General features: G+C 42.6%; 1 protein-coding gene, 1 long non-coding RNA gene and 1 pseudogene across 2 annotated transcripts; 2 read left to right on the top strand and 1 right to left on the bottom strand.

The window, feature by feature from the left end:
• Positions 1-39,059: 39,059 nt before the first annotated feature.
• Positions 39,060-42,774, top strand: LOC109250274 (uncharacterized). Its single transcript, XR_008419885.1, has 3 exons — positions 39,060-39,559; positions 40,575-40,676; positions 42,403-42,774. It is a non-coding gene; the product is annotated as an uncharacterized LOC109250274 (long non-coding RNA).
• Positions 42,775-45,298: 2,524 nt separating this feature from the next.
• Positions 45,299-134,623, top strand: CA8 (carbonic anhydrase 8). The gene is made up of 9 exons (XM_019421272.2): positions 45,299-45,651; positions 46,732-46,923; positions 58,255-58,379; positions 90,076-90,171; positions 96,056-96,118; positions 99,216-99,264; positions 100,631-100,743; positions 113,290-113,459; positions 133,460-134,623. Exons 1-8 carry the CDS (start codon positions 45,552-45,554, stop codon positions 113,422-113,424), a joined length of 873 nt encoding a protein of 290 aa, XP_019276817.1. The 5' UTR covers positions 45,299-45,551; the 3' UTR covers positions 113,425-113,459; positions 133,460-134,623.
• Positions 62,189-75,731, bottom strand: LOC128775347 (ubiquitin-conjugating enzyme E2 variant 2-like; annotated as a pseudogene).
• Positions 134,624-144,179: the final 9,556 nt, after the last annotated feature.

Here is a 144,179-nt window from a genome sequence, read left to right as displayed (position 1 = left end):
CTTTTTCATGTAATGTTATACTACAAATATTTTCCCATCCAGTCAGATAGACTTTATACTAGTAAATGATAGCAAAAATAGTCCAGTATATGGGTTCACCACAAATTAAAGACTTCACATAGCTGTCTATTCAGGATTTTTACTTATTTTTATATTATAAAACAACTCTACAATAAGAATCCTTGTAGCTAAATCCTTGCGCAAACCTCTAGTTATTTTCTTTGGAAAAATTATTAGAAATGAAATTGGTAGATCAACAATATGCACATTTTTGAGGCCTTTGAAAGGCTCACACTCAGCTGCAGTGTAAACATTGGTTAGATTCAAACATCTTCTACTCTTTAACTGAATTTCCTGCATGCCAGCAAATATGTTAGTGGTATGGTGGACAGGCAGGGTAAGGCTTAGAGAAATATACTTCAAGGACAGTGTTTTACAAGAAAAGTCGCTACCCGTTACATCTTCCAAGTATTGATGGCAGAAAGGTAAGGGCAGGCTAGAACCAGATTAAATGTGTGTATGTGGGAGCTCTGTTTGTTTGGCAGCTGCCATATTTCCCCCCAGCAAGTTCCAGACCGTTCTGGCTTCGGATGTATATTTGAACTTGCCGGAAACAGCTGCCGAAATGGGGTACTGACTTTTGAACACTTGATGCTGATTTTCTACTCAGAAGCTGCCTCTTGACTTTAAGTGGTAAAATTCCCCCAAAATACTCATCTAGAGCTTGGAAGACATTTTTTGCAAAGTAACTTTCGCAGGTGTAGTCGCTGTAGGGTGGAACTCTGTTGGAGAAGTTCTCCTCAGTGATGAGATAAAATCATTTAGCACGGGAAGACCGTATCTGCAGCTGCCCGTATCTATTTCCATCCCTTGGAAAGAGAACTATTGTGTCGTCAGGGTGAAAGAGCTTTGGCTAACTCGTGACCATTGTCCCTCGAGAAAACCACCACCACCACATCAATCTTTCTGCTCGGAGACTGACTAATGATTGATTCTTGGGACAGGATCTGTGTCCTTTACATCCAACAATAGAGAGAGAGTTGGGCCCGCACAAATCTCTTCGTAAGTGAATCAAATGCAACCAAGCCGTGCACGTTGTCTACATGTCAGACCACAATTTCCTTTTGGGATTTGAACAAATCAGATGGCAGAGAGCAAGGGCATCCTTCCTTTCCACCGAGAGAGTGTTTATCAGGCACAGGATTAGTTTATGCATGCCTGAAGACAAGAATGTGGTCAGTAGCTAACGGTGGCGATGAATGGTGTTTACTCTGGAACAGCGCTTGCCACGAAAACTCTCTTACGCATTGGCAAGCGCCCCAAATGCTGGCCGTGGGGCTGGCAACAGCATGTGGTAGGGCAGTTTGTCTTTGAGGCCACTACTTCCCCTTTTTGTCCACGTACTTCATCTATCTCCTCCCCACTTCCTCTCTTGCAACCTGGGTCACAGAGAAGAAGGATGCGATAAACAACTTCCAGTAAGATAATAATTACGTGTGTTACTCCTCCCTAGGAATATTTTAATTTCCAAGTAGATCCATGAGGAGGATGCCCTTACCAGAAAAGCAATTTCCAACGTGTGCTTCGCTGCCACTGGCGTGTATATGTATATGTTTATAGACAGGGATGCTTCCTTTGGGGGTAAGAGGGTGAAAAATGTCAGAATCGTGGGTAGAGGAATATATTTCCATAATGGAGCTATTTTTATTTGGCCCAAGGGGTCGTTGATCCATCTCACAAACTGTCAGTGTAAATAGCCATGTGGTTAGTGGAAGATTCACTCTTTTAAAACTGATAGTTCTCTTACATGCCATCCATTCTCCTACGATTACAGTGAAGATTTGACAAGTATTAAAATCACTGACTATTTTCCTGCATTGTTAAAAAAAATTATTCGTGGTTCCTTTCAGCAAATTTCTGCTCGATTATCCTGGAAATGTTTCCGTAGCTCATTGTTTTCTTTCTGAACTAGGAAAAAGTTTGCTACAGTTCCTAGGCGCTAGGGGAACACCGAGTAGGTGAGCAGTGATAAGATAAATTGATCTGGTCCTCTGTTTACACTACAACAACTTCCTGTTCTTTTAAAATTCAAATTTCTTTTTTGACAAGTATCTACTCATAAAAAGCAAGGAAAGATTGAAGGGACTGTTCAAATAAAGAGGAGATTTTCTAGTGTGATTTTGCATTAGGTGACTTTTAAATTACTTTCTGCTTTTATTAAGAAGAAAATTTTATTTTATCCTGTTGGTAACAGGCAGTATACGTTCAGGTGTACAGGAAACGGTTCATGTGTTTTTGTCTTTAATTTTGTGTAGAGGAGTAAATTCTCAAAAAGTAATTAAAAATAATTTCTTCATTCTTTTAGGGCAGTTGTTAGTGTCTATTGTACCGAAAAAGCTCGATACATGTTTTGATGTTATTTGTTACCTAATTTCTAATGACTTTATTTCAATGTACTAGAAGCTTCTCACAGGGTGGATTAAGCTACCAGGGTTCGTCTTCAGTATGAGAAAATAGTTTAGTGACATAAAAGAGAATGTGCCTTAACACATTCTTAAACTCATTCTTAACAAGCTTAAACTCAACAGCTTTTGTTGAGTTTACCTAGCACAGTTCAGTAGTTAAGATCCAGGTAAGGTAGCAAATATCACACAGGACCAAGGCTCTGCTCAGAGGTTCTTCGTTTCCTAGGCTGTTCCCGAGGAATTCATTTAATTTCTCAAGTTGCATCAAATGTGGCTCTGATGTTTTAGTTGATTCACTCCTTCCAGATACCAATAGCATTCACAAGTATGGAGTCCATTAACATGTCAGCATTGGGCCGTTTTCTAAAACGGATCAGAGCATTTAGAAAGGGGATTAACACCACCACTGTCAACAACTTGATCTGGCTTGGGTTGAAGGAAATTCATCTTTGTGGGATTTCACAGGGCAAAGGTGGAGTAGAGATGTATCTACCAGTCATGCTGTGGTTTATTAAAAACATGGGATCCACAGAGGACTGAACTCGCAGCACTTCAAAAATGGGTCAGGTCAAGCAAATTAATAATTAATTAGCAAAAGAATCAACCATGAAATGGATGGGAAACTCATAGGAAACTTTTCCTGGAACTCTTCCGGAAAAAGCTATGCTCCGTTTAGAGCTGTTCAAGGGCTCATCAAATGTAGGTCCTTAAGGGATTAGGACCTTGTCTTACAGCTCCATAAAGAGATTAAGGAAAGGATAGGATGAGACTTCGGGAGAAAGCATATATTAGTCATTTAGTGAGAAAATTAAAGGAATGAATGTTGATATGCAAACTTTTTACATTGTGGAAATGAACCAATTCACAGTTACGATTTTCATGTTTATATCTCCCAGGATTCATGCACTCATCAATCCAAGAAATACACAGTGAGTGCCTCCCACGTACGTGCCTGGCATTGGGATAACTGTAGGGCATAAAAAGTGCATGAAAATCTCTGTGCTGAAGAAGTTCTCAGGCTTGTGGGAACACAAGACTTCACATAAACAACTATGGGAATTAAAAAGAGGCATGAAAATTGCTCTGGTACCTTGATGGACTAACTCCAACCTGGGGAGAGTTAGGAAAAGCTTCCCAAAAGAGGTGACATTTGTTTGAGCTGAGTCCTGAAGAATGAGTGGGAGTTGGCCAGGTGAAGACAGGAAAGCATCACAGGCAAAGTGAACAACATGTTCAAAGGCATAAAGCAGAGCTTCCTAAAGCCCATCAGAGGCACCAGGCGGTGGGGGTGGGTGCTTTTGCAAAATGCAGATTCCTGGGCTCATGCAGATGTATTTGGAATCAGCATTTCATGGGCAGAGCTTGAGAACTTTGGCAAGCATTCACATGTATTCTTATGCACTCTATAGTTGAAAACCATTGGCATGGAGGAAAGATAAGAGTTTCTGGATGCGCCCTGAGAAAAGCCAGTCCTACAATGGAGTGTGGAGGTTTTGTAGGTACTTCCAAGAATACAGTAGACCGAGTGGTTGCCCTATTTATAAAATTTTCAGGGATCTGGTGGTTAGGGATGTGCCAGGACATCTCCAAAGTACTACACCTTGCCCTTTTCTACCACAAAGAAGGCATCACAATACCTACTGGGCCTCTCTGGGTTCCAGAAGCAGCATATGCCACAGCTGGGAATATCGCTCCGGCTCTAATACTGAGTGGAGCCAAAGGCGACCTACCAGCTGTGAATGTGGCCAGGGCAGGAAAGGCCTCTGCAGCAGGTGTTGGGGGTGGGGGTGGGGGGCCGGTATCAGCGGTGGGAAAAGACGTGGAACCTGTGGCAATTCCTAGTGGGAGAATAAAAAAGTAGGCCCCCAGTGTTCTGGCGGGATGCCACTTCACCAGCAGCGTAGAATTATATGCTCTTTGAAAAACATTTCCTGACCTGCTACTGGGCTCTGGTAGAGACAGAATGACCGACCAAGGAACACCAAGTGACCATTCAGCTGGATCTGCCCATCGCGAGCTGGGCAGACTTCGCCCCTCATAAGGTCGGGCTGGCTGAGCCACAATCCACCGTATCGGATGGTGAGGAGGGTGCATCCAGGATTAAGCGTGAACAGCACCAGTGGACACGAGCACGCAGCGTGAGCAATGCAGCCACGACTGTGGTACCGTGCCCCTGTACTTATGGCTGTGTGGGGGATCCTACAGATGGAAGAAAAGGCCCAAGCTGGCTCTGTAGAGGGTGAGTTCGTTATACGGAAGCAAACCACAAATGGATGACAGCCATGCCACAGGCTCCCTCAGAGGTGGCCTTGATAGAATGTGGCGAGAGAAAAGCCTCCCCGCGGGCAGTGTACTTGGTCACCTGCTTTATAACGAAAGAGAAGTGGCCCATGGCTAGGAAATCATGAGACTCATGGGACATCCTGAATGGCTTGGCTGGCGGGGCAGGACTGAGGGAGGAAAAAGGCTGGAAGATCACAGATGCATGTGATGGACGTAAGGAGTGGGCCTGCATGTGAAGACCTTTGTGTCACGTGTTAAAACCCGTGCGAGCGTACCCTTAGAAAAAGCACGAGACAAGGGAACAGACAGAATGATCTGGTAGGTTTATATCAGCCAGTCTCTATTGTTAATCACCCTGGTGCTGACATGGTGAACCCATGAATGCAGTCACCGTGGTGACTACGCATGGGCCAGAGAGCACAGACTCCCATTTACCAAGACCCATGTAACCACGGACCCCATAGAATGTCTAAACTTTCAGCTTCGGTGAAGAATACGATGAGCTTCTATCTTCTCTGGAGCCCTGCCCTGGTGCATTTCTAGTTGCTGGCTTCATTCTAGATCAGCGGGGCCTCACATTCATTCTCAGGATAGCCTCTTGAGAAATCTGAGAGATGGTTCACTTTGGAAAGATTACCATAATACTTGGAATTCTTAAAACTTTCTACTCGGCGAGCTACTACACTGGACAAATCCAGTTTTAGCCCTAGTAGAAGGAGAGTTTGACTTAACATTTTTTTTGGTTGTCTTTAGACAGTTAATAAGTTGACTGAAGTTAATAAGTTTAGGGAAGAGGTCAGTTTTAATAACACTAAAACAGCATCACAGAGATTAGAGAAGGTACAGGGCTCATGCAAAGTGCTATGGGGAAAAAGGTGATTCTCTTTAAAACTCCACTTCCCCCACATTTTAAATCACATATTTTAAATTACCTCAGTTATTGTAGGAAAACTCAAAAGCATCAATATTGCCTTTTATCAAGTCACAGTATCTCATAATAATGGGTTAAAATCTTATAGGATGTGCTTTAAAAGACCAATGTGTTTGAGAGAAGAAAACCAAAGTGATCCTTCACAGAAGCCATTGGTCATACATAAGACCAATTCCCTGGCTGGGAAAACGTAAGAACATATATTTGTAACATCCGTAATCTGTCAAGATGGTGAGTATATAAAAGTCTAGCTTTTGAGAAATCTATTCTTGGAGGCAGAGTAATTTCAACGGAGAAAAGTAATCCTTGAACCAGTGAAGGAATTATCTAGAGTTTCAGCATCCAGATAAAGCCTGCTCATTTGGGAGAAACCTGCTATGGGGCTTCCTGATTTGTAAAACTTTGCCCTGCCTTGCATTTTGAACTTATTAAAATGACCCACAGACAAAGAAGTCTCTATATGACTGCCATCGAGAGACAGCACCTTACATTGATCTCTTGGGGGGTAAGGGGTAGCAACGATGCATGACAAAGGCTTCTCCTGTTTTCTATGCTAGAAAACGATCGTCTTGTAATATGGTAAGCTAATGGCAGACAAGGTGCCTACATTCCTTTACCTCAGGGAGCTGAAGTCTCCGAACACCTAATAAATAATCCAACGGCAGAAAGAACATTAAAGAGATTGGGAATTCCTTCGGGCATTTTCCAAATACTAATAGTGCCTTTGGGAGACCTCTGATTTTAGAGATTTCAGGAGCAGAGTGATCAATTTTTCTCCTATTGAATTAATGGTATAAAAATGAGCTAAGTCATATTTGGGACTTAATCTTTGCTTAAGGGAAAACTTAGCTTTGCATTTCTTCGGGTTCCGATACCCATCTGAAATCTGGTACACCTGCCTTCCCGGTTTGCTGCTCCGCACGCCCTCTGCTCTCTATCTGTGCTACCTGCTGTGCCCTAAATTCTCTCTGTGTCTTAATGCTTCCAAGTCCTTGCTCTGTCGGAAATCCTTCCCTGTCATCTCTGATGCAAATATCAGTTCTTTGAAGAAAGCTTCTCTGATCTTTACAACTGCGGTCAGTCTCCTTGCTAAGATCACTCGCACACACAAAACCTACTTAGTGCATGTACTAAACCTACTTAGTACATCACAAGCCGAGGCGGGGATTGTCTCCCCCTCCTCCTCTCTCTCCTCCCCTTCTCTGCTATGCACTTGCTCTGTTAAGCAAGACAACACTTAACACAGATCCCTACCACTGAGGGCTTCGTTGTCTGCCTCCCCCCACCTCCCCCACCCTCACCCCCCCCCCCAATATCCTTCAGCTATACTCTAAACTCCAGGAGGGGTGGTCCTTCCAGAAGCATCTTGAAAGCCAGTGTATCCAGCGTCCAAATCATTTGAAGAGCTCCCGACCCACAGAAGGCACTGAACACACATTCCTTGTCGCTTCATCCTCTGCGATTTCTTGCACCGTGGATTTAAATTGATATGATCCTTTTCATTTGGGTCAGACTCTTAATAAACCTCTCCCGTCGGTCCCGTGCTTTTGGAAATAAAACAATACTACTGTTGTCTAAGCCCAGCTCAGTTCCTCTAAAGCATAGTCAGGCGACTGTTATTCATGACTTAAACGCTTTGGAAGATTACCAGACTGTTTATAGAGTCGAGACTGAACTTTGTAGGCCCCTGGCCTCTCTTAAGTCAGCCGAAGCCACAACGTACGAATAAAAAGAAGGTACACAATGAACAGAAGGTACATTTCCAATGTTGCGGCTTTTCTCTTAACAAAGGGATCATTGGAAAGCAATTCGTAATCCAACGTATATTCCTGTAACTTCTCAACATGTAAACATAAGAAGTTGTGGCGAATGCAAAACTAGCACTTGTTACACTAAATAAATTAGAAATGTGCAACATTTATACCTGTGGTTTTCCGATTTTGTAATTTGTACTAAAACTGCCAGTATCTGGTACAAGAGTTGGCAACACGCTTTAGTCCAAACACTGCTGCATAAACCAAATGGCTGTTCTGTAGAGGAAAATGGAACTTGGGAATACTTCAACTGAAGGCTGGAGTGTGGGAATTTCCATCCTCTCGGCCAGAGTGAAACCCTATTTTCGTCAAGTTTAGAAACTATTTATGTAAAATAACACGAAATCTTAGGCCTCCTCAGATGCACAAAACCAAGATTAAACAACACGAGTGACACAATCTGGAGAAAGGGCTGTTACTCCTCTTTAAAGCAGGCCTTTTCATGCAAATAAAATAGGTGATTTTTTCCCCCTAAGTTAAAATTGGGTTCATTTCAATTTAAGGTTGCTATTTGTTCCCAACATTTGTTCACTATTCTCCCAGCTGCATAATATCTTTGGACCATTCTCCCAAACCAAAGACCCAGACTTCTTCACTCCCGTGAAAGGACACAAATCCAGAGTGGAGATTTTTCATGCCCAAGCACATATTTTTGAACTCTGGAGGGGGAGGCCCACGGACTTCCCCTTTCCAATTCTTTCTTAATCATTTCTTACATTTTCAGGGACAAGAATAATGGGGTTGAAATGCAATGAGAGCTGCTTGTGTGAATTTATTTTGTTTTACTTATTTGGAATTGGGGTCATTGGCGGAGGCGGGGGAGGCGGGGGGGGGGCGGGGAGGAAAATTTTGCTCTATGCTATCCCTGAGAACGACAAAACATAGTGTCGACTTGCTTCCTTCTCTCCTAAATGACCTTCCAGCATCATCCTCTCTGGCCCTGCACAGGCTTTTCTACCTCTCCTGTCTCTGAATTGGCCATTTTGTGCAAACCTCCTTTTCAACTCTGGAAACCTTTGTTTTTTTGTGGTTTTTTTTTTTTTTTTTTTTTTGAGCAGGTTCAATGTTCTTTAATGAACTTCTGGGTTCTGACTCGTGACCTGAGTGCTGGGAAGGGGAGGTGGAACAGACAAACTGGGGCAGAGCACCCACGGAGGAGGGGCGAGCACAGAAGACAGACTCCTGTCCCCTCTAGTCCTGTGGGTTAGTAGTTCTTGTACCCCTTCCCCTCAGGAAAGGGGGCTCTGCCTGCCTGCCTGCCTGCCTTCACCTTGAGAGTCTGTCTTAGTAGGTAGCTACTCAAGAGCCTGGCCACATCTTCACCCCTGGACCCAGGGAGAGTTCTCAGGTGGAAAACCTGTAGGAAATCCCACCCTGCCGGTCTTTGAGTAAGTTGACTCTGGTCTTTAAATAATTTTGTGCATATTAAAAGTGCTTGAATGTATCACAACTTGAGAAATGTCTTCCTTATCAGTTACAGAACGGCATTAAAAGTGTGGGCTCAGGAGTCAGGCGACGTAGATTCAAAGCCTGATTCCATTCTTTCGAGGCTGTGAGACCTGCGTCAAGTTACTTAACCATCCTAAGCTTCCATTCCATCATCTATAAAACGGCGATCATAATCAAACCCTCTCTTTGGGTTGTAGTGAGGATCAAGGGGATGATGTTTGTAAAGAGCTTGGCGGATTGCCTACCAGACATTCAGTGCTCCGTAAATGTTAGCTATTGTCTATATATGGGTTAACATTACTGCAGAATCTCGAAAGTTTCAGAATTCTGTCGGGAATATCACCCTGTTCAGCTCTTCATTATAATCATAACTGGGTCATCCTAAGTTATCTCTGCCAGAGGGGTGCTTCGGGCCTCACCTTACAAAGCACTGATATTAATTCATTTCTTTTTAATTTATCAAGGGACTTCCACTAGCTACTAATTTAGCAGAGCCCACAGTCTCCCTGTATGTCCTTGAGCTGAGATGCAGGAGACCAAGTATGTAAGAAAAAAAAAAAAAAACAACTGATTGCTTAGCCTTCCAGCTGTTCATTTGCTTGTTTTTCAAAATGGCTCTGAGCAGCAAGCAAGAGACAGGAAAAAAGTTGTTCGAAAGTGGAACTTGATTTAATGTATTCTGGACACAAAACTTTCACGTTCAGCCCCCTTCAGGCCTGAAATACATGAACTACAGCCTGTAATGTATTCAGTAAACGGCAAGTAGCCTAGAGGTCAAAGGCAATCTGGTACTATGGGTATTTGATCTTGTTCAAAAGGTGCTTTTGCAGGCTGGCTTTAGACTGTGCTTGACTGTCACCTTGGTTCTGGGAAGGCAAGAACGAGGGTGTTGTTCATATTGGTTCCTTTGGAGCCTGGAGAGCAAAGCCTCTCCTGACTCCTTTCTCTGACCCTTAAGGTCTGACTTCAGGGAGACCCAAGTGGCTGAAGTCAAGGCCATAGTTGTGCTGGGTCCTTGCAGAAGGGACAATTGTGGTATCGCCCGTGAGGTGGGGGGAGCACACTCTGTCACTGCAGGGGCCAAGTCCTATTGGCCGAGATGGGGAGAAGCAGCGGCTTCCATTTTATTTACAGGAAAAGTGGTTTCTCTGTTTTTCTCCGTTTCAACTTTTATTCTAGTTTAAGGATCATCAGTGGTAAAATCTTTAGAATCTTAAAGGAGTTTTACTACACTGGATAACCTAAGGATAAATTTTCTTTTTCTCCACTCTATCTTCATTCAGAAAAAAATTGTAGACAATGCATTTAGGATGAAACAGGAATTTTTTCCGTTGGAATTATAATTCTAATACTAAGTAGTTGTTTTACTTTGGTTCCTTAATATTTCTGGATGTCATATTCCTCAGATAGAAAATGAGGGGCTTGGAATGGATGAGCTGTAAAGCCCCTGTCAGATTTAAAAACTTTATGGTTCTGCTGGAGGCTCAATTTATAAAGAAATATATTGTCCCCCTACCCCTACCAGTCAGTTCCAGATAATGTGCTATTTTTCACAAACGTTGCTGATATAGCGTCTATTTTCAGTTTCCAATGCAATGGAGAACAATGTGACCCATTTAAAAGCTAGCTTATGAGAGACTATTATCCACCAGTTATCAATCCTTCTATTTAGTTTTCTTGATAAGGACCATATGATGGAAACATTTCCTTGCTACAAAACTAACAGCGGTCTAGACTATAGTTGATAATACTGTACATGCTCTCCGTAATAGCTCTGAAAAATGATTTCATATTTGTTGCCAATTCAATTTGGATGAGTTGAGAAAAAGGAAAAAATTCACTCTTGTGCTCATTTGTCTTGAACAACGGAACAGTTAAAAAGACATATGGCTTCTCCAGATCATTAGAAACTGTAATTGTTAATTTCAATTTGGACTGCTCTTGAGTTTATGATACAGAAATGATTGCTGTTAAGATCATAAGAGATTTCGTTTTTTTTTTTTTGTTTTAAGAAAATATTCTTCTGTTCATATACATGCTTTCTTAGAATGAGTTAAAGGATGTTTACTAAGAAAGATGGGAGAGTAACTGAATAAATGGGAAGCAGTATTATTTCAATGAGCAAGTCAGTTCACGGATGTGGTTTCCTTAATTTTATTTATATAACAACAATCTGGCTAATGTCTATCCACTAGTGATAGTGAATAGAGTTTAAAAAAAATGGTTTCCTGGGGCGCCTGGGTGGCTCAGTCAGTTTTGCGTCCAACTTTTGATTTCATCTCAGGGTTGTGAGATTGAGCCCCATGTCGGGCTCCACACTGAGTGTGGCGCCTGCTTAAGAATCTCTCTCTCCCTCTACCACTCATGCTCTCTTGCTCTCTCTAAATATATATATAAATAAAAATAAAATATAAAACATAAATTAAAAAATTGTTTCCTTAAAGAGGGACAAGACCGGGACATATTAGGTAAGTGATCTCAATGGTTCCTCGTTTTTATATTCAATTTTAGTAACAAAGTTCGTATCCCAAGTTAGGGGCAAACACCAGAGTACATATTTTTAATGATATGTTAACTTCTAAATGCAGAATTTAAAAAAATACCATAAAATGATGGTACAGTAGCTAACAGATATTCTGTACAAGGAGATGCCGAAGAAAAGCTTTATAAAAACAAAAAGCAACCCAAAAACCCTGACAGTATTACTCTTAATCCTTTCCAATTTCTGATGCCCTGACCAGGAACACCCCATACAAACACACACACACGCACACACACACACACACACACACTCCCTGAGTGGCTGACGGTGGGAAGGAGGACACGCCCCACAGTGGCCCCAGCGTCAGGTAAACGCAACAGTGAAAGAACCGAGCGGTGCTTGGAACCCAAGTCCCGGCAGGGAGCACCGTGCGGGCGGATCTCTCATCTTCAAAGGCAGCTGGAAAAGAAGATCCAGGAGAGCGGAGGGCAACGCGGGAGCACGTAGCAGTGGAGCATGGCCGGCAGTGCTGCTGATGAACGATGCTTCTATCTCGGCTCACTTTTAAAATCGGAGGCACGGGGGCGCCTGGGTGGCTGTCTGTTGGGCGTCCGACTTGGGCTCAGGTCGTGATCTCCCGTTTCATGGGTTTGAGCCCCGCATCAGGCTCTGTGCTGACAGATCAGAGCCTGGAGCCTGCTTCATATTCTCCCCCTCTCTCTCTCTCTCTCTCTGCCCCTCCCCTACTCGTTCTCTCTCTCTCTGTCAAAAAGAAATAAACATTAAAAAAAATAAAACCAGTGGTATAGAGAGACGCGGTGAAGAGTGAATGAAAGAAGAGAAGGACGGAGAGAGGGAGGTACCCCCTACAACGGTAACTTGGCCTACGAGGAGGTGACTCTGCATCCTGGTTTGCCTGTTGTTCCCATATAATTAGCAACAGTAGCCTTTCCTCTCAGAGCGTCCCGCTGTGGATGATAAATTGCCACCCTAGATACGTGCCCCAAATACTGGCAGCACAACTAGTGACACGTCACCAGTCCTGGGACTCTGAAGGGTCAAGCAAGTGGTGCAGCCAGGGAAGGAGAACTGCCAACGGTCTGCAGGCAACTCAGACAGAAACCAAGAAAAGGCCACCGCATTTTCCTTAGGTATCTGAATATAATTTGATAGGCTTCTTGCAGCTAGATATGCAGAGGAGAGTGTTTGTATGAAAGATCATAAGCTGAGAGAAGGCTTTTCCCTCATCGAATCTCTCACGGTCTCTGTCTTCCTTTGGCCTCTACGGCAGCCCCCCTGGTACTCCTGGCCTCATGTCAGCCCCTCCCCGAGGGTAGCCTGGATCTTTTGGCTCCTTTCTGGCAAACAGGATGGGGCAGGGGTGATGAGATGCCTCTGCCAAGACTGAGTTATAAGAAGGTTCCGGCTGCATCCTGGCGCTCTCTCTCTCTCTCTCTCTCTCTCTCTCTCCCTCCCCCCTCAGGGAGACTGGCAGCCACATTGTGAGCTACCCTGTGGCGAGGTCCGTGTGGACAAGGAACTCACGTCTCCAGCCGACAGTGACCAAGGACTGAGGTTGCCAACCGCCACGTGAGGGAGGCTGGAAGCGGGTCCTGCCCCAGCGGAACCCTGAGGTGACAGCAGCCCCCGGGCCACACCCTGACGACAGCCTTGCGAGCACCGGAGGTGGCATCCAGGCTGCGCCCAGATCCCCAGCCCATAGAAGCTGCGAGATGATAAATGTTTTCTAAAGCCCCTAAGTTTTAGAGAAATCTCTGAAGTGGCAACAGTTACGTAAGACAAGCACCACCTTTGTCCCCCTGCGGGGTTCACGGACGGGCTTCCCTGCCTCCCACTGACCGGACCCGACCGAGGCAAGAGCCCCACAATTGGCTGTCGTTGAACAACATTATTCAAATGCCTACTGTTGAGTCGGAGGGCAGGAATCTAAACAGGTTTTCGAGGGAAATGGCCAACTGAGAGGATTTATATGCAGGGGAGGCTTCAGGCTGGTGAACTTCCCCAGGGCAGACCTTGCCTGACTCACTGGCTAAGCTCTCCAACTCCTACGGCTGGACGGTCTGTGTGAAGGCTGCAGCTACAGGCCTCAGGGCACACACTTCCATTCCTTAGGGAGCTGCTTTTCCCGCAATGGGACACCTCATCCGCGTTTTCCACGGGAGGCCCTACACCTTCCAGTTCCCTTCATTTGGGGCGGAGGCCAAGGCCAGGCCTGTGGTGTCCTTGCTCTTGCTGCATTTGAAAGCAAGGATTCCATTTCCTGCAGCTTTGCAGTGAAACTTCCGGCTGACTTGTTACACATTTTACTTTGTTGGCTTTAAAGCATCGTTTACTTATACGTGAGGCCACTATTTCTTTTTTTTAAAGTTTATTGATTTATTTTGAGAGAGAGACAGAGTGAGCAAGCATGAGTAGGGGAGGAGTGGGGGGGGGGGGGAGAGAGACAGAGAGACAGAGAGACAGAGAGAGAGAATCCCAAGCAGGCTCTGCACAGTCAGCATGGAGCCTGACACAGGGCTTGAACTCACAAACGGTGAGATGGTGACCTGAGACAGAATCAAGAGTTGGACACTTAACAGGCTGAGTCACCCAGGTGCTCCTTTCTGTCTTTTTTAAAAAAAGTTTTTATTTATTTGAGAGCGAGAACGAGGGAGGGGCAGAGAGAGACAGGAAGAGAGAGAATCCCAAGCAGGGGTCGTCGGTGCAGAGCCCAATGAGGGGCTCGAATCACCGACTGAGCGATCATGACCTGAGCTGAAATCAAGAGTCAGACACTTAGCCGATTGAGCCACCCGGGCGCCCCATATTTCTCTTTTTGATAAGGACTCTTTTTTGGTTTGGTTCACTCTTGACGGGTCAACAAAACCTGGCGGTTCAGAGCTTGGCTCTGGATCTCCACTTGCTGGCCTTAGGTTCTGGGTCTCACATTTCCCAGCTGTGCAACCTTGGGCAATCTGCTTCACCTCTCTGTGCATCCGCTCACTCAAACAAATATTGGACGGCAATAACTGTTACTGTGCACCAGTGAACACGTGTCCCTTACTTATAAGGGCTAGAATAGGTTAGCTGTTTCAGGATGCCAACAATCAGGAAATACATGGAGGACAGTCCCACGAGGTGCTGGGGCATGAGGAAATTAACATTGTGCAAAAGAGCACCGGGCTGTGAGTGGACATTCTGTCCACCTCACCTACAACATCACAGCATCACGTGGCACAAACATAAAGCAGTCATTTTTAAAAATCAAAACCATGTCTTGAGCTGGGACTGTTTTCTCTCATTTAAAGTTTTGGGAATTTGCCATGAGGTGCGAAATAACCCACTGGTACACACTGGATTCTTAGAGAGTGGTCCATGACTCAGGCTCCTCAAAGGAAGTAAGACTGCTCCACGCAAAGCCTTTAGAAGTCATTTGTAGTCAGAGAATGGGGATAAATTTGAATCGCTCCGTGGAAAGAGAAATTGCCTATTTAAGAGGTGAGTTCAGGGCACTGTGGAATCATTTATGGAATTTTGGAAGAAGCGCCGTTGCAAAACAAATGAGGTATCGTGGACAAGTCAGTTTTGTTAGTCAATGGAAACCGTGATCTAAATTTCAGCAACCCATATAGAGGAGACGGATATGGATGTGGCGGGGATGCACAGATATTCACAATGATCTCATCTCGTAGACGTTATCAGGAGCAAATACTTTCTAGTAGGCTATGGAACATGTATGTGTGGCATGTTTGGATTATACGGCTTCTGTGCTTTGGAATTAAAACCCAGAAGGGGATGTATACCCATGGACAGAAACCCACATACAAGAAAACTTTCATGAGAGGCTTGGCTATATCTGCTCCCCGACTTCTTTCCTTCTTCCTGCTTCCTCAAGTCTATCCCCGCTTCCTTGACCTCCTGCCTGCTGCTTTACCCGACTGACCAATCCTTCTCTCGGCTGACAGGCTTGCTCCATCCACATGCTTAAACACAGGACGTGCAGGTGCTACAGGCTATTGGTTGGAGCCACAAGTACTCACACTGGTGATGAGAACGTGAAGTCCACATAATTTTCCCACAAGCGCAGGAGTGGACATGGAGGAAAAAAAATCTAAGAATGAGTGTATTATATTGGAAAAAAAAAACACACAGAAGATCCTGTCTCTTGGACCACCGGCATTGGCACCATCCAGGAGTGTGTTAGAAATGCAGGGTATAAAAAAAAAAAAAAGAAATGCTGAATATCAGACCCCAAACTGGACCTACTAAATCTGAATGCTTTGTTTTGCTTTTTTTTTTTTTTTAATATTTTTATTTTTTTAGAGAGGGAGAGCTAGCAGGGGACGGGCAGAGAGAGAGGGAGACACAGAATCCAATGCAGGCTCCAGGCTCCGAGCTGTCAGCACAGAGCCTGACGCGGGGCCTGAACCCACGGACCGTGAGATCATGACCCGAGCTGAAGTCGGGCGCTTAACGGACTGAGCCACCAGGGCTCCTCATGAATGTGCTTTTTTAGTAAGATTGGTAGGGGGCTGTATGCACATTAAAAGTTTCCGAAGCACTTCCCGGGAAACAGATTAGATTAAAACTCAAGTTCTTATAGCAGCACAGCACAGCGTAGCAGTAAAAGCATGGAACCTGATGCTAGAATGCCTACGTTCACCACCTACAATACGAATCGCACAACTTTCTTCACCTCTCAGAGACTCACTTTTCTCATCTATAAAATCAGAATGATAATAGTACTACCTCATTGGGTTGTAATTGAATTAATAATTGCAGAATGCTTAGAACAGTGACTGGTACTTGGCAATGAAGTGCCACGTAAGCACTGGATAAGTAACCCGTTTCTGAAGCTCAGTGTAACATAGGCAAAACGTTCTAGAACTTCTTTATAAACTTTATGGAGTGATAATCAAGGCCTACTGGACCCATTTCTCCACATTCTCACCCACTGCTTCCTTACTTCCTCTTTCGGGCTGCCTCTGAGCTGGGCATATATATCAACTCTGTGCTTATTACTCTGTAATGTAATAATTTATCACTCTGCCTTCCACACCATACTACGAGCCCTTGGGAACAAGGACTGTATCCTAGTCTTTTTGGTATTGCTTCAGAGTCTGGCATCTGATAGTAGGCACTTGATAAATGCTTTTATTTTTCATTTTTATTTTTTTATATTAAATACAATGTATTGTCAAATTAGTTTCCATACAACACCCGGTGCTCATCCCAACAGGTGCCCTCCTCCATACCCATCACCCATCTTTCCCTTCTCTCGATAAATGCTTTTGAAATGAATGAACAGATGTTTGATTCATCATCAGTTCTTAATTTTTCTCAAGGCTTAGACATTTCTTTGTTTTTCTCATGCATTTTTCTCTCAATATTATTTAACACCATCAATTTATATCCATGGGGAACCTACTGTATATAGCTGTACGTATGTTTTCATTCACTAAGTACATTTCACATTATTCATATTAGGTTTGAAAGTGGTGCCTGATAGTCCTGATAATGCAAAGCCAAGCAGATTTCTCTAACATAATTATTCCAGGGAGAGTTTCTGCTCTAAGTGAGTCTGGCCTTGTATCCTTCACTAACAGCAGGATGTGACTTCTTCCAGTTTTAGCTCCCTTGCACACACATTACGACGTGTGTTATGCCCTGGCCATTCGGACCTGATTAAGGCATACGTTCCTGTCTTTAAAGACTCAGCAAAAAGCTAGCAAACCAAATCCAGCAGCAACACACAAAAAGGATTATATACCATGAGACAGCAGGATTTATTGCAGGAGCGCAAGGTTGGTTTAACGTCAGAAAATCAATTAAATTAGTAATATGTTATATTGAGAGAATAAAAAACAGAAAGTACACAATCATCTGAATAGACCCAGAAAGACAATTGACAAAATCTACCACCTTTTCGTGACAGACACTCAGCAAGCTAGGAATGGAAGGGAATTTCCATTGATACAGAAAATCTGTGAAAAACTGTCAACAAGGTGACTGAATGGTCAAAGACTGAATGCTTTCCCCTTAAGGCTGGGGACAAGAGAAGGATGTCGCTCTCACCACTTGTATTCAACATTCTGCTGGAGGTTCTTCAGGCAAAGGCAGTGGGAATGACTGCTAATAGAGTTCTTTTTGAGACGATAGAAATGTTCTCCACTTAGATAATGGTGATGCTGCACAACTCTGTAAGTATACTAAAAACCACTGAACGGTACAGTTTAAACAAGTATGTTTTTATGTTATATAAATTCTATTTCAATGTAGCTGTTAAAAAGCCATTATAACACAGGGATGCCTGGTTGGCTCAGTCAGTAGAGCGTGTGACTCTCATTCTTGGGGTTGTGAGTTCGAGCCCTACGTTGGGTGTAGAGATTACTTAAAAATAAAATCTTAGAGGCGCCTAGGTGGCTCAGTTGGGTGAGCGTCAGACTCTTGATTTCAGTTCAGGTCATGATCTCATGGTTTGTGGTCTCTGAGCGGATGGTATGGAGCCTGCTTAGGATTCTCTCTCTCTCTTCTCTCTCTGCCCCACTCCTGCATGCACATTTATTCTCTCTCTCTCTCTCTTTCAAAATAAGTAAATAAAAAACTTTAAAAACATCTCAAGAAAAAGTCATTATAGTACAAAATGACAAGTGACAAATGTAATAACCCCTAGCCTTTTCCTAAGCACTGAGGGCATACCAGGCAGCATACTAAAGTCTTTAAATATATTATGTCTGTAATCACATATAAGGTAAATGTTGCTATTATCTTGATTTCACGGCTTTTGGCAGATGGGGAAACTGAGGCTTAGAAAGCTTCAGTAATCTCTCAAGGTTACACAACTAACAAGGGGTGAAGCTCGAATTCAGTCTTAAATACTACGAGGCTACAATGTATATACAGCACGAGCAAAGGGGAAGGATCTTCCAAATTCTGTTACTGAACACACGCTTTGAATATTAAATATTTATGCCATTATAATTCTGTGGACTTACACAGGCCACTTCCTTTGGTATGAGGTTAGGGACTGGACGTGGACCAGGGCGCTCATCTGAGGCATAAAACGTTGACGGGGGCTGAGCTGAAAGGCAGATTCCGGCACGGTAAGACCACACAACGTTTCGTTCAGCCTACAGCAATGATAGCGTCCTATCCAAAAACTCTTCAGCACACACATGCCTAACGGTAAGACCATTCTCTTCCTTCAACTCCTGGGAAAACAACAGGAAACCGCAGACTTGCAGCATCCCACTGTGGCTCCTAGGACACAACCCAGCTCATGGAAAGTGAACATTCAAGAAGAAGGGGCGGGACAACAGCAGGTGAAAAGGGGCAGTGGCAGATTTTCCCTCCTGCTGCTAAAACAATGGGCAGACTCAGTGAGCTCTGAAGCACGGGCACCTTCTCTTCTGTGGAGGTAAAAAGAAAGCTTTACCTCCCTCCTTCTCTCTGGCCTCCCTTTTGCGACCTGTCTTTACTTTCAGGGTGTTTGGATGTTTCTTTTGATGCGTTTAGAAGTACTGAATCAGAAGGTGAAAATAGGGCAGGGAGAGAAATGTGAGTTTGCTGGGCTCATCACCACTGTCACGTGTTGCCTGGGAAGTGACCTGCAAGGGAAGTAGGGACCTGCCACTGGTCTCCCTCCTGGGCCCTGAATCCGTTTTTCTTTTTTTTTTTTTTAATTACAAAAGTAAGACATCTTGTTTTTATACATTTCACCTCAATTTCACCTCCCTGTCAATTTCAGAGCAATTGCCCTATAGTTTTACTCTGGGAAAAAGCCCAAGTAAACTTCAGGCACTAGAAAATAGCTAGCAGGAGACCTTTAGAAGAGAAAACAAAATAACTCAGAATACTTTAAAAAAAGCACGTGCATGGAGCCTTACACAAATCTTCCGAAACAGGTAGGGAGCCACAGAAATGAATGACATAAATGTTGTGATGTCCAGGTACTGAGGACCTTCTCTGTGCCAGCAAGTTGGTTGACCTCCAGAGCAGAAGCTTGGGCTCAGGGTCCCTCGCTTTCATGGAATCCCTTGCAAGGCCCTTGTGTGGTAGGATCCTCTCCCTAAGGAAAGAAAAAAACCCAAAACCCTCAAGGTAACCCGGCTATGCGCGCAGGCGACAACATCGCTCGTGACCTTTAACGGAGGACACTTAATCAGACTGCATGTTTGTGTGTGTTACCATACACGGGAAACAGAGAAGTAAAAAATATATAAAAAAATACACCGTGTGGCGTTTGGGCACACACCCATCTGAGCGGTGCTGGCACGAATAAAGCTGCTTCCTGGAGAGAAAAGCCTGGGTGTCATGGCTTTCTGTGCATTTCCACCTCCTTTGCCACCGAGGATGTGAATCTCGGGGCGCCAGGAGAGGCAGCTCACCTGGCACCAGAGGACCCACTTGATCCGCAGGAGACTAGCCCTCCCAGCGCAGCGGGGGTGGGGACCTGGGTGCGCAATGGAACCCGTGAGGCCCAGGAGCCTGCTCAGGGAGCGCCCGTCAGACTGGTGAGAGCCCGGGTTCATTTTGGCAGACCTGCTCCTAAGAGGCAGAAGGGGAGGGCGCCTGGGTGGCGCAGTCGGTTAAGCGTCCGACTTCAGCCAGGTCACGATCTCGCAGTCCGTGAGTTCGAGGCCCGCTTCAGGCTCTGGGCTGATGGCTCAGAGCCTGGAGCCTGTTTCCAATTCTGTGTCTCCCTCTCTCTCCGCCCCTCCCCTGTTCATGCTCTGTCTCTCTCTGTCCCAAAAATAAATAAAAAACATTGAAAAAAAAAAATTAAAAAAAAAAAAAAAAAAGAAGGGGAGCCTGATGCCCTCCCAGCGTTGCCCTAGTAGGTCCAAGAGGGACAAGGAACGAAGCCGCAACTCTGAGGCACTGGGTGCTGGCTGGTGGGTTGGAGTGGCCATGTGACTATGCATGGGGATTTGTCTCTCCTTCATTTCCTGCATCAGTGACTATGATAATTAGAGACAACTGTCTCTGGTCGATTTACCTCAGAACGGGGACTTTAAGGAATATTCCCAAGCAGCTGCCGAAACTCCTTTTGTTTTGGGGAAACTCCCTGTCTTCTCCAGACTGACACGAACGGGGGGCGGTGGGCGGGGGGGACAAAACAAAACAAAACAGAACTAAAGAAACCTGGAGTCTGCTCCTCTGTCTGACCTGGTAAGATTTAAACCAAGGAATTCTCTTTCTCTGCCTTCTGCTGGCACCTCCCCTCTTCTGCCTGCCCTTCCCCCCCTCCTGTTTCTGCCCCACCTGGGGGGGTGGCCTGCACAACTGGCTCCCCAATGCCTCAGGCACCATCAACTCCTCCTCCCACCCTAGATGTTGAGGACCGAAGACCCCGGATGTCAGATTTTCCCACCAACGTTCCAGGTAAAAATTAACCACGGGGAACAAAGTGTCTTTTGTGGACCCAAGTAAAACATATGCAGTGTTTAAGCTAATTTAAGTTTTTGGTTTGAGATAGACAATGTTTGTCAACAACAACAACCAAACCCTTTTATTCTACCTAGATTTGCTGGAGGTCAAATGAGCTCATGTTATCTCTGGTCTAATTTGTTAGCAAAAGGATGACTTAAAGTAATGGTTAACTTTGGGGCGCCTGGGTGGCTCAGTTGGTTAATTGATTTGTAAGTTTGCCATCTGAGAAATTCTGATGTAACAGTTCACAGTTGGTTACTACTTAGTTTTCACTGGACACTAAAGTTTCTAAGAGTTAAAATTCCTGCTCAATGTCATTAAGACTAATGAGAATAAGGAAAGCAACTCTGCATGTAAAAAAGTAGATATATTAAAAAAAAATATATATATATATATAAATACATTTTTTGTTAAAGGTAAAAAAAAAAAGAAAAATACTTTTGTCCTAAATGAGACTGGTTGTTTAGACACACACACACACACACACACACACACACACACACACACACACACACAGAAAAAAGGCTTAGGTCAAAATCTAAAAGCAAAGAAAAAATTGTAAAAGGTTTATAAAGAAAAATCTTAAAAAAATTTTTTTATATCTGGTCAGGAGGTCTAAAGTTAAACCATTAACTTATGCTAAATTATCCACTATCTTACAGACACAAAATAAAAGCCCGGTGGTCTTCCTGGAAAGGTTAAGGGAGGCTCTCATTCAATATATGGCTTTTCCCCTAACACTCCTGAGGCTGAGATGATTCTAAAAGACAAATTTGTCACTCAATCGGCCCCAGGCAGTAGGAGAAAACTGCAAAAACTGACTGTTGGTCCAGAAGGGACCCTGGAGGAGCTCTTATGAGCTGCCAACTGGGTATATTGCAACCAAGATCAAGAGGAGAATAAAAAAAAAGAAAAGAAAAAAGAAGAGAAAAGAAAAGGAGGCTTAAAAACAAAAGAAAACAATCTGAGGCCTTAGTTGTGGCCTTATGTACTATGTCAGACCGGACTTCCCGAGGTCCTGGCACCAAGTGCCATTTATATGGCCGTTCAGAGCACTAAAATGAGAACGTCCTCAGAGGGGACAACAGAAATGAAAACCCCATAAGCCAGGCCCCTTGCGTGGAGACAACCACCGGAGATCTGAATCCCCTCGGGGACCTGTATCTGTGAAGCTCAGATAACCATGTCCCTGCAAGGGACTGACGGGGCCTGGGGCTCTTCACCGAGGCTCCCCTGAACCAACTGTCTATCAGAAACCCAGAGCCTCGGGTAACTCCAAATATAGAACGAAAACTGGTTGATTTCCTTCTTGACACCTGAGCTACCTTTTCTGTCCTCCTTTCCACTCCAGGCCAACTATCCAAACACAGTACGACGATTAGAGGCATCTCCAGAAAACTTCTTAACTAAATTTTTCTCTCAGCCCCTGGGATGCATGTGGGAAAAAACTAATTTTTTTCTCATTCTTTCTGGATAATACCGGAGAGCCTTACTCCCTTGTAGGAAGGGACATTATAACTAAATTAGAGACTATAATTCGAGTAACTCCAGAACAAATAAACAATTGTATGGATTTTGGGAAATTATAGGATATTGTAGGCTGTAGATACCAGGGTTCAAGAAAATGGTTTGCCTGCTATTATCAATTATTAAAGGAGACTCAATCCCACCTACTCTCCAAAAAACAAACAAACAAACCAGGGCTGACTCCTAGGCACTGTCTCCAGCCCTTGGAATGGTTATAAACAGAGCAGGGCAATTACTATTACCAAGCTCACAGGGCTAAAAGATCATTAAAACACAGCATCAGGCCTTTCATTCAGGGAAGGACAAGATTTATCGAGTGGCCCAAAGGATGTTCACTGGAAAAAATTTGTCAAGGACAGTTCTGCAAGTAGTGTCAGCCTGTGAAGTATGTCTTGGAAACAGTCCTCTCAACAAACTCTCTCTCCCAGGCAGTCAAAGAACTGGAGGCTAATCCCCGGAAGACTGACAATTAGGTTTCACTCATATGCCAAGGTCGAAGGAATGCCAACATCTGTTGGTACGGATTGATACTTTCACTAAGTGAGTAAAGGCCTTCTTCTACAAGACAGAAAAGGCACAAGAAGTAATAAAAGTTCTGCTTTATAAAATGATACCCAGGTTTGGCTCACCTAAAAATTTGCAAATTAATGATGGTAAATGGCTGCTTTGACTCTTCCTCTAGTAGGACTCCTGGCTCTTAGAAGAGTTTTACACCTCAAAATAAAGCAAACCGTCTGCTGATGCTCAGCAAAACTCTAAATCACACCTCACAAGCATTAGATGTTTTAAAAACATGTTTTTTAAATTAATCTAGGGCCGAACTCTTGGAAATAGAGCCACCATTGGTTACGCACTGCTCCTGTTCCTCCATCACCTGAATGATGAGAGATCCCCTGACAAAGTCAGGGTCTCTCCTGGGTTGTTTGACGGGTTTGGGAACTAAGGACATTATCTTAAGACGCCATCTTGTTGGTCATATAATCGTTACTTTGCGTTTTTCTCTGTGTGTCTGCTGATGTTTATACCACCTCCTGCCTGCCAGCCTTCCTGTAGAAACATGCCGTGGGCCACTCGACCGACCCGTGGGTGGACTCTAACTGCTGTACCCCTCCCTACATCGCCCCCTGTCAGCTTGAAGAAGCCCCAACAGTCATCGTCTCTGTTCCCTGACAGCAGTTATAGGCCCTGTTCCAGGGGTGGAATTGAAAGGGCGGGCCTACGGCGGCCGACTCCATCTTGTTCTGTGTTCTCCACCTTGAGTGACTATGTCCCCGACATGACCCCTTTTCCGGGAAAATCACAGAAACCTCAGACCTCGCCTCTTCCCCTTGAGTAACCTCCCGCTCACCCGTTCAAACTTCCTGATCAAAACTCGCCCAGCGACCTGCGTAACAGGACTCCGACCCTTCCCCAGCCAATCGGCCGAGGCCACGACCCTTCCCCAGCCAATCGGCTGAGGCCACAGCCATTACCTCACCAACTGCCCCTAGACCCCTGTAAAACCTTTGTGCTTTTGAAACTCTCGCTCTCTCTCCCTGGTATCTCACCGCTGCGTCGGTGCAGGTAGGGGATTGAGCTCGAGCTAGCTCGAATAAAGGTTCTTTTGCTTTTGCATCGGACTCGGCTCCCTGGTGGTCTTTGGGGATCACGAATTCTGGGCATAACAGAATAAACAGGGAAAGGGTTAACATGAGGCAGGGAGAGATAAGGGACCGCAGCTGCAGGTGGGGGGCTGAAGAAGCAGACGGGCTTCTCCCCGTATAGGATCTTTGACGGGCACCCTCCCCCCCATTGTCAAGGGCATAAGGGGGAGGATCTAAATGCGATGGACAACCTAACCCTAAGACAACAGATGCGGGCCCTGGGCTCTGCCCTAACCACCTTACACCCCTGGGTCAGGGAGCGATTGCCTGTGAGTCTGACCACAGACGCTCACCCCTTTAAACCAGGAGATGCAATATGGATAAAGGAGTGAAATGTCCAACCCCTAAAACCCCTCTGGAGGGGCCCGTTCACTATCACTCTGTCCACCCCTCTTGCAGTAAAGGTGCCCAGAGTGTGTCCCTGGATTCACCACAGCAGAGTGAAGCCGGCATCTCGAAACTGGGCATGCATTCCTGACCCATCAATGCTGTGCAAGCTGACCATACGGAAGATTCTGCAACTCCAGAGGCTCCGGGAGACTGCAGCCCTGCTTTAGTCACTCCGGAAGCTGCCTGATCTATGCACAGCAGAAGGCTGAGGGACTGACAGTCTGGTGAGACAGATGACCGTCTTATTTTCTATATGTTTCCTTACTTGCGATGCACTGTCACCCTTGTTTCTCACTATTACTGTGATGTTTGCTCTACTCTTTGTCACAGGATTGGCCTAGGCCGCCCCGGTTGGCTGCAAATGTGGGGAGAGGTTTTTGTGAACACTCCCCTTCCTCTTGTGGGTAGGATACTTCGCTGCTACCAACGTGGGAAAACAATGGCCATAAGAGACTAGAAAATTAGATCCCCACAAACTTCAGAGTAAAACAAAATACCCCAGTCCTACTACCGGGGTTTGGCTTCTCAAAAGCTCAAATAATTGGGAAGAACTTTCTTACCTAGTGGGGGAAAAGTTCATCGTCGTCTCTGTTAAAAAACTTAACATTCCTAGGCCAACTGAACTGCCAGGAAAACCCAATGGTGGGGGACCCTAGATCACCTTGAGCCAGATCCCCATCCATTTTCTAACTTTTCTCATCTCTGAGAGGCCTGGGACAGTGTCAACACAGCCATCAAATGGCGGGTCCCAGATGGACTGTACTAGATATGTGGAAGGACAGCTCTACAGTACTTCCCTTGGTCTGGTCACGGTCACATGTGCTGGGAACTCTGCGTCCATCTTTCTTCCTGCTCCCACTTGCCAGAGGGAAACATTCGGGAGTCCAAGTGTATGGGGAGAGGGAGACGCAAAGAAAGCAGCATGCCTTACAAATTGGCAATTAAAAAGGCGATAAAGGGCCTCCCGAGCATATAATCCAATATTATGGCCCTGCTGCCTGGACAGAGGACGGGTCCTCAGGCTACTGCACTCCGATTTACATGCTAAGCCGCACAATCAGACTATAGGCAATTATAAAAATTACAACCAACAAAACTGCCAGAGTGCTTGACTTACTAGCCAAGCAGCAAACCAAAATACACAATGCTACCTATCAAAATTGCTTGGACTTAGATTACCTGCTTGCTTCCCAAAAAAAAAAAAAAAAAGTTTGTAAAAAGTTTAACATAAGCAACTGCTGCCTACAGATAGATAATGAGAAAAAAGACATAGAGGAGATCACAAATCAAATGAAAAGGATTTCTCATGTCCCCGTCCAGACCTGGAACAGTTAAAACCCCAAGGAGTTATCTAGAGGATGTTTTTCAACTTTCGGAGGATTCAAAACTCTCATAAAAATTATCCTCCTAATTCTGGGAGGTTGCTTAATCATACCTTGCTTAGCTCCCTTGGTTGCATGGTCTGTCTCCAGTCTCATTGAGACCATAATTAAAAAAAAAAAGGATGGTCACTCATGTAATGATGTTACAGAAATACAAACGTCTAAACCAAGATGATGCTGTTTGACCCAAAATAGAGGGTGTGAGTATCAAAGGGGGGGAATGTGGTAGGGTTCCCTGCCTAAGGAAAGGAAAAAAAACCAACAAAACCTCAAGGTAATCTGGCTATGCGCGTCCACGATAACATCCCTCATGATCTTGTAACATGAGACCACTTAATCAGACTGCATGTTTGTGTGTGTTACCATATATGGGAGACAAAGATGTAAAAAATATACAAAAAACTACGCCACTGGCACAAAAAGAGACACTCAGATCAATGGAACAGAATACAGAAGCCAGAAATGGACCCACAAATGTATGGCCAACTAATCTTTGACAAAACAGGAAAGAATATCCAATGGAATAAAGACAGTCTCTTCAGCAAATGGTGCTGGGAAAACTGGACAGAGACATGCAGAAGAATGAACCTGGACCACTTTCTTACACCATACACAAAAATAAACTCAAAATGGATGAAAGACCTAAATGTAAGGCAGGAAAAAATCCTCGAGGAGAAAGCAGGCAAAACCTACTTACTCATCATGTAGCAACTTCTTACTCAACATGTCTCCAGAGGCAAGGGAAACAAAAGAAAAAACGAACTATTGGGACCTCATCAAAATAAAAAGCTTCTGCACAGCGAAAGAAACAATCAGCAAAACTAAAAGGCAACCGACGAATGGGAGAAGATATCTGCAAATGACATATCAGATAAAAAGTTAGTGTCCAAAATCTATAAAGAACTTATCAAAATCAGCACCCAAAAAACAAATAATCCAGTGAAGAAATGGGCAAAAGACATGAATAGATGTTTCTCCAAAGAAGACATCCAGATGGCCAACTGACGTGAAAAAATGCTCAACATCACTCATCATCAGGGAAATACAAACCAAAACCACAATGAGATATCACCTTACACTTGTCAGAATGGCTAACATTAACAACACTGGCAACAACAGATGTTGGCGAGGATGTGGAGAAAGAGGATGTTCTTTTACACTGTTGGTGGGAATGCAAACTGGTGTAGCCACTCTGGAAAACAGTATGGAGGTTCCTCAAAAAGTTAAAAATAGAACTACCCTATGACCCAGCAATTACACTACTAGGTATTTATCCAAGGGATACAGGTGTGCTGTTTTGAAGGGGCACATGCACCCCAATGTTCATAGCAGCACTATAAATACCCAAGTATGGCCAAATAGCCAAGACAATAGCCAAAGTATGGAAAGAGCCCAAATGTCCATCAATGGATACATATATATGTATATGTGTATATATATATAAACATATACACGTATATATATATGTGTGTGTATATATATACACACACATATATATATACGTGTATATGTATATATATATATCATGGAGTATTACTCGGCAATCAAAAAGAATGAAATCTTGCCATTTGCAACTACCTGGATGGAACTAGAGGTATTATGTTAAGCGAAATTAGTCAGAGAAAGACAAATACCATAAGGCTTCACTCATATGAGTGAACATAAGCAAAACAGATGAACATAAGGGAAGGGAAGCAAAAATAATATAAAAACAGGGAGGGGGACAAAACATAAGAGACTCTTAAATATGGAGAACAAACAGAGGGTTGCTGGAGGGGTTGTGGGGGGGGATGGGCTAAATGGGTAAGGGCATTAAGGAATCTACTCCTGAAATCATTGTTCCATTGTATGCTAACCTGGGTGTAAATAAATGAGTAAGTAAATAAATAAATATCAGCACAAAACAAAACTACGCCACGTGGCGTTCGGGGCTCAGTTCTTCGGGTGCGAACCCAACTGAGCGGCACTGGCAGGAATAAAGTTGCTTCCTGAAAGAAAAGGCTTGGTGTCACAACTCTGTGCCCGAATCCTGCTACACTTGGAGAGGCTCTAGCAGTTTTATATTCTTAATTTTCTACGTTTTTGAAGACAGTAATGTTATTGAAGTCTGACATCACATAAAGAAGACAATTTTGCATTATTTCTCCTGAGGAGGATCCCCTACTCCCAAACTGTGTACGTCTCAGGCCCCACAAAACCTGCCTCAGCCTGCGCTTGAACTTGCTTCTGGAGAGAAGTCCTTTCCCTCCTCCTCTGCCATCCTAACTGCGGAATTCAAGCTTGCTTACCAAAAGCCTCCCTGAGTTCGGAGTGCTTCTGGCCCGTTTTGCACTTCCATAAAGAGATCCATGAAATGACAGTGGTATCGGCAGGCTGGAATAATGTGCTCAAATCCTGAACGTTAAATTTAAAAGACGTAAGTGTAAAAAAAAAATCTAGCATTTGAGTTATAAAAGAAAAGGTACAGGACTGAGGAAACGGCTGGACTGTCATCCGTGAAGAAGGAGCTAAGTGTTTTGTTTCACCACGAACTCAGTGTGTCAGTAGGTGCTAATGAGGTTATTAGAAATATCTAGAGTTATGGGATGTATGGTAACCGGGCAAGCATAGAGGAGTCCACGGTGTGCAGAGCACATCTAATTTATCCTTCCGTGTTCTGGGAAGCCTGTCTCAGAAGTGGTAAAGCATACTTTTCTAGAAGGTAAAGTCACAGAAATAAAATGAACAGGTGTCAAGTTATTTTATTTAAGTCGCTAATTAAAATCTACTTAGATGGTATTTTGACTTACAGAGATTTATGTTCTCCGCCAGACAAAATCCATTTACGCTGCCATGAACACGAATCGTCTGCATTACCGTGGGCACGCACTTGCCTCTGTTACCCATTTTCTATAACTTCAAGTCTATTCCTACGGACTTGTAAAATAGCCAAGCCAATTAAAGGCAATCAGAAGTGGACACCCTCTAGAATTAGATAACCCTCGAGGGTGTGCTAACAATGCTCTGAGCTCCACTGAAAGGGCACTAGAAATCAGTTTGGCCATTTCCAAAGATTTGGACCATTTCTCCTACATGAGGGATATTACCAAAGAGGAGGATGTTTCACGTAGAATAACCGTGAAAGCAGAAATCATGCATTATGTGGACAAATGATGGGGGGGGGGGGCTGTGTGGGATATTTTCAGCCCAGGAAAGGCAAGGTATATTGTACTGGGGGCATTTTCTGCCTGGCAAAGAAAAGATATAAGTTACCCAGTATCAAAGAATTGTCATGAGGCAAAGGGTTATCCTTATTCTCTGGTTTAAAGGTCAGAATCAAGATAAAGAGAAAACAAACAACCCCAGGATGTTAAAGCACAGCAGATCTTAATTCAATATATGAAAGTCCTGTTCGGAAATGAAAGTGGTCATTTGCAGGTTCCTTGTCATTGAAAGTATTGAGGCAGAGGTTATTTAATTTTCCATATGAGTTTTGTGAGGTCAGTTGTTACATTTTTAAGAAATTGGTCTAGAGCAGTGCTGCCTCTTAGAGATATAATGCAACTTGTGTAATTTTAAATGTTCTTCTAGCCAGATGAAAAAAACTGATTAAATTGATTTTAATAATAGACTCTGTTTAACCTGATCTATCCAAATCATTACTATTTAAATATATAATCGATACAGAAAGCATGAATTATATCTTTCATTTTTTTTTACTGTTTCTGACATTCAGCTTGTGTTTTTCGTGTGGCAGCACGTCTCAGTTGGGATGAGCCGTATTTCAAATGTCCAATAGCAACATGGAGCTTGTATTTATCTTATTGGCCAGCACAGGTCTGGACCACTGGTTCCCAAACTCTAGCCTGGAAGACTTGTTAAAATATTATTGCTGGGCTCCACCCCATTTCCCAGGTCTGGAAGGGAGCCCACTAACTTGCATGTCTAACAATTTCATGTCTAACAATTTCTCAGGGGAAGCGGATTCTGCTGTTCTGGGACCATGCTTTGTGTTTCTGGGACCACCTTTGTTCCAGACAAACCTAAGATCTTTACACATGAGGTGAGAAATGGTTCTCTTTTAGAAAATCTTTTTTTTTTCTTTTAATGTTTATTTGTTTTTGAGGGAAAGAGAGAAAAAGTGCAGGGGAGGGGCAGAGAGAGAGAGAGACAGACAGACAGACAGATGATCCCAAGCGGGTTCTGCACAGACAGCACAAAGCCGGATGCGGGGCTGGAACTCATGAACCATGAGGTGGTGACCTGAGCCGAAGTTGGACGCCTAACTGACTGAGCCACTCAGGCATCCCGAGAAATGCTTCTCTTGAAAATGGGTATACGTTTTGGACATCTGTTGCTTATTTTTGTTAAATGATGGTCTTTGTGTAATAAAATTGAGATTTTTCTGGGTTGACTCCAAAATGATTCTGACTTTTTCAGTCTTCATTGAAAGTTTCCTCTTATACCATCCTCTCATTCTAGAGCTCCTCATGTTTCACTCATGTTTGTTTTTGAACAGAGGTACTTTTACAAATTTCACTGAGGCTGTATACACATTTACATAAAAGTCAAAAAGGGGAGTTTAAGGTGTTTGTATTCTTATAAAGGACATTCAGCAGTGGGGCATGATTTCTCGATGCATTAGACCCCAGAGACATAAGTCTCTGTTTTTCTTTTGTACCATATCTATAGGCTACTGAATTTATCTAAATATTTCTTGAAACTATAAATTTATTAAACTACATCATAATTTTATATCATACTTTTGAAGCTTATTAAATATATAAAGTAGACCTTTGAAAAGACTTTTCCTAAAATTATGCCTTTTAATTTCCAAGAGGAGCTTTGTTAATTTGATTATCCCAGAATTTGACAAACACCTCCATATCTAATTTACTGATCCCCCATTATTTCCCTGCTGGCACATGTCTAGATATCTCCTTGGAAACTTTAGTTAGGGTCTTACTCAATGATGCTTATCCATTAGCTATATCCACCTATATCCACAAGAAATTCCATTTTTAACTTCTGCTATTGAAAGCCACACTTCTTGCATAGGTTTTTTGGTTTGGCCTTTAAAACAACCAGTTAGCACCAAAGCAGTTATGAAAAGAAAGAAAAAGGTGGTGGGGGGAGAGGGAATTGCATTTCAATGTTTTGGGAAAGGAGACGGGCCTGGATGTTCTTGGTAGCCAAGAAGACAAATGTTTCTTCTCAGCAGATACAAGAAACACAGACTTTTATTTTTTTCATGTAACCAAGAAACAAGAGTTTCTTCTCCTTCTTAGGAAGTTTGGGAATACACCAAGGGCCATTTGCTCACGGTCTTCACAAAGGTACAAGGCTTCCATCAGATCCAAATACAGATGGGCTTGGATATGCATGCTGGTCAGGAACACCAGCTTCCCGGTCAGGTTGTTGTTAGAGAGGGGGTTTATTCAAGCTGGGGAGATGACCAGCGGGGACAAAAATCAATGGTTTAAAAGTACAAAATATAGACACGTTCAAAACATAAATTAAAAATTGATGAAGCTTTGCATGAAACAGAATCCATTTAGGTGTATTGTGGCTGAGAAATGCCACGTGAAAATAGGACTTTGACCTTCAGAGTGTCTATCATATTAACCAATAAGTTTGTTAGTTTTGCTTAGAAGTGTTTAAATTATTCCCAGTAGACCCAGAACTCTCCTTTTAAACTATTGGGCTTCCAAAACATGTGATAGGTTATTAAAAAAAAAAAAGACTAAAATCTTATCATGTGAATTAGCCAACGAGTATTTATTTTGAGCACCTACTCTAAGCCTGAGGCTTACTAGGTGTTGGAGATTCAAAGATGAATAAAATGTTACTACTGACTTTTTGAGAGCTTATACTCAAGTGCTAAAGAAAAGCAGGTAAGCGATAATTATAGAGCAAATGCTTTGGGAATAGCCCGTTTTTGCAAAATGTGGGAGTTGGGAAAGGCTTCAAGTGGAAAAAAATTAGTTTTGCCAGCAGCGAGGGGGTAAGGAGGGCTGGGGGAGGGTGGGGAACGGAAGAAGGAGCAAGAGGTGTCCTCCCTTTGGGTAGAGGGAGCCCCATATGCAGTACACATAATAGGAGGTCTAATTTAGCATTATGATACGCAACTGTGTCTATCAGTAAATATCTAATACATTTTGAATGTCGAATGCATTTTTGAAAACCAGATTTTAGCTCGTCATCAGTCAGCAGCCATTTATTAATGATCCTCATATTTCTGGAGCTTTAACGTTCTATTACCGGAGTAATGAAAGCCACACCATCTTTGAAGCTAGTAGATTGTGTGTGTGTATTCTAATCTCACTGCCTATTGAGGCTGTCATGTTGGGTAAGTTACATTAACTCTCTGGGCCCCAGCTTCCTCATCTGTATAACAGAGATAATAATACTTTACAGAGTTGTCATGAGGATTAAATGAACAAGTAAGTCTAATAGTATTTGATTCACCCTTGGTGGTCAGAATGTGCTCATTGCTGCTCTTGCCCTAAGTCCTTCCTCTACTGTGGGGTGAAATGTGGTTTTCTTATGTCTGTTCAGAAGCTTAACACTTAATTTATTTAAACCACTTGTAGGGGCTCCTGGGTGGCTCAGTCGGTTGAGCACCTGACTTTGGCTCGGGTCATGATTTTGCGGTTCCTGAGTCTGAGCCCCACATCGGGCTTGCTGTTGTCAGCACAGAGCCCGCTTTGGATCCTCTGTCCCCTTTCTCTGTCCCTCCCCTGATGTGCTCTCTCAAATATAAATATTTTTAAAAAATTTAAAAAAAACTTTCAGAATTTTGTAGCATCTCTGGAGAAACTGGAGACACTTGTGGGATGGTTTAGTTCAGGTTTGCTCTAGCCTAGTGATTTTTAGCCCTGCTGTATATTAATATTAATTTGTGGAGCTTTTAAAAATTATGATTCTTGGCTCTTCTCCTCTCCCATAGTTTCGAACCCCTGCTGTTCATTTAAAAGAATTCTTCTGAAGATCCAACTGAGTGGGGGCCATTATTTTAGTTTTTCATGCAGACTATAGTCACTGCTTTGGGTATTTTGAATGAGGTTCAAAAGGATGTTCTTTCATAATGCATATTCAATCTGCGGAATCATGTCAATAATTTAGAATAGCATTTAAGTAGGCATATGGCTGTTCCCCAGTACCTTTTTCTAAAGTTCATTTTATCATGAGAGATTCTTTTTAGGGGTCACAAAATGAGCTAGGATTTTTTTTTTCCCCTGGAAGAAATAACATACTAAGATTATTTAATTTTGTTCACTTGGGATGACTTTAAGAAGTACTCTAGGTTAGAAGACTCTTCTTTATAGTAGGACAAGACTCAGCTCTGTAGATGTTAGTAACACATGAGTATATTCAAAAAATCAATGTTGAAGCTACTAGAGCCATTTGGATTTTTCATTGTGTTGTGAGTATCTGGGGTAACTCTACCAATTACGAGGGAACTCTTACAGAGCCCCTGTGAAGAAATTCCAAGACGGTTGTTGGAGGAACTTGGAAACCCAGAGAGCACCAGTTGGAAGAAAGAAGAGAAGCTGGCTAGAGTTCTAGGCTGGGAATTTCTTGCAGCAGAGAAATGGTGAAACACTTTACTACAGACAGTGGAAAGAATGTCAGGCACTAAAAAAGAGACCTGAAGTGTCCACTAAAGGGATAGACTTGGGGGGAATCACATGACCTTTCTGAACTCTGCCTTTTTTATTTTTTTGTATGAGAGAGAGAGAGAGAGAGAGAGAGAGTGAGTAGGGGAGAGGAACAGAGGGGGACAGAGAGAGAATCTTAAGCAGGCTCCATGCTTAGCATAGATCTTGATGCAGGGCTCGATCCCACGACCCTGGGATTATGATCTGAGCCAAAATCAAGCTGGATGCTCAACTGACTGAGTCACCCAGGTGCCCAGGGATCTGCAAGGGCTCTTCTGTCAGCAAAAGTTGTGACAGACGTTTGAAATGGGCAAAAGAGATTCCTGGATGTCCTTGTAGTGGAAATCTGGGTATTGTGGGAGGGGCCTTCCCAGGAGAGTCCCATTCTCTGGGGCCGTAAGTCTATGTCTCTGCTCTATTTTGTAACTCCGTAGCAATAGAAACGGTGCCTTAAAGTCATTAGTTTATAAATGTATTGAGCTGCTGGGAAACTACTAGATTCTAGCAAGGCAAATAGAGAAAAATGAGATAGATTTCTAGTCAGTTCCTAGCCTAGAAAACGAGTCACATCACACACCCACTGATACGAAGTCATCCTTTACCTGTGCCCCTACCAACGTCCCCATCCTCAAATCCACCCAGGAATGGGGACTAGGTCAAAGAAGAAACGTTATGCAGAACAGTATGGTGGGCACGAAAATAATTGTGAATATTTTATAATGATAAGTTTTGTGTGGTCAGAGTTTTGGATTAATTACCGAGTGAATTTAATGAAGCTAGATGGTAAGATTTGGCCAGCTTTTTAAGGGTCTTGTGTTCCACACTAAAGGACGTGGATCTTAAATACCGTATGCGGCAGGGAGCCAGTAGGGATTTCTAAGCAGGGAAGAGACAGGATGTTACCTTCACCATTGATACGGAAGATGAGCACATGAGGAGAGAGTGAGGGCAGGACCACCCAGGTGAAAGCTGACAGTTTTGGACCATGACAGTAGCTGGGGGAACAAAAAGGAAGACAGGGGTTGAGAGTCATGCTTTGAAATGGAATTAACAGGATTATTAGAGAAAACACTGCATTGGTGAGAAGGAAGGTAGTGCAGGTTGATCATGAACTTTCTACATTGCGCCAATGGTAGCTTCCATATTGGCAGCAAACAACGTTAGAAAAGTGAGGTTGCTGGGGCGCCTGGGTGGCTCAGTCGGTTGAGCGTCCGACTTTGGCTCCGGTCATGATCTCACGGTTCATGGGTTTGAGCCCCACATCTGGTTCTGTGCTGACAGCTCGGAGCCCGGAACCTGTTTCAGATTCTGTGTCTCCCTCTCTCTCTGCCTCTCCCCTGCTTGCACTCTGTCTCTCTCTCTCTCTCTCTCTCTCTCAAAAGTAAATAAACATTAAAAAAAAAGTGAGGTTGCTAAACTAGGTGGGGTGAGTTGGGGAATGCGTTTAGCTGCAGACATGATAGGAGAAGCAACTTAATAATTACGAAACTAGGGGCGCCTGGGTGGCTCAGTCGGTTAAGCGGCCGACTTCCGCTCGGGTCACGATCTCACGGTCCGTGGGTTCGAGCCCCGCGTCGGGCTCTGTGCTGACAGCTCAGAGCCTGGAGCCTGGTTCAAATTCTGTGTCTCCCTCTCTCTCTGCCCCTCCCCTGTTCATGCTCTGTCTCTCTCTGTCTCAAAAATAAATAAACGTTAAAAAAAATTAAAAAAAAAATAATTACGAAACTAATTTATATTTGTATAATCATTGATAATTTTTAATAATTTTCATATGTATTTCTTAAGAATTGTGAGTTGATATTTTTACAGTATCATATTTTCATCTTTCATAGAGGGGCGTGCCACTCTTACTGAACATCACGAATGTATGAATGTGGATTAAACAATGTGTGTGTGCGCGCAGTTCTTTGCACAGTGAAGGCACACATAGTCGTTCTTTGGTTTGCAGTTGGAGCTTCTGCAAACTGGGCTTTCCCTGTTGATGGCTCTGTGGAAAACCTAACAGCTCCTCACCTCTGGGATCTTTCCCAATGGTCACACCACCATTTGTAAGGCCTGTTTCTCAAGGTCATTGCTTGAGGCATTCTGAGTGTGGGTACGCATTTCATCACGGTATCCCAAGCCTTGAGACAGGATCTACCACAGAGGACTTAATCGATAAGTGCTGCCTGAATGAAAGGATGGATGAATGAAAGGGCACGTTCAAGCCGTCAAAGCTTAGGCAGAGCAGTACAGTTGCAGTACTGATGGACTGCCTGGAAGTTAGGACTCGTCGTGTCCTTGAGCGTTGTTCACGCGTGACTTGGGCTTTTGAAAGTGCGTAAGAAGTAGGACAGAAAATGTGCAAAAATTCACATCTCAAACGATCTTCTTGTCTTCTTCCCACGACTTCAGCCCCTTGGTAGACTTACTGATAATTTCTCTCATATCTGAAATGTAAATATCCCTCCTTTCCCCATCTATGTGATCATTGGTTAAAGAGGCTTAAGGAAAACTAATCTAGAATAAGTTGTCTAAAACCAAACTATCCTGAAGGCAAATACCTAGAATTATCTACTGATTACCAGCAGGTTGTATTTTCTTTCTTTCTTTCTTTCTTTTAGAAAAAAATTTTTTTAATGTGTACTCATTTTTGAGAGAGAGAGAGAGAGACAGAACACAAGCAGGGGAGGGGCAGAGAGAGAGGGAGACACAGAATCCGAAGCAGGCTCCAGGCTCTGAGCTATCAGCACAGAGCCCAACACGGGGCTCAAACCCAGGAACCGTGAGATCATGACCTGAGCTGAAGTCGGATGCTTAACTGACTGAGCCATCCAGGCGCCCCAAATTTTTTTAATGTTTTATTTGTTTTTGAGAGAGAGAGAGACAGAGTGTGAGTGGGGGAGGGCCAGAGAGAGAGGGAGACACAGAATCCGAAGCAAGGCTCCAGGCTCTGAGCTGTCAGCACAGGGCCCGACGCAGGGCTCAAACTCACGTACTGTGTGATCATGACCTGAGCTGAAGTCGGATGCTCAACAAACTGAGCCACCCAGGCGCCCCCAGCAGGTTGTATTTTCATCTGTGGTCTCAAAGGGATATGGTCAACTTCCTAAGGTTTCCAATACATTTGAAGTCCTGAAGTGATGCGCTATTCTTGTATTGTTTTACACACTTTGGGCAATCTCACAAATGTACAAAAACATAAAGACCACTTCTATGAATATAATAATAATAATAATAATAATAATCAAACTAATAATGGTAATAATCAAATTAACCCAAACATAAAATGACCTAAGAAAATATCCAGGTCAAACACACTAAATGTCAGTTTCTTATCATTACAACCATAATAATTACATTATTTGAGTGTTTAGTACATGCAAGGTAGAGTCAGTTTTGCTCCAATGTGACACGCGTGCTCTTAAAACCCAATGTGCTAGGGCACCTGGGTGGCTCAGTCAGCTAAGCGTCCGCCTCTTAATTTCAGCTCACGTCTGGTCCCAGGGTGTGGGATTGAGCCCCTCATCCAGCTCCATGCTGTGCGTGAGCCTGCCTAAGATTCTCTTTCTCTCTTTCTCTGCCCTCTTCCCTGCTCGCACTCTCTTTCTCTTGGAAAAAAAAAAAAAAGAATAATAGTTTTTTACACATTTCAAAGATTAAGAAATGCATAAATTCTAGGGGTGCCTGAGTGGCTCAGTCGGTTGAGTGTCTGACTTTGGCTCAGGTCACGATCCCAGGATCGTGGGATTGAGCCCTGCTTTGGGCTCTGCACGGAGTGTGGAGCCTGCTTAGGATTCTCTTTTTCTCTGAACCCACCCCACCCCCCTGCTTGCATGCTCTCTCTCTCAAAAATAAATTTTGGGGTGCCTGGGTGGCTTAGTCCGTTAAGCATCTGACTTTTGCTCAGGTCATGATCTCGCAATTTGTGAGTTCGAGCCCCGCGTCGGGCTCCGTGCGGATAGCTCAGAGCCTGGAGCCTGCTTCAGATTCTGTGTCTCCCTCTCTTTCTCTGCCCCTCCCCTGCTCACATTCTATCTCTGTCTCTCTCTCTCTCTCAACAATGAATAAACATTAAAAAAATTAAAAAACTCCATAAATTAAAAAAAAATGCATAAATGCTAAAATAAGTGTGGCATTTTAACTTGGAAAAGACTGATATTTGCTTGTGGAAGCAGGTATTAGAAAGGCTGCAGCTTGGGAGTTACTGTGAAGGGGTGGAAGATAGGTTCCTTGGAATCTGATGGACAGTCGTCACATCAGATGAGGATTGTCTGGCCGCGAACACACCGTAAACTGAGGTAGCTGTAGGTGTCTGAGGTGTGCGCCTGTGTGCACTTAGTGTAGTCCCTGCACCACTCAGTCCAATCGGGTGCAGTTTTCTGTGTTAGTCTGGTGTTTCTCACAGACAAAAGTGGCGTAAGCAGCAGGGAAGTCTTGCTGTGCTCCAATTGTTCCTTACATACCAACTGCATGAGAGCAAATTTGCATTTTCAAAACAAGCATTCTCGTAGAAGTGACCGTTCTAGTTGAAGCGCATTATCTGTATGAACTTATGTAATCATCCCATCACCCTTTTGGCTTGGTACTATTATTGTTCCCATTTTATTGATGAGGAAACTGAGGCAAAGAGAGGTTAGATAATTTGATCACGATCAAACTTACTAAGCGACAAAGCCATTATACTATACTATACTATACTGTCTCTCAACATTAAATAATAATGCATTTAATGAGAGAAGTGTTTCCATCAGACTGTTGGAGAGGACCACTTTAAATAATTCTGACTATCTGGTAATCACTGTTGTCTCACCTAAATCTCTCATGTTGTAATTTTAGTCTATTTTTCTGTTATCTCCTTTGTCAAGGTGGAGACTGTCAAGTTAGAATGTTGTATGTTACTGCCCCTTAGGTAATTAATGCCCAGTTAAAAGCACAGTCAATCTTGTTTAGTGCTTAGCATGTACTCAGCACCAAGCTACATTTTCTCTTCCATCACTGGTAATTCTGCTAAAAGTAATAGTCAGTGAAGGCTAATCGATGGGGTTCCAATTATAATGTAAACATGCTGTGCTCCATTAGCATTAGAAATGTTTATTGTTTTGTGTATTTCATCAGTGTCCCTGGTTCCTCCTCATTACACAAACTCTTTATGAAATAGAAATATTTAATATAGAACATCTTGAATGCCTTCTGTTTTCGAAGAGTAGTATTTTAGGTTGCTAAGTAGGCACTTAATTCATATCCCATCGGGAGCTGGTTGTAAACACGAAAGGGTGAATGACTAATGACACTCTGAATGGGCTTTTTGCTACAATAGTGGCTAAAACTTGTCTGAGTGAGAGGTGGGAGAGGGTTACGGTATAAGCTTGGGCTGTAGAGCTGGTTGGACTTGATTCAGATTTTAATTCTTCCATTTGTTAGCTGTGTGATCATGGATAAAGCACTTAAATTCTGAGTTTCTGTTTCTTCATCTATAAAAAAACACCTTTTGTCATATTATGAATTAATGAGCTAAAGCACATGACACACTTAATACGTAATAGATGATTAGTAAATCGCCAGCTAAGTAGAGAGGACTCTGCCATCCACCAAGAGACATCAATCCTGGGGCTGTGAGTCTGAGTTTGCTCAGAGGCAGGATGCAATAGGGCTGGAGTGTGCATCTCAGTTGGTGTTTGATTCTTTCCTTTTTCCTTTCTTTTTTTTTTAGAGAGCAGGGGGAGAGGGAGAGGGAGAAAGAGAATCCCGAGCAGGCTCCACCCTGGCACGGAGCCCAACGCGGATCGATCTCACAACTGTGAGGTCGTGACCTGAGCCGAAATCAAGAGTTGGACCCTTAACGCACTGAGCCACCCAGGTGCCTTGGTGTCTGATTCCTAACTGTTCCTACAGCCCACATTCTCCTGGTGGTGGTGATGGAGCACATTAGCCGACTTCACCAACTCTAAAGGCAGTAAATTTGGCAGCTCAGAGCACGGGTTCGAGAGACAGACCTCAGGTCACCCACCACCTCTGTCTGTGGCCGTAGACAAGTCTGAGCCTTTGGTTTTCTCACCTGCAAATGAAGCGATATTATTGGAGCTCGTCCGAGAATGAAAGGAAACACTGGGAAATGCTTTGCATAGTATCTGTTACATAGGTAAGTGCTTGCTTCAGTTCTCCGTGCTGCTTACTAAACCACTCCAGAGCTTAGTGGCTTGAAACAGTGATTATGATTTCTCAGAGTTCTGTGGGCCAGGAATTCAGGCAGGGTTTTTCTGTCACACATGCTGCCAGCTGGGGTCACTACCAGCTTTCAGGTGGTAGCTAGGCTGGGCTGGAAGGTCCCCGAGGGCTTTAGGCGTGCACCTGTGCCTCTGAGCCCCTCCTCCACCTGTCATCGCCTACCTAGCTTGCTCTTCCTCACAGCATGGCGGGCTCAGGGTGGGAGGGTTTCTTCCATGATGACTGGTTTCTGAGAGCAAAAGAATTGGTCAGCCCGCTTTAAGGCTAAGCCCACAACTGTACGGGGTCACTCTCTCACCGTCTGTTGTACAAAGCAGGTCACAGAGCCAGCTCCGATTTAAGGGGACGGCAAGAACTGTGGCAGCCATCTTTGGAGACAACCACAGTGCTCAAATGATTACTTTCCTGTGAATTGGTTTGTCATCTTGTGTAACAGGCATCCCTTTAGGTCCCAGAGCTTCATGGCCTGTTACAAGGCAGAGTGAGGCGTCAGAGCTGCTGTGGGAACTAAAGTAGGGATGTGGCCACGGGGCTGTTCGAACATCTGACGGATGCTGTTGTGTCTCCACGTGTTTTCAACGCTGTTGTTCTGTCAATACCACGTCATACTCATTCAAGCATGTCATCTACTGGGTATTTTATTTCATGTCGCGAGGTTATTTTGAGACTTTTAGAAAAGGAAATTTAGAGCAAACATAAAGATACCTTATCTGAACATGTCATTTTTGCTTTTTTATTAGCACCGCAGAAAACCTTCTATTAACACCATAGAGAAAGAAAACAAACTTGACCAAAAAGTCCAAGCTGCGCTGGCTTCTGTATTTGAAGTTTTGTTCTTTATTTTTCCACTTGACCGGCATGTCTATTTTGCCTCCCTTCCTTTTCCCTACTGCAGGCAAAAGAACACTTATTTATCTTTCCATTTAGAGGGCATTTCCTTTATGAAGCCCCTATTGACACACCTGCCACCAAGTAAACTTGATCACTCCCTGTTTTTGTGGCCCCGCTGCTCCCTGAAAGCTTCTACCACGGTAATCACAATTTTTATTGCACTAATATATTTATAAAGGCTGATCGGGTCACCATATGGCTGCTGGCACAAGGAAACTAATTCCTAAGTGCCTACCATGTGCTACGTGGGGGATACAAAGAGGAACTCAGATGGACTCTTTGCTCGTGAGGGCTCATTGTCCATTGGAGGAGATGGCTATAAGATACATACTTCCAACTTAGTCTTAATTTCAGGGCTCGAGATCTGTACACGGTATATGGAAGCGCTCAACCACTTGAGTGGGAGTTTCATTTGGCAGAATACTTGGAAGGTTCCCTAGAGAAGGTTTTGCTTCCTAATAAAGGTAGATTTGAGAAGCATCAATATAATGATCACACGGCCCAACGGCAGCCATTTTGGTTCTAGGTGGAGGGGCCCATGAGTAACTGCTGTGATCTCAGACGAGGGAAGAGGGTTCTACCCATGTTTACTCAGAGAGGAGGCACATTTCTCATGGAAACGGGCTTGCGCACCGTGTGGTAAGATTGTGAGGATCCTAGATAGGGCCGGGGCTCCTACGAACTTTGCGAGGTGGGATACGGGCCCTGCTTTGCAGTGTTTAGTTTCCTTGCAGGCCAGAGAGGTTCTTCCACGCTAAAGAAAAAGATGACAGAAAGCATTTCAGGAGATGAAACTTGCCCTTGAACTCACCGTTACCTGATGGGCTGCTGTAGCAGCTAGGTTATGCTAGGCTGCTGTAAAAGATTATCCTCAAATTTTAGTGGCTTATGAAACAAACGTTTACTTCTCACTGACATTACATGTCGACTTCTGGTTGGCTGTGGCTCTGATCTATGAGTCTTTTTTGTGCCAGGATCCAGAGTGACTGAAGAAGTAGTGGCTTTCTTAGACTGGGTACTTTTGGGACAAAGGGACAGACAGGATGGTAGAACCACATGACAACTCCTAAGGCTTCTATTAGAAGTGGCATGTGCACATTTACGCGTATTTAATTGGTCAAAGCAGGTCCTATGGTCAGTGAAGTGCCATCTCACAGAGAGGGGCAGAGAATGAAAGGAACCATAATAAAACCTACCATGGCTACCCAGAACCTGAACACTGAAAGCTGATGGTTCTGAAGACAAAAGATCAAGGAGAGATCAAACAAAGGTAGGGTGATTAACACAACTTTAAGTAGGCAAAATATGCGATTAATCTGGTAAGGTAAAAAATGTGAACGAATCAGAACTTCTCGCCTCAAAGCAAAACTTGAAAGTTTCAGACATCAAAATACGTAATGAGGAAAATTTTGATGTTGTGAAAATTAATCCAGGGAAAATTCACTAAAATGGAGTTGGGAAGCCAGGGGGGAGCACAGCGGGGGGAGACATCACTCAAATGTCTATCATAGGAAGAATTGTCAATTACAGACTCGAACGGAAGAACTGTTCACAGGAAAGAATCATAAATTATGGGCCCCGATAGGGACTGATGGTTCGTTGTATCTCCTACAAGAAATGAACCACCTTGCAACTCAGCCAATGAGAAACCATTATCATCTTGAACTTTCGCTTTTCTCCAATGGACTTTCATTCAAAACAACCCCTTCCCACCTCCTCTTTCTCCATAAAGTAGTGTTCCTCTCCTTTGTTTGTTGGACTTGTGTGTGGTTTTGCCACAGCTTACCTTTTCTGAATCGCAATTCTCTGATATTCCTGAATAAATCTATTTTTGCTGGTAAAATGGCTGGCTGTTTTGTTTTTCAGGTTAACAATGTCTTCACTGACAAAACGAAAATCAGACAAACTAAACCCAAGAAGGGACTTACTCCAGTCACAATCCCACTGAAGCATGCTTTTTCTGAGTAATCTAGATTGGTCTTGGCAGGTCACGGAAGACACTTAATGGAAAAGTGGGTCCACAAAGAGCACTTCGTGATTTGGTATCATTACTTGTGCTTAAAATGCTGTTGGCTCACTCACTGCCTTCTACATCCTACTCAGCCTTTTTCATTTGCCTTAAAAGCCATCTTTTCCAAGAAACTCTCCTTGATCATTCCCATCTGTATGAATTGCATCTTCCTTGCATGTAATGGTGTTTGCATTTCTATTAAATATATCGCCTTTATTATAGTTAATTATTGACTGATCCCCCGCCCCCCCATCCCAAGATTTCTTGGGACCGATTGTGAATTTCTGTGGGCAGAAAGAGTGCTATTCATTTTGGGGTCTCCCACAGTGCACAATGCAGAGCGGTACACAGGAAGGAACAAAAGTCATGGTTGCTGAAGTTTAGAAATTTACAATCTGGTTAGAAGCCATTTGATATCCATAGGTTAGCGCTGTCCTTGAGGTGCTCCCAGAGCATAAGAGGTACCCAAGAAGAATGTAATAATTGTTCATGACTCGTCTAGAGCCCAAACTCAACAACACAAGGAGGAAGTCTGGGTAAGGTAGGCAAAGGATGGGGGGAGATTGGGAGGAGAGGGGTGTGTAAGTCAGGGATGCCGTGAAGCCATCTTAGTGCGTCTTTGTTCCTGTGACATCTAGATCAGTTTGTCCCTTTTAGTTATTTCTATTTCTGTTTTCTTAGTATCAAATAGTAATAGTTATACAGGTCTTAGTTTTAATAAATTGTTCTACTGATGTGGTTTGACCTCAGTTATGCAAACACTATAGAGCAAGCCATAGAAAGTTCATTTAAGGAATCAAATATGCTATTAGGTTGAAATATTTTAAAATTACATGCAGGGGTATGTGGAGTACTTATGTTCATAATATAGAGCAGGGATATTTTTAGATTCTCTGATATTAGATTTAGGTGTGCTTGCTCTAGTTTATAAATCAAAGAATTGGCCTATATCTTCGGTCTGTGTGTTTAGGTTTTATGGTGACAAATACCTTATAATAGCTAGAAATAGAAATTCCATCTTTAGTGATAATATAGTACAGGGACCTGAGAAGAGGTCTTAAGGTGCTGTTAATTAGCAGAAATCTGAAGCACACAGTCTCAAAGCAATTAAGGCTGTTAATTGAATATTTGGATGCACAGTGTAATGGCTCGTATGTCGCTGGGTAGGGTATTCTAGGCTTGCGGTGAGGAGCTGCGTTATACACATGATGCTGAATAATTCAGAAAGAATAAATATGGGTAAATGTATGTTTGTCTAGTAGTTAACTGCATTTATAAATAGTGATATATTGTTGGCTATATACAAAATGGTCTATTAGCTGCAAAATTCAATATTGGTAATCCAATCTTTCAGCCTATCTGCTGTAAACATGGCACACCGTTTGCTCATGGAACCCTGACCTTTTTGCCATGGTGATTTGCTGTTCTCTGGTTTGGTAAACATCTCCATAATTCATGTGATGCTTTAAATGAAATTGGTGGTCACACAGGGCTACAGTTTGGCATCTGTGCATGTGTGGGGTGCAGGGGAATGCACATTGCTCATGAGCTCAGGGTGGCAAAATGATTTTATCTTCCACAGGTTCCACTAGCTGCGGCATTTGATTAACATGTTAACATACTTCTAGCAAGAAACGTGAAGGAAAATGTCGGCATTGTGAAAAGGTATTCAACAATGGAAAGAGAAACGGAATGTTCCTTTTAGAAGCACTTCGGTGAAAATGGTTAATACTTTGCATCGTGGATGCTATGATTTAGGAACCAGCTACTCAAACTGCTAACAGACATTTTGGTGCGCGCACAGAGCATATAAAAACACATTTTGCTTACGGATCAATTCTGAACTTATGTATGTACACTTTCTAAAAATATGGAGTTAACCTGCTCAGGGGTTATTAGCTTGGGCTTTTAAAATGCATTGAAACAGGGGGCCGAAGGCATGAACTCATTGGGAAGCACGTGTAAGGTAACAATGGGACCTCTACGGAGCAGGCAAGTTCCTGTTACGCAATGTGTGCATTTCATTATTTACATGATTTCACGAGGCATTTTGGGAGCGGTGTGCACAGCAAGCTGCGCCTGCAGCAGCACCCCAGACTCTGAAAGTAAAACCACACGCCCTTTCTTTATTGCTTTTCACTACTCTTGCTTTTGAGATAATTTTTTTTTTAATGGAAAAAATTCCCCGGATTATATTTACTTCTCTAGATTAAAACAATTTTGTCCGAAATGGTTGTAGGAACTACAAGTTTCTCGGGAATTTTTCCATTCCCGTTTCCGTCATCCTTCAAGGGCGAATTATATAGTAAACCGCCAATAATAAAGATCGGGAGTGGGAAACTTTTTTCTTGAGGTCTCCCAGTCCTCTCTTTCTCCTACTCAAGGCAATTCATCTCGCCTCTCCCCGACCTCCTCCCCCACCTTTTTTCTTTTGGGCATTTCCTGCAGTAAAGCCTAAATGAACTAGACGGAGGTCGAAAGCCCCGGGTCAAGGCCCCGCACGCGGGGGAGCCCGAGGGCAGGCCCTGGGTGACTCGCGGGCTCCTGGAAGGTAAAGCGTGGGAGAGCCGGCCGCGGGGAGGCGACGCCGCAGGTAGGGGGCGGGGCTTCTGCAGTTTCCCTGGTGGGGCCCGGCAGCCCCGAGGCCTTTCCCCGCCGTCCGCCCCCCTGCGCGGGGGCCACGGAGCGAGCGGGGCGGATCCTCCCGTACCAGACACGCCCCCGTCCGGTTTATAATTCGCCGGCTGCCGCTCCCGGAGCCGCGGCTCCACTCGCGCTCCGCGGGGACTTGGCACGCTCTCGCAGCGCCCGCCGCCCGAAAAGTCCGGCTCGGCCCGCGCCCACCCCGCGCCCGCCTCGCGCGCTCACGCCCCCACGAGCGCGCCCACACCCCCACTGGCTCACCCGCACCCTCGCACGCGCGCCCTCACACGCGCTCACGGTCCCACTCCTGCCCGCTTCCCTGCGGCGGCGCGAGAGCGCCGAGGGGACCCACGGCCTTCCCATGGCTGACCTGAGCTTCATCGAAGATTCCGTCGCCTTCCCGGAGAAGGAGGAGGATGAAGAGGAAGAGGAGGAGGGGGTGGAGTGGGGCTACGAAGAAGGTAACCGGCCGCGCGTCGGGCGGGGTGTCCGGGGTCCCGGGCGTCGCGCGTGCGTCCCGCCGAGCGCGGGGTCCCCGCTGCGCCCCGCTCTCCCACGTGCGTGTCTGTCGCGCGCACCCGCTCCACTGGTGGAAGTGGCTCCAGGAGAGAGGGCGTGCCCGCCGTCCGCGTTCGCGTCGGGGAGCCCGGCTTCCTGCCCCGCGGCGGCTGGCACCTGCGGCGGTTTGGAGGGCCAGCCTTCGGCCGCCCCGGAACACTTCTGTGCGCGCGCCGAGGGCCCGCGAAGAGCGGCGTTACGTGTCGCTCAGCACCTTCGGGTGCACGGTGCTGCCGCGACCACCCTACGGGCAGAAAGTGTCCTTGCCGCCCCTCCGTTCGTGAAGGAAACTAACAGTGTTCAGCTCTTTCTAAAGAAGGCCTGGATTTCAAGCTCGGTCAGCGGGTTTGGTCCGAAGGGGGCTGACTTTTTAAAAAGTTTTGCTTGCTACATTTATCCCGGAAGATGTAGGAGTCCTCATACATGTGACCACGGGGGCTGGTGTTGAAACAGATGTGGAATTTTTGACTTTAATTATAAAATAGGGAAAGAGAATATGAGTCTGTATTGCGTGAAGATATAGGTGTGGGTATACGTACATATATCCACTTCAAAATGACCATCTTTGCATTCTGTTAAAGAGGTGTTCATTCACTAGCATCAGATTTAGTGGTTTTTGGCTCTCCTCGAGCAAGTTGAGTTACAGGTATTTCCCCAGTAGTGCATGTAATTGAACTCATGAGCAGAAAAAAATTTTGTGGAATTACTGTTTTTTTAATCACTTAAAGATGAGCTAGACTTCCTAGAGTCATAAAGGATTACATCTATGTGGACAAATACAAATAGGCTATTTTGTTAGTCCGGGATTTTATGTATGTATTTGATAGCTTTAGATCATTCGGAATATGAATGCAGAAGTTCTTCCACATTTATCGTATTTCATCCGTCAAGGATCATAAACAGTGTTTAAACTAGCCTTTGCATGTTAAATTTTACCGGAACTTTTTAAAACCTGTTCTAAATTTGCTTCATTTTGTCCTTAGGTGTGGAGTGGGGCTTGGTGTTTCCCGATGCTAATGGGGAATACCAGTCTCCCATTAACCTAAACTCAAGAGAAGCTAGATATGACCCCTCACTTCTGGATGTCCGCCTCTCCCCAAATTATGTGGTCTGCCGAGACTGCGAAGTGACCAATGATGGACATACCATTCAGGTTATCCTGAAGTCAAAATCAGGTATATTAGAAAACATTTTTGAAAGGATAAAAGGATGAAATAATGAAGATGGCAGTTTGGTTGTTCTGTGTTGTATGATCTTGCTGGAACACCCTTAGTCGGTCGACTTAAACTTGGTGGGATTTGAGGAAAAGTATATGCAGGTGTACTAATTTGCATTTTGTCCTAAATTGTTGTTTGGCTTAACTCGTTCAGATAATTATTCTCTTCTTTCACTGCTTGGTGAAACTAAAGATTAGGATTTTTTTTTACCTAATCTGGCATTCAGGATAAACTTTTCAAATTAATTTTCTCTACTATATGAATGTGACAAGAAGAACTTCAACTAATAGCAATCAAAAACATCTCTAAACTTAGTAAAAGACTTAAATGGCCAACAAAACTGTTTTTATTTTTAATTCTTCCCCTCCCCTTTGAACTCATCTGAGATGGATCTGAAATGTTTTGTGGAAAAGGTGTTGGAAATTGTCAAGAAAGTTGGCTTAAATGTAGGAGAGAGGAAAGAAGAATTTTGAAAAATTAGCATGCATATTAATGTTTTTCTTAGTGAATAATAGTTGTATTTCTCGGTAAGAATATAAAATTAGAGTATGTTGAAATGCTAGGAAATACTAATGAGCAGAGATCCTCTGTGCCCAAATTAATTCCGAATTAATAAATTTTATATTTCAACCCATAAAATCTTTGGGTTTATTATTTGGCAGGGCAGGTACTGATTTCCAATGGTGGATTTTTTTTTTTTTTTTATGTTTATCTTTATTTTTGAGATAGAGACAGAGCGTGAGCAGGGGAGAGGCAGAGAGAGAGGGAGACGCAGAATTGGAAGCAGGCTCCAGGCTCTGAGCTGTCAGTACAGAGCCCGATGTGGGGCTTGAACTCGTCAACTGCGAGATCATGACCTGAGCCAAAGTCGGACGCTCAACCGACTGAGCCACCCAGGTGCCCCCCTCCCTTTTTTTTTTTTTTAACTCATTGTGAATGTTCCTGAACTTTAATTTAGAGTCCATGAGCTAGTCACAGATGGATGTAGTTTTCCTTGCTGTTCTGAGTTTGTGAAGGTATGGACATCATCAAACAGATTGTAGGTTTTACTATATGTAGTCAAAGAGAAACCGCTTCAGATATAAATTTGGATTTAAGTAAGATTTTGTGGGGGAGGGTATCCAGGAGAGACATTATGTGGTACTTTTTAAGAACACAGTACAGTTATTAAATGCTGACTGTTCTGGTTTATGAAAAACATTTGAAGGTAATAATAAATGTGTATTGGTATGTTGACATGCCTTGGTATTTCTGGAAATAAACATTTATAAATCTATACAACAAAAATGCATTGCACATCAGCACTGTGGTGAGTGAGTATAGGTTGTATACAAATAGATAAGACTGTTCTCCAGGATTCATAGTTTAGTGAAAAACACGATCCTTTAAATTTTCTTTTTTTAATGTTTATTTATTTTTGAGAGAGACAGAGACAGCACAACGGGGGAGAGGCAAAGAGAGAGGGAGACACAGAATCCGAAGCAGGCTCTAGGCTCCGAGCTGTCAGCACAGAGCCCGATGCGGGGCTTGAACTCACAAACCGTGAGGTCATGACCTGAGCTGAAGTCAGACGCTCAACCGACTGAGCCATGCAGGCACCCCAAAACACAATTCTTTAAAGCATTAGTATAAATGCTAGTGGAAGTGTTATGAAATATGGGAGCATAGAGGGATGGCTGAGTACAAATACTCTGCTGTTAGAGCCAATTTAACGTGATGGAATTGAATTTAACATTTCCTTCTGGTCCCTTCACGATTTTCCTTGGCCCCCTCTCTTAGCCCAGAACAGACACTATCAAGCAGTGTCTCAACTCTCTACCCGCAAGATTTTCCCTTTCAGGGTCCCTCCACCTTCCACCCCTGACCCCTGACCAGCCGGGCAGAGCTCTCTGTATGGCTGTCCTAGCCTAATTTGGAGACACATGTTCCACACCCTTTCCTCCTGCCTCCTTAGGGAGCTTTCTCCTTTAGATGCCCTGTCTCCTTGCTGCCATAACAATTTCTTCTTCCTTGTTTCCTCCTTTTTAGTATTTCTCAAACTTAAAAAACAAGTAACAACCAAAAAAAAAAAAAAAATACCATGTCTGGACCATTTTTTCCCTCCTAGGATATTTGAGCTTCTCAAAGGAGTAGTCTGTAAGCCCCGAACACCCTGTCATTTATTTATTTAATTCAAGTGTTATCTGTATCAAAATAGAACATAGCTGTAATTTAAATAGCTGACTAGTACTGCATGTTTCTCTCTCTCCCTGGTTATACCCTTCCCCCCGCAAAAAAATACTTTTTGCCCTGGTGACGGCCACTTTTAGCTCTTAGCCATTTCTCCTGCTCTCTCCTTCATCCTTTACGGATACGTATATACTGTCATGCTTTGACATTTAAGATCTCCATGGACTCCTTGCTATGGAGAATGAGGCTGGTTCTCTTATTCTCCTCCCCCATTGTGGTTTTGCCCCTCTGTTGTCCCTGTATACTTAAATTGCAATTTTTATTTAAAGAATATGCATTAATAAAAAAATTTTTTTTTGTAATGTCTATTTATTTTTGAGAAAGAGAGAGAGACACAGCACAAGCAGGGGAGGAGCAGACAGAGACAGAGAAACAGAATCCGAAGCAGGCTCCAGGCTCTAAGCTGTCAGCACAGAGCCCGATGCAGGGCTCAAGCTCACAGACCACGAGGTCATGACTTGAGTCGGAGTCAGATGCTTAACCCACTGAGCCACCCCAGCGCCCCTGCGTTATTTTTTTTTATCATTACGAGTGTGTGGCTGTTGTTTCCAGCTGAGACTAGATTCCATTTCCTTTATTGAACAATATGGAGTTTTTCTCCCCTGGAGTTCATGCATTTTTATTTATTTAATTGCATCTTTATCTCTCATGATTTCATTTCCAGACTCTTGACAGATGGCAGATCATCAAGAGGTCCTTCCACCCTCCCTTGGAGGCCTCTCCTCCCTTCTTCTGCCCCACTTGGGCCGCATGCTCTCGAGGCCTGCCCTGTAGCCATCACTTGGAGCTGCCTGCACCTTATGCCTAGAGAGTTCCTTTGCTGGTCTCTTGTGTCCAAGCCCATGTTTCCTGGATGCTGGGCATCCACTTTTGAGGTTGATCCCTCATTTCAGGGAGTTTCTAGGTTTATTCCCTCCTGTGGTCTATCTTCCAGTAACTTCCTGGGAAGAAGGGCATGTGAGGGCTAAATGTTTGGACACCGTGTGTGTGTCTGTCCTGGGTACTTGGTGTGCCTTTTGCTCAGAAGAATTGTGTCTGTCATTTTTTAGAAATTTTCTTACATTATTTAATAAGTTTTCTGCTTTTTTTTATTTTCTTCTTTTGTAAGTCCTATTTTTTTTTTTTTTTGTCCTACTTTCTGGTAGATTTCCTCAATTTATATCTTTCAGTCTTTCTATCAAACTTTTCATTTCTGCTCTAACATTTTTAACTTCTAAGAAAATTGTGCCTGGGGCACCTGGGTGGCTCAGTTGGTTAAGCATCTAACTTCAGCTCAGGTCATAGTCTTGAGGCTCATGAATTTGAGCCCCGTGTTGGGTTCTGTGCTGACAGCTCAGAGCCTGCAACCTGGTTTGGGTCTGTGTCTCCCTCTCTCTCTACCTTTCCTGCTTGTGCTCTTTGTCTCTCTCTCTTTCTCAAAAATGAACATTATAAAAAAAAAAAAAGGTGCTATTCTATGACTTTTTTTTAGTTGTCGAAGTATATCTTCTTTTCTTACATTATTAATAAGTTTTCTGTTTTTTCTTTATTTTCTTCTTTTGTAACTCTTATTCTTGTTTTTTTTTGTTCTGCTCTCTGGTAGATTTCCTCAGCCTATGTCTTTCGGTCTATTAAAATTTTCATTTCTGCTCTTATATTTTTTTAAAGTTTATTTTTGAGAGACGGAGAGAGAGAATGTTTGTGTGAGAGAGGGGCAGAGAGAGAGAGAGTAAGAGAGAGAATCCCAAGCAGGCTCCATGCTGTCAGCATCAGAGCCCAATGCGGGGCTCGAACCCACACACCATGGGATCAGTACCTGAGCCGAAATCAAGAGTCGGACGCTCAACCGAGCCACCCAGGTGCCCCTGCTCTTACATTTTTAATAAGAAAATGCTTATTCTATGATTTTTTTTTTTTAGTTGACCAAGTATACCTTCTGAAAATTATTTCATAAATGCAGGCTCTTTCTCCATTCTTTCCTCTATTGCTTTTTTTCTGTTCTATGTCTCCGCTTATTCTGGGTTCTTTCTTCTATTTGTTTGGTCTCTGTTTTTAAGATGAGTGGTCTTCGCAAATGTCTAGTTATCTCTGGCTCTTTATTCATATTTAGGAATGGGCCTAAGAATTGTGTTAGTATCTTTTTACCTTCACTGTAGTTCTGCATTTTTGAGGATGTCATCTAGTTGGGATCCTACATTGGCTTCTTTCGTTCTTTCACTCAGCAGTATGCATTGGCTTCTCACGCTGGTTTTATCTGGCCTGCCAAGGTGCAGGTGGCAATCTTTGTTTTACCTTTTTTGTAAGGTATTACCCTTCTTGGATCGGGTAAATATAAATCAGGCCTGCACCCTGCCTTCAAGAAGCATACAGTGGTGGGGGTGCCTGGGTGGGTCAGTTGGTCAAGCACCTGACTCTTGATTTTGGCTCAGGTCACGCGTGATCTCGCGGTTCATGGGTTCAGGCTCCGTGCAGGGTTCACTCTCAGTGCAGAGCCCGAATCAAATACTCTTATCTCCTTCTCTCTCTGCGCCTCCCCTGCTCATGCTCTCTCTCCCCTCTCTCTCAAAAGTAAACGTTTAAAAAAGAAGTTTGCAGTGGCGGATCGTGAAAGATAGGTGTAAGGAAGAGATTATTTTTGGCTGACATTATTAAGGGAGGATTGGCTCAGGAAGTAGCATTTGCAGAAAACACAAAGACTGAAGAGCCTTTGGATTGGGATTATTGGAATGTGTATGGGGAGAGAGGGCAGTAAGCAGAAAGGACATAGGATATATGGGAAGGTGTAGACGTTGGATGAGGAGAAGTGAATCCTGAAGTATAACTGAAAGAAAAGATTCGTTCGTGTTAAATGAGATTAATCTATAAATGGAGTGGCTGTGTTGGAGCAAACTCATGAGGGGTCTGGAGCCAGGTGTAAAGAGTATAACCTTTTTTTTTTTTTTTTTTCCTCTGTAGAATATGTTTTAGGAAAATTAACCTGGCCATACCAAGTAAGATGGGATCTGGGAGAGGTCGGGAGCCAGTTTGAAAGTTATCACAAGAGATTAAGTTAACCAAAGCAGCTTCTGTGTTGGGAGTGCCATTGGAAAGGCAGGGGTGACAAGGGGCGGGGGCGGGGGGGTGGTTCTGAGATGCCGTCCACAGGGCTTCGGTGACTGATTCCGTGAAATGGCAAAGATGGGAATCGTCAGAGACGTGCGCTGGGGTGGAGCCCCTGTGACTGGACCACACTTTGGATCCTGTCACTGTGCTTCACCCTTTGTGCATATTTCAAGGTGACAGAGTGCCTTCTAACGTGGGTTGAGCCGAGCACCACATTCCAGGTCCTGTTGTCTCTTGATTATGGGGCATTTTACTGAGGCTGCCACATAGACGGCTCCATTTCCCTGTAGGACACGGGAATCCCTGTACTGCAGGAATCGTAATGTTTAGTGTGCACAAATTAAAATCAGACATCTTACAGCGGTATGAAAAGTAGCTTAAGTATAAAAATAGCACTGTAGATTTCTATAGCCTGAGTGGTTTAATACTTAAGTCACGAAAAAGCGTGAGACTGGCCAAGCTTCTGGAATAGAATGTCTTTCCTTCTGACGACAAACAGTGTGTTAAGGGTAATGACATTTTTAACGGGCCGTCAGTATGGGAGAGATTGCTAATCAGGACAGGTCATTTGTACCCTTCGCAGTAACTTATTATAGAAACCTTAATAAAGAAAATTTTACTTCTGGGTCTTTTATAATTCTCAATATTAAATTTAGACTAGATTACTTTTATTGTCAATCATGCTTCCCCCCACCCCACCAAAAACATGACAACTTTTTATAGTGCTTCTTAACAGCCTTGCTGATTTAAAGATGAAGTTGTCAAAAATATCTTTAAGTTATTTTCACTTAGGAAGTGGCTCTGTATCGTTTATTTATAGGGATGTCAGGGTTGAATTTCTTTCTGATTATACTTATTATTAGCTAACTTTGGGGGTCTTGCATCACCTGGAAAATTGCCTTAATCTGTCTCACTTTGCTTATACAGAGCAACCTAACTGGCCTCCTCCCCCTACTGTCAATGTTACATCCACTCTTAAAAGCTGATGATATTTGTTCTTTAATATGAAATGAAAGTGTAGGTTAAAAGCTAAAGACCATAAAATAATTGATTTTTGCATTTATGCCTTCAAATGCTAAAAAAGAACTAATTTATACTATTTTTGGAATGTTTTATGACTACCTTTTGGATTCCTTAAAATTTAAACTGAGGTTATGAAACCTTCAGACCTGTCGAGAATGAGCTGTTTGTTTGGGTACAAACAGGTAGACCTGTTGAGAATGGGCTCTTTGGGTCTTGAGATCCTTTGGGGGACACATCAGGGGCCATTAATATTGGTTTCCCTCCGTGTTGGAGCTATGACTCTGGCAGGCTCTTTTTTTGGGACGGCCAGGTGGTTAGGCTTGCCCTCTGATGGTCCACCATCCAGGTAGACCTGTCGAGAATGAGCTCTTTGGGTCTTGAGATTCTTTGGGGGACACATCAGGGACCATTAACATTGCTTTCCCTCCATGTTGGAGATATGACTCTGGCAGGCTCTTCTCTTGGGACAGCTAGCCGGTTAGGCTTGCCCTCTGATGGTCCCCGTCCAGGTAGACCTGTCGAGAATGAGCTCTTTGGGTCTTGAGATCCTTTGGGGGACACATCAGGGACCATTAACATGGGTTTCCCTCCGTGTTGGAGATAAGGCTCTGGCAGGCTCTGTCTCCTGGCCTCACCGTGGCTGCCTGAGCTGGGACAGCCAGCCACTTAGGCTTGTCCTTTGATGGTCCACTGTGCAGGAAGGTATGGGAGTAATATTTTAAAGGGCAAAAAAATATTAGTTCTCTGCTTAAAAGCTATCAGTGATTCCCTCTGTGATAAACTCCAGCTCTTAGGTATAGCCTACAAGTCCCCTCCCGGGGCTCACATCTTGAAGCCTACCTTTTTTCTCTTGAAACACACTCAGGGTTTCTCAGCCTCTTCTGGCCACTTGGAATGTACTCGCTCACTTCTCTCGGCTTGATCTTCCAGACTCTGCTTAGTTATCTCCTCTGGAAAGCGTTCCATGACTTTCTGACGCCCCGTTGGTTTTGGCGTGGCTCTCGCTTGGTATCCTCCCGGTTCCTTGGCGCTTTCTCTTACTGCTTTTGATGTAATCTGTTTAAACTACAGTATTAAGTTCACGAAGCACTGAGAATGTCTTGCTAGCCCTGAGCCTATGTCCTTCTTTTGAGATTCTTGGTGGTCAGCACGGGGCTGGGCATGGAGTGTATCTCAAAACGTGTGTTAAACTCAAATGAAATGACGGGGAATAAGCCTTGATCAATAGCCTTTGAACTGTCTGGAAAATTTGTTTTCGGCAGAGGATTGTGGAAGCTTAGTTGGACTTGGGTAAATGCTTCTATATCATGTCTTTATGGGATTCTCAAATTCTGCAGAGGCTTCTGAAAGGAGCGCTTTTTATGTGGATAAGCATAATAGCCATGCCTATTAGAGAAAATGCAGACGGTGGCAATTGCATTGGTTTATTTTATATTCTTTCCACGAGTGTGCTATTCTAAGGAAATGCAATGTGTCATCAGTGTGAGTTTCATGTTGTTTCGGTGTAATTTTATTGAACATAATGACATCACAACTAATAAACCTGCCACGTGGTGACAGAATATCACTCAGCAAAATTTGATACACATAAATGTAAGGAGAGTATACCGCTTTTGCTATGACTAGTTTCCTTATGAAAAAATAGGCTGGGAAAAGGGAGAATAAGAGGATGTTGCCAAATGGGTAAAACAGAGCTACTACTTATTTTTAGTCTATAGATGCAATCATTCTTGGGGGATGAACAGGTAATGCTTTTACTTGGCACCTCATAAAATTCTGAAGTCAGTATTTTGTCATTTTTTATGGCTTTGCACAGCCCTGTGATTTTAGTGTGGTTTAACTTTGGATTATTCATCTGCAGCAAAAGCGAAAGGTACCCAGGGCCTGAGTGCTGGCCGAAAGCTGCGTCTTTGTCACCCCTCCCTGGGGACCAGGCCTGGGCAAAATGCTTCCCTCCTTTGTGTTTATTTTCAACCCAATAGAATGTAAGACCCATGAGGCTCTTGTTTCATTATAATTTTATTGAACATAATGACTTCACAGCCAACAAACCTGCCAGGTAGGGACTAAATACCACATACTCAGCATTAATGCATGAATTTGCATTTTATCCAATAGAATGTAAGACCCAGGGGACTAGTGAATTTTGTCGGTTTTGTCATAGGGTATCTTAAGTATTTAATATGGTACCTGGTATAAGAATACTAGTTGAAAGGATGAGTAAATAAACCCCTGGGGGCCTGGAATTTCTCCCTATGAAGACACAGATCAAAATATCAGCTCTGTCCTCAAGTTTCAAACTAAAGACTTTCATTCCTGTTGAAGAAATACCAGGCATCGATCAGATGGAGGTTGTATTTTGGTCCCCTGAAATCACTCAAGGTCCGTTTCCTCTTTTTCTATAGGAGAGTATTGGTGGACTGCCCTGTAACAGTTCAGAAACACTGTGTGTGTGTGTGTGTGTGTGTGTGTGTGTGTGTGTGTGTGTGTGTGTGAGTGCGCCCTGAAAAGAGATTTTGGGGAAAGATTTTTTAAAATCCTCTTTCCCATTTCACATGTGCTTCATTTCACAATGCTACCCTTTTTTTTTCTTCAGCAACGTGGAGCTAAGCCTCCTCTAAGACCATTTTTGCCTTCTATTGAAAGAGTAGAGAGTGAGAGAACACCCGTCTCCCCCCACCAGGCCTCAGGTCGGGCTGTAGCTGTGCATGGTGAGGGGTATGTTTTCTAGTTCTGATGATGCAGGCTGGGGTGTGGCACGGGACGTACCAGAAGCTTTTTCCCATTTATTCTTTTTGGTTTAGGAGGTGGGGTACATTCCACCTTTGGGAGTGGGTACCAGACTTCCTTCCTGGTTTTTCTCAAGACCAGCATTGGACAGCCAAGGGAAAGGAATGATTTTTATTCACAAACTGTGGCATGGTGGTTGAAATAGAAGCATTTCATCCACAACATGGATGGGTTATTGGACACGATGCCATGCACTTGCTCTGCAGTTTGGGACATCTGTAAACCTTTGTGATCTATGTATTTACATTTTCTTTTTTGATGGTTCTGGAAAATAGGATGAGGTGTAGTAGTTCTCAAAAGAAGGACTGCAGCTTAGAAATCCAAGCTTAAAGAACTCATGTTTTTGTTTTTTTTTTTAGTTCCTGCAAACAGATGCAGAGATTTGGGTCCCCCTGTCCTGTATCAGTGGGCAATGTGGATCAGAAGAGTGGAGTCCCAGGCTCCTGAAGTTTGCTAGCTAGCTGGGTGCCCAGGGCTGGTCACACTTTGCTCCTCTTGGCCACGTTTTCTCCCCTGTCGATGGGGATGATTAACACCGACTGACCCTTCTGATTTGTTGTACGATTTAAAATAAGACCAAGCGTGAGGAAAACGTTAAAATCGCGCCAGGTAGTGTTCTCCTAAAGACCATGTGTCTCACTTCCCTTCCCCGCTGGTTGTGAGGTGTACATCCTTGGAAAATTATCATGGTGTTTTGCTGCTGATAGCTCTTTTTCTTCTTTGAGCTGGTAGAAAGCTTAAAACCAAGTTTATAGGGTACTTTTGGTAAGGATTTCACGGCACTCGTTTGCGTGGCAGCCGCATTTCCCCGTCTGTACCTGTCTCTGTCTTTTGTTTTCCCTTTGCTCTTCCTTCTAATTTATGCCTTCTGGCTGTATTACACGTACTGGATGTCAGAAGCCCTAACATGTTTTTAGAACCAAGTTATTAGATGAACAACCAGCCAAACGAATAATGCTGCACCAACTCCCTTACTTCTCCTTTGAGGTTTAGAGTAAGGATGGACAGCAGAACTGTCCCTCTGTGTGGCACTCATCCTTGGGCACCATTGCTTCCTTCACAATGGTGGCCCGAGTGTGAATGCTAATTTCTTTCAAGAGACTGCTTCTTGGGGGAAGAGGTAAATTTTTTCAGCTTCCTAACTGAAAGAGTAAAAATAACTTACAATTCTTAGCCAATACCATCTAGAGTTAACATTTATTTTTAGGAAGAATGCAAACAACCTTCATTGATGTCAAAATTGGTCATCTGTAATAAACTAAGTTTTTTCGTATGCTGTCACGGAATGTTTAAGGAAAGTATGTTATTGCTTCGAGACAGGTTCTTACACAAATGTACTTTTCATCATCCTTAGAGTGCTCTTGTTTGGGACAAAGTTCTGGGTTATATCTGGAAATAAGACATAGAGACACGGCCCCCGTAGAACAAACGTTGATGTCGTTTTTCCAAACGTTGACATTTTAAATATTGTTAATATTCTATCATAATTTTATTTCACTTGCATGTCTGTGGTTCTAAAATGGTAAATAGCTTTTCAGGTGTTACTTTGTTGTTGAGAAATCATATGGCCATAATCATTCTTTTCATGGAAAATTTTGTTAGCTTACACTTTTTAAATTGACAGTCTGGTGCAAATGGATGATCTTTAATGGATTTAATTTATTGACAGGTTTATAACAAATTATTGGTCAGTCTGAGGCACAGATTCTATTCTTGTCTCCTGAGCAGTGTGCTAAATGTAAGTCTCAGGGAGAGTAGGTACTGTGTGTTTTCTGTGTCTACTCCTTTACCTGAAAGACACAAGAAGTTGATGTTCTGCAACATTTCGAAGTATTTCAGTGTTTGAACTTCAGTTTTGAACTTACTGTTGTAAGAATTCTGCTGCCTCTGCAGATTCACTAGTCAGTTTTGTAGATGCTGTGGATAGATGATAAACTGAAAATCGGTAACTTTTGGGGAAACCTCAACACTAGACTCAAATCTAGTATCGATATGATAGTGTAAGCGCATCCCACAGTTAGAATATATTTCTCATTTTGGCTGTATGAATTCAATCTGTAGAGCTCATGAGAGCTTTCTGGCAAAAAATGTTCCCCATGTTTAGAATGCTATACTGATGAGTATGTTTGAGATGTAATTAAACAGAACTTAATTTTCTTTTTTCAGTTCTATCAGGAGGTCCATTGCCTCAAGGGCATGAATTTGAACTGTATGAAGTTAGATTTCATTGGGGGAGAGAAAACCAGCGCGGTTCTGAGCACACAGTTAATTTCAAAGCTTTTCCCATGGAGGTAAGAATAACAAATCCTCTTGTAAAACTCTTACTGTTCATGTAAAGTGTTCAATGATTTACTGAGAATGGTTTAGTTTAGAAGTAGTTGCACATCAATTGGATTTTATCAATTGATATTAAAATGATAAAGTATTTACGGAAACGTAAGCTCAGGGCAGCAGATGACGCTTCCCAAGAACTTTGGTGAGCTTGAAGGATGCACATGGGCAACTGGCTGTAAAGGTAATCTACACTAACAAGTTTCCTTTCAGCGTTGGTACTGTTCTAAAAATTCTGCTGCCTCTGCAGATTCACTAGGTCAGTTTTGTAGATGCTATAAATACATGATAAACTGAAAACCAGTAACTTTTGGGGGCACCTCAGCACTAGCCAAAAGTCTACTTGAGCTCTGATTAAAATTGGTAAATTGGTTTTATTCACCCTAGGCATTTAGAGATTTTTAGACATTTTGTCTGAAGAATTCCCTCCTTACTTACTGTCCTAGTCGGTTCCTGCTGCTTCTTCAATACCTAGTGGACGTATCATTTCTTCCATGGGAGTTTTTCTGAGTCCCTTCCCTAAGCAGAATGAGTTCTCCCTCTTTGGTGTTCCAAGTGTACTTGACCGATTGCTGCCATGGCACTCATGGGTCATAACCTTTAGTGCCTACGGTGTCTTTCTCACTGATCCTATGGGTTCCTCTTATGGACTGAAGTATTCGCGGCCCCCATTCATATATTGTAACTCTACCCCCCAATATGATGGTATTAGGAAGTGGGGGCTTTGGGATGTAATTAGGGTTCGATGAGGTCAGGAGGGTAGAGTCCTAATGAACGGGATTAGTGCCCTTATAGGAGTCCAGAGAGAGCTTGCTTTCTCTGCTCCTTGCCATGTGAGGACATAACAAGAAGATGGCTGGCGATAAGCCAGGAAGTGGGTCCTCACCAGACGTCAGATCTGTCGGCCTCTTGACGTTGGATTGCCCAGTCTCCAGGACTGTGAGAAATAAGTGTTTGTTGAAAGTCACGCCACCTGTGGTGACTTGGGCCCAAGGTGGCTAAGACAGCTCCTGAGGAAAAAGTCTCCCTCTCATTCTTTTCTTCACACCCGTCATTTAATCCACTGCTAGGAGTGTCTCTGTGAAATGCAGGTGATGTCCCTGTTGGTCCAGGCCTTGTTTATATTTCTTTCTATGAGGACCCATAGTTCTCTCCTTGCTCGCAACTGCACGCATCCTTAATTAAGTATGGAATTGAACATGGCTAGACACTGTGTCTAGTCCAGCCTAGTGACTAGAAATCACTACTGTATAATTTATGGAAGTGATATTTGTATTTCAAAGAATGAAGGTAGAGGAAGGCCTTCTTGATATTACTTTAATTATCATTTTTATTTTTATTTTTTAAATTTTTTTTAACGTTTTATTTATTTTTGAGACAGGGAGAGACAGAGCATGAACGGGGGAGGGTCAGAGAGAGAGGGAGACACAGAATCGGAAACGGGCTCCAGGTTCTGAGCAGTAAGCACAGAGCCCAACGCGGGGCTCGAACTCACGGACGGTGAGATCGTGACCTGAGCCGAAGCCGGACGCTTAACCGACAGAGCCACCCAGGCGCCCCTAATTATCATTTTTAAGAAGTCTCTTCGGGGGCTCCTGGGTTAAGTGTCCGACTGTTGATTTTGGTTCAGGTCACGATCTCCCGTTTCTTGAGTTGGAGCCGCATGTTGGGCTCTGCGCTGACAGTGCGGAGCCTGCCTGGGATTCTCTCCCTGCCTCTCTCTTTGCCTGTCCCCTACTCGCTTTCTCTCTCTCTCAAAATAAATAAGTAAACTTCAGAAAAATCCCTTTGGAATCTGAGGATAACCCTTTTATTAAAAAAGACTCAAGTCTTAAAAGTGAAATATTAAGTGTTTTAAGGATGGAGGGAAAACAGTATGTTGAGCAGCACCTGAGTTGGTGATCGGGAGGACCGTAAAGGAGGGCAGCTCCTTTAAGGCCTTGATGGGGAAGGTTGGGTCTTCAGACGTTACCATTCTAAGCGCTGTGTTTCTCAGTGCCTACAGACATTGTCTGACTTCCACCACCTGAAAACAGTTCTGCCGTGTCTTTGTGTCGCCTCTGGCTACTGTGCTGTCCTCACCCGATGTGACAAGGAAAAGTACACGCCAGGATGCATCAGGGAGGAGAGAGGGCACAAAAGAGTCCAAAACAGTTAAACCTGCAGGGTAGTGGAGGGCAGAGTGAGGGGCAGGTTGAACAGTGGACGGCCAGTGCCTCAGCTCTGCCCTCTTCTTCGAGATTGAAAGACCGTTTCATCACTTCCTCTCAACCATCTTCCAAGACGTAGTGTGATATAAAAAAATTTAGTGACAGATGGGAGTAATTGGGTAGGCAGCAACTTGTAGGTGAGAACTTAGTGGCTTTGCTTGCAACGCACGGAATTTACAGCCTTGAGAAAGCTTGATTAGATTAAGGGAGTCGGTGGTGTGTGTTCTTTGCTCTGCGGTGGATTAGCATTTCCAGACCACAGGTTCAGACTGGTTCTGTTACTTGGTGCCACTTTAACTGCTCCGGTCCATTAAGCACAGGTAATGGTTTGTTTTGAGTGAAGATTAAATTCTGATAGGCTTTGTTTCTGCAGAAATATTTATATTTAGGGTAATGGAATTACTTGCTGTAATTTTTCCAAAATAGGTGATGAATAATACTTACACTCTTTGTTACCCCAGATTATCCCTGATCCAGTCCTAGAGAAAATACTTGTATCACCATCCGATGTTTGTGTAGTGTTGTATCCCATGGAGCACATAAATGCAGGAGCGTGAGTGGGCAGAAGCAGAGGGAGAGATCTATAAGCCACGTGTTTTCTGTTTATGTGTTTTGTTTTGTTTTGTTTTGTTTTAATGGTGGTTGTGAATACTGAGCTGGGTGTTCCGGGGGAGGGGGCTCACACACGGTGTGCTGAAAGAGAGAAGAGAGACGCTCCCTGTAGAATTGTCCAAGAGGGAATGAGATGGCTGATGTGGAGATAGGTAGGTGACTTGCCACTGGTCCCCTGGTCCTGAACTGCCCTCACAGGCCACCTGGAGCACAAGGGCATGGCAAATAGGACAGTGGAGAGGGAGGGCATCCAGTACCCTTTTGGGCGTGTTATTAAAAAAATGTTTCTTAAAGATACTTTCCATATTTTACTTATACTTTAAGACTAACTTTAATCTCCAGATCACCTATCTATACATACTTTCCTTTTATTGATTTCACTTAACCTGAAATGAATGGCTTACTAAACACTACAAACAAATATTGACCACGTGTCTTATGTGAAACATAAGAATGGCTTCTAACAGTCATTCATCAGTCTCCCCACTAACTTTTTAAAGTTATGAACATACACAGTAAGAACAATTCTGAAGGTTTTTGATGGTACTAGTAGCCAGCACCCACATCCCTTCAAATATTAACACAGTTGGTGACTTCAGACAGTTTAAACTGCAGCTCTTTTGCTAAGTGGGATGGATAAGGCACACCATTTCTGTTTTTGCTTCTTGAACTTCTTACTTTTGAGGCACAGATGAGCTTCCACAGCGTCTGACATTCTTGCTGTTTTCGTCCCGTACACCTGAATTCTGTGGTTCATACTCCAGGTTTGTGCTTAGAGGACGGTGCCTTAGCAAGAGAAAAATAAATTGTGCTGCACTTTTCTTCCTGTTAGCTGAACACCTAATGAGTTTGTACATGTTAACTACATTCTTAGAAAAGTCTGAGTCATGTCTACCAGCTGGAATTCTCTTACTTAACGTGTGGAGGTTTTGCATTGTGGTATTGAATCAAGATGGCAACAGGAGGGGGAGGTTGTTGATTGCAGAGAAGTCTGAGACCCAGTCAAATGAATTCCTGTGTCTTTGTCCTTCTGGTGGCTGCAAAACCTTCATATTTTCTTTAGACATCATTAGATACTATAGCTCTTGAAGTCCAACTTGAATCCTGTAAGAATGTTGTCATTTTGCCATAGCAGTATATCGCATTCACTCACCATACCATAAGGATAATTTATTCCATTCACATTAATTTTTGTTACAGATCTAACCACTGGAGGAACTGCTAGGTATTTAGGGTCACGTTCAACTTTCAGGCTGTATGCTCTGTTTCCGCCACTTGTCTAAGAAGACTCTCAGCTGCTTTTCTACTTCAAGTAGCCTAACGTTGTGGTCTGTAGAACTCTTGGTAAATTATGATTATCTTCACCCATGAGTTGCTACTTTAATCCTTCCATGGAAGAGTGCTTCCCAGGCATTTAGATTTTAGGAGCAATGAAATAAAAAAAAAAATTAGAGGATGGGGAAACAGATAGTGTGGCCAAGTTTTTTTTTTTTTTTTTTAATACGAACATTATTAACTATACCGTCCTCATCATTTCATAGAGAGAACATCTTTACTAGATGAGTGTAGGAAGGATACAGTCTGAGAATGAACACGGACCTGTAAGTTGAACAGACTTAGCTTTTAAAAAACTCGTAACCTTAGTTCTGTTTTCTCATTTCACTATAGATGAATGATAGTCTTGTCAGGAAGGGCACTGGTCCTGCCCACAGACCAGCAGGAGGTCATGCATGGCTGGCGGGTCTTTCTTGCCCTCTGGGCCTAAAAGTTTGTAATTTGAGAGTGAATTACCAAGGAAGAGCATGTTGTAGGACAGATTCTTATTTTTATCTTGTATATTTAAAGAGAAGCTATTGCTCTGTATTCTCCGAAAGGACTCAGAGGTAATTGAGCCACATACCAGCTATTTATGGGAAGTTGGGTGCATTAGGTAAATATTAAAAAAAAAAAAAGTAAGTTTGTGCAGAGCAGGACTCTTTAGTTGTGAAGAGTCTAGGCCTTGGTTGTGAAATAGGCCAACAGAACATTTGTTAAAAATTTTTTTTAATGTTTTTTTAATTTTTTATTTTTGAGAGAGACCGAGCGTGAGCGGGGGGGCGGGTAGAGAGAGAGGGAGACACAGAATCGGAAGCAGGCTCCAGGCTCTGAGCTGTCAGCACACAGGCCACCGCGGGGCTCGAACTCATGAACTGTGAGATCATGACCTGAGCTGAAGTTGGATGCTTAACCAACTGAGCCATCCAGGCGCCCCAGGCCAACAGAACATTTTGAACAGTGTGTCTCCTGATACCGTACCAGTTCTGAATATTCCACTCTCCACTCTCCAAGTCCCGGGTCTTCTGTGTATCCTGTATTTTTCTTTTCTTTTCAGGCAAATACTAGTGTCTACCATTTAAGTTTTCTTTTAGTAAAAACAATCAGGCTTTTTGCTTTTCCTAAGCTATTTGCATGCTTGTATATTTGCCTGACTGAAAGGCCTTTGTCAGTTTTCCGGGCTCTGGGGAGCACCAGGAAGAGTTTTCATGGTCAACAGCGAAAGGCGGGGGGATCTGTTCAAGTTACTTTATTCCCACGGATGTCTCAAATAGAGCTTCGTGTTTGTGACTCGCTTCCGAAATAGACTTCCCTTGACTTCAGTGAGAAAAATATGAGATTAGATCTATAAGATATATAGTTAAATAATTTATTTTTAAAAGGAACTTCAGAGATCACCCAGCACAAACTCCTGTTTAACAAAGGAGAAATCTGAAGCTGCTAAAGATTAAGGGTCACAGGGCAACTTGGTGGAAGCCATAATGTATGGCCCGGGTGGAAGAGGGGGTATTTTAGTTAATTAAATATTCCACTTAACAAAGAGTCATCCTCTGCTACTGGTCTTTTCTCTAATGGGTTAGATCGACAAGAGACAACACAACAGTCTTTGTCTCCCTGCCTCCCCCCACCCCCAACATGCCTGAGAGGGTCTTGTATGTGTGCATGCACCCCCATTCAGAGATGGGAGTGTTGTCACCTTGCATAGGACTGTACTGAAGCTGTGGCATGGTCCCCTGGCCTTACTGGCTGTGAAGACAAAATTCAGAGTGGCTTTGTGACGGTATAGCAGTGTGGGGTCATGAAGGTTGGGACCCTTGCTGCCCCCCGAGAACCGGCGTGGATGTAATGGATGAGGTAGTCCCTCCGCTTTGGTGGGGTGCTCACCAAGGTCTGGAGAAGAAGGGGACTAGCTCATGCAATGGCAGGGGTCACAACACCTGTTATCTGACTTCTCCAAGGAGTGCTCCCCCGCCCCAGTCCCCCACTTTCCAAAGCCCATTATTCCTAGAAAAATCAACTCTAGTTTGAGATTGTATTTGTAATGGTAGTTAATACTTTGGATTGAGGTTGCTTTAGAAGAAAAAAGGGAAAGAGGAGGTAAGACTGATACTAAAGGAAATGAGTCAAAGTTTGAATGTTCAGCTTCTTTGGGAAATCGTATTATTTTGATCAGAAAAAAGGAACAAATTGTACATACGATTGTTATTATAATTTGGCATCCTGGAATATTCCACAGGGCTAGCAGATTGAGCCTCACGGATAAACAGATGAAGGAATTAGAACCTTGTGCTGTGGCCTCTCTGTGGTCATAATTGCGGAAACTCCCTCTCATATCTGGGTTAAAAAAAAAAGATAAATAAAAACAAATTTTATGTTTCCTGAATTCTGATGAACACTTGCATTTTTACTACATAAAAATCACAGTTCCTGCTTTGATTTAGCGTGTTTATTTTCTCATTTATGAAAATGTATTTAGAGTAGAAACTTCACAGTTTACTGAATAGAAAATAAATTACAGTGTTGAGCAAACAGAAATGTTCTTTTCGCTGTACCACATGATGTGGCAATCTTCCATTCCCACTTAGAAATAGAAGTGCATGAGGCCAGTTTGACCTTTGAGTCGTCTTTGAAGCTACCTTTCATTTTATATTTGCAACTATTTCTTTTAGTAGATTATTCTTTGTTGTTGTTTGAAGATGTATAAAATGTTTTTGGCAAACTAAATTTGGAAGAATCATTTATATGTATATTTTTACAAGTAAGGCAAATTTGTGCAAAGTGAAAAATTGTTTCTGTAAATGTATATGGTGTATAATTAATTTACAGGTGTAATAGGTATAAATAATTTATAGACTTGCAAGAAGAGAATATTTTAAATTGGGTTCTAACAGATATAAATTCTACAGTAAAACAGATCTCTTAATGCGTCTTCAGGTAAGAAATAGACTCTGATTTAAATATAGAGTCCATAACCAAGTGGCCACCTTTAACTCCTTTCCATCTATTCATCAGTTTATTCATCTGTTGTTTTTCCATCCTTCCATGCATCCATGCATCCGTGCATCCAATCAAGTGTTTCTTGGGAATCTACTGCTCAGGCTCTGGGCTAAGTGATAGGGATACAACGATGAGTGTCAAAGACAGCCAGTGGAGTTTATTGCACTGGGGGGAGTGCAGATGCATTTGTATGCAATTTATCTCCTCCCCCCTTTCCCCCTAAATTGATGAGCTTTCAAATCAGTGTTAAAGGGCCTTATCCCCTCTACCCTGTCTATGCAGTATGCATACTCAGGCTATTAGAAGCTAATTACAGGAAGGTTTTGAAGATACTTACTAGAAAGCAAATATATTATTTGAAAGGTAAATGATTGTCAACCAAACCATTTATTGACTAGTATGTGAAAGGCACTGTGTCAGGTGTAACTCTGCCACAGGGTTAATTTAACTGCGATAACCTAACAAAATTAGAATCAGCAAGACACAGGATAGGAAAGTTTTGATGGTGGGGGTGGGGCAAGTTAGGAAAGGTCTAGATTCTGAAAAGCTGCTGGAGCCCCCGGGCCAGTGCTGCTGCCCCATTACCTACCTATAGATTACCGGTGGGATGGGGTGGGGAGGGGTCAGTGTGCTGGGGTTGGTGAGAGTTTAGGCCGGTACATCAGAAAATCCAAGATTCAGATCCAAGCTCTGTGACCTTGGGCAAGGTAGTAAACCTCTTCAGATGTTCCTGTCTACGAAGAGGGTTCAAAAGTAGCTCCAAAGTTGGCAAGGAGTAAACCTTTTAGTATATTAGGAAGGTGTCATTATTCCATTATTGTTATTATTATTATTATCATCATTATTATTATTATTCCTACCATGAGGAAGAGATGGGAGGACATCAAGGGGCAATTGTGATTGTGATGGTAAAAATCTAGTTAAGGGACACCTGGGTGGTTCATTTGGTCAAGCGTTGGACTCTTGAATTCGGCTCGGGTCGTAACCTCATGGTTTGTGAGTTTGAGCCCCAGACAGGGCTCTGTCTGTGCTGACGGCACAGAGCCTGCCTGGGATTCTCTCTCCCCACCCCTCTCTCTGCTCCTCACCCACTCTCTCTTTTTTTTCTCTATCTCAAAATAAATAAATAAACTTTAAAAAATTATTTTAAAAAATCTAGTGAAAAGTTCCTAAGGGGGAAAACAAAAGGCTTTTTTGTTGTTGTTATTACATGGAATATGAATGGAGAAAAAACGTCTTTTGTTTTCTTTGAAACCCCGGTTCCACCCTTTACTTGAATATATCGTCCTCTACAAGTCTAGTCAATATGTTCCCTGAGACATGTTTTTATGATTATGGAGCGTACACATGCAATAGAATTTATATCACCAGCCTATTTTGTAGTGAAAATCAAATAAATATTTCCTGTGTGAGGTGAGTATTGGCGTGATAAAACTTTCAATCGAATGGGAGACTATTGAAAGATTTTTAATTCCAGAAGATCTTAATTAGTATAGAAACTACATAAGGTGTGGGGTTTTTTGCTTGTTTGTTTGTTTTTGGTATTTAAGAATGACAGCTTAAAATGGCCCAGTGGTATTGGTAAGATAATTGTGCTTGCGCCCTGGCCACAGCTTTGCTGTGCTTGAAAACATGTCTCCTTTTAGCTTCTTCGTGTTACGCACAACAGGAACTCACTATGGCATCCTAGAACGTTGGGCCATGGACCCTGTGGGAAATGGGAACTTTTGGTGCTGTGGTTTCCCAGACGGAAGCCTGCTCTGGTGATCGGTACTCTCCATCAGAGAAAGCCCCACTCGGATTCCAGCTCACCATGGTATTTGCTATAGGACTTCTTTGTAGCCATTCCAGTTCAATTCCTTTGCTGGGACATAAAGATAATACAGTTGTACTTAACCCTTATGGAACTTAGGGAGAGGCTGTAAAAATTAATGGTGTAATATCGGAGGCACCACGCACCGAGTATCTCATATGGTGGTTTAAACACAATCTGGTGTTCGCTTAAAGTACTTTGTAAAAGCATTTGAAGGGCATAATTAGCTGCAGTGTATGTAAATGTAATTTATGATAGTATAGTTGTCTCGGGTTTTTTGTTTTTTAGAAGCCTTGAGTAGAAAAAAAGAAATCCAGATTTTAAACTGTTAAATATACACATTAAGTATAGAAGGAAGACATTTATGCTTGTAAGACCCGACAGATGAAAGATGGACCTTTTTTCATCAATTAATGTGTTCACTTGGGGCCCTGAGGCAAGCATGTTCTCTAAACCCAGTTAACGAGTCACTTAGAGCTCTGGTTGATAGAGCTTATTCAGTGGAACCAATTTATTTGGCTTCAGAGTTAATGTATTTCTCGTGAACGTTCCTTGATGAGTTCTCTAAATTGATGAGTTCTCTGAGGAGATCTATAAAGGGATCCCTTTCTCCAGCCTGGGTTTTGAACAAGTAAGAAATAGGGCATTATTAGAGTCATCAAATGGAGAACAAAACGTTACCTCTGTTGTGAATAGAACTATACTGGAGACATAGCGTAGAAGGAAAAGGCTCTGCCCACCTAGTTACAGGCAAGGGGTGGCAGGGTGTATTAGCCTGCTCTCTAAGGGTAGCTCTCGTTTCAAAAGAGGAAAAGAAAAAAGAGGAAGGGGTTAGTTGAAAGAGTGTAGAGGAAGGCCAGCCTTGTTGAGGCAAAATCCCTCTTTATAGGGATGGGCAACAGGGAAGAGGCATTTCCTGTTGATAAGACAGACTTTTTTTTTCTTAATTTTTTTTTTTTTTTTTTAACGTTTATTTATTTTGGAGACAGAGAGAGACAGAGCATGAACGGGGGAGGGGCAGAGAGAGAGGGAGACACAGAATCCGAAACAGGCTCCAGGCTCTGAGCTGTCAGCACAGAGCCCGACGCAGGGCTCGAACTCACGGGCTGTGAGATCATGACCTGAGCCGAAGTCGGCCGCTTAACCGACTGAGCCACCCAGGCGCCCCTAAGACAGACTCTTAAAAATTCTCCCACTTATCCTTTAAAATTTGATGGCACTGGCGCAAGAGACCAACTCCGTTTGGGAATCAGCGGCGAGAGTGCGGTTTCCTTTTATTCCGGTTTGCTCATTTTAATCATCTGGGACCAAATCCCTTTTTGCTAGCTGCCCCTTTGTACCTAAGATAGTCGCACAGTCTCCTCCTTTCTAGAAGGAGCTGGGAGATGGAGTGAGCGAGGATTTTGATGCATGTGCAGGATTTATTTTTTTTCTTTCTAACCTACGTGGGGGGGTTTCTGCCCAATGTAGCATCTCAGCTTGGGCCGGTTGTTTAAACCAAAGATATAAATGTATTTATAAAAAGAACTGTTTTACTTCCCCCAAATTGCGACCTAAGTCCAAGGCTTAAATCATTAATCCTATTCCGAATTTGGGTTGCGTGGTGCTGGAACTATTCAGTAATTTTTAAGAACAAATGTCACTTATCCACCTTGTCATGGAGAACAAATAATCACAGATTTTTATCAGTGGGCATTGTTTCTAATTAGCTTATCAGCCATGACGTGCTTTAACTCTGCTCCCAATCTTGCTGTTTTCTGGCCAACCTCGAGCTTGCCTGTATCGGTCAAGGACTTGGGTCTAGTGGAATAAAGGCTGTGCCATTAGTAATGTCTGTTACTGTTTCCTCAGCTGAGCTCCAGTGGGTTGCCTCCTTTGAGGCTTTCTCTCTGAGGCACTGTTTTCCCCATGGGCAAGTGAGAAGGAAGATACTACTGGGTTTTGAGTCTCGTAGGAAGGCACGATGGCGGAGTGGTGCCTACCATTTGGTTCACAAACACCTGTCAAGTACCAGACCCTGTGAGATATACAGCATGTAAGACAACAATACTTGTGTGCGGTGATTCTGTAGCCTGGTGGGAAGAGGTTGGATTAAGATAAAAACACGTGAAGAGATAACAGCAGAAAGGTTAAATGAAAAGTGGTTCGAAACGCATTTAGGGAGCAGCTGCTGTGTGTTTGCTGCTGGGTGTGGTGCCGACCTTTAACAATAAATGAAAAATAGTCCAGGTCTAGAAGAGGTTCGTGTTCCCAGCAGAGTGACAGGCCTATGAAAAATGATGACATCTATGGGGCGCCTGGGTGGCTCAGTCGGTTGAGCGTCCCGACTTCAGCCCAGGTCATGATCTTGCGGTCCGTGAGTTCGAGCCCCGCGTCGGGCTCTGTGCTGACAGCTCGGAGCCCGGAGCCTGTTTTGGATTCTGTGTCTCCCTCTCTCTCTGACCCTCCCCTGTTCATGCTCTGTCTCTCTCTGTCTCAAAAATAAATAAACATTAAAAAAAAAATTAAAAAAAAAATGATGACATCTAAAAGGGAACCGACACCACGGAATAGTGGCTTTCTGCTGGACTCAGGGAGGGCTGTGGAAAAGAACGGTTATTGCAGCTGGGCCCTGACGATTGGGTAGGAGTTTGCAGGATAAAAACGATACGAAAAAAGGAGAGGTGGATGCAGGAATGTCGTAAAGGACCGGTGCACTGGGGCTTGGCGAGTGATGAGAAAAGGCCAGTGTGATGCTGAGAAGTGGACCTTCTGTAGCTGAGATAGTCATGGGACAACGAACCGGAAAATCAGGGGGTCAGAAAGCGAGGTACCATGGTGGAGAGAGGCTGATACATTTGAATTAATACAAGTGTCATTTTACTCATTTCAATCCATATTGTTTTTAATCCCAGAATACTCGCAAATTAGGTAAAAAAAAAAATAGGAGTTGGGGTAGCAGTTCCTTGAAAGGTTGTAAAGATGCTCTCAGCTGTAGAGAAGGTGAAGAGAGAAAAACACTTGAAGTCCTACTAAGCCTCACACAATGTGAGTCTTAATGAAAGCAGGGCTGATCTTTCTCCACACAACAGAAAAGTGAATTAAAACTGAGGATTACCAGAGTTTAGTTTGTGTTTCCTGTTAGTTGGAGTTGATTTGTTTTCGCAGGGAAAGAATTTTCAGCTTTGGAATTTTCATCCCCTCCTTTTAGCTTGATGGTCTGACAGTATTGATCCCCACAGGGTCTCATGTATTTCTGCCCGGGTTTCCTAGGCAGCATCCAGGAGAGCGTCTCCTTTTTGGTGTTGTTTTGGAAGAGACGTTTCTCTTGATATCTGTGCTCCTTGGAATCACTAGGCTTGCTCTTGGCAGTGGCTGTTCCTGGAGTCTCTCCTCCTTTCCTCTGGCCAGGTTATTTTTTAACATGGATGTCTGTGCGCTGTCAGTGCACCTGATGGCCCTTAGAACTCGCTGGATTTTATTTATTTATTTATTTTTAAATTTTTTTTTTTCAACGTTTTTTATTTATTTTTGGGACAGAGAGAGACAGAGCATGAACGGGGGAGGAGCAGAGAGAGAGGGAGACACAGAATCGGAAACAGGCTCCAGGCTCCGAGCCATCAGCCCAGAGCCTGACGCGGGGCTCGAACTCACGGACCGCAAGATCGTGACCTGGCTGAAGTCGGACGCTTAACCGACTGCGCCACCCAGGCGCCCCATGGATTTTAAAAACTAAAGAACGTGGCAGAAATAGGATATTGACAAGGAACACCATAAGTGAAGATGCATCAAATTACACGGATATTTACATTTCCATATATCTAAATTTTATTAGAGATTTTATTGTGAATTTGTCGTGAAAACCGTATTTGTGCAGACAACACAGCATTTTGTTTTAGGTTATTAGGATTTGTGTTACGGGGGTTACTGCTCTGCTGAGCCAAAAGGCTCTGGAGAACTAGGTTCCAGTCAAGTTTGCACCGTCTTTATAGGAAGAATTATCCTTTGTTATTTGAGTCTAATATCAGAAACATCTCGGTTGCATCCCTTACTGAATAAATATTGAATCCTGTGGGGACAAAGATTTGAGATAACGGCAGATTGTTTTGCCTCTCTTTCCCAGCCTTTTTCCAGGTGGGGGGGGGCGGGGAGCGGGGGGCATTGGGGAAGATAGTAGACATAAAATTGGACTGACCAAATACTATAATTTGGGGATGCATAATAGTAAGCGTGTACCTCACATCACACTTGTCAGAAAAGGAATGGAGAGGCACCTGGGTGGCTCAGTCGGTTAAGCTCAGGTCATGATCTCCCTGTTTATGGGTTCAAGGCTTGTGTGGGGCTCTGTGCTGACAGCATGAAGCCTGCTTGGGATTCCTGTTCTCCTCCTCTCTCTCTGCCCCTCCCCGGTGTGTGCCTCCTCTCTCTCTCTCTCTCTCTCTCTCTCTCTCTCTCTCAAAATAAACACTAACAAAAAGAAAAGAATGGAGACTTTGAGCGGGAGGCCGGGGAGCACTGTGTATTGTGAAATGGCACGGGGATGCCAGGAGGGAAAGGGGATTGAAGCAAAGATGTCAAGGCCAGCCGAAGTCATGCTGAATTTGAGACTGGTTGAGATTGTTACACAGTTGAACTCAAAGATGAATTGGAGGAATTTTCACATTGGGAAGTTTGATTTCTGATAGACTCTCGGTTCCTGGCATAGAGAGGGCTCTAAATAAATATAAATAAGTGAGTGAAAGAGTAGATGGTAAAGTTCTAGGCATCGTACCCAGGTTCTGAGGACGTAAATAGGACAGTTGCGACCTTCTCCCACCTGGGGGATTTTGTCCTTGCAATTCCCCTGTCTGGAATATTCTTCCACCAGGTAGCCATTAACTTGCTCCTTCAGTGCCTTTGGGTCTCTATTCAGATGTCACATAAGCAGAGAGGCTGACTTTAGCTTTCCTTAACCTACTTGGTTTTCTCCACTGCATTTCACGGTAATTTAGTAATACATATAATACATATATATGGTTATTTAAGCATAAATTCTGTATATGTGTACCGTACATATGGCTATTTTATAGTAATGTATTGTAGCTGGAGTTTAGGGGATCTAGAAATTAAATAGCTGGAGATAAATCTTGAATGGCAGGGTGGAACAAAGAATGGAAACCCTTAAATGTCAGGTTGATATTGGTATCCTTTTCTTTGGTCAGAAAGGTGATGTATATGTGGCATTTCACTAAGGGCGGTGGGGATCACTGTTCTGCATTTCACAGTTACACATTTTTTCATGCATTCACCAAATATTTGTTGAGCACCTACTATATGAGTTGCGGGCAGTCTGAGGTACTAGGGACAACACACCGGTGACAAACTACGCAGAAATCACTTTCCTTCTCAAAACGGTACTTCTAGTGAAATGTAATCATTTTCATCGATCAGTCATGTGATGCTTTGGGGAAGCCATGACGTCACCTAGGATGTCGTCGGCTTTGACAAAAAAAGAAGGGAGTGTGGGAAATGATGTGGGGAGAGAGCATTCAGAGCTTACCAAGAGTTTTGCTAGCTTGTTTGGAGATCAGGTGAAAGGAGCAGTCCGTGATTCCTCTAAGATTTGAGCCTCCATAGCTGGAAAAATGGTGGGCCTCTTAGAGGATGGCCAGAAAGGGGGACGGTGTTGGTGGAAAATCCTGGTGTATACTTTGATATGTTTTGAGTTGGACGGCTGCCTTTCATCCAAGTGGAAATGCCCAGGAAGAGGCTAGAAATGCAGATCGGTAACTCAGACGAGAGGCCACCGTTCAGCATGTGCTACAGCAGCTGATACTGTTTACTTATGTATCTATTTGAATCTGACTCCAGGTAAATGAGTTCATATAAAAGAGCATATAAAAGCGTTCATGTAATGTCACGAGAAAACAGTTACAACTTGCATTTGGTATCCTGTCACTACTGCTTATTGGTGTCATAGGAATATGTAATGTTCCTGAGTAAGCTGAATCATGCAGTACTTTACCAAGGGGAAATTATATTCTTAATCCTAGGTCATGGCCACCGGTGTACATACTATGATTGTAGCGATTGTGATAGCATATGTTCTCTTTATCCACACCAATAATTAATCCATCCTTGAAACTTAACTAAGCTACTTACTTCAACAATAAACTAATAATAAAATCCACTGCTTATTAAGAAATATTAATGTGAGTGTAAGATTTAGGACTAGATTTACACTCCTAAAATTGCTTTAGCTGATGATACATTTTCTGCTTGCTGATAACCGGTTTCCGTGCCTCATGTCTTTATATTTCAGGGTATTAAAAATGATGATATAGAAAATGTGTCTTAGAATATTTTCTGAAAAGCCCTAGATCAGAGCACAAAGCTCAATATACTTTTGTCTGTTCTTAGACATAATTTTACTTTTCAAGAAATGCCACATTTTGTCTACCAGAACCCCAAATTTGAATTGAAATAAAATTTTTCTTTTATGTATTAAGTAATTTGGCTGTGTGTACATCTAAAAGATTTGATGTCAGAAACCAAGGGAGTGCTTTTGTTCAGCACCCAAATCCCTTTTAGAGGAGCACCTTGCAACTCAGAAAGCGTCGGACATTTTTCCTTCCACGTTGTGAAAAGTTCTAAAGGGCAGCTCCTGGGTTGGTTAATTCAGCTGCTAAGCCGTGTTCTGAAGGGCCAGCTGCTTTGTTTTCCTGCTAAGTCATTTCAGGACTTTGGCCCTTTCCTGGAAATGTTCATTCAGGGTTGCAGGATGGCCATATCACATCTTAGTGGCACATCCTCACAGACTAATGATGAAAGGTTGTAAGAGGACTCCATTTTCTTACCTTAATTTTTTGGTAACATGTATTTATTTTTGAGAGACTGAGAGACAGATTACAAGTGGCGGAAGAGCAGAGCAAGGGAGGCACAGAATCCAAAGCAGGTCCCAGGCTCTGAGTGGTCAGCACAGAGCCCCAGTGTGGGGCTTGAACTCGTGAACCGAACTATGAGACCATGACCTGAGCCAAAGTCGGAAGCTTACCCGACTGAGCCACCCAGGCGCCCCTGTTTTCTTGCATTAAAAAAATGTTTTATTGACGCAAAACTTACATACCATGAAATTCACCCATTTAAACTGTACAGGTCAGTGGCTTCAGTATATTTACAGTGTTGTGCAGCCATTACCATGGTCTAGTTTTAGAACCGTTTCATCACCCCATAAAGAAAAAGTTACTCTTCATCCCCTACCCCTATCCCTAGGCAACTAGGAATCTGCTTTCTGGCCCTGTAGACTTTCCTATTCTAGACATTTCATAGTAACCAAACGATGGCTGTTTTCAAGGTTCGTTTATCCATGTTGTAACCTGTGTCAGTATTTGATGACTTTGATTGCCAGAGAGCGTTCCATTGTGTGGATATACCTCCTTTTGTTTATCTGTCAGTTGACGGACACTCAGTTTGTTTCCACTTTTTGGCTGTTGTGAGTAATGCAGCTATGAACATTTGCATACAAGGTTTTGCGTGGACGTAAGTTTTTCATTTCTCTTGGGTGTGGAATTCGGGGTAATATGGCAGTCCACACCTAATTTCCTAGGTGTGGAATTACTGGGCGATATGGTAGCTTTGTGTTTAACATTTTAGGAATTGCTAATTTGTTTTCCAAAGGGACTGCATCATTTTACCAATCCTGTCAGCACTGTGTGAGGGCTTCAATTTTTCCACATCCTGGACAACACTGGCTGTTGTCTTTCTTTTTGATGAGAGCCATTCTAGTGGGTTTGAAGGAGTTTCTCTTTGTGGTTTTGGTTTGTATTTCCCTAATGATATGTGGAGCGTCTTTTCATGGGTCTGTTGGCTATCCATATGCATTGTGTTTTCGTTTTGCTGATGGTGTTGCTTGATGTCCAAAACTTTTTGATTTGGATGAAATCTGATATATCAAATTTTTCTCTTACTGGTTCTGCTTTTGGTGCCATCTCTGTTTTTTACAATAAAACATCTTGTAGGTAAGTAACGTACGTACAGAAAGGTGCCCAAACCACAAACAGACAGTTCGACAGTTCACTGCATTTTCAGAAGGTAAACATACCTATGAAAACCCAGCATGCAGATTAACAAACAGAGCACGACCAGTATCCCAGAAGCTCCCGTCACGGTTCCTCCAAGGTTAGTTAACCGTGATCTTGACTTCCAACATCATAGGTAAGTTTTGCCTATTTAGGGGCTTTGTATAAATTGAATCACATAGTAGTTGTTATCCTGTGTCTTCGTTTTTTTAAAATTCTAGGTTGGAGTCTGCTACACTGTAGCGTGTATGTTTCCTTGTTTACTTTCTTGTGTAGTAGCGTATCACTGCGGGTTTTCAAGGGTGTATTTTTTCCACTGTTGACCGGCATTCGGATTACATTCAGGTCTGGTCTGTTAGACTAGAGCTTCCGTGAGTATTCTGTTTGGCGAGCATAGACTTAGGAGGGTAGCCTGTGTAGGAAAGGCGTAGTTCAGCTCTAGCAGTTGTTGCCAGTTAATTGGCCACAGTGTTTGTCCTGCTCCATGCTGTTACCAGCCTTAGGAATCTCTTTTTAGCAACCGGATGTTTTCCCAGAGGTCTTCCTCGCCCCTGCCATCCAGCAGAGCTCCCCTCAGGTGTCATTCGCCAGAATTTCTGTACACGCGGGTTCCTGGGATGGTCATTTCAAGGGAGAAGACAAAGCTGTCACTCTTGGCTTAGTCAGGCTCACTCTGTAGGGCTGAGGAGGGCTCTAGGCTTGTCATAAACACTTGGTCTGATATATAGAAATGCAGCTGGGGGCGCCTGGGTGGCTTGGTCGGTTAAGCGTCCAACTTCGGCTCAGGTCATGATCTCAGGATCTGTGAGTTCGAGCCCCGTGTCGGGCTCTGTGCTGACAGCTCAGAGCCTGAAGCCTGTTTCAGATTCTGTGTCTCCCTCTCTCTCTGCCCCTCCCCTGTTCATGCTCTGTCTCTCTCTGTCTCAAAAATAAATAAACGTTAAAAAAAATTTTTTTTTTTAAAAATAAAAAGAAATGCAGCTGAGGTTCTGTCTGCATGGAGGAAGGGGGAGGGGAGGCAGCTGTGTCTGCAGAAAGTGGGAACATCCAGTCCCACCAATTAGACACTACCAGAGGAGTGGCTTTGTGCTCCCCAAGATCTCTCTTCTGGACTTACTTTCAAAATTTAGCAAGAGTCCTCTGTAAGTATTTTTAATAGTGATTGTGCTTTTTGCATTTTAATTTGTATTTTTACAAGATTACATTTTCACTAAGCCTGCTGTAATAAATCGACATTTGGACAGTGTCGCCCGTCGTTGCTTTTGTCTTCGTCGTGGTGCCTCATTGAAAATGTGCGGCGGGGAGCGCTCTCCAGAAAGTGGTTACCATTTTCCCACGGAAACGGTGTTTCATTAAGCTTTGGTTCCGGCTTAAGCCTTAACAGCACATTAATTAAAAATATCAAATACCGTGTTATGTAAAAGCAAAGGTAATACAATAACTGTACACGTCCACAGTGATTTTAGCAGAATTATCTTCTGAGTTACATTACTGTCGAGCAAGGAAGGTCCTTGCTTCTCGGAGGGGCATGTCTCTATGACTTCACATACACTCAGAAATACAGTTTCACTCACTGATATATTTCATTTGTCTAAAACAAATGTGCTACCTGTAATAAAGGCTTTTGGAAAACAATAATTGTGTTTCTGTCTGAATTTACATAGGTTCTTTTTTGAGAATGGTTGTGGATGGCCAAGATGATAAAGCATCGAGTAGCACAGTGAAAGCACTGTTTCCACAGCCATGGCTGTGCAGACCAGGGGAATAAGTGTTGTAAAGCAGAGTCTAGTCAAGCAGAGAGCCTAGTCAGTTCTGGAGAGATCGGTCCCGTTGGTAGGCAGATTCAGGCATAGGTGACGTTCTCATTTCCTAATTGGTGTTTCCATATCTGCCCTCTGAACATTTGCGGAAAGCACGGTGGTCACTGGTGATTATTCATTTTGGATTATGTGTAAAATGTAATCCTCTTGTTTTAGAAATGTTTTCCCCCTAAGTCATAGGAGCTGTGCAAAATCCAAGCGCACTGCCACGTAAACGTAGGTTAAATTTCCTATCAGAATTGTTGTGCTTTTTCTCGTTCACACCCATTCATGCCTTTCCTGTTCCTGGTTGACCTTTTTTTTACCCGAGTTGTTTTGGTACAAGTTCCATCTCAGTCAAGCAGAGTGATACTTCACCTTGTCATAGCATTGAAAGGAAACCTGGACTCCATGTTCTAGGTCAGGGGTAGGTTAAAACCCAGTTTTCTAGAATGCCTTTTAAAATAATTTGATTTGCATTTGGTTCCCAGTAGCATTGCTCCCGTGTTAGCCTGAGAGTCTGAGACAGACTTCAGGGAAACGTGGTCCCCTTTAATTAGCACTAGAAGTGATGTATGTAGTTTACTGTGAGTTTGCTGAAGAAAGGTTCTTTGTGCAACTCTCTTGAGCAACAAGTGAGCTGGATTAGTTTGTTATGGGTTTCCAGTAAATTACAAAACTTCTGTCAATAAGGAAATAATTTGCGGGAGGAGCATAGGTGTGGATCTTTGCGGAGCTTTTTGTCTTGAGGATGAGGGCAGTCTTGAGTGTTCGTCTAGTTGTAGAGGCGGGGATGTCCTTGTACTTGTGCGGGAATGTTTGGGCGAAAATCTGTTACATGAATTTCTGAGTGTACGTTTATTTCTTGAGCCTGTCAGAGTTCACTCTTCTCTCAGTATTTCAAAGATGCTGGATGTTTTTATTGTTGGAAAGTTTTGCGTCCCTCGCATGATCTCATATCCATGGAGTTAATGCAAAGACTCCTTTTACTGCAATCCTCAGGGAATTGTGGAGACAGTGTTCACGCTCATGAAGACCATCCATGTGCCAGACACATGCCATATCTTATTTAATCGTTAAAATGTCCCTTAGAGCTAGATGTCATGTGTATTTTTCAGTCGAATAATCAAGTCATGGGGCGTTAAATAAGTTGCCCCAGGTACATCAGTAATGGCTGAGACTCAGACCAAGTACCATTCTTTTCCCTCTGCGATATATGCCTTCTCATATTTCTAATAAAATGGTTCTGATTTCTGCTGTAGATAATTGCAGTTCAGAAAGTAAAAGCCTCTGAGTATGCATGCTGTGTTAACAGACAAGTAGCTTTTCAGGTACAGTGAAGAGTAAAATGGACTTTAACATTTTCAGATAAATGCATTTTATCGTGCAATTGTAATGTTTTGAATATCGTAATTGGCTTTAAAATATATTTCCTGAAAACTAGGTTAATAGGCAATGTATTAGGTGTATAAAGTTGGAGGATGAAAATTGACAGAGGTGTTTTGATACAAGGACATATTCTTGTGCTGTGCTGTGCTGTGTATTGAGGAATTCGGATTGTATCCCGGGGACAGTAAGAAGACTTAGTTGGGCCTTCCTGAGGAGAGTGACGTGATCAGATTTGCACCGGGTGACTGCACGGTGGGAGGTGCATTTGAAATGCCTGCTTTGGAGACATGGAGATACGTTGAGAGACCTGGGCAGTAATTCTGGCAATAGCTGATGCAGATCTAAACTCAGGAACTGCTCGTGGGAATAAGTCAAGTGGACGGATCTGGGAGATTTTAAAGAGGGAGAAGATGGCAGAACATAGCTCTTGGTTGTTTTGTAAAGGAAGAAGAGGATGAAAGAGGTTTCTGGCTTGGGGCCATTGACAGAACAAGGTGCACAGAGTGGGGGACACAGCTCTGAGGAGTTGGTGGACGGGCTTCAATTGTGAAATGCCGATTTTAAAATATTTCAGTGGGCAGTTTAGTAAAGGGATCTAGACTCAAGACAGATTTCGGTGAAAGATGGTGGTTTTGGAATCATGGGCATCTAGATGGCAAGGGAAGACCTAGGAGGATATAAGATGAGCCAATGAGAATTTGCTCGGTGGGAAGAGAAGAGGCGAGAGGGTATGTTCCTCAGTTCTCCCGTCCCTGTTCACCCCATATTTTCCCTTATTGGTTAGCCTGGTTCTTAGAGGCACTTGAATTTGTGACTCTGATGGAAGGGATCCAGCTTTCTGTAATGAAAAGCCTTATTAGTGATCTTGGACCTTTAGCAAAATAAAATAGGTGAGGTCGGGCAGCATAATGAGCAAAGAACCAGACTGAAGGGAGAGGAGCGTACGTTTGTTTTCAGAGACTTTTAGTACAGTTGTGATACGATACTGTTCTGTTGGCACTTCTGCTTCTCCTCACCCTCCCCGGCACTTAGGTGATAGTTTCCAGGAGCTTTCCAGATAGTATCTCTTGCCCTTGTAACGGCCTGAAACGTTAGATAGTATCAGCTCTCTTTGACAGTGGAGAGTCTTAGAGCTCAGGTAATTTCTCCGGGAGCTGTGCACTCACACCTCGGCCCTGTGTGCTTGTTAGTATCACACAGCCTGCCTGGATTACTAGCCGTTTCCTGGTTTGCACGCTCTTTATTCATTCTCTTGTCCCTGGTTTTTCTGGTCTCTAGAGAGAGTGCTGTGTGTCGTTCCTCTAGGCACCGTGTGACCGTTCACGCTGTGAAAGCTACGCTCATCGTCTTCCACCTTGCCTCTTTGGAGCACAGAGCTGCCGTCCAGGTGCCGTAGCCACGTCCTCGCTCTGCCACTTGTGAGCTGTCTACTTTGTCTTCTCTGCCTCCATTCCCTTCTTGTTAAGATGGGCGTTGGTGACAGTCGCAATACCATCTGTCGTTAGAAAGGTGATCGCGAGGACCGAGGGGGATGTTTGCGAATGTTCGTGCCGGACCGCGCCTGGGGGAGAACGTGACGTCAGTACACATTAAGTAAACACAAATACCCAGAGCATCCTCTAGAATGTATGCTGCACCCTGATGCTTTTCACTTATCTTTTCCTTCTGTTGAAGTTTTGCGTTTGTATTTATTCACACCCCGTACTCCCCAATAAAAAGATTTGAGGTCTTTGTATTTCCAGTGTTGAAGGCAGTGAGCGCTAAAACCTAGGTATCATTGGTGCTTAGTAAATTTCAGAACTGTTTTGTCAAATGTGGTTTTATTTGGGAGCAGTGGGGAAAGAATACGGACGTTATTTGCTGACGGACCGGACGGAGCAGACAGATGCAGTCTGTAAATGACTTCCGCTCTATAACCCCAAGACCCTTTGACATCTCTTTGCTTTCTTTATTTCATAGAATAACAAATGAAATAGGGAGACGTTTAGTTAGAGCGATTTAACTGCAGCCACAGCCCGCAATTCAGATTTTCTTTTCTTTAGAAAATAAGATGGGTGATTAAAAAACAAAAACAAGATTGGATATTTCTCGGAAAACAAGGAAACCAGTGTCGAAAGAATCAGTTTTAATTGCTTCTGATCTTACATTAAATATGAATTAGGTCGAAATGATGTTTGTTTTGATTCTGAAGACTGCTCCAACAAGCCTTTTTTCCAATGTTTGTTAATGAACTTCCTGAAGGAATCTCCAGTTTTTGAGAGAAGAGTCCTAACAGTACTCAGATGCCCTCTTCCTAAGAGGGCAGTGATGTCAAGGTAAACAAAAGAAATTAGCATTCCAAGAGGAGGTCATTCTACTTTGAGAAAAATCTTTTGTAGATTACATAGAACTCTAGTGCCTTTTGGACTGAGAATTCTGAGGCCCAAGAGCACTGTAAATAGCTTTTGATACTAATAAATCAGTAGATGAAGTTGCTCTGAAATGTTTTAACACATCCTCCTGTTTTTCTTCTACCTCATGTGAGAGGCTACGTAATTTTTAGGCAAACATAACAAGTAAGTGACAGATAGAATTTCAAATAATTTATTTTCCATTTCATGCTTTACATCCCTTTGTCATTATTATATTTGTCTACACCTTGGATGTCCTTCTCTGAATAATGGCTGTATGATAGATTGACAATGACATCCTAAAGTGCAGCAGCACCTGGAAATAATACACACTAAATCTCCGTTTATCTGCAGAGGTAATTAGGAGTGGATCTGGAGAGAGGGGGTGCTTTCTCTGCTCTTTTTCAGTTAATTATTGCTCTCATCTTGTTACTCAAAACATTTCCAGTTTCCTGTTCTTTTTTAAGTGGGAATGCTTAATGTCTTCTCTGTTTCAGCCCTCTCCTTATCAGAGGTGTAGCTGAGACCTTATCTTTTCTTTCCCTTTTTCTAATTCCATAGCTCTTCCGGAGTACTCTGAGAGTGGGTGTTTGGAGTGGGCCAGAGCACAGGTGCGGTGGCACTCTTGGCTTCTGACACTCAGAATCTGGTGGGAGACCGGCTGTACCTCTCCCCGCGTTGCATTTCTTTGGGACTAAGGATCCCCACGTTGCGTTTCTTTGGGACTAAGGAAAGCAGTTCGCCCAAATCAGGACCCAGAAACCAGGGTCTCTTCTTGACGAATCTATAATAGGTAGTGGCCCAGCTCACAGGAAAGTTCTCAATGACTATAGTTCGGCAGAAGAATGCTTTTCAGGCACAGTTGCATCTGAGTTCTTAGGTGCATTGAACGCTTCCCTTTTTTTCTTTTTTCTTACATTTATTTATCTTTGAGAGACAGGGTGAGACAGAGCGTGAGTGGAGGAGGGGCAGAGAGAGAAGGAGACACAGAATCCGAAACAGGCCCCAGGCTCCCAGCAAGCATTCAGCACAGAGCGCGACACGGGGCTCGAATCCACGAACCGTGAGATCATGACCTGAGCCGGAGTCGGACGCCTAACCGACTGAGCCACCCAGGCGCCCCTGAATACTTCTGATTTATCAAAATGTATAGCAGCTTGTGATTCTCCCCAGTTTTACTTGTACCCGTTGAAAGAATAGATAAAAAGGACACTGAAAGTGAAAGAGGACTTCTCCTTGAACTCAAGCATACTGTTTCTCCTTACTTGAAGAAAGAGCACTTAGCAGTCACTTCAGCCACCTTTTGATTTGTTTTCTGATGCTCGCCGCTCACCTTCTTGGGTGAGTGGCCTTGCCCTGCTGGTTTTTTCCTAAGGCCTTTATTTTATTTCCTTAAAGTTTTATTTATTTAAGTAATCTCTACACCCTTCATGAGGCTTGAACTCATGACCCCAAGATCAAGAGTCACATGCTCCTCTGACTGAGCCAGCCAGGCGCCCTGACGCTTACTAAGCCTTTATACTCTGCTTCTTTCATTGTATTGCCACTGCCCTCTCAATAACCTCTAAAAGGAGATGGGTCCCACATCTTTTCCTTTCCTTATTTTCTTCTGTTTCTTTGTAGCTTTGTTGGTAGCACAGCCTTAACGCTTCTCCTAAAATGATTCATTTGTCCTAATAGGTCTTTGGAATTTTCTTGGTTTCCTCCTCCAGATTTGGGGTCTGAAATTCCCCTTTTCCTCATCTCACCATTTCCAAAATCTCAGTCTTTGCCCTTCTGTCAGTCTCTTTTATGACCGGACCCATGGGTGACCTGACTCCGTAAGGCTGTCTGTCTAGATATCTGAGGATGTCTGCAGTCTACACTGTCAGCCCTTCTTCTTAAGGCAGTTAGTTCTTCGTTCTGCACGTCTGACCCCTGGGAGACCAGCTGGACTGTTGAGACGTAACTTTCAACTCTTCTCTACAATCGAACTCTTATTTTTGGTCGGCGATACAGGTTAGAAACCTCAGTGATCCCTTCTCCTTCGTGTCTGTTGGGTCAGGTTGTATCTCTTTTCATCTCTGTTATCTGCATCATCAGTGTATCTGTCTATTAAATGCCTGTCAAGGCCCAGGAAGATAGGGAGAGTTTGGATGAGTCTCCCGACAGTCTCCGTTCCAAGCGAGTGGAACATTAAACAGAACAGGAAGGCTGTTGTGAACGGTCAGGAGTCACACGTGATTTGAGTGTTTTGGAGCTAGTTAGGATGGGGAGGGATGGGGTTAAAGAAATTTGATCCCATGTGGGCAGGAAATAAAGCAAATTAGACATTTTTGAACAGAGGGAATGTGGTGAAAGCTGCATTAAAGAGAAATCGGTTGGGCTTTATAATGCAAATGATTAGGAGCTGGGGAAAGGCAGAGTTGGAGATGGGGGGGCAGGGTCCAAGGTCCCAGGTCCTGGAGGTTGGGGCTCCATGGTGGGAGAGTAAGAGTAAGGGAGTTGATGTCCGTTCTAGAGATACTCAGCTTGAGCTGACGTGAAGCCATTCGGAAGGAATTGTCCACGAAACACCGGAGGAGAGTTTTCACAGAACGTGTGTGAGCGAGTGCACAGGGCTGGGGAGAGAAGTTTGTGAGTTATCATTGCCTCTTCAGCCGTAATTTACTGCTTTTTCCATTCCTCATGATTCATTCTTTTGTACTTTAGTGCTGTCGTGTTATTTATGTTAATAATAAACATCATTTATCTTGAAGATAGCTTTCTGTTAGGCCGCCATGAAATCTTCAAACTTCTTTTTCTCGGTGACAAATAAGTGATTATAAGGCTGCGGCTTGTCACAGTTTCATAACTTTGGACAAATTTATCTATTGCTGTGAGTTAAGTACATTAAGATTAACGTTTCACGGGTACTAATGGCTCAGCAGCACAATCAATTGCAGGAAATTTGAATTTGTGAGCCATGTAGCAGAAGCTCAAAGATTTTCTCTTAAACTGTGAAAGGATGCTTTACAATTGTTATCGGATGGTCAGCTTTTTTCTTTTTTTTTTTTTTTTAGTAGGGATGATGGTCACGATGCCGATAGAGAAATTATGGATCTTTGCTTTTCCAGTTCTCTGTGATACCTACCTTGTAATTCATATGAGGCCACATGCATTGAGGCCTCGGGGTTGGCGGTAGTAGGGGTTGGGGGAGAGCAGTAGAAGTGAGGAAAGAGTTGGCTTTGCTAGAGAAAACCACTTTCTTCTACTCAGACACAGCCAAGGTGGGAGGAGACCAACACCTTTTGTCCTTGGAGGGAGAGTGAAGGGAGAGTGGAGAACTGCCCATTGTTTTGATTGAAGACTTCTCCCTTTTTCAGCTGCTAAGGCAGAGTCCTGCTTGCTGTCACCTTGAGCCCCGGAGACCCTGACGGAGTGAGAGTGTAGGCAGCAGATGTAGTGATAACACTCCTAACCCTTAGACTCCGTAGAGACGGTCAGGGGCACGTAAATACTTGGGTGTCACCATCACTTGGTCGGCCGCTCTCCATTCCCAAGATGCTTCATCCTGCCTCTTTGCCTTTGCTGCCTGCAGAGAATTGATGCTGATGAGTGCAAAACGTGCTAGAAATCTCAGAATCAAGAGAGTATGGTGAGCGGGCAGAGAGAGGTGTGAAGAAGCCGAGCTGGGAAGACACAGCTCTCCTTGTGTTGCAGATCCTGAGGCTCGGACAAGTCAGTGACTTGTGAAGTTCACGGAGCTGAAGAGCTGTGATTCTGAGTCTAAGAGTCTAAGATTCGGGATTGCTAGCTCAGAGATCTTTCAGGAGAGCCTGTTGCCTCTAAGAATTCAGGAGTGGAGTTGCAGAGGCAGTGCCCATTGTTCCCGCCTCTGCAGTCTGCACTGCCCTGCACACCATTCACACCCCAGAGCACGGCTGTACCGTCAGGCTTTGAAGTTAGCTTCCAAGTTCCCTTGACTGCTAAGGGCTGTCTGCATGGACCTCTGCTAAGCCCCCCTTGGGCTCGATTGGCCGCTTCATCGTTTTCTGAGCCATGTTCTTAATATCATCTGCCTCTCCATTCAGACTCATTTGTCCCTACGCAAATTTTGGAGCACATATCCTTAACATCATGCATGTCTAGTAGTAAGTTATACACGGGCACCAATATGGGTTTTGCCTGGATCTGTCTTCTTCTGTTCGTACAATTATGTTGGGAAGCACAGGGAAATGAAATTTTAAAAAGGATGAAAATAAATGGGTAGAAGTTCTAGTCTGTATTTTCTGTTCGTATGTGGGTTGTTTTGTCCCTCCACTCCTCTTCCCTACAGGAACTACACTTAGGCTTAGGAGAGTAAATTGCAAATGCTCTCACTTTAATTGTTAGAGTCCTTTGTCTTTATTCATATTGCTGCTAGAATTGTCCACATCTAAACGTCCACTTGTTTCCACACTTTTTGTTTGGTCGTTTGTGCAGCCCGTATTGGTTAGGGTTCTCGAGAGAAACAAAATATATACTGAGCATATGTACCTGACACAGAAAGAGACACTGAGATTTGTTTTAAGTAACTGACTTATTTGAGTATAATCACATGGCCGGTCTGGAATCTGCAGGCAGACCGAAGATTGGAAACTCAGGTAGAATTGTTATGTTATAATCTGGAAGTACTGTTGCTTCTTCTTCAGGGGACCTCAGTCTTTGCTTGACAGGCTTTCGACTAATAGGGTGAGGCCCACCACATCATCTGTAGAAAGTACTTTCACAGGGGCGCCTGGGTGGCTCTGTCAGTTAAGCGTCTGACTCTTGATTTCAGGTCATGATCTCATGGTTCGTGAGATGGAGCTACGCGTAGGGCTCTGTGCTGACAGCGTGGAGCCCGCTTGGAATTCTCTCTCGCTCTCGCTCTCGTTCTCTTTTCTATCTGCCTCTACCCCACATATTCTCTCTCTCTCTCAAAATAAATACATAGGTATTAAAGAAAAAGGACCTTCACAGCAAAACGGCTAGACTGGCATTTGTCCAAAAAACCGAGCACCATAGCCACGCCATATTGACACATGAAATTAAGGAGCTTTTGTGGTACCCTCCTAGCTTATCTTCCAGTCTCCTATGGCCATCTTCCACTTCTTTTCCACCCTCCTTCTGTCAGGAGACCTTAGAAGGACAGACATCGGCATGGGAACATTTCGTTCTAAGCAGCGTAAGTAATAATAATCCTCACTGTGCTAATACCTTCTTAGTGTTCCCCAAGATACAGTTAGGATAAATTCGAAAGTTCTGTGCCACCGGAACCCCTATACCTTCCAGCCTTGTCTTTCCTGTCTTGGACAGACTTATGTACGCTCTAGCTACTCTCAGAGGTACTTTTACTTCTTCCTGTGCACTGATAATTTCCTGTCTCTATGGCTTTGCTTTATGATACAGAAGCAAGACTAGTATAAAGCAAAATATAAGATGGTAGGAATCAGGAGGGGGCTGAGAGAGAACAGAAGTCAATGTGAATAATTCAAGCTTTTGAGCTCTGAAAACACTTCATTAAGGTGGGGAGAGAGGAAACGGTGAGATAGATGGTGTTATGGGCCGAATTGTTCCCCCCTCCTCCATTCATATGTTGAGGTCTTCAGGATGTGACCATATTTGGAGACACAATCTTTATAGAAGTAATTAGGCTAAGATGAGGTTGTTGGAGTGGGCCCTTAACCCAGTACGACTGGTGTCCTTATATAAGAAGAGGGAATTTGGATACAGACACACACAGGGGAAAGATGATGTGAGGACGCAGGGAGAAGGTGGCCATCTACAAGCCGAAGAAAGAGGCCTCAGAAGAAACCGAACCTGCTGACAGTGGTCTTGGACTGTCAGCCTCCAGAACTGTGAGAAGATAAATTTCTGTCGTTCCCATCACCCAGTCTCTGGTGCTTTGTTACGGGGCCCGAGCAAACTCCTTCAGGTGGAGTGAGGAGGGGCTCAGGGAGCGCGGAGAGGGCTGAAGCGGAGAGGCGGCAGAAACGTGGAGTGTTACCTTAGTGGATCGTGCATCTGAGTTACTACTACTAGGTTACGGCCGATTTCCACAACGTGTTGGACCTCAGCCTGGTCCTTGAATTAACCGTGTTCAAATGGTGGGGAGCAGGGGTCTTTCTTTAATGGTGTCTTACAGCGAGAGCAAGAGCCTCCAGGAGAAGAGGGTGCCCAGTTAGTACCAGAACAGAGCTTTGTTTTCCGAATCTTGGGTCCCTTGTTGATTGTGAGGGATGAAACTCTTCTGCCTCTCAGCTGCCAAGTCGCAGGTGATTATTTAAGACCCAGATGGTAGAATGAGCAACAGGTGGTAGAGATTCTCTGGCTGTTTCATTTTGTGTTACGTGCTAGTCACACAAGAGTCATAGTGAGCTTTCGTTATTCTCCTTTTTTAGCTTGGGTCGGCTGAGGTGACAGCATTTCCCTTAAAAAAAAAAAAAAAAAGACTTCGTCTTTTTAGAGCACTTTTAGATTTATAGGGAGACTGTGGAGACATACAGAAAGTTCCCATATAACCCATACCCAGTCCCCTGTTATTAACATATTACCTTAGCATTGTACATTTCTTATAATTAGTGGAGCAAAATGTATACACACGTAAGATTTTTTTATTTTTATTTTTATTTTTTAATTTTATTTTAGAGATAGAGAGAGTGAGCGAGTGGGGGAGAGGGAGAGAGAACCTTCTGTGCTAGTCACACAAGAGTCCTGGCAATTTTCCATTATCCACACTGAGTGCGGAGCCTGACGCGGGGCTCGAACCCACGACCCTGGGATCATGACCTGAGCCGTAATCAAGAGTCAGATGCTCAACTGACTGAGCCACCCAGACACCCCTATACATTAAGTTTTAATTTTATTCAGTTTCCTTAGTTTTAAGCTATTTCTTTTCTGTGTCTCGGGAGCTCACCAGTGATACTGTGTTACATGTAATTGTGTCGTCTTGGGCTCCTTTTGTCTGCGACCTTTTCTCAAGCTTCCTTGGCTTTTGTTGACCTTGACGGTCTTGAGGAATACTGGTCAGGCGTTTTATAGAATGTCCCTCTGCTGGGATTCGTCTGATGTTTTCTTCACGATTAGACTGGGGTTTCAGGTTGTTGGGAGGAAGACCATAGGGGTAAAATGTTGTTTTCACCGCATCCTGTCGAGAGTGCACGCTATCAACATGACTGATGACTGTCGATTCTGACCTTGCTCACCTGGCCCAGGTAGTGTCTGTCCCGTGTCTTCACAGTGAAGTTCCTCTCGGAAACCAAGTCACCGTGTGAAGCATATGCCTAAGGACTGGGGACCCTCGATTTCTTAAACACAAAATACCCTGGAGCAGTTTTTGAACGCAGGGTGTGAGTAACGATGTTGCTGAATTACAAGGAGTGGCAAAGCAAAACACAAAACCATGCTTTTTTTTTTTTTTTTTTTTTTTTCTCCTTTTTTCTCCTTTTGTTTCAGAAAAAAAAATACTTTGTAATGTTGCTATGTGAAGTAAGAAAAATGTTGATTGGAACTTTGCAATTTGTTGAATAAAAATAGATTTCAACCTTGGGCCTTCTTTGTTTATCTAATTAAGGCGGTCAGTTCTTATCTGTATGCTGTATACTTATCTGTACCACGGGGACTCCCAGGCTATTGTTACAGCCAGAAAAGGAAAGATTAAAATTGGTCTGTCTTTCATTATTAATTGAAATGTTATAGAACATTGTTTTCTCAGAGGCAGTGCCTTGACAGTTACATTTATTGGGCGGTCACAGTCCATGTTGGTTTTTCAGAGCCTGTCCTAGCTTGGCCTTGAATGTGGTCTTTATCTAGGTTACTGTTTCTATTGTAGGCAGAGGATTTCATTTTCGCCCTCTAGTGGTCAGCTTTATCATCTCGAATTCTAGCTGGACAAATTCAGAAGTAGAAAAATCGAATTACTGACTATTCTCATGGTAATTTTCCCCTCACGTTTTAATACAGATGCTAAAATGACATGGTGATGAATTTTAGCTACGTATTTTTGGATTAGAACTAATATTTAAATGGGACAGTGTTTTAAAGTGGTAAGTAATTCTAACTTGATTAAAAGCTATAGTGATGAAAGATAGCATTCCAGGTGGACGATTTACCTAGCTGCTGCTTTACTAAGAACCTCAGTGGGCATTTGAATTTAACCAGGGAATGGAATCTGGCTTCTTGCAAGTGTTTTATCACTGCTGTAGGAGCAAGTGCATATTCTAGATAAACTTGAAAGCTACAAAGCTTCATGAAGCTAGGAGTGAGGGAGTCCTCTAGAGCACTGTTTGTCATTCCTTCACAGATAAAATTTTATCTCCGCTGCAGGAAATGGCCTTCTTTTAGAGCTCTACATCAACATTCATTATGTTACCGTGACTTTTAAGAAGACGCGGCATTATAGGGTGCTATCTCTGTTTATCCTTAAGAGAATTGAAATAATTTACCAGAACTTGAGGCTGGCTTTGTCTTATTCTTGATGGAAATCGTGGGTGACACAGTATTTGATTTTGCAGGTACTAATCCTTGGAATGAGTTCTGGTGTTTGTGCCCAAACCCGAAGTTTTGTTCTGTTGAGAACTAGAGGGGGATGCCATTTAAGGAAAAGCAACTAACTCAGTGTGAAATCGGCCACTCCCCTTAGATGCAGTCCTGATTATGATCAAAACGTAACTCAAGAGGCAATGATCCACTGAGCATTGCTTCTGTTCAGAAATAAGAAGGGGGGGTGCCTGAGTGGCTCAGTCAGTTAAGCATCCGACTTCGACTCAGGTCATGATCTCGCGGTTCGTGAGTTCGAGCCCCACATCGGGCTCTGTGCTGACAGCTCAGAGCCTGGAGCCTGCTTTGGATTTTGTGTCTCCCTCTCTCTCTGCTGCTCCTCTCTCTCCGTCTCTCGAAAATAAACAAACATTAAAAAAAAAAAAGAGGTAAGAAGGAAAGAATTCCTACAGAGCGCCTGAATTAAAGCAGTGGTCTGTTTGGGTCTGTTGGGTATACTTTTGTTTCATATGATACCATAGAGATGTAATAGATATAATTTAGGAGAGATGGATGTCTCTTTGTTCTCACTAGAAATACGTTAATGATGAGGTGACCTGTCTGTTGTTTACCCAGCTCCATCTGATCCACTGGAATGCCACCCTGTTTGGCAGTATTGATGAGGCCGTGGGAAAGCCACATGGAATTGCCATCATTGCTTTGTTCGTTCAGGTAAGTGGTCTTTTGCTGTGACTGTTGGATTGTTCAGAGATGCTTATTTCTAATTCATTTGCAGAATGTTTTTTGTTCTTCCTCAATTTCGTTACTTATTAAACTCCTGTACAGAAAACACAGATAATTTAAAGTTGGAAAACTTGATTTTTCTGGCTCATGGGAGAGCAACCATATTCACTGGTAGAACGTGGTTCATTTAGTTAGTAGAACTGTTCTTCAAACTGGCCTTCAGCGTCTTGGGCGAAACGATGGAGAAAGTGTCTCCCGAAGGCAGAGTTCACTTTACTAATGAAAAAAAAATGTTTTTAGAAAATGTTTTTGGACCCTGGCTTTCTGTGAAATTGAAGAAAAGTCAATAACATAATCACATAGTAGATTGTTTTAGCTCTTTATTGTGAATAATTTTCACTCCAAGAAGATTTGAAGCGTCTGATAGAAAACAGTGATAAAGTAAGATGTTGGTAGCAGAGATCTTGGTGGATATAGTCAATAAATAAGTAAGTTTAGATTTGAGCTCTGGTGGGCAAAATAATAAATGAACACAATTTATTACATAAATTTTGTGAAACCTACAAAAAAACAGACCACATACTTTCAAAGGTAAAAATTTTAATCTAGTTCCTCCCGCGAATCTTTTTAACTTTGTCTTATCACCCGTTGGATGTCCTAAAAAGTTAAGAGGTGAAAGAGATCCGGCTTTCCCCTTCCCCATCCTACAGAAGAGAGACCAAGGGCCAGAGAGGTCAGGCATTGTTTATAGTCACAGAGACTTAGTGTCACTGACAAGACCAGGAACCATTATTGCAAGTATATGTGGTTCCAAGCTGCCTCTTGGAGAATGTGGGACCAGAGCAGTAATATTAGCCTAGTGATCTTTAGTACCTTAATCTTCCAAAGAGAGTTGGGCCTTTGCAAACCTGCTTTTCTTGTGTGTGGTATAGATCTCTTTTCTTCTCTTCTTCATTTTTTTTTTAAGTTTATTTATTTTGAGAGAGAAAATGGAGGAGGGGCAGAGAGCGAGAGAGAGGGAGAGAGAGAGAGAGAGAGAGAGAGAGAGAGAGAGAGAGAGACCCAAGCATGCTCCACACTGTCAGCACAGAGCCCCACGTGGGGTTCAGTCCCACAAACCATGAGATCATGACCCAAGCCGAAATCCAGAGGTGGATGTTTTAACCAGCCGAGCCACCCAGGTGCCCCTGGGTGGTATATATTTCAATAGTATTATTATGTACAGTAATTTTCCATTATAAATTTCTTTCTCGGATATTTTCCTATTGATGTTTGAGAGCAGCCATCTGGTTTTAGCCTGTTAATATTTTAAAATCAATATCTTGAAAGTATGACACATGTCCTAGAATTGAAAAACAAATTCTTACAGTTTTAAATGAACCTTCTTACTGTTTACTTCATGGGTCTTTTACAGGCAGGGCCCTATATTACTTCTGTTTTATGACTGCATTTTGTAAATGGAAGGAAATCAGGGCATCAGGGTATCAGTAAAAATGTTTTTAATTATAAATACACATTTTGATAATCTTTAGTGTTCCTAAGTGTGCTAGCTATTGAAGTCTATTTTTTGAGACCTGAAAAAGTTAATAAAGCATCCAAATTTGAGATGTTGAGGCAAGAGAAGTAGAAGGCAATATCTTATTAGTAAAAACTAAGAATAACATAATAAAATAAAATAATACAGATAACTGAGCACTCACAGAGAAGGGAAGGGACCGCATTAGATTCATCTCTGCAGTTGGTACCCAATAAATATTTGTGAGTGGAATTAGACGTGATAGTATTTTCACTTACTGATTCTCAGCATGTTACATGTGACACGCAGTAAGAGAACACTAGGCGGAAAGCCAGGACTCTGGGGACCGGGCTTCGATCTTCTAGGAAGAAGCTCCTTGTTGTAAGCAAGGGGAAGCCTAAGAGAACGCACCCTTGTTCTAACTTTCCAAAGTTTGCTGTGAGGAAAAAATCGGATTATCTAGGAGACAGTAAAGGTACAGACACTTGGAGAGCCAGATTTCATGAAGGAAAGAAGCACTGAGCAGGAGTGCCCACTGAAGCAGAAAGGAGAAGGACTGAAGTCCATCTGGGGGTCTCACACTTAGGCGAGAGGAGTGGAAAATGAGCGAGGAGGCTGCCAGAGACCGTGAGCGTGGGCTTCCCGTTCAGGAGGCTTGGCTCAGGAAGAGAAAGGCAGATGGGGTAATAACTCGTGCTGCTGCACAGGGACGTTCCCTTTGTTTCATTTTGTTTTTTTTTTTTTTAATTTTTTTTTTTTCAACGTTTTTTATTTTTTTTATTTTTGGGACAGAGAGAGACAGAGCATGAACGGGGGAGGGGCAGAGAGAGAGGGAGACACAGAATCGGAAACAGGCTCCAGGCTCCGAGCCATCAGCCCAGAGCCTGACGCGGGGCTCGAACTCACGGACCGCAAGATCGTGACCTGAGCTGAAGTCGGACGCTTAACCGACTGCGCCACCCAGGCGCCCCATCCCTTTGTTTCATTTTGAGATCTGCGGTCTGCCTGCATTTTAATTTTGTGCAAAAAGCACTGGTGCAGATGCAGAATTTAAAAATACTGGAAAGAAAAGGGATACTTGATACAGACAAGTTCTGGGGGAGACAGGAGGCTGTAGGATGACGAACTTTTGTGGGGAGACTAACCTTGGAAAGAAGGAGGGGCCACCCTTTCTTCACGACAGGGGGTCAGAAGAAAGACTGGGTAGAAATGGCACGAATTTGAAGGTGGAGGATGGCTGGAAATTAGAGGAACTCATGCCTGATGGTCATAATCTCTGAGACATACAAAGCAACATCATTTATAAAGCAAGGGAAGCATTGGTGTGGGGTTGGGTTTAGAAATAGCCCAGGAGGAGATGATAATAGCCTTGACCGTCGGTCTGGGAGACCCACTGGGGAGCGGACATCCTAGATTGTACAGCACGACATATCGTGGATGGTTCTTTATCCAGGTAGAAGGGTAGAACATTCTAGCAAATTGTTTCATTGATCTGTTGCAGTGCAGATGATTTAGGAGGACACAGAAAATTAGAGAATTGGGGGCGGTTGAAGAGGGGTCTCCTTCAGGGTAGGCAGGAAGGGAAAGAGACAAAGCCAAGAGGCCCCTGAGAGTCTTGGCTCCTTAGAGGAGTGAATGTGGAGAGAGAAAAAAGAGCGAGAGAGCTAGATGGCTGGGAAACTGTGGTGAGAGGGAATGGTCTTCGGAGCTGACGTGTTCAGAGTGAAAACAAATTCAAGGAGTGTTCTCGGGATGGGTGCCGAGGCGGAATGGTGCTAGAAACCACGGACGGCGGGGGGGGGGGGGGGGGGTAAAGACACAGACCGGTGGTGAAGCCCCCCGTAGTGACAGCAGGAGGTGATGCGTACGAGGGAGTGACCAGTGAGTCATTTTGTAAAAACGTTGCCCCAAGTGGATCTTGACAGTGGGTGGTGCACTCAGAGGACGACGGCCCCGTGCACGTGGGTCAGAGTATCCATCGGGGCGGGGAACAGCAGGGCTCTGACCACAGCTTTCAGCCCTGTCTCTGAGGGAGACCGCACAGCGCCCGCTGGACAGGTCCGGGAGAGCTGCACCTCGAGCAGACCTGAGGGGGATCGGTAGACCGGGGGGTGGTGGCCGAGCTTGTCGGAGATGCGCTGGCGCCCTGTCGCAGAGGGCTCGGTGGAGATGAGGCGGAGTGAGAAGGTAGAAGAGCACAGGGCCGTGCAGGGCCCACGGTTTGCCTTTTGGATGACAGCGAAAGATGGCGAAGGTGAGAGGTAGGAAGTGACCTGGCCTCCCTCCCGGTCCTTGGCACCAGGCCGTGCTGTCACCTGGATTGCCGTGGGATCTTGGGGACCGGGGCGTACAGAGTATCGTCTGGGCTTGCTTGTGGTGGTGATAACCTCTTCGTACAGAAATTTGGCAAAGGAGGAAAGGAAGAGAGGGAGCATTCGCCGGGGTTTGTTGCAGATTTAAAACTCTCGCAGAAAGTAAAGAATCTTTGTAGATCGAAGGAGCCAATGATAGTTGAGTGCTACCAGATGTCACAACTGTTTGATGCTGTGTGACATTCTGAGCGAGGATGATAATGGGTGGTATTAATTGAATTGCCATGTTCCATGTCCTTTTGTAGTCTTATCTTCCACCCTATCAGCGCCCCCCCCCCCGGCCCCCCCCACAGATGAGGAATCTGAAGGACATAGAGGTTAAGTAAACTTGCTTAAGGCTGAAAAGTGAGTCCCGCTCAGAACCCGGACACCCAGCATAGGTGACCTTGCTCCTGAACCACGACACTGAGGACTCTTTCAACAAGTTACAGTCTGACAGCAGATGCGTTAAAGGAAAACGGACCCCATCGGGAATCCTCCAGATGCTACGTCACGGTTAACCAAGTACAACAAAGAGAGAGGTCCGTTTCCCCAGAAGACTGGGCAAAGCCTTCTGCTAACAGATCCAGGCTTCTGCACTCACGACTGCATTTGCCTTCGGTATTATTCTTTAGCTTTAGAGGGTTCATTTTCTGTCTTTAAAGCCTGTCTGAGGAACTGCAAACACTTGGAAAATAGTGGAAGTCTTGGCTGTTTGGAACTGATTGGGCTGTCTTGGGTTATGTGAGTTTCTTGTCTCTTTTCTCTCTCTCGCCCCTTCACCCGGCATGCTTCGCAGTTGCTGCTCGTGGAGAGACCTGGAAAATGGCGACACGTTGACAGCTTTTCTAGCTCCTGTAGGTCATTCTCCACACCTTTCTGTGGAAGAGAAAAAGCGAATGATAACAGTGTTTATCTAAGATTTTAAGTTCTCTCTTGCTGTTGCTGTCGTCCGTTATCACGGACCATTGAAACCTGGTCGAAAAGTGGAAATCAGATGGCACTTACAATTTCTACTGTTAAAGTCAAGAATACTTAATGTCAGATTTCTTTGAAGGCTCACGTTCTTTGAAGCATATTATACCCTAAAAATATGTAATGATACGTAATGTTTTAAAATAAAAATCAATGAACAGCATATTTTGATGTATTTAGGAATAAAAAGGTGATTTTACAGTTATGTCCAGTGGTAATCAAGAGATGTCCTGATTTTGGTGACTTTAAATATGAAATCACATACTTACTTTTCTGAGTTAATACAATTTTTCAACGTTGGTAAAGTCTTGATGACAATGGTCTAAAAATGCCAGAGGTAAAAATGAAAGTGTTTGGAATGTGATGAGCAATTTTAATAAGAAATATCCTTGAAATACCCTTGAAATTGTAATCATTTGATAAACAGTTGGCCCTTGAACAAACATGACTTTAACTGCATGGGTCCATTATACATGGATTTTTTATGGTATAGTACTGTAAATGTTTTCTCCTTCTTATGATTTTCTTAATAATATTTTATTTTCTCCAGCTTACTTTATTGTGAGAATACACTATATAACACGTATAACGTTCAGAATCCGTGTTAATTGACTGTTGCTTTCAGTGAGGCTTCAGGTCAACAGTAGGCTATTAGTAGGTAAGTTTTTGGGGAGTTAGACATTATACGTCATTTTCAAGGGCACAGGAGTCCGTGCCCCTTAACCCCCTCATTGTTCAAGGGTCAATTACATAGAGCAGAGTGGGTGATAACCCATACAGAGCAAGGTGAATTTAGAATGAATTGTTGGAAATGTCCAAGAACATAGCTAATACTTTCTTATAGTAGCTTCTCTTATAACTTTAATTGCCCTTAGTAGAAGTTGACCTGGTTATTAATAAAAAGGTCATTTACTTACTCCCTGAGAAGGAAATTCAGGTGGACTTGAACTTTACTTTCTGTTAGTTATTTTGAGTAAAAGCTGAGTGTTTAAAAAATTTTGTGGTGTGGTTTATGCTTTATGTATTTCAGATAGGAAAAGAACATGTAGGTCTGAAGGCTGTGACTGAAATCCTCCAGGATATTCAATATAAGGTAAGTTATTATTTCAAAGAAAATGAAAGTACTGGTTATGGCAGAGGTCCCCAAGACCATTCTCAGATTGATGATTCGCTAAAAGGACTCATGGAATAGCTGTTACGCTCATGGTTGTGGTTGATTACAGACGGAGGACACAGGTGAAAAATGAGGGCAGTGCAAAGGTGCATGGGGCAGAGTCCGGGAGAAACCAAACACAAGCTTCCCGCTGTCCTACCCCAGTGGAATCGCCTTGGGATGAGCCTGGTTCTTTCAGCAGTGATGCGTCACGGCACGCGTGAAGTGTCACCCATCACAGAGAAGACTAGCTGAGCCTTTGTACACAGGGATTTTATTGGGGGTCGGTTATATGAGCACACGGTGTCTGTGTCACCGACTCCATCACTCCCACCCCAGCCCGAGCAAAACCACGCGTTTTCAAAAATCACGTTGTCAGGGTAAACTTATCTGGTCCGGCTGGTAGAGCGTGGCCCAAGGTCTCAGGCATACAGAAACATTCTTATCAGCCAGAATGTTCCACAGCCTTCGAGCCAATCAAGGCCAGTCCTGAAGACAGACCTCCTTTTGAGCAACCGAGGCCTGCTGAGCTCACCTTTTCCACTTACTGGTTGCAGGAAAGTTGTGTAAATGAAACAAAAATTACGGCACTTAACACTTCAGAAAGACCAGCACGCAGAGGCTGTAGGATCCTTTATCTCAGAGAAGGTGATTGAGTTGGATATGATTCTGTGGTGATTCAGCCCAGCTTTGCTGGAAACACAAGTTCTGTTTTAAACTGTACTTTTTAGCACTCACATTGCATTGATTGAATCTGAGTGGCCTTGGAGGGCAACAGCGTAATCCTGGGTGGCTTCTGGAGATACGGCACAGGATTCAGCGATCCAAGGCCAAACCAAAAATCAATCTGGGAGTGAAGTCTGATTAGCTCTAGGCCGGCACAAGCCCAGGACCTCTCGAATGAGGCAGCAGCCTCTACTGAAGATTTCCTGAGCAGGCTCAGAGTGAATTCAGCTACCCGAGGGAAAGCGCAGAGTAGTCAGAAAGCTGGTAAAAAGGAGGAAGGACACATTTTGACTGACACGCGTCTACTAGAAATGGATTGAGAAATTTTCTTTCATTGTTTCTGCTCAGATGGCATCAATCTTTCTGGAATACAGGGGGGGTGGGGGAGAGTAAGTACGCGGGATTCTCTCTCTTTTTTCATGTTTATTTTTGAGAGTGAGAGAACACACGCTGGCACAAGCAGGGGAGGGGCAGAGAGAGAATCCCAAGCAGCCCGCGCGCCGTCAGCACAGAACCCATGTGGGGCTTGAACTCACAAACTGTGAGATCATGGCCTGATCTGAAATGAACACTTGGATGCTTAATTTTTTTTAAAATATTATTTACTGTCAAATTGGTTTCCATACAACACCCACTGGTCATCCCAACAAGTACCCTCCTCATTGTCCATCACCCACTTTCCCCTCTCCCCCACCCCCCATCAGCCCTCAGTTTGTTCTCAGTATTTAAGAGTCTCTCGTGGTTTGCCTCCTTCCCTCTCTCTTTTTTTTTTTTGCCCTTTCCCCTCCCCGCTGGTCTTCTGTTAAGTTTCTCAAGATCCATATAAGAGTGAAAACATATGGTATCTGTCTTTCTCTGCCTGACTTATTTCAGTTAGCATAATACCCTCCGGTTCCATCCACGTTGCTACAAATGGCAGGATTTCATTCTTCCTCATTGCCACGTAGTATTCCATTGTGTATATAAACCACGATTTCTTTATCTGTTCGTCAGTTGACAGACATTTAGGCTCTTTCCATGATTTGGCTATTGTTGAAAGTGCTGCTATAAACATGGGGGTGCAAGGGCCCCTGTGCATCAGCACTCCTGTATCCCTTGGGTAAATTCCTAGCAGTGCTATTGCTGGGTCATAGGGTAGGTCTATTTTTAATTTTCTGAGGAACCTCCACACTGTTTTCCAGAGCAGCTGCACCAGTTTGCCTTCCCACCAACAGTGCAAGAGGGTTCCCATTTCTCCACATCCTCGTCAGCATCTATAGTCTCCTGATTTGTTCATTTTAGCCACTCTGACTGGCGAGAGGTGATATCTGAGTGTGGTTTTGATTTGTATTTCCCTGACGAGCGATGTTGAGCATCTTTTCGTGTGCCTGTTGGCCATCTGGATGTCTTCTTTAGAGAAGTGTCTATTCATGTTTTTTGCCCATTTCTTCACTGGAGTATTTGTTTTTCAGTTTTGGATGCTTGATTGATGGAGCCCACCCAGGTGCCCCAAGTAAGCTGGATTCTTTAGTGTCTCAGATAGTTCCTAGAAATAAGGAAGAGACCAAGAGGTTATGCATTAACTTACCCTGTTATGTCTGTATTGATAAAATAATCTTATAAGAGACATCCAACTGCTGTGACAGGTCTGTTTGCCTCTAGGGCCTGAGCATTTTAAGAGGCGCTTTGTAAAATACCGATTGTAAATGTGAACTGTTGAATAATGCCACAAATATTTTATTGAAATTTAAATACAGCTTTGATAAAAGTTGGTAAGAATTGAATATTTTCACTCAGGTGTTAGTTTTCCCTCCCTGGAGGAAGAGAGCACCTAGAATACATCGTAGAGCTGGGTTACCAAATGCAAATGGAGCAAAATGAGAGTTTCGGAGGCGGGTTATAATGCCAAGAAGGCTAGGAGCTGAGGGCAGAGCAGCGGGAGGAAGGTCATTTCAGAACGATTCCCTGAACCAGGGTTCAGGCATTTTACAGCAAAGCCCGTCTCTGGTGTGGATGTGGTAGGGCCGGAAAAGTACCTGGCGTGGGGCCTACAGACGCTGGACAGACAGAATTAAATTTCACTCCGGGGATTAAAGGGAAAATTGAACCGTGGTAAGCAAAGAAAGAACCATAAGCTCAAAGCAGGAGTATCTTGTTGGAACGAGCCGCTGTTTCTCCAGTGAGGAGACGGAATCAGGAACCCACAAATCTGTGGTGTTGAGGCTGCCGTTCAGAAAAGACTTCAACCTGGATTTTTAGTGCTAATGGATTTTTATTATACGATTTAGAAGTTTTATCTTAACATGGGGTAATTTTTTTTTTTCTTTTTCAGGGGAAGTCCAAAACAATACCCTGCTTTAATCCTAACACTTTATTACCAGGTAGGTGCTCATCTTGATGGCATAAGAGGAATTTTAACTGTGTGGATATGACTGCACTGTTTCCCTCATAATACATATAACTATGTATTGTTAGTGAATACAGTTTCTTTACAACTTGTTTTCTCCGTAGTAGGTACCAGTTTCAGGTTGCTCTGAACATGGGAGTAAACCTTTTGAAATAATAAACATTTTGTCACTTGTTCTATTATTCTCTGAAGAGTTTCCTTTGGATTTTTAGCTGTAAAAATGGGTACCTCTGTGAAAAGCACGAGCATAACATGACCTTGATACACTTCTAGGATTGGTCAGCGAGGTTCTTTTTACCCTCTGAGTGAAATAAACTTCGTATCTAATTGCAGTGATGCTATTGTTTAGGTGTTACTCTAATCTTTTAAGTATACCTAAGCGTGTAAGAATCGTGTATATGATGCTCAAAACATAGTTTGTAGTTAAAGGTTGTTCGGTATAAAAGTTTTGTCTTTACATTTCTCTGCCTAAATTTTATGCTATTTCTTAGTGTTTTAAACAAAACCAAATAGGCTGACGCATGGTTATCTTCGGTTTCCTACATTTAACTGCCTCACGGCAAAGCGGTTTTTGCCGTGCGTCGAACACTTATCCATCATATTCGATTGTGAATTCCTCTAATGCGGAGCTAAAGATTTCTTAGGAATGATTTCTTTTGTCCTGTCATAATAGGACTTTAATATTTTACTGTTGAGGGAGCAGTATAAGACGCAGCTACAACAGAATGGTTGAAGACACAGACTTTGAAGTCAGGCTGCTTGGGTTTGAATCCTGGCTCTCTGCCAGTTATTAGCTGAGCGACCTTGGGCAAATTATGTAACCCTCTGTGATTCAGTTTTTCCGTCTGAAAAATGGGGCTAATGACGCTATGTATCTTGTTTGTTGTAAGGGTTAGATGAGTTCATGTAAAGTGCTTAGAACAAACAGTGCCTCACATGGAGTAAGTATTGAATTAGTACTGAATTACGTATGAGTAAGTCAGGTCAGTCCCTCACTAAAGTACAAAACACCACAGATACACTTCTTCCGAAGTGACCAAACTTGGTATACACGTACACGTGTGTACGTATATATCAGGTTTATATAGCCATATTTGGAGTATATAGTGATACGATGATAGAAATCGCTAGAAACAATGGAAAGAATGTTTGTCATATTTTCCCATTAGTTATTTTCTTCGTGAGCATTAGTTTAAGAATACGTGTATGCGGCTCTAGTTTAAAATGACTTCGGTCTGAAAACTGTTGTTCGGGCAGTTTGTAATCTTAAAAGTGATCGTTGGAATCTTCACGATTGTTGTTTACTTAAGTTTTCGTGACCTGTCCATGTGGTTGCACAGATCCTTTGCTGCGAGATTATTGGGTGTACGAAGGCTCGCTTACCATCCCACCTTGCAGCGAAGGTGTCACCTGGATATTATTCCGATACCCTTTAACTATATCCCAGCTGCAGGTGAGTACAGCCTTTTAAATCTTTCAGAAGAAGTTCGGAGCTAAAGGTTAAATATTGTTTCTGTAAAGAGAGAAACGTCTTTTATGTGTTAGCTTCCTTTAGATCTGTCACACCTTTGCAGACGAGAGTTAAATAAATGTCTCGAACCAGCGAAAGCAATCGAAAGGTCAGGGACGAACGAAACCAAGCCATCATTTATGAGCTGTATTGTAAAAGTTAGTTTTTATAGAGTAAATAGAAGTCACGGAAACAGTCAGACTTTTGATTAGTCTAGTTATTTCTTTGTGTAGGATTCCCCAGGAGTGGAAAGGGGAAAGGTCTTGGAAATGAGAACGTTGGTTATTTCTGTGAGACACGTGGGCTTTATAATACTTCTTCCTTGTCTCGCACGAGAAAGTTTTGTAAGCAGAAGGGTGAAGGGGAGGTAAAAGGAACGCTCTGGAAAGATCCGGATTGTTCTCTAGCCCCACGTTTGGTCGCTTAACTTCCCACCTTAGGCTTCGCACAGGTGCTCTAATGCTGATGCACAGGGGTGGAGGCCCCAGCTTGCATGTCCTGGGCTGTTGGCCGGTGGAACATGAGGCGACATCATTATAACGTGTTTAAATAATGATTTTGATATTATTACAAGAGAGGTACTTCAAATGTCTCCTGTCCTCCAGGGATCTAAGGGATGTGTTCTAAAAGGCTATGTTTTTTTTCTTCATGATCAATCTCAGAAGTCTTAAGCTATACTCCAAACAAACCAAGTTTCCTTTAATAACGTTTTATAGATTTTTATTATATCCCCTATCATTTTATAAGAACTTTAAGTTTACTAACTACTCAGTAAACCCTTCTTTTTTGCTTGTCCTTAAATCTTCAAAATCCTTTCAGCCTTTAATAGTTGCTTCTTATTTTTCTTTTTCCAAGGATTAATTTTAAGGGTTACCAATTTAGCTTCGCCATCCTTTTATAGACTTTGATCACATCACCTTTAGGCCTTCATATTTTTAATATACCAGATCCCTTGTTGATTCATTCATCCCTCTGGTCTCACAAGGAACTATGCCCAGTGCCAACCAGACACACAAAGAACGTAGAGATTAAAACGTAGTCTTGACCCTCAAAAAGTTTGCCGTAGAGTTGAAGAAGCAAACAGCCACACAGATAATTATGTTCATTGTGAGCAGCGAGGTGTGCTGGAAATGCGTAGGAGAGAAACCCATCCCTGACTGGGAACTTTTAAAATTAATTCTTAGAAAAAGAAGTAAGTGGACAATTCCTGAAAGGTATTAGGAGTAAGTCTAGTAAAGGAGAGAAAAGGAGTTAGAAATTGGAGTCTAATGTCAGGAATAGAAGTTTGGACTACTGATTATGGGTTTGGATTTTAACACCAAGATCGTAGCTGCGGTAACCGGTCAATGTCAACGTTGCAATGACTTGTCACAGAAGAAATTTATTTCTTACTCAGAATCCAGCAAGTGGGCGTCTTCTTCCTGGTGAAGGCTCCTCTCTGTGCAGTTGTCTAAGGGACCAGATGGAAAGACACCGCCTCCCTCGCAGAGTTGCTCTAGGTGTGGGCACGTAGCCAGCAGAAAGGAGAAGAGTGTGAAGAATCTCCAGGAGGATTTTTTAAGGGCCAGTCCTAGAAACGGTGAACACTCACGCTTGCCTTCTCTTGGCTGGAACTCAGCCACATGGCCACATCTGACTGCGGGGGAGGCTGGGAAGTGCGTTCAGGCTTCACGCCCAGGAAGAGGAAGAAGTGGCTTTGATGCAGAGCTGTGCTCAGGTTGAGGAGGAGACAAGACACCAGCTGATTAGAGAACCTCAGGGCAGCTGGAGGCGATGGTACCATGCAGGGCACTAGGAAGGACTTGAGGACAGTCAGGAGGGAATGATGTCCTGGGATCCGGGATGGGAGAGAACACTGCCAGCATGTAGAGGAGAGAATTTAATAGTGACAGATGCCTCAGAGAATCTCCGTAGGATGAGTGCTGCCCACCGGAGTGGCAGTTAACTCTACCTTACAGAAATGAGCCCAGATGCCAGTAGGTAGTTGTGGGGATCCACCCCGATTCCGTGTGAGTATCAGTACTGGGTGCCTAAGCACTGTCGCCTTTCAAGTCTTGCCCTTTATGACGTTACAGTTCCTTTGAGACCCTCTTTTTTCCATGTGAGACCTTGACAGGAAATCTCACTGGTATCAGAGAAGGTTTCTGCCTGTTTGGCCTATGTTTTGTGTCCTCAAGTAGGAAGAGTTTGGTTTCTTTTGACAGTTGGAAACAGAGAGCAAGATCTTCAGAGGCTGATTGAGGGAGGGATCATTGGCATAAGAGAAGAAGCCAGTGGACACAAACAAATGAGATACCAAGAAAAGAGTATGGGCGAAGAAGAGTCGAGAGGATGGTAGAAACATTCTCTTGGGACTTTTTCCTGAGGGCATCCTGTCTTTTAGAAGAGAACTCTTCTAAGCTGGCAGGGTCCCGTGGGACGTACTACTCTCCTTTTGCTGTCTGGTTACCCCCAAGTCTGGTCCTCTCACCGACATCACATTTCCAAAGCAGGGAAGAAGGTCTGGGATTAGGAAGTGGGCATGTGAAGGCCGTGTTTGTGGTTGGCCAGCCCGTCCGGGTCAGACTGTGAGAGATTGCAACCTCAGCGGTCCTGATATTATGATTGTTCTGGAAATGACGTATATCAGAGATCAGACATCCCTCTGCATTTACTCTTCCTGTAACTTGCTTCTAGGACCGTGATACACGTTTCCTTGTTGTTGCTGCCAGTAGCATAAAATCTTAGATGACCAAGTTTCAAAGCATTGAGGCTTGATATACAGTATATTTTGTGATGCTGGGGATGCATTCATTGGCTTTTACATGTCCCTGACCCTATTAATGCAAGAAGTTAACTGATAGTATTTTGCCATAGTCGTGTCCTGTCTTCCTTTACCCTTGTCAAAGGCGGATGTTAGCATGGGGAAGATCTCCTTTGAGAATAATATGGGTAATTTATTCATTAACTCATGCATTCATGGATCGATTGGGTGATCTGGCATTTTCTATATTCCAGGTGCCATAGTAGGCACTGAAGTGGAGGACCAGTAAGACATGGTTCTGACCTCAAGGAGTTCACCCTCTAGGGGGAAGGCGAATATGTTCACACTGAAAGAACCGTAATTTCGTGTGAACAGTGCCTTGGTGTGACGTGAATATGGTTTTGTGGTAGCACAGAGGACAGACATCAGATAAGATTTAGCCATCTAGTACTCCTTCCCCGGCCAGGTGATGGGGTGTGGCACGATTGTTAGTGGGCATTGCCAACCGGGGAAGAAGTGTCGGCACAGGGCACGGAGGACTTTGGAGACGCACGCTGTTAGTATAAAGGGCCAGCGGCACAAGGTGAAGTTGGAGAGGAGATGAAGGGCCTGACCTTCATCAAAGAGCCTTGATATTGTGCCGTGGAGGCTTCCTGAAGGCAACGAATCTCTGGGATGTTGTGAGGAAGAAAGAGACGAGGCCAGGTTTGAATTTGAAAAACCTCTCTGTAGGTACAGGATGGAGATGGAAACCTCAGGTAAGACCGTGACAGTGAGATGAAAGGAGAGGAATGGCTTTAGAAATAATAAAGTAGTAGAATTGGTGACCGATGACGCTGGAGGGTTTTCAGGGAGTTCAAACCCACATACCACTCCCTGGATTTTGGCTTGAGTGACCGGTGAGTGTGATGTTGCTCTCCACCGTGATCGGGAACAAAAGTGGAAGAGCTGGCTTTATGGAGAGTATTAGGAGCTTGTGGCTGTAAATGCGGAGAGTTCGAGATGCCTTTGTGACATCCAAGAAAGGGGCATATTACATAGGTGATGGTTGAAGCCCTACGCGTAGAAGAGGAGATCCTTCAGGGAGAGAAAGGGAGTGATGCTGGGAGTGGCAGCTGATGAGGGCATGCGTTGCAAGAGTTGTCCCCGTGCAGTGACTCAAGAAGGGAGGGGACAGTCAAGAGGTCGATGTGGCGTAATGTCTGGAAGCCACGGTGGGGCGTGGGCGTGAGTTTTGAGGAGGAAGGAGTGGCGAGATGAGAAGTATCCGATGCTGCACACACATTAAATGAACGGCTGAAAAGTGTTAGTTGTATTTAGCCACGAGGAGAGGTCTCAGCAAAGTATTAGTTGTATTTAGCCACGAGGAGAGGTCTCAGACATGAATATGACGTGGAAGAATCTGAGTCTGCGGTCCTATTTGTTCAGCATCGCTTTGTTTAGGGTACTTTTCTAACGATAGATCAAACCTTACAGTGAAAAATAAAACTTTAACACCACAACACATTTCTATTTATTAGAAGTTAGGATTAACCTTGGTGAGCCAGAAAAGAGAACATTCTCCATCCCTCTCAGAACTCCATTAAGGATTCCCTTGCTAGCATGTTAACGCACGGGGATGTGAATGTTGAACTACATTGTGAATGTCAACCGATGTTCTGTAAATCTGAGCAATAGTGTTTTACTCCCCTGTTGACTAGCGTGCGATGCTAAGATTCAGAGACAGAGCACTGGGCCTTTGTGTCTGGCTGGCTTCAAAGGGGACCTTGCTTTCTGTTGTCCCTCTGAGTAGGGTCAGTGACATACTCTAACCCTAACCCACCTGTTCCTCGATTGTTGGGAAAAGCCGTATCTTCCTCTCTGGGAGCCAAAACCAAAGGCATGTGTATTGGAAGGAATGATCCCAACTCCTCTTGAAAACAGATGACTTCCCAGGTAGCTGTAGCTTTTTAAGAAAAGATTTAGGTACTATTTGCACAAAGCTCCATGCTAGCATCTGTTCAGAGGGCAGCAGTGTTAAAATGCACACATACACATATTAGAATGCATTTTAATGTGGTTTATATATACAACGGAATACTACTTGGCAATGAGAAAGAATGAAATCTGGCCATTTGCAGCAACATGGATGAAACTGGAGGGTATTATGCTAAGTGAAATGAGTCAGGCAGAGAAAGACAGATACCATATGTTTTCACTCCTATGTGGATCTTGAGAAACTTAACAGAAGACCGTGGGGGAGGGGAAGGGGAAAAACAAAGTTACAGAGAGGGAGGGAGGCAAACTGTAAGAGACTCTTGGATACTGAGAACAGACAGAGGGTTGACGGGGGGGGGGGGGGGGGGGGGGGGGACGAGGGGAAAGTGGGTGATGGGCAGGGTGGAGGGCACCTGTTGGGATGAGTACTGGGTGTTCTATGGAAACCAATTTGACAAAAATTATATTTAAAATGCACACATACACATATTAGAATGCATTTTAGAGTGATTTTGGAAAAAATCATAATTTTGGGAAGATACAAATTAGTCTGTCGGTTGACTTGAATGTTTCACTGTTGCTGCTCTTAGAATTTCAGAGAAAGCAGAGCAAAAATGGAAAAGGTCTAGAGAGGGCAATAAAAATGAGAGGAACTAGAGGGAGAGATGTAGTTCTAAAATTTAGACCAAGAAAAATTGAGACCTCTCGTATCATTATTGCCCTTAAAGAGGAACAGAGAAAAGGGGAGGGATTGTATATAAAATAACAAAAGATAGAGTCTTTGCATAGCTGACTATATTGAGAAATATAAAACTGTATTGAGGAAGAAATGTTTACTTTTAGATGCCAAGGTTAACATGTAAATTAAGCTGCTGGGTATTATTACGGAAATAATGGGTATCTTGAAATAAACCATCTGCCATAGGACAATAATGTCTGCACTAGCCACATTAAAGAAAAAGCTCTAAATCATCCTACCTTTTAATGAAATGCACAGCAGCTGGATTTAAGGAGGAGTCATCTTCTGTTTGCTGATGGTGAGTTGACAGTTAAGCCTATCCTGGAGCATTTTCGCCCTTCTAAGTACTCAGAATTCTAGAGTATGGATCTGGGAGCCTCTGCTTGGTTGAATTTGTTCATATTATTCTTGGTTAGCATAGCATATGCTAGGGGGAAAAAGCATGCTATTGGATGGATTTGAATGAGTGTAATTTTCTTTTATTTTGCTATGATCCATAACTGTTAAATTACTTTTCAATAAACAGTGGTCTAAGCATTAGGATGCTACAGGAAAATTTTTTCCAGCTGAATTATTATGTTTGGAGATGAGATTCCAAGAATGGAATAAAAAATAACCAGATTTCATCAAGTCTGTCAACAGAATTTTCAGACACATCCTGATTTCCAGAGACATTAAAATGTGAACAACACTCAGGGTTGATAAAAATGTGGTTATTTTGATATAATGGCATGTGTACAAGTATGTGCACGCACACACACGCAGATGACTGATAAAGTTTTACTCTCCTTTGCCTTTTTTCTCTCTTCTGTTTCCTCTTACTCATCTGTTCCTATTTGTTAATTTATCTGCTTTCTCCAGTTAGATGTGCCTGTCTTTGTTTTTATCTCTTTCAACGTTACGTGATCCCAGTGAAGCAAAGGAATATAAATGTGCTTATTGTTCTTCACTATGTGGATATTTGTCTTGTTAGAACTTGGAAAACCACTTTTAATTTTCTTTTCTTCTCCATTTTCCTTCCTCTTCATCCTTCCCCATTCCGTGTTTCTTAGAGGTTGGAAAGCGGGACTCTTCCTAGCCCCAGCAGCCCGGGTCAGGTCATGATGTGTGCTTAGCCAGTGGGACCTGGGAGCCCACCTCGTCCTGGGTGGCCAAGGGGGTGTTGCTATATCCAGGACTCAGCAGCAGGAGCAGGGCCCCCTCTTTCCGTGTGCTTGCTCCACATGGGTTTTGAGGTGCCGTTAACCCTAAAAACCAAGTTGCTGTGGGACCATGGCCTGGTCATGTTTGAAAATCATTTCAGGGGCACCGGAGTGGCTCAGCCAGTTAAACATCTGACTCTTGACTTTGGCTCAGGTTATGATTTCACGGTTGTGAGATAGAGCCCCATGTAGTCGTGGAGGCTACTTAAGATCCTCTTTCTCCCTCCTTCTGCCCCTCCCCTGCTCATGTGCTTGCATGTGTGTGCTCTCTCTCCCTCTCTCTCTCTCTCTCAAAATTTTTTTTTCCAAATCATTTGGAATATTTGTTGTAAATTTTCTTCTGTATCCATGATTCTCAAACTTGTGGGCTGGTTAGAACACAGATTGCTGGGGGGCTCCTGGGTGGCTCAGTCAGTTGAGCGTTGGACTTCAGCTCAGGTCATGATCTTGCGATTCATGAGTTTGAGCCCCACACTGGGCTTGTTGCTGTCAGCACAGAGCCCACTTCAAATCCTTTGCCCCCCTCTCTCAGTCCCTCCCTCCCCCCCCCAAATGAGTAAACAAACAAACAAACAAACAAAAGAACACAGATTGCTGGGCCCCACAGAGTTTCTGATTCAGTATGACTGAGGTAGGAACTTCTTCCAGGAAGCACACTTTGAGAACCCCTATTTCTTGTCTACTTGTATTTACCTCCATGTATAATTTGGAACAGCACTCTAACACCGGAATGCGGAGTTTCAAAGGTCAGTATTGAGTATCCAGTGGAAACACAGTATGAGCCGCATATGTAAGATTAAAACTTCTGGTAGTCACAATAAAAAAAAAATCTAAATAGATGAAATTAATTCAGATAGAATAGTGGTGGTCATGAACTCTAGACTATAGTTCTTTTTTTTTTTTAAAGTTACCAGCCATTTATTCATCCAACTAGTATTTTTTGAAGATTCATTACAAAGGAAAGAGTGAGAACAGAATAATGAACAACACAATACTTCCTTTTGGAGGTTCCTTACCTAGAACAGAGTCAAGGAGATAAACAGTTATAACTCCTTGCATAACATGATCGGCTTGGCATTTTATTAATTAATTAATTATCTTCCCAGAGTTTATTTATATTCAAGTTAGTTACCATATAGCATATAGGGTAGTATTGGTTTCAGGAGTAGAATTTAGTGATTGGTCGCTTCCATATAACACCCAGTGCTCATCCCAACAAGTGCCTTCCTCAATGCCCATCACCCATTTAGCCCATCCGTCACCCTCCAGCAGCCCTCAGTTTCTTCTTTATACGTAACAGTCTCTTATGGTTTGCCTCCCTCTCTGTTGTTATCTTATTTTATTTTCTTCCCTTTCCCTGTGTTCATCTCTTTTGTTTCTTAAAATTCCACATATGAGTGAAATCATATGGTATTCGTTTTCCTCTGACTTACTTATTTTGCTTAGCATAATACACTCTAGTTCCATCCATGTTTTTGCAGGTGGCAAAATTTCATTCCTTTTGATGGCTGAGTAATATTCCAGTGTGTGTGTGTGTGTGTGTGTGTGTGTGTGTGTGTGTGTGTGTGTGTATATATACATACACACCACATCTTTATCCATTCATCTATTTATTAGTTGATGGACATTTGGGCTCTTTCCATGATTTGGCTGTTGTCGATAGTGCTACTGTAAATATTGGAACATTGGGGTGCGTGTGCCCCTTCGAATCAGCATTTTTGTATCCTTTGGATAAATACCTAGTAGTGCAATTGCTGGGTCATTGGGTAGTTCTGTTCTTAACTTTTTGAGGAACCTCCATACTGTTTTCTGTAGGGTTCCCCTTTCTCTGCATTGTCGCCAACATCTGTTGTTTCTGGAGTTGTTATTTTTAGCCATCTGACAGGTGGTATCTCACTGTGGTTTTGATTTGTATTTCCCTGATAATGAGTGATGTTGGGCATTTTTTCATGTGTCTGTTAGCCATTGGTATATCTTCTTCAGAGCAATGTCTGTACATGTCTGGACTGTAATTTTGATGATGTTTGTGTATGCGTAGCTCATCAGTAACCATCTTCAAGCAAAGATGGGAAGACAGTGACAGACACCAGGACTGAGGATTGGAATAAGGGAAAGTACATCATTGTTACTGGGGAGAGGATATTCTCTTCTCTAAGCTCTTAGGAAAATTAGATCAGATTAAGGAGTCAAAGACAGATGAGTTGGTTTATGGATGAGAAGTTAGTAAAAAAGAGGGAGCAATGGCTTTAGAAAAAAGTGAGATAGTGGGTTGAAGAAAATGAAATAAACGAAAACAAGTCTGAGTACATGAAAGCTGGAGAATCCTATAAATGACATGTAACGTATAATCCCAGGATATAGAAGTGTATATGGAGTATTTAAGTACAGCCTGCTTTTGACTTGCTTTTGATGGCTGCCATAAGGAGTTACATTACTCGAATTCGTTTATTGCCATTACCTGATGATAAAATAATACGAGAACATTGACTTTTATGTGTTATTTTTCTCTTTTAACGTGATAACAGAGATGTAAGTCAAAAGAAGTCTGGTAGAGGATATTTATAGAAACTTGGGAACTTTTAAAAACAATTAGTGCCAAACCTGAAGCCATGTAAATTAGCACTTTAAATGCACTCCTAAAGAATGCAGTTTTAAAGCTGAACTTTGAGTGAATCATCTGGTTCATGAGTCACTGAAGGTTGGAGTAAACGCTTTAGGCTAAGTAGAGTTCAGAGACCAGTCACTGTTCAACTCTGCTACCTTCAGGAGATGAGGATTTCTCCCTGAAGCTTGGGTCTCTGTTGTCCCTCTCTCTCTCTCTCTCTCTGTCTCTGTCTCTGTCTCTCTTAAATTGGTTAAAAACAACCATGTTTAAGTAGAGTAGTATTAAAAATCAACGAAATCATCCCTACTGATACATGTGGCAGTGAAAGTCTCTGTACTGCCCTGACATTTGAATTTCATTGCAGACTTTTATCCTGAAAATATTATTCTGCTCATTTCTCAATGTCTGTCTTTTCAGTGGGAGATAACCCGGTATGGTCTTGAAACCATTTGAAGTGACTAAAGGTTTTGGGGGGGGCGATTACTTCAGAAAAATTGGCATTTCAGAAGGACATGTTTTTCCCTCCATCTCTGTTGACGTTTGAAGTCTTCAAAGTGTTGCCTATGATCAGAGAAACACGTTTCTTGTGAAATAGTTCTCTCCAAGAATGCAGTGATTTGAGGCTGGCTCGCTGTGGATTCAGCTCATCTGTTCGAGAAGAAGCTGTTTTCACTGAATTTGCTTCAGGCTGAGGTCTGGGGCTTGAAAGATTTATTGTCAGCTCCGAATATGTAAATATAAAATTAACCTAGTTTTAACATAGGCCTCAAGGTCAATCCAAAAAGAAGCATTTCCTAAAATATATGTACGCAGTACGGTTTCTAGTCTCTGTCGCTCCTCAGTGACCCGGTGCATGGTATGAAGATTCTAGACGCGGCCCTTACGTGGGGTTGACACATCAAAGTGAATGCAAGAAGGGAGCCCTTTCTGTTTTCTCAGTCAGTTGGCTTCTGACCTCCAGTCTGCTTTTTACCTATCAAGTTGTAGCTAAATATTTATCTCAGGATGCCAAAGGTTTGACTTCACAAGAAGTTGTGCTAGTAGCTGCCGAGCACGTCTGCGTGCTAGACGTGTGCCGAGTGATTGTCGTGAATTATCTCACTCCTTGGACCGTCCTCGCAAGTACTGCCATCGTCATCGCTTATACACACGTGGAAACTGAAGCCTAAAGAGGTGACCTGATCGGGTCGTTGGGGTCTTAGGGGTCAGAGCCGGGGGGTGAACGGGGTTTTGGATGCAGAACCCAACTGCCTTCACCTCCATAGTCGCCTTCTTGAAGAAGCTCGACTGGGTTCCTTTCTGCTCCGTGACAAACTCGAAGTCAAAGCACACTCCACGGATGATGACGGGATTCGCACGCAGCCTTGCTTCTAGAAGTTTTCCAGATGCAGTAAGCAATAGGTGCCTCCCGTATTCTCAGCCTGAGATCCCAAGGAAGTCTAGTGAAAAACCACTGTGTAGACTAAACGGCCACTTGCTCATCTCACTGGCACTGCTGTGCAAGTACAGCACACAGGTGTTCTAAAAAAGCAGACAACAGGACAATAGCAGGTGGGTCAGCCTTCTCCCATTTAGGGAAATCGTTTGGAATGCTGAGAAAATAAGCCCTTAGATTTCTAACTTGGGTTCGAATCTAACAAGCTACTTACTCTTCCCTGTGCTCCGTTTCCCGACGTGTATAGGAGTGGTGGGAATATTAGAATCCTGTGAGACTTAACTCTTTTGGAGTCCGGGAACCTCTTCTTAGGAAAGGCACATGTAAACATTTGCATGTCATCCAGGGGTTTCATGGGCCCTCCAAAATCTCTTGGGGTTTCTAGACTTTTATTAGAACCCCTGAATCAGGTGATCTCCTGCATTTCATTGTAGCTCACAAATGGCAGAATCCTGTGGCTCTGCTGTATGAAGAACATTTGTAGACAAAGCCCTGTTTTCCTGGTGAACTTTCGGTGAATCGATGCTCTTTAAAGCACATTTGTTCCACATCCGGGAATATGGAGGATACAGGTTATATTGAGTTGATTAGAATTTCTTTTTAAAAAAACTTTTTTTTTAAGTTTTATGTATTTATTTTGAGAGAGAGAGAGAGAATGAGACAATGAGAATGAGTAGGGAAGAGGCAGAGAGAGGGAGAGAGAATCCTAAGCAGCTTCCACACTGTCAGTGCAGAGCCTGCTGCGGGGCTCAAACTCACAAACTGTGAGATCATGAACTGAGCTGAAATCAGGAGTCAGATGCTTACCCAGCAGAGCCACCCAAGCGCCCCTGAGTGATGAGAATCCTGAAGAGGTGGCAGTGAAGCCAGGAGAAGAGCAGGCTGACTGGGACTTGTCAGACCTGGCTAACGTGGAAACTTTCTTAATTGTTCAGTTTCTCCTTTTGTGGAAGGGGCAAAGAACGTGTCCTGTGACTGTGCGACATTTAAGCAGAAGAACATCAGGTGACGAGTCCTGTAGCTAAATCGACGAATGCGAATGAGCCTGGTGAATGTTCATCACGTTTGCTTCTTGCTTCACTGGTGTTTGGCGGGTTCCGGCAGCGAGTGGGTTCTTGGGAGATGGGGACCTGGCAAGTTGGATACACTGATCCTTGAGACACTGGGGATCTCTTCCTTCCTGTGGAATGAGAATCCATGGGATCTGGGGAAGCCACCTGAGGAAGGGAGATGCACTTGAAAATCGATATTGCTAAGGGGGGGAAGTTGGGCTTACGGTTTTGGACAGCCGGAGGTATTCACTGGGCCTGTGCGCTCCAGAAGGCTGGAGGAGCGGCAGAGGGAGTCTTGTGATAAAGGAAACCTCCATCTGATAAATCCAACATCTAATCAGGATCTGTCTAATCAGGATACAGCAGGACCAGAATCCATTAATGAAAGCTGTACTTGGGAAGCATTTAAGAGCACTCATTCATTTGTTCGCCTTGTCTTATCATGCAAGCTCTTGGGGAGGTGTGTATCATTCTCACATGAATGAGTCCAGCAGGTTTCTGTGTCTGTTGGGGTTGTCTGGAGACTTCGGTGTCTCCTCTTCTCCGGCCTTCGTTGCTTGGGTGCCACTTGTGTCTGATGCCTTCCTCAGGTCTGGAAGACTTAAGACGGTTTTGCTCTTCCTGAAGATCAACTTTAATTTTATTTTTTAAAACTCTTACAATGTATGCATCTTTGAAGTCATTTATGAAATGTCTAGCAGATAATCAGCTTGTGTTGCTCTGTTTTTATTTTCAGATCGAAGAATTTCGAAGGCTGAGGACACACGTCAAGGGAGCTGAACTTGTGGAAGGCTGTGACGGGATTTTGGGAGACAATTTTAGGCCCACTCAGCCACTTAGCGACAGAGTCATTAGAGCTGCATTTCAGTAGCCAACGAGAACAGGAGCGAGACTGCCTTCATCTGGGTATGTGCAGATTAAGGAAAAGAGGGCACACAGTTACGTGAAGCTGCCATGCCAGAGTTATTCTCATGGTGCTGCTGATAATTTAGCAGTGTGAGTGCACTTCATTTTGATGAAACGGATGACACGTTCGCAAGCGCTGTTAATTACAAATCAGGTGGCTTTAAAAATTTCACGCAGCGTTGAGACACAATCTACCGTCCTTCTATTTTCCCACCAGAACAGCCTTTAATTCTCGTTTTGCTTCAATATTGACCTTGATGGGATAAGGAGCCTCGAGGCAGAGAGGCAGCCCCTCTTTACTCCAGGTAGAGGTTAAGTCCTTTTTAAGCGCTCGCCATGCCGTAGCCTTGAAACGGCAGCAGTCGCCTCCTGATGACTGAGGAACACAAAGGAGGCCACTGGAGGCGTGTGTGAGCCTCAGAGTTGACCCTTGTCTAATGCAGATTCGATCTTATTTATCGGGGTAGGCGAGGGCAGATCTGGCACGCATTGAAACCCTTGACCTGTGCAAGTGCTTTCATTTGATAGATCAAGAAACACTTGTCAGTTACGTGAATATGGTACGTTTCTTTATCGTCTAAAACATAATCTATGCATTTTAACATACCGAATTCAATATGTGTATACCTTATCCCCATAGAGCTGACAGGATAAAACGTCACAGACACGGGAAAGCTCAAATATACATAAATGGCTGTATATATGCTGGATTATTTCTTTACCTTGTGAATTGCCTAAGAGTGCATACAGAGGTCAGTTCCCTGAGCTGGCCAACCACTGCTTCCCACAAGAGGAAAGCATCTGTCGGAGTTAACGTAGGCAAACGGGTCAGAGCTTGGACTTTGTTCAATGGACCGTGGAGAGTGTGAGCTCACATACTGTGCGGGTGGAACGGTGTGTGGGAGTCCCAGGTCAGTAGAAATCTCTAGCCTCGAGAAGCTCACGGTCTCACAAGCTAGACAGTGGACGTTGGAATTTTAAAAGGTGATCGTTTTGTCCACGTGTTTCCCCATCCGTTTTTCTTGCCTCTCTCTATATACCACATATTCCTAGTGTTCTGTCCAGACTGTCTTTTTTCTTATGTGAATGTGCTTTGCTCGTACATTCTTTCCCACCCCTGCAGGCCCAACTCAAATACTGTTCTCAGCACAAATTCTCTGCTTCTCCCTTAAATTGTGCCTCTCAGTTCACATTCTTTCTTCCAGTTAGCTATGTGTGTATTTCTTATTTTTTCTGTTAGATTCAAGGTTTTTAAGAGTTGAAGCATCTCCATTGTACCTTGAATCCATCATGACATATAATACTTTGTGTCTTGAATATCTATTGGCAAATTAGAAATTCTTTCTTTTCTAAAAATGTTTGAGAGCGAGCGAGAGAGAGAGAGAGAGAGAGAGAGAGAGTGCTTGTGAGTAGGGTAGGGGCAGAGAAAGAGGGAGAGAGAATCTCAAGCAGGCCCCGTGCTGTTAGCACAGAGCCCGATACGGGGCTTGAACTCACGACCTGAACTGTGAGATCATGACCTGGGCCAAAATCAAGAATAGGATGTTTAATCAACAGGGCCACCCAGGTGCCCCTGGAAATTCTTTAGAACTACACATAGCGTGTATCGGCCAGCCACATTCCAGTCATTCACTGACTCTCCATTGCTTAGCCAGTACAGTTCGTCCCCTTCTGATTTTGGAGATAGTGAGGGCCAACCAGGCAAATTTGCTTTCGTAGGAACGAGTGGGGACTTAGAGTAATCCATATATGGAAACAAGGGAGAAAAACCCAAGAGTGCTTTAAGCTAAGTCTTAAAATGGAGGAACTAAAGAATTAAAATACATTTGCTCAAAAATCATTATCGAGCACCTACTATGTGAGGGTTCTGGGTATCCAAAGGTCAGAAGAACCTGTCTCTGTTCTCATGAAACTTAGAATCTCATGTGGGGAGCCTGACAGAGGAAAAACAAATACTTCAAAAACATACAGTTACAGCTTATAATGAATCCATGAATGAGAAGAAGAAGAAGAAAATGCAGTGAAGGAGATTTCAGATAGAGGGAATATCTCTTGCAAAGGCCCTGAGGGGCTGCTCCCTGTGGAGGAGGTGAGAATTTGATGCGTTGAGGTACAAAGGGAGAACCTGTATATCTGGTGTGTAGGAATCAAAGGGGCAGAGCTCTTATCTCGGAGGCCCCCCGAAGCCTCTGGCTGCCACATGAAGGCATCTTTATTTTGCTGTTGATGTGCTGAGAACCCATGAAGACTTTTACTCAGGGGAGTGGCTGGACCTCATGTGTGTTTTCAATAGATCACAGCAGCTGGGGAATGAACAGATCGGATCATAGTGGGCTAAGGGGGAGGGGGAGGGAGATTTTTAGAAGTCTGGCGGGTAGCCGAGGTGAAAGACACAGAGTCTTGGCTACTAGAATAGGAGCAGTGGAGATGCGGAAAAGTTAAAGTGTGTTAAATAAACATTGCAAGTGATACTTAGTTGATCAATTGGATGATGGTGGAAGGAGATGGAAATAGGCAAAGATAGCTTCTGGGAATTGGGGGCTTTAGAAACTTGTGTGGATGAAGTGCCATTGAATGATGGCAGGAAAGCCAGAGCAGACTCTGGGCTGGAAAGACAGTGGAGTTGGAGCTCGTTGAGTGAGAGATGGTCTGTCAGTCACAGTAGTGGACCCCTCATGCCGGTACTAGAGTTTCGAGAGTGGAGATCAGAAAGGAGGTCTGAACTGAGTATGGTCGTCACTGGCATGGAGATTACGTATATGTATATGTATGTGTATGTGTATAATGTTCTGATGCTACATGGGATCATCTCATTAAGTGCTCCTAAAATTTAACAGGCGGCCTTATAAATAGGTTCCTGAAGCACAGAGAAATTAGATCACTGGCTAAAATAATGCAGTCCCTGAGTGGCAGAGCTGGAAATTGGACCTGGGCAGCCTGACCGGCAGAGCCCTTCTTCTTACCCCTTGCACGGCAGAGGTCAGAGAGCATCCCCACACTGGCGGTGGGGGGTGGCGTGCTGAGGGAGGGATGTGTGTTGCGCAGGCAGGCCCGAGTTGAGTGGGAAGGGAGGAGGGGGAGGTGTCTTGTGATTCTTGTTGAGCTGGGCTGGGAGTAGAGCGGAACCCCCCCCCCCCCCCCCCCCCCCGCAGCAGTAGAGGAAGGGATTGAGGGACACTTCCTTCTTAAACACACACACACACAATACTAGCAGCTGTCTGTATGTTGGGGTGATGAGCCAGGAGATGGGAGGCGATGAAAATGGCATGTCTCAGAGGGGCTGATCCTAGCTGTGAGGTCCCTGAGGAGTTGAAAGGGGAAGAAATCTGGGGTGCCTGGCTGGCTCAGTTGGAAGAGCACGCGACTCTTGATCTGGGGGCCTTGAGCGCAAGCGCCACGTTGGGTGCAGAGACTACTGAAAACGGAAAGGGATGAAATCCTAGGCAATGTGGACACTGCTTTGTTACGAGAGTGGACACTTTCTGGGCTCTAATAGGAAGGGAGAAGGAGGTGGCGGGTTGTAGCTTTCGAGTTTCCCTGACTTGCCTTTGTTATTTAAGGAAGAATGGGGCTGCAGCCAGGAGGCGTGAGAGCAGGAGGGAAGGTGGGAGATTGGAGCAGAGAGAAGGGAGGGACGGTGGGTTCACAGGAGCAACACAGTAGGAGGGGTGGGCAGGAGGTGCAGTGAGGCTGGGTGAACGTGAATTTATTGATTTCTCCAGTCTAGGTTTTAGTGTACTCTGTGAATATCAGTACCTATAAATGAAATCAGATTATTACCTTGAATTTTTGATCCATATCTAGTCCTATGCCAGGGTTGCCTTTCTGTAAAGATCTAAATAACCGTCGCTCTTTTCTGTCTCCCCCACACATGGCACGCAGACCACAATGTTGTTGACGAGATTATGTGTGTTTCAGATACTTCGTATTCCTTATATGATAGGAAGGTAAAGAATAAGTTTTCAAGGCTTTAAATCAATTATGACCTAGGCATTTTAAAAGGAGGGTGGATTTGTGTCCTCATCTTTGTGGCCAAGATTACTTAAAGGGTGTCACTTTCCCCCAGATTCCTTAGAATGGTGTAGAAATTCTTTCAAAGGCAACTCCAGTTCTGACTTCATCCTTCTATGAATATATTTTTGACCCTTTTATCTTGAAATGTGTAATACAAATCTAGTCATAGTTCTACATAAAATTATATTGGGAAATCAAACTTATGGATGTGTGCTTTTTATTTGATATTTAATAATGCCCTAAGGGCGGTAATTCAAATTTTTATTAAAGTGGAATGATTTGACAGTCAGACTTTGAATTTAATGCATGAATGTTTCATTTAAGCTCTTGGAACTGAAAAGGAAAAAAAAAAATTCTGGTAGTTCTCTAAAAAATGTTTAAAATAATTCAGATTTATTTTAGCTATGTCTTACTAAAATAACTTTAGTTTTTGGACTTAGAATGACTTTTTTTTTTTTTTTTTTTTTTTTTTTTTTGCATGACATGGCTAGACATCTGGAGGGCTTTGATAACCAAGACTTATTATTCCATGAATAATCTGTGACTTTTTATATTACCATTTAAGAAGTATGAACTATGGTTTTATACTTGTTTAAAGAACTAGGTTATAACTCATCCAGGTGCTGGAAATTCTTTAGTTTTGCAGTGCTAGTTCAGGTTTCTGGGAGCCAGTGGACATGAAATGATCCATTACACATTGAATTCTCTGTATGAGAACCATATCTGTGTAATAACAAACAAAAGACAAGACCAAAGTTTAGGTCCAGTTTACTTTTTTCTTTTTTCCATTCTCTTTTTATTTGGCATTTGTTCATTTGATACATATATAAAAATCTATACAAGGTAAAAATACAAAATAAGTATTTCTTTATAAGTTATGCAGTTAGATAGCTACAAAGTTTAAAAACCATTGCAAAAAAAGAGAGAGAAGAAAATCGTCAATGCTTTATAGTCATTCACAATAACATTGGTATAAAATATCCATACAACACATGTGTACAAAATAGTATACAGTTCGTAAAAGCTGTGCAAAGACAGGAAAAAGACAGTATACTTTTGTTCTTGGTATCTCTATACTGGTACTTATGTTCTGATGAGATGATTATTTGCCTGTTTGTTTCACAAAGCATTAGCCCATTGTTTAAAGCTTTTCTGGCTGTTCAAAGACTTGCTTATTTCCCAGTGACTCAAATATTGTTAAGCTGCACACGTTTACAGTAGCTGTACTTAATTATAATGTTTATTTTCTGTAAAACCAGTGCCACAAGTCTCTTTAAGTAGTTTCCTACCCCCCACCCTTGAAATGGGGAAAAATATAAGTATGCTTCCAATTAAGTTAGGGAAAAAAGTAGAACAAAAAAGAAGAAAAAAGAGGGGCTATTAACCAAATGACTTTGAACGATCCCTTTGTCAGACTTGCCCTCATTTTTCTTTCTGGGTCTTTGAAGCTATCCTGAACTGTGTTGAGCTCTTCCCCACATATACTTTTTCAACTAATAATGTTGTCTTTTTAGCTTTAATAATGCTATCACAAGCATCAGTTTCATATCAGTTCTCTTTTATAACCTAAGAGGAGTTACAGGTTGGAAAAGGATAAGGCATTATAGGAAAGGAGGGGCTATGTGGGGAAGGGAGAGTGTCAACTCTGAATGACCAAGTAGGTAAAAGCTATTATCCTTCTAGGACAAATGGAAAGCTCAAAGCCATATTTTCAGTCAATAGAACTTGGACTTTTCCTCACTCTAATAATTTAACTTGATGCACAGCATTAGGGTGAGAAATGAAAAACTCGATGGATATAGCTGTTTTCTATTTACTATATCATATAGAATTTCTTGAAAGTGGAATGGATTTCCTAAAGGATTTCAAAATAATTTCAGGAAAAGGCCAAAATATCAAGGGTGCTCAACCTATCTATTGTGTTTTGATTATGTGATATAAAAATTGTTATTAACCCGAGAATGAAAAACATCAAAGCTATATCAGCATTTCTTCAAGATTACTCAACAAGGAAAATAATCCCTGCTTCCGTATTTATCCTTTTCTTCTTTTTATGTTTTAGAGATGTTTTATTTATTTATTTATTTATTGTGGATAACAATTGGGGAATGATTTAGTTTTTATCTCCCCCCCTCCCCATGATTTAAAACAAGATTGGGTTTGGGAGAAAGATAAGAGAATATTTGGCAATCGTGGGCCAACTTGTATGTTGAACATTCTTATATTCTGATACCTTAAGGATGGTGGGGTTCATGATTTTAAATCTAGAGAATACATTTTCCAGTGAAAAATTACTGAGACCAGGTTACCTTATCTAAACACGTTCTATTATGCCTTTTACATCATGGGTGCTCGTTTTTGGTAATTTCCCCAAATCAATTTTTTGACTCCATTTTCCCACTTTGAGACTTCTTAAGAAAACGGTATTTTTAAGGAGGCTCTCATTTCAGTTTTCTCCTCCTTTATCTGCTGTCCGTTCTCTTGAGTTTTTCTTTTTCGTGGTGAAGTTTACAGAGACTTAGGAAAGCAGTCATCCCAGAACAAGGGAAGCATGAAAGCTCAGCCCTCGAATGGACCTTCAGGGAGGCCGCTTACTGTTGGGAGTGTTCACAGTCCAGCCTGTGACGCATGCTCTTACCTAGACCTGCGGTTTCTGTGGCCACCCGGTGCGGATGACCCATGCATTGGTAGTCCAAGACCAGGTCTCTCTATTAAGTTCTAGAATTGAACTGAATCCAGAATTGACCGCCCAGCTGTCTGTATGACTTTTCTTTCGGATATGTCAAAGACCTCTTAGCCTCACCATACACAAGAGTGAATTTATGATCTTTCTCCGAAGACCTGGCTCTCTTCCAGTTTTCTCAGAAACCTGTTATACCTGACACCTCTCTTCCTCACCTCATCTCACATTTCCAATTTATCATCCAGTTGTGCAGATTTGCCTTCTGATCGCTCCCAAATCTATCTCTGTGTCCCCTCTCCCAACATCACACCCCGTGAAGTTAGCCTCATCCCTTACCTAGACCATCACAAGAGCGTTCCGCTCTCTTCTGCATAGGATTATTAAAGGAAGATTTGTAAAGATCAAAGACCTGGGTAATGTGGAGCCCTCAAACTTCTGTGTCCGCTGTGATTGGTTGAAAAGGAGACTGAATCCACTTGTGAGCCTAGTGGGAGGGAATGCTGTGACAAATTGGCATCATCTGCCATTGGAGTCGGGTGGTATTGTAGTTTGTTCTCGCCATCCATAATGAAAGGTTCTATTATTGGCATCTATTATTAAGGTGCAGAGTCTTTTGAAAATGTGCCTTGGGAAACTTATCTGAATTAGATCTAGTGATACGTTGCTAGGTGTTGACAGTTATCAAGGGGATATGGAAACAGGACAGAATGACTGAAGTCCTCTTTTTAATAGTTTCATTTCGTTATGTAATAGTCACGGTCCTGAAGATTGTATATAGCAAATTGCTTACATATAGCAAAACCTAGGGAATCTGAAATCTCAGCATGACAATGAAATGGCAGGAGGATGAGGAAAGAATTATGGCATGATAGCATGGAGAAACCTACCCCAGACCTCTATATTAGGGACAGAAGCCATCTCCCAAAGAAGGGAAAAGGATAAGTTAGAGAAGAAACCACGTAAGAGAAAGATAGATATTGACCTGATGCTCAAAAGGGTGAGAGACAATATATTTTAAAATATTTTTAATAAAAATGTGCCATAAAAAGTTGTTTTTTTTAACGGCATAGACCTTAGGGGTGTGTGTATATGAATATAGGTTTGCCTTATTTGGGGAGATACTTCAGTTTTAATTAAGTAAACATTCCAAATAAAACTTGTTTTCATAATCTACAAAGCTAAAATGATCTAGACAATACCCAATATCTTGGGAAGAAATACATATATGTTTGTTAGATAATGTGGGGGTTTCTCCAATCAAGAAATTTGCCACTAGGTAGCTAACACATTCTCAAATTTATTGTTAAAGCAAGAAAACCACATTGGTTTTGGATGGCTTCTCTTTTCCATTACAGTGCTTTTTTAGTTCCCTTCAAAATTTTTGAATTCTCGTTGTACTTTCAGTGGTTAGAAACTCATAAAGGTCTTTAGGGCTTGTCTACAGTAAATCTTTTTAGGACATCTTGGAAGCATGGTGTTGAATTGGACCTTAAAAAGTTACTTAATCTAGTCGTCTACCTGAAGAGGTCTTCAACTCAATTATTTCAGATGGTTGCTCCCTGTATCTAGAAACAAGCAAACCAACCTTTGTTGTTGGAGAATACCCATTTCAGACTTTGTTTTACTCTTCTGTAATGCAAAAATGAAAAAAAAAAACCTCATGAAATAGTCTCTCTGTAAAGTATTAACTGAATTTGGAATGCCATTTTGATAGTAATATTTTTACGGTTTACCATAAATATTTTTTATTAATGTAACTGATTAGATTCCAAGATTTATGTTTTTCTTCTGTTTGCAGCATGTGAGAATTCCTGTAGCTTTTATGCTGCAGAGAAACTCATCTAGTTTTTCACAGATGTGAATGTTCGTTCTGATTTTGGTACAACTAATGATTCTCTAATGGTATCTTTTCTTTAACGAATGATTATATTTAGTGGGTCCCAGCAATAAAATCACTGTAATGAGGAATAAAAGATTGTAAATAAGAATAACAATGTTATTAATCATCTAAATTAGTCATTTATGGCACATTCCTGTACCTGAAATATTTCCATAGGAAATAATGCTAAAATCCACATTTACTTATAATTAGACGTAATACAAACCTTCTCTCATTATAATAGTTGCCCAAGTCCCAATTCAACTTAATTTCATTGACTCTGATTTCTGGACTGAAGGCATTAAGCTTGAACTAGTGAAAAATGTATAATATGTGCATTCAATTAAGAAGTAATTAGATACTCAATCACCCTTACAACACACCAGGGATTAGGGAAGAAGGAAGAAAAATGTGACTCACTGTAGTGTAGGAAAGTTTTGTTAATTGGTTTACTGCTAATTGAGATTGAGAAAGTGTCAAAGTATCATAACATAGGTTTACTACTGAACAGTCTTAAAAGCTAAGTTTAATGTTTCATGATTCTCTGATGCAGAATAATGTAGAAATTACCAAGCTGTATGATTTATTTTAGAGTTCTTATTAAAGTTTATGTATGCATTCTAAGTTCTACATACTAGTGAATGCTGAGAAGAAGAAGAAGGAGTGCTTTGTTAACAGTTCAGACACGGTGCTCTATTGTATCTCATTTATTTAATTCCCACAGCAATCCTGGGAGGCATGTGTTCTGATTGTCATTTTAGAGATAAACTGAGGCTAAGAGGGGTTGACTAACTTGCTCAAGGTCACAGCCAGTAAAGTGCAGCACAAGAGTTCAGACCCAGGTAGGCTTAACTGGAAACTCCGAGCTCTCGTCACTGCGCCACATTTCAAATAACAAAGGGCAGAAAGTTATGAAGTCCTTGTATATATTTGCCTCCTTCTGTCTTTCGGATAATTTCCTGGGGCTGAGATTTCTGGGAGCAAGGGACACACGTGTTTTCGTTTTTGGTAGCATATTGCTAAAACACCCTCCCTGAGGGATGTGCTAATGATGCAGGCTCACTGGGGTCTCGGACCTAGAGTGGATCCTGCAGGACCAGCCAACATAGTCCTTGGCTTCGTGCAGAGTGGAAATCAAACTCCGGCCAAGAGGAAGTGAGAGCCGAGTTTACTGAGGACGTAGAGTGCAGATAGAGTGTCTGGGAGACTCGAAAAGGAAAAGAGAGGGAGAGTGAGCCTCATCCTTGCTTGGGACCTGGGCTTTTTATCGAGGATGGTGGTCCAGAGCACGTGGCTTGGCAGGCATCTGGGAACAGAGACAAGTATTTAGGTGTCCTCTGTAAGTCAGGTATGCCCTGGGGCCAGGGGGCTCGGTGACTCAGTGGTCTTGGAAAACATTCATGACGACCCTGCCTGGTCACTCCTTAGATGTTACCCACCGTGCTGGAAGAATCCAAAGAGATTATTGACTTCTCTGCAACGAGGACATACATTTATCTGTTCTGTGAGGCATGTGGAAGGCAAGGGTGTAGGTCCCAGCAAGAATAAAAACAGGAAAAAGAGCCAAAAAAAGCAGTTTTTCATGGGGTCCCTTCAGTTTCCCCGTCTCACCAACGTGTGCTTGCATCATTGATTGACTATTTTATAGGTGTTTCTGCCATTTTTTTAAATCACTCAGTATACTTTCCATCTCTCCGTCATCTTTTTTCTCCTTAATTCCTTGAAATGTGTTCATCTCCATCTGCCTATGGAGTCACCTTTGATTTCTTTTGTTTGTTTGTTTGTTCTTTGTTGCCATGTCTCTAAGTATGATACATGTTCATGACAGAAAATTGAAACAACATAGAGGGAAATGAAGAAGCGATGACGTCCCAAACCCTCCTGTCAGTGACAGCCATCACCAGCACTGGGCTGAACGTGGAGGCCCCGTAGCACAGTGGGGATGTCTTGGGTTCCATTTTGACTTCACCACTAATCATTTGTGTGATCTTGAAAAAAGTTGCTAATTTCTCTAAGTTATTTTCTTCGTCACTTAAAAGATGTCCTTAAGTGTAATGGTGAAGGTACAAGGACATTGAATACAAAGTGCTTAACGTGTTTTTGGTCCATGATGTAAGTATCCAGTGAATACTTAGCTTTATTTTTATTTGTGTCCATTTGATCTCTCACTATGCATTTATCTTCAGTGGGATATGTAGATATATAATGTTCTTTATGGGATTATAGTCAGGCTATTTTTATTTTTCTTATTTCTTTAAAGATTTTCGACATTTTTTCTTATTTTTAAGTCATGTCTGCACCCAACATGGGGTGGGAACTTACAACCCTGTGATCCAGAGTCACATGCTCTGCTGACTGAGCCAACTGGACACCCCATAGGATCTGTGTTTCTTTCTTTCTTTTTTTTTTTTTTACTATTGTTTTGTTTTGTTTTGTTTTTACATACGGTGGAGCTTTACATACAATGTGGGGCTTGAACTCACAACCCTGAGATCAAGAGTCTCATGCTGTACCATTTGAGCCAGCCAGGTGCCCCAGACTATTTTTCTATCTTTTTGATAATATATATATTTTTATGTCCTTAAATAGATACATTCCATACTTTAGATACATTCCATACTTTAAAATGATTTTTTTATTTTAATATTTTTAAATTTATTTATCTTGAGAGAGAGAGTGAGCGAGCAGGGGAGGGGTAGAGAGAAAGGGAGAGAGAATCCTAAGCAGGCTCCACACTGTCAGCGTGGAGCCCGATGCGTGGCTCGAACTCAAAAACTGTGAGATCACGACCTGAGCCAAAACCAAGAGTCAGACGCTTCAATGACTTAACTACCCAGGTGCCCCCTAACTGATTACTTTATTTTTAAATTTTTGAAAACTTTTTTAAATTTATTTTTGAGAGAGAGAGAGACAGAGCACGAGTGGGGGGAGGGGCAGAGAGGGAGACACAGAATCTGAAGCAGGCTTCAGGCTCCAGTCTGTCTGCACAGAGCCTGATGTGGGGCTTGAACTCACCTCGAGATCATGACCTGAGCCTAAGTCGGACGCTTCACCAACTGAGCCACCCAGGCACCCCTTACATGATTACTTCTAAATAAGTTACCTGCAAGTATATCCCCGGATTTTGAGGACATTATTATTATGCATTGTACGTTATTATACATCCTCTATTATTATACATTTAGGTTACTTGTAGTATTTTGCTGTAATCACAATGGTTGATTTATGCATCTATTTCCTTAAAACATTCTTGGCGATGAGATGACAGGGTCAGAGAGTTGGAATTAAGTACACGTATATACAAATTACTCTTCCATTTATGCTTCCATTAACCAGTAACCACAGTTCTCCTCACCTTGACCAACATTAACTGTTTTCAGGTTTTTCATCCTTGCCCATCTGAGTGAACAGGGCAACACTATGATACAACATTTTCAGTCCGTGGCTACTTGGTTCTCTTCCTGAAGGCCCTCACCTGTTGCACCAATCTGCCTATTCCTGAGCGTCTCCCACATGCTCGTGTATGTTTCAGTGTTTGGTAGGACAAGATCCCTCACTAGTCCCTTCTGCAGAATTCTCCTGGCGATTTTCGCATGCTTGGTTTTTCCCAGATAAACTATAGGATCATTTTATCGGGAGGATTGAAATAGAGAGTAAAAGAAAAGAGAGTAGGAAAAAGAGAGTTTGAGAAAAGGAAGAAAGAATCTTGCTAGAGTATTACATTTGGGTTGCGTTGAATGTATAGAGTACATTGAGGAGAATTGGTATCTTTCCAGTATCAAATCTGGATCAAGGAATGATGCATGGGTCGGTGCTTCTTAAAGTTTTTACGTCCTTCATGGATTTACTACAGGATGTGCGTTTGGGCTCTGAAGTCAACCTTGGGTGTGGCTCGATGGGGAGCACAGCACCTCCAGTTGGTTCTACAGCTTGGGCAGATTATTGAAATTCTTTCAGCCTCGGTTTCCCCCTCTATGAAGTAAAGGTACTAAGAGTAATACCTCATGGAGATGTGAGTGTGAAGTGAAATAAAGTAAAATGCAAGCATGGTGCTTTGCAGAGGATTAACATTCCACACATGTGAGCTATTGCTGTTGTTATTGTTACTGCTGTCATTATCGATTTTGATCAGTGTCATTTTGCATTATATTTTTCTATTGGTTAATATTTCTTCATTGGACAAATAATTGTCCTTGGCTTTCTTAACTAACCTTTTGCATAGTTTCCAGTAACATTTTAGCTGATTATTTTGAATTTTCTAAATAGACCATGATCACATATGTAAATAATGACAATTTAATAATCTTCTCCTTTCTAATTTCAATACTTATGGCACCGTGTAGTACGTTCAGAATAATATGAAATAATCTGGTACCCCTTTCTGACTTCTGATATGTTTTGATTTCTTTTTCCACATACAGTGGCATTTTCCTCACTGTTTTTTCTTTGAACCTTCGAATGCATTGGGCATGCCTGACCTCTTCCTTTCTCTTCCTCCTTTCTTTATTTTCCTTCCTTGACCTGATGCTGTTGTCAGTGGGTATGTTGGGGGGGGGGTGGAAAGCTGGTCATGTGCCCTTGCTTGTAACGGGAGAACATTTAATGTTAGCCTTCTGTTTTGTGTGTGGTGGTATTCTAGGGGCTGTGTGAAAATGTAAACATAATCAGACATAGACTTTGCCCAAGAGGGCTTACAGCCTAGTGTTGGGAGTAAATCAGGAGCACGGCTAACTCCAAATTAAAGCAGTATGTGAAAAATGCCCTGAGAAAGTGTGCTTCTAGTGAACAGGCCAAAGCGACCACTCGGAAAGAGAGAATTCTCATGTCTGTCATATCCCTATTTCTTAAAAGACTCTTATTTTGGAGATTTTACACCGAATTCTCTTATAGAGGGAAACGTTAATGGGTTACCAATGAGCTGAGCCAGACTCACTAGAACTCAGGTCAGCCCTGGGGCCTGCAGTGGCCTCAAAAGCAGGACACGTATGCACGCGTGCCTTTTATTACTTTATTATTTGTTGTTATTTTTTAATTTTGCATTTTTGCATTTTTGCATTTTTTGCATTTTTTAATTTTTTACTTTTGAGGTCTTTTCAGGAAATTCTCCCAGGAGTGATTCGATATGCACTCATTCCCTAGGGTCTCTTCATAGGTCATTTGAAGTTCAGAAATAGTCACAGGAAAGATAGCATCTGTTACAATTATACTGAAATAGCAGGTGATTTAGAAGACTTGTTAGGCTGTGGCCATACTTGAGGTCTCACTATGAATAGTGATCATCGTATAATAGAACATTCTGTTTTTAGAGTTAAGCTTTCTCATTATTTATATATCCATAAGTGGGTATTTGGAGGAGGGCCCAAAGGGGGGCAAGCCCAGCTGACCACCTTTATACATTGACAGTATCATTTCTGTAGATGGTCTTACTGAGTAAATTTATATTCTGATTACCAAATAGTATAGTTAACGGTAGAAACTTTAGAAAATACACAAATGTGTGAAAAAGAACTTTTGTGTCAAATAACGATAATCCATGGAACACAGACAATTAATTTTGGTTCCACCACAAATTGCATTAGCATAACAGGAAAGATTTTATTTGAAGTGCCCAAACCTGCAAGGATAGAGAAAACAAAAGAGACAGCAGCAAAAATATTTTAGAAGCTGGAAGCAGATGGTTGTGAGGTAACAGATTTAGCAGATGTGAGGAACAAGCCTGTTTACGTGACAGAATCTCTCAAAGTCTCAGGAATTGGAGGCAACAGATAATCTCTAGAAGGTGGAGTGAGAGGGAGCTAAAGTCATCTGCAGTGGTTAGCAGCTGACGAGAGAGCCTGTTAGGGGACATGGGTGCACTGGGTGTCAGGACACCTCACTGAAAAATAGGATTGTTAAATCCCACCATCCCATTTATCTTCCCTCCTCCCCCACTTGGCCTCCAGAACACTGGCAGAAAGGCCTCTGCTCTCTAGGCAGGGGGCTGGCTGGCAGGGTCTTTCTGGAGAGTCTGAGCAACCCCAGGGACTTTTTAAATTAAATGGCCCAGCCGGTTCATTCTGTGGTGAAGGCAGGACAGAGAAGTAAGTGCCTGCTGTGCGCACAGAGCCTTCACCCAGGTTTTCTTACAATGGTTGTTCCCATTCTTAGATAGGGCCGCTAAGGATATTTGAAGAAAGTCTGTAATACAGAAGGGTCCAGAAGAAACCGAAGAAGGTAAGGTATAAGAAATAAATACTTAGGAAAAGAAAAAGTTCAAAAAAGTGATCATTCATGTCTTCAGAGAGGTAAGGGAGGAAATTGCCACCATGAGCTGGAATTGGATGCTAGGAAGAAAAGGAATATTCTACAAAGCTTTTGGAAATTGAAAACATAATAGCAGAAATGAAAACTTTTATAGTAGAGTCAGAAGGCAGAACTGAAATTTCTTAGAAAGTAGAGCAAAAAAAGGAGATCTAAAAATAAGAAAATTGGAGAACCAGTCTAGGAGGTCCAGTATTCAAATAATCGGCAAAGTTAGAGAACAGAGAAAATGGAGGAGAGGAAGCAGTAACAAAACCATTTAAGCATTTTCTCAGGACTCCTGGGTATAAATTTGCAGTTTGAAAGGACCCATTGAATTTCCAGCACGCTTGATCAAAATACACCCACTAGCAAGGCACTATCATTTCTGGACACTGAGGGAGGAATTACAGGAAGAAAAAAAATTGAAATCCAAGAACCTGGAATTTGAACATCAGACTTCTTTTTTTAAATTTATTTTAAGTTTATTTATTTATTTTAAGTTTATTTATTTATTTTGAGAGAGAGAGGGAGAGAAAAAAATTCAAAAGCAAAGAACCTGGAATTTGAACATCAGATTTCTTTTTTATTAATTGTTAAAATTTATTTATTTAGAGAGCTAAACCAAGGAAGGGGAAGAGAGACAGAGAAAGAGAGAGACAGAGAGAGAGAATCCCAAGCGGGTTCATTGCTGTCAGCGCAGAGCCTGATGTGGGGCTTGAACCTACGAACTGCGAGATCATGACCTGAGCTGAAATCAAGAGTCAGATACTTAACTGACTGAGCCACCCAGGAGCCTCTTGAATGTCAGACTTCTAAATAGCAACACAGGAAGCTAAAAGTGAAGCATGAATTCTGAGAGAAAATTACAGCTAGAATTTTTTTCCCCAAACTTCAAGTAGTCATTTTTAAATATCACAGGTATTGAAAATTATTTCCTAGGAAGCCACTAGACGATGTGCTTCACCAAAATGGACTAAGCCAAGAAAACAGATTATGGCAAAGGAGATGCCCAGAATGATTGTGAAGTGAGGGTGTAAGGGTAGAGGTTAAGAGTCCAGATGTGAGCAGATGAGAACGTTCTAGAGATTTTCCCAGAAAGATGAAATGGATAGACTGCAGGATATGTCTTTTAACTTCTGGGGAGTCAGACAGTTGGGAGGTGGTTTTGGATTGAGTACATAGAAAACTAAGGTGGGAAAAAACCGATGTAATTATTCACTCCACAGGAAAAAAAAATTGTGCAGGAAAAAAATTGATACACTAATGCACATAATTCAGCTCTGAATAAGATTTACATTCTCACAGTAATAGAAATAATAGAATAGAAACTGATCCAGCCAAAATGACTGTATAACCGTATTACAAGGACGGAGTGAGGGAAGGGTGTGTATGCACGTGGGTGATGTGGTGGGGGGGGGGCGTGGGGGTTGGATGTCTCACAGGAGGAAGGAGGGTCGCATTTTCTTTCTTGGTGGGGAGAGTCAAACAGACAATACTAAAAATCGAAAAGGAGTAATGCCATCACACTATAGCCGTGTGGTGTTAGTATAATGATCGGCTAAAAGAGTTGAGGAAGTTGGTGGCATAAGAGACAGGACTGATAGTTTTCATGAGAAACCTTTTAGAACTATTTAATAACTCTTTATGTGAATGTGTAATTTTGATACAAATTTTCAAAAATTAAAGTTGCCACTGTCATTTTGTTACACTTTTTGTGTATGTGTACACACACACACACTTGCACTTTCCTTGGAGAATTTGCTGTGGGCCAGATACTGCTCTGGACCTTGGGAACACAGCGCAGATGAGATCAAGTATAATTTCATTCCATGAAAACTTCTCTGAAATTCTGAAAAGTAAACTGTGAACACATGCGATGGAAAATAGTAGGCCATAGTGTGGTTCAATTTTCAGTTAGTGAGACAGACGTCTGTTAAATCAACTGAAATCCTCACTGGTAGCTCAGTTATGTACCCAGGACTCCCTGTTGTCACATTTTATCTGTTGGCCTGCTGGGTTCTCACACAACGCTATGAAGGTAGCTATTGTTATCTGAAGCCCAGAAAGGGCAAGTGGGTTGCCTGAAATCTCACAGCAAGTTGATGGCAGAGCTGGGATCTGAATCAGTCTCCCTGATTCCAAATCCATACCCCAGATTGTGATCAATTGAAATATTTTCCCAGATAACCTGGTATCTGCAGTGAACAAGATCAAGCATCTATCTTTGGAGGTTGGGGGGAGGGCAGGGGCGGAGGGGAGCTAATACAAAGATCGTTCTCAATGTGCCTTGTAGAGGAGAGAAAGCTCCGTAAACATGGGGTATCCTTAGTTGCTCCTTGAGGGAGATTTTAGCAGAGTGAGTGCCTAAATTCACCAGGAGGGTCCACACTCTGGTAGACTAGAATTCACCTGGCATCTATTGAGAACCATTTACGTCAGACCCTTAGAGCTTCAAAATGAATAAGACTCCAATGAGCATGTGCTTCCGTTGCCCTTTGGATATATGTTCAAGTGTTCAAATGCTTTGGGTTAAGATGTAAATTTGTATGATTGGGGAGACTGCATATTTACTTTAACTATCTTTTTTAATTGATGTTTTGGACCATGGTAGTTTAATTTTAAGAATTGTTTCATATATTCTTAAAATGAAATTTCATTATTTTCATAAACTTGGAATATGTTTGTCTTGTGGACTAGCCTTTTCCAAACGTGTTCTATGCAGCCATTAAGATACCCACTAAGGTGTTTAAGTCACAAGCTGATTGTCTACAAATTTAGAGACTCCTGGACATAATTACCTCCTTTTGGAGATTTACAGTGCACATCAGTGTGTTAGAGACTTTGAGGTGGTTTTGTATAGAAGAACCATGTATTACTGTATTTAACCAGAGTTTCTACAGTTTTTTGGAACATGGATTCATTTTTCCAAGTAATTTTTAGTTATGTGGAACACATTTTAGGAAATGGGGGACTCTAGGTTATTTTACTTTGGCAGAAAATGTATACAGCATGACCTTTAGGCTCCTTTTCGCTCTGAAATGCTGTGGCTTCAGAATTGCAGTCATCAGTTTCGTGTGTTACTTTGACTTACAATTTACTGAGTTATAATTATCACATATATACACAAAGTCCTATTTTACCTTTGAAGTTCTATCTGGGATCTTAAAGATTTGATTAGACTATCTTCTTTGAAATGTAGTTTGGAAAAATATACCCCAGCATTACAAATATTTCCTAATAAATTGTTCCAGAAATAGTATTTATATGTCTACATGCATACATGGACAGACACTATGTATGTATGTATGTACAACACATCCATGCACACATCTCATATGTGGACATGTTTAAAGTGCTCTATTGTGTCATTCTTTATTAAGGAAGGAAGTCACTTGTTTCCATTATTTTGCTGCAGTGAATATCCTTACACATAAAATCTTTGATTGAGTGGTTGTATCTGTACAATAAGCTCCTAGGAATATAATTTCAGCTCAAAAAGTATATACATCTGGGGGCACGTGGGTGGCTCAGTTGGTTAAGCATCTGACTCTCGGTTTCAGCTCAGGTCATGATCTCATGGTTCATGAATTTGAGCCCCAGGTCCGGCTCTGCACTGATAGCATGGAGCCTTCCTAGGATTCTGTCTCCTTCTCTCTCTGCCCCGCCCCCTGCTCTCTCTCTCAAAAAGAAATAAACTTATGCTGATTCATAGGGGCATATGTACCCCAAAGTTTATAGCAGCGCTTTCAACAATAGCCAAATCATGGAAGAGCCTAAATGTCCATCAACTGATGAATGGATGAAGAAGATGTGGTTTATGTGTACAATGGAATCCTCCTTGGCAATGAGGAAGAATGAAATCCGGCCATTTGTAGCAACGTGGATGGAGCTGGAGAGTATTATGCTAAGTGAAATAAGTCAGGCAGAGAAAGACAGATATCATGTTTTCACTCATATGTGGAACTTGAGAAACTTAACAGAAGACCATGGGGGAAGGGAAGAGGAAAAAAGTAGTTACAAACGGAGGGAGGCAAACCATAAAAGACTCTTAAATATGGAGAACAAACTGAGGGTGGGTGGGGGCAGGGCAGGGGAAAGGGGAAAATGGGTGATGGGCATTGAGGAGGGCACTTGCTGGGATGAGCACTGGGTGTTGTATGGAAGCAATGAGTCATGGGAATCTACCCGTGAGCACACTGTGTATACTGTATGTTAGCCAACTTGACAATAAATTACATTTTAAAAAATAATAAATAAACTTAAAAAAAACTATATGCATCTGAATTTTAATAGGCATTTATTGTCCAAAATGCTGGACCTGTTAACCCACAGGAAGTGTATGACAGTTGGCCACTCCCATCACTGGGAATGTGTGCAGATGTCACTGAAAAGAAAATCTTAGCTGAATGTTTTCCTAAATGGGAAATTCATTATCCCAAAAAGGACTATTGTTTCATGTATTATTTTATATTTATTATTTATCCATTTAATAGAATTGAGTCACAAAGTTACTTGGAGACTGGGAAGAAGTAGTCTTCATGCTCAAGCAGTTACCGTCTGTGATTGTCATATAAGAAATTAATGACAATACCTTAAAGCTTAATTTTCTTATTAAGCTTATTAAGTTTATTAATTTATGATACATAAATTTGTTGTTTAGCAGGTCAAGCATTTATTTCGATTCAAAAGATTTATCTCTGGGGCGCCTGAGTGTCTCCGTCGGTTAAGTGACCGACTTCGGCTCAGGTCGTGATTTCGCGGTTTGTGAGTTCGAGCCCCGCGTCGGGCTCTGTGCGCAGCTCAGAGCCTGGAACCTGCCTCTGATTCTGTGTCTCCCTCTCTCTCTGCCCCTCCGCTGCTCATGCTCTGTCTCTCTCTGTCTCTCAGTAACAAACATTAAAAAAAAAACTTTATTTCTGTGCAATTTTGCATTCATCGGTTCTTTCACAGAAATAAAAGGATGGTAGAGTTTATGGGAAAACCGCAGACACGACAGACTTGAGCAGGAAGAGATCATTGACATTTCCACGTTTTCTTATGAAATCTTAGCGTGCACTGTCTCTTGTTGGACTGTGAAACAGACGTCTCAGTCTGCCGTGGAGGGATGTCAGTAACATAACTGATTCGTTCTTTTTGCCTCAGGGAGGAAGACAACGATCCTATAGTGCCCTTGGATGAGAAACGGAAACTTTTGAGCTGCACCTTCAGTTTATCCTCAAAGCCTGCATTGTTTGTCTTCATCTAATCCAGCTTTGATGGACATCTGTGACAGTTGCCTATACACGTGCTCTAATGAAATATTAGAAGTGGCTGTACATTCCGAAGAAACCCAGTGTTGTATCCCCACGTCACTGCTGCTAGTATTCATATTTTTGCACATACTGTTGATTGCTTATGTGTAGAAGAAATGAAACTAGTTTTCAGAGTTGTTATTAATATGAATATATATCATGTATTAATACCGAGACAGGAAAAATACATTCCCGGTGTTAGCAATCCTTCATTTCCTGTCTCCGAGAGAAAATTCCGTCATTCGGAGAATAATGCAATTCTTGATAATAAATAAGAGGTTTGATCAGGAACAGCACACGGCTTGAAAATGGAATGTGAAGGATTAGTAAAAGTCCTATCTCATGTTGTTTTCAGCCCTCATAGCACAATTAATGTCAGGCTGGTTATTATGCAAAACAATTTGGGAGTTAATGCAAGAACAAAATTGCTTTATATATTTCTCAAAGGATCGAATTGAATGTATGAATCTAATTGTATTTATTTGACATATTAGAAGCTCTCGTTTCTAGGAGTTTGAGAAAGGCATAAAAATAGGGTAAAACGTAAGTGGGTACAACATACCAGGAATAGCTTTATTTTCCACGATAGAAGCGTAAATTTAATAGCATTCTATAGTAATTTAGTGTTGTACGTTTCGTAAGACCTTAAGGTATTTTATTCTATGGACTTTAGTATATTGAGCCATTGCTTTCCAAGATGATCAGTAATATCTTTATTTTAATTAATTTTAAGCACTACTGGTAAATGTAAGCATATGCTTAGATGCAGTTAGATGTGACAGAATGAGATAATTTTGTAAAGCGGTAGAGTGCCTGGCACAAAGCGAGTACTTAATAAATGTTATCTGTTGTTATAATTACTGTTGTAAAACCGAAGACTTCATAATCCCAATTCGGAGGGATTTTGTGATGCCAAAAGTTGGAAATCCTACAGGTGCAATAAGTGTGTGTTGTGAGATTTTAGGTGTGTTGGATAGAGGCTGTAGTAGTGAAAACATTAAATACAAATAAAAATATGCTGAGTATCCCTGAAAATGGCAGCAAAGAAGGACTGTGGTGGACCCTTGGGCAGGGAGAGGAGGGACTGGTGTGGCAGCAGAGTGAGGAAAAGCCTGGGCTTGCAAAGGGTCAGGGTCTGTCCTTAGACCAGAAACCGCAGCAGGGCAGCAGCAGGCAGAGCCTCTGAGAAGTGGAGACAAGCCCTGGGAGTCTTGCTTTCTGTTGTTTCTTGTATGCAAAAATAATGAAGAAATGGTTACAAAACTGTCCCGTATTTAAAGACTTAATATCTCCTAGACGCAAACAGGCCACACACGCCGAACATTGGTTGTAGGTATAGCCTCGTTGTACTTGACATCCAGAGACGGCATCTGAAGATCTCATTTTCTTGTGGATTCAGAAGGCACCTTGGTGTTCTTTGGGTAGAGCCTGTGTTCAGGCCCTGGAACAAAACTGGGTGCAGGCACCCAGCCTCTTTGCTCCCGACACAGTTGGTGAGTGAACATCCAGGGTATGTTCTTGGACTTAACGTCCAGTGCTCCTTGCAATCTCTAACCATCTCTCCCTGAAAAAAAACAAAATAGACATAACAAAAAAATAGTTCACATGTCCTTTAGGGTCATAACTAGTTGATTATATTTCCCCCTCCAATTTTTTTTTTTTTAATGGAAGCAACCAAATTTACTTACCATACATTTTTTGAGTCAAAAGACTGAAATGAACTACTTGATTCAGCTTGTGGGGTCCATTGGTGTGGTTGTGTGGGGGCTTTCTAATCTTTGATCTGGAAAACCCCTTCTTCTTTCCACATTTAGGTACCTCAGACTCAGAATATGAATGCTGGTGATAGGGATGCTTACGTAGGACTGAATTTCAAAGGGCCATTTGTACATCAACCAAAGTACAAACAACTGACCTGCAGTCGATCCTGTTTGATGGTGTCCGGGGAAAGAAAAGTAAAAGATACGTAGTGGACCCTGAAATTGAGGAAGGAACTTCCCAAGGCAAAACTGTGTGTGTGGAGGAGTGGTTCACAGGATAAATGACACATTTCATGGATCTTGAAATGTAATTTAGGGTGGGTTTGTTTATCTAACAGGAAAAAAAGGCAACAAACAGGTGCTTTTGTTCACCCATCTCACACATTCAAAAGCGCCTCTGATTCATGGTAATTAATGTACCTGATGGTGTGTAAAGTAATATTATTCTCAGAAGGTTTGTCAATTAAGATAATTTGAGTCTATGTTTGTTGGTCATTCAAGCTAGAGGCTTGCCAGTATTGTTGCTCTTCTCAGAGAACATTTGATTTTGTTGGTTTTCTCTATGTTTCTATAACATATTTTGTGAAGTTCTCCATATTATTTCCTTCCTTCTGCCTGCTTTGGGTTTGGTTTGTGATTTTTCTAGTATCTTATGGTGGAAGATTAGTTATTGGTTTGAGAGGTTATTTTTAAAATAAAGCCATTTACATTTATAAAATTTTTCTAAGCATTGCTTTTTGCTGAATCTTACAAGTTGGTTTTTTTTTTTTGCTGTATTTTTGCTTTCTTCTATTTCTAAGTATGTTCTAATTTGCCTTGTGATTTCTTCTTTGACTTAATGATGATTTAGGTGTGTGTTGGTTAATTCTCACATATTGATGAATTTCCAGACTTCTGTTACTGATTTTTAATTCCCCTCTATTGTGGTCAGAGAACTTACTCTGCATGTTTTCAATCTTTTTAAATCTGTTGAGGGTTGTTTTATACCCTAGCATATGTTTATCCCCGCATGTTCTATGTGCACTTGAGAAGAATGTGTATTCTGCTCTTGTTGATGTGTTCTATAGATGTCTGTTAGGTCTAGTTGGCTTATAGTGTTGTTTAAGTATTCTATTTTGTTGATCTTTCTATTTCTGTTATTGAAAATAGGATATTGATGGCTCTTTTATTATTGACTTATCTATTTCTCTTTTCATTTCTGTCAGCTTTTTCTTTAGATATTTTGGGCTCTATTGTTAGGTGCATATATATGCTTACAATCTTCATGTCTTTCTTGAGGAGTTATCTTTTTATTATTATCATTATTACTTTTAAAGTTTATTTTAGAGAGAGATAGAGCATGAGTGGGGGGGGGGCAGAGAGAGAGAGAGGGAGGGAGAGAATCCCAAGCAGGCTCTGTCCTGACAGCACAGATGTGGGGCTTGATCTCATGAATCGTGAGATCATGACCTGAGCCAAAATCAAGAGTTGGATGCTCAACTGACTGAGCCACCCAGGTGCCCCTCCTTTTATTATCATAAAATGCCCTTCTTTATCTCTAGGAACACTTTTGCTTTACAAAAGTACCTTTTAAGATACTAGTATAGCTATTGCAGCTTTCTTATAGTTGCTGTTTTCATGATTTGTATTTTCCATTCACTCTCAGTCTATTTGTAGTTTTGAATCTAAAGTGTGTCTCCTGTAGACAGCTTAAAGTTGGATTTGATTTTTTCATCCAGCCTGACAATGTCTCTGACTTTTGATTGCGTTGTTTAACCCATTCACATTTAGTGTTATTGTTGATATAGTTGGATTTATGCCTGCCATTTTGCTTTTTGTTTTCTACATGTCTCATGTCTTTTTGGTTGTTCTCTATCCCTCCTTTATTGCTTTCTTTTGCATTACGTGAATGTTTTCCACTGTACTATTTCAATTGCTTTAATTTTTTCCTTTCACTTTCTTTGCACTTTATTTTCTTAATGGCTGCTCTAGAGCTTACCATATTCATGTTAATTCATTAGAATGTACTTCAGATTTATATTAACTTGATTACAGTGAGACCAGAAACACAACCTTTATATTTCTCTATTCTCTCTTCTTCTTTTTGTGCTATTATTGTTAATATTATTATTATGTGCTATTATGTGTATACACACACACACATATAATGACAAACCCAACAATATATTGTTATACTCATTATTTTATATAATTGCCTATTAGAAGCTAAGCAAACAAAGGACAAGTAGATTTTCTTATTTATGCAATTTCTTTTATTAGCCTTCTTATTTACCATTTCTGGTTCTTTGGTTCTTTGAATTTGGCCCTGTGGATTCACATTACCATCTGTATCATTTTCTTAGTCCATTTTCGTATTGTGTTCTCACCTACCTCCTTTATGTTGTTATTGTCAAATGTGTTACATTTCTATACGTTCTAAGCCTAATAGTATAATTATATAATACTGTTTTATACAATTGCTTTTTAAATAAGAGAAGGAAGAAATATACACATATACTGCCTTTTACGATTACATAATTACTTTTATCAGTGCTGTTTGGTTTCTGGTGTGAATTCAAATTACTGTCTAGGGTCACTTGGTTTCAGGCTGAAGAATTTCAGGTAAGGCAAGTCTTCTAGCAACAAATTCTTTTGTTTATGTGGGAATGTCTTTATTTTACCTTTATTTTTGAAAGATAGTTTGATGTATATAAGATTCTTGATTGACAGGCTCTTTGGCCTCCATTGTTTCCATTGTTTCTCATGAGATGTCAGCCATCAAGCTTAATGGAGTTTCCTTCTGACAAGGTCATTTTTATGTTGCTGCTATCAAATTATTGTCTTTTTTTTCCCCTGCCCCTCCTGTTACCTGCCCTTTCCCACCCATTATTCTTACTATGATGTGTCTAGGTATAGATCTTTTGTGTTTATCCTACGTAGAGTTGGTTGTGCTTTGTAGATGTGTAGATTAATGTTTCATCAGTTTGGGTTGTTTTTGGTCATTGTTTCTTTAAGTATTTTTTTCCGTTTCTCTCTCTTCTCTCCTTCTGGTACGCCCATTATGCATATGTTAGTGCACTTGATAGTGTCCCATATTTCTCTGAGCCTGTACTCATTTTCTCCCCTTTCCACTCCCTCCATCTCTTACTTGTTTTTGTTGTTGCTTGCTTTATTTATTTAGTGATTTGGCAGGACTATTTGTATCACATCTGTTACTTCATGCACTGTGGAGCCCCGGGATGTGGTTCCTCAGAAAACTGTAACTCTGGGCATGTGCACAGTCATCATGGGACTACGGTGATGGTAACAGGGCTCTCTTTGGCTGTCTCTTTCCTGATCTCTCTGCTAAGCAGTTTGCCTGGCAAACACACCCAGCTGTTAGGTCCACTCCTAGGTGATTGCTTCCTTGTTTTTGACAATGTCCTGGGGCATAAATTGCTCCATATCTGGTTCAATTAAATTTAGACCCCTTTGCAGGAGTGGTTTTGAGGCCAGCTGTGAGATTTGTTCTGATCATAGGAGGGTTCTTAGCTGTCTCTTTCCATGGTTCTATCTGGTAAACTAGCTAGTGACTTAACTTGCTACCCTCATACAGCTCTGCAACCTTTTTATCGTCCCTTGATTGGGATTTGAGGGAAAGGGAGCCCCATCTTCCTGGCCGTCCCCACCCAAAAGTGGAGATGTATTATTATTTTTTTAATGTTTGTTTATTTGTGAGAGGCACAGAGTGTGAGTGGGGTTAGGGGCGGGGAGGGAGCAACAGAGGATCTCAAGTGGGCTCTACGCTGACAGCAGCAATCCCGATGCGGGGCTGGAACTCACGAACCAGGAGATCATGACTTGAGGCGAAGTCAGACGCTCAATGGAGTGAGGCACCCAGGCACCCCGAGAATGGAGATTTAATCATGCTAAGCTGGAGTAAGAGAAACAAGGGAGTGGGTTCATGGCTCAGTTTCCAAATACTCTTTCTGCTTTTACTTAGATTTAGGAGATTTTCTTGAATAAATGCTGCTGCTTTTGCTGTTATGTCCTTAGAAAAATTTCTAGACTGTTAAGTTTCTTCTCCTCCCCCTCCCCCTCCCCCTCCCTCTTCTTCTCCTTCTCCTCCTCCTGCTCCTGTTCCTGCTCCTTTTTCTTTTCTTTCTTTCCTTTTTTTTTTTTTTTTCAATTCTATCACTTTTGGTTGTTTTGCCAGGGAACAGGTCTGTGGAGCTTCTCACATTGCCATTCTGGATGTAATTTTCCCTCATTTAAGATAGTGTATTCATCAAAATGCCTGGCTATCAGTTCCTTTTGGGAATTTTCACTTGACTGAGCATATATTTCAAGTTTTTGTGTCAAATATCATAATTGTGATTGAGGGTAGACTCGTGGCTTTTGGTAAAGTTCCTCAAAATGAAAATGAACTTGACATAACAATATCATTAACTTGCCGCATTAACTACTCTGAGATCTTATCCCTGTAACTAAAGTCAGTTAACCAGCACGCGCTGATGATTTTCAAGTCTTAGTTCTACAGACTTAATCCCAAGGTGGCATGTGCATAAATGGAACTCCCCCAAAGCCTCATTTTCCTTAGGCTCTGTTCACCTCTTTTAGAACATATCACTATAGCAAAAATCCCTATGAGAAACAACAACCTATATCAATTTAGTACAGAATATCATCTTGGGTCATAGAACAGAACGTTGTGCAAAAGATGAGGCAGGCATTGTACAGCGATGATGTAATGCAAGCAGTAAGGATATGCACCCGGAAACATTCTTTCCTTCTTTGCTAAGTTCCCTTCCTTTGTTCAGAGTCATTTCCTGCCCCACTTCTGTGTGAAACTCTTAAGGGGGACTCACTGAGCGAGGGAGGTGGTGAAATACGACCCTTCAGACGTTTTCAAGAAAGATAAAGACAAAACAGAAAGAAGATATTTTAAATTGGAACATCTGTGTTGTCTCGGGCTTCGCTTCTGTTTCATGAAAGCGTCCTAGAAGTTTCGTACTTCAGGCTGTACGGGAATGCCCACTGGGAAGTGACATTGTTGAGTTTGAAGAAACTTTTCAGTTTCTGAAACTCCAGTGAATCTGTACAAACTGCCTCCTGAGGCTTTTATCTTTCCTGCCTCCACGGAAACAGTACAGCTTTCGAGAGTCTACAGAACTTAAGAAATGTCTTAGAGCCACTCCAAAGACCTAATATGCTTGTTTTACCGCCTTTGGGCTTGATCCAGTTCTGGAATAACTCTGCCGCCTAGTTCCTTTGATAAACTTTAATTGCTTTCAAATTATATTGGAATTCAGTCAGCCTCAATAGGAATTTTCCTGTGAAATTGTATTAGAATCTGGCCCAAAGGGATTTTTAAAAAATGCAGATTAAAGTCCATACGTTGCATGAAAAACACTTCATCTTTTGTAACATAAAGATGCTTCTTTATGGCATAAAGGAGATCTGCAGTATTCTTGTAGCACAAGACTGAGATGAAAATTGATCCCTTGAAATTTCAGTCATATTAAATAAATTTCCGTATGAATACTTTTTGGAACAAATCTCATTTGAATGAAATGATCTTAATACAAAAAATCTCCTGTAGTGTATGTGATTTCTTCACCCTTTTTTCTACTCCTACTCAGAAATTATTTTCATATGAAGTAGTTCCAAATATTCAGTAAACACATTTGAGGCATGTAAAAAAGTTCACATGCAAGTCTCGTGAAGTCTCTCATGGTGGCTTTGCAGAAAGGAACTGCCTCTGCTCTTAGGGTCAATAGTCAAGGTGGCCCAGTTCAGCCTTCACCCACAGCCAGAAATGTGAAGCAGCCTGGGAAAAACAGAGACCAGAGAAGAGAAGCCTGTAAGTCCACGGGTTTATATTTCCTAAGTCCACACAAAGGAGATGTAAATATCGTTCTTGTGGGTAGACTGGTCTTCCCAAGAAGAGAAATTAATATTTTTGAGCCCCAAGGAGGGGATTTTCTGTTCATAGAAGTGTGAGAAAACGTCCTAAGTGGTACTCTGTCGTGCAAGACGATTGGCAGGTGAGCACTTAGCTCTAAGGAATGGTGCATCGCGCACAGGTTAGGGCCATTATTACTGCTAGTCCTTTCACGGAACCACATGTTGGAAAACATTGGATAGACTTTGATTACCCGTTAACTTCCCACTGCAGTTGGGACCCTTGGGTTCCAGCCTTGCATCTCTGCTCTCAGTATCTTCCTCAGACTGTAGGATACATTGCTGCTAACTCACACATCGTTGGCAAGATGATACATATTTTCAGCGGTATCCCGGGAGGCCTTTCCTTTCTTCTGGGTTGCTGGAAGTTGGTCTGTATTTTTACATTCTCATGAATTTGTACTAAATACATTTTTTATCGTTGTACTCACTATAATATAGGAAATTAGCTCAAAGGAGGCAGACCATGTTTAAGCCAGAAGAAACTTTCTTTGTTTCCACATCACCTTTTAAAAATTGTCCAGATAGGATGATATTATTGATTTCTGGGATTTCTTAAGTCTGTCCTCTGATTTCGCCAAGGGAAACTTTCTTTTTTTTTTGACCAGAAGGAAAAAAATGTGTCAAGTACATATGGTCAAACCTATGCGTTTGATGAAGAATTATTTGTACTTTCAGCTTCCTTTAGAATATTTCCGATGTGTTGCACAACACCCTTAACAAAACAGACCTGCCTCACCAGCATCAATTCCACCCTGGGAGGTGGAAAACTCAGGAATAGGAAGCTATGGCACATCTCTACCAGCTGACAGGTGCAAAGAAAGACCCAACACAGCCAAATGGAGGAAAAGCAGGACCTTCAAATAGAAAGTGATATATAATAAAAGAATGTACCTGGGGTAGGAATATAAGTGAAAGAACCCATGAGGACTTCACAAAAGGAACAAAGAAGATCAGTGCAGCCAGACGCACAGTAAAGTAATGGCAGGTCAATACCTTGGATGATTCAAAGTAGTATTCATCACACCATTCTCTGGGCAAAGTTTGTGGCTGACTCCAAGTTATGTGCTCCCATCATGTCGTGAAGTCAGATGGGAAGGTCTTAACGAGGTTCAAGGCATAGACCAAAGCCAGGGGCCTTGATTTGAACTCTGAGTCTGAGTCCTGCCAATGATATGTGACCTTGGGCAATGTACTTAATCTCATTGGGTATCCGTTCTTCATCTTTGGGTCTCAGGATTTAAATCTGAAGTTCATTTTTTAATATTTTAGCACTCATGGGAATATCTGCATAAGTGTTTGCTATTACTATTCCATCACTTATAGGAACGTCTAAGACCATAGAGAAGCCCTTTTACAATTTAGTTGTTTTAATAGTATATGAAAGATGTGTTCGCTTGTTCAACAACTGTTTATGGTGCAGTTTTACAAGTTCCAGGCATTGTGCTAGTTGATAGTGATAGAGTGATGATTGGGTCAGAGCAGTCCCTGCTTTTGTGGAGTGACAGGCATTACGTAGGTAGGCTGCCTGGTGACCTCAGCTTGCCAACCCATTCTGCACTCTTTCTGGAGACTTTGCAATGCACACACCTCTGTGTTCCGCCTCTAAGCATACCAAGGCTACCTAGCCAAGATGATCGATAGTGATGCCATCCAGTTCTGGTTTTTCATTCCTCAATCGGAACACTGAGTAATAGCCATATGGCAAAAGAGCAAACAAGAACTTTTGTGACATTGAGTACAATATAAAGACTGAAGGATTGTCCGGTGGTTTCATTTCCACCCCTTGTTATGGCACGCATCAACTCTGTCCTGAGGTTGGAATGGACCATCCTCAGAGTTCTGTGCTTTCCTAGTGATGGTTGGCAGATTCACATGCCCACGGATGAAGGGGGCACCTCATACCACTAGTGGCCAAGAGCCCTGGCCTGTTGGAGCAGGCCTGCCCAGCACAGTCCCCTTCTCTCTCCTCTTTTGCCTTCTTGCAAAAGGTTGCGCATGCTTTTTGTGCCCACTGGCTCTCCCAGGGCCTTCGAGAGTGATGAACTTGCCTGTGGAGCACATGCCTGAATTAGTAACTCCCATACTGAGAGAGGAGTATCACTCCCCAAGGCAAAAACCTCCTGAGATGTTTCTCATCATTTCTCTTCTTCTCACATATGGGACACTAAAAGTAGCTGTATTCCTTAGGAAGGATCCATCTCAGATAGATGTTTGAATATCAAAATACTTGAGGGGAGATGATGAGCAATAATTTGTGAAGGGTGAGTGAAGCCAGACTCTGAAGTGAGGAGTAAATCTGTTTACCAAGTGTAATTTTATATGTTATTGTTTGTTGATGTAGACACATGATTTAAAAAGTTGACTATGCCTGCTTCTTGTATAGTAGACAGTCTCCCAAGGGTACAACTTCTTGTGTTTCAGAGTGGCGGGGGGACCCTTAGAGATGCAAATGTAGGCAACTAGGCACACACCATTTGGAGCAGAGGAGTGTGAGAAAGATCTCTGCTTGGCAAGGAGAGCTCTGGGGGTAGAGCTGACACTATTTCCATAAAGAGCTAGGGCCTTCTGGGAGAAAAGAGGCCAAAGTCTCAAATGAGTTTGAAAAGTAGGGAAACCATGGGGCGCCTGGGTGGGTGGCTCAGTCGGTTGAGCATCTGACTCTGAAGCTCCACTCAGGTCATGATCCCTTGCGTCGGGCTCTGTGCTGAGTGTGGATTCTGCTTGGGATTCTCCCTCTCTCTCCATCTGCCCCTTTCCCCAGCTTGTGCTCTCTCTCTCTCTGTCTCTCTCTCTCTCTCTCTCTCTCTCTCTCTCAAAAGAAAGGGAAACCTGTGGGAATTCACTGCTTGGGAAGGGCACCCCAAGGCCCAGCAAAGCAGTGCGCCA

The sequence above is a fragment of the Panthera pardus genome, unplaced genomic scaffold (assembly GCF_024362965.1).
Source record: "Panthera pardus isolate Hobbes unplaced genomic scaffold, ASM2436296v1 HiC_scaffold_7, whole genome shotgun sequence".
Lineage (NCBI taxonomy): Eukaryota > Metazoa > Chordata > Mammalia > Carnivora > Felidae > Panthera > Panthera pardus.
Note: the sequence above shows the minus strand (reverse complement) of the source record. Positions and strands in the feature narration are given on the sequence as shown.

Excerpts from the sequence above, each read along its gene's own strand:
- CA8 (XM_019421272.2), top strand. The coding sequence starts at position 45,552 with ATGGCTGACCTGAGCTTCATCGAAGATTCCGTCGCCTTCCCGGAGAAG. Across the intron at positions 45,652-46,731 it reads GGAGTGGGGCTACGAAGAAG|GTGTGGAGTGGGGCTTGGTG; the intron begins GTAACCGGCCGC and ends TTTTGTCCTTAG. Across the intron at positions 90,172-96,055 it reads TCATTGCTTTGTTCGTTCAG|ATAGGAAAAGAACATGTAGG; the intron begins GTAAGTGGTCTT and ends TATGTATTTCAG.